The following is a 117,466-nucleotide window of genomic DNA, read 5'->3' on the forward strand; positions in this document are numbered from 1 at the left end:
TTCTCATCTGTAAAATGATCTAGAGAAAGAAATGGGAAATTGCTTCAGTATCTTTGTCAAGGAAATCTAAAATGGGGGTCATGAAGAGTTGGACACAACTAAAAATAATTGAACAACCACCATAAATAGGAAAACAAGCAGAACAAAGCCTCAAGTGAGTATAGGTCATATGAAGATTGGTTGAAGCAGTTTGGTGATATTTAGCATGGAGAAGAATGTAAGATTTAGCTATGATATGATATGATATAATATGATATATGATAGCTGTTTTTTAAGCATAGTCTCTCACTCTGGGTTAACTCTCCCAATTTACAGTTGTTTTCACTGGTTGGTTATCCCTCGGCTTGAGGGTACCCCTTTGGATGGCTATTCTTCACACAATAACTTACAAGCCTTCAGTAGGGAAGCTAGGTGGTGCACAGTGGATAGAACACCAGTTCTGGAGTCAGGTGGACCTGAGTTCAAATTTGACCTAAGACTCTTACTAGCTATCTGATCTTGGGCAAGTCATTTATTGATTGCCTTGGATGCAGGGCCAACTCCTGTATTTCTGATTCTTATCAAGCCACTGGACTCAGATAACTTCAGAGGAAAAGTTAGGCCAGTGACTTAGCACAGAACCCCCCAATTAAATCCAATTCACTTGATTGTTATGGCACATGCTTGTCCTTGATGTCATGGCCTTTTTCAAGGACAAACATCAGCATCAATCTTCAGTAGTGTACTTCTTTTTATCAGTTAGTTAATAGAGGGCATATCTCATATCAGAATTGTTTTTTATGCTTTTTATGAATAAATATTGAAAAAAGAATTTTATAATGAGTGTACCTACAAGGAAACTATTAAGATTTAAGACTTGAGAGAAACTAAAGAGATTTTCCTTTCATTGCTGGAGAAAAGCTAGAGAAGAGATAACTTCTTTCTTTATGAAACTATCACAAGTTTTATTTTGTGAAAAAGATCAAGAGAATTCCTGTGAAATTATTTTTACTTGTTATCTTGATTGAACTAAATGATGTGGGACTGTTTTCATGGAAGTGAAGAGCAATCATTGGCAATTAAAGTGACACAGTGTCATGAGAAATGATAAATATTAAGAATTCCGAGCAGCATGGGAAGATTATATGAACTATAGAAATGGAAGTGAGTGAATGAGGAAAACCATATAATGACTACAACAATTAAAACAAAAAGAACAACAAATCAAACTGAATTCTGTCAACAAGCTTCATTACATGTTTTCTAGTGCTAGGTACTGTGCTAATCACTGGAAATAAAAATACAAGTAGAAAGAAGGAAATGTATGTTGGAAGCTGCAAATACTGTCAAATTAGATGTATTGGTTAGCTTAGTGAAACTGCTCTTTTTTTCCTCTTGCTTTTGAAAATTCTGTTACTAAGGATGGTTCTCAGCAAAGTTAAGGAATATTATTGGAAATGAAGATAAGCTTAAAAAAGATGCAAATAAAAAATTTATGTGGGACTCCAGTCTAGGTAAAATAGATAGATGATAGATAGGTAGACAGACAGACAGACAGACAATGATAGATAGATGTAGATAAATATATAGATCAGAATAGAGATTCTAGTGATCTAGGTTCACTTAAAATATCATACTATACTAATTTCCTTTATTTATACAGTTTCACAGCAGAGACAGGTTAGTAGAGTGGGAAGAAGGTCCATCTTGGAGTCTGGTCATTCAAGTTCAAACTTTGTTTCTAACATACTAGTTCCAGGATGACTGGCAAAGTACTCAACTTCCAGTATCCCACAATTCTCTACAACAGATTTACATGGATGGAGGAAGGGGTGATTGAAGGATTAAGTTGTGGTTTCCATGGTGAGAAAACAGGTTTTGGTGAAAACAAGGCAGAGGCCAGGAGTTCCAGACTAATTATAAAGTAGTTTAATAATCAAAATGAGTTACTTATATTTGGATCAGTCTGGGGTGGCAGTGAGATAACATAGTTGATCCCATAGAGACCCTCAACTATACCCCTGGCAGTTAAAGAAAAGGGAGAAGGAGTTTTAGAGTATGTTAGTATGGATTGGCTGATATTTTGGAGTTTACTCTGCTCAGCACTGGCCTCAGGTCCCAGACACTTGAATGTTGTATCAATATTGTTGGGCTGGAGTCTGGGACTTGCAAAGTTATAAATTAGACATATACGGATATGCCCTATCCATGCTCTGGTCAGTATGCCTTATTTTGGTTTGCTTTAATCTTGATTTATATTATTCATGACTTGCACTGATAGAGACTATTTTTATTATTATTATTATTATTATTATTATTATTATTATTATTATTATTACTGCTGCTATGACTTTCATCAATGGGGAGCCCATAGTAACCATTAAAATGGAAAATAAACAAGTGTGACATGTGCCATAGGTAGATCTTAATCTACACAAGATTTTAAAGGTTAATATGTTCCAGAGTAAAATTAGGAATGCTGAAGCTTTAGAGAATGCAAAGTTCCTCCCCAACATATGCTTCTCTTGTTTCCCTCTGAGGGACAGAGCAAATCTTCTGGTATTCTAGAATGGTGGGAATATAGAATAATATCTCAGGAGCCCTATGGCAACCACTCTCTCTGTATCTCACCTCATCTTCCTCTTCTGATCTCTTTTCCATGAGATACAACCAACACTGGGAGTTATTTAAGTATCTTATCAAAATAGTGTCCCTCTTTCAGGGTATAACTTCCTCTCCAATACCTTTTGGGGCAAGAGTCAGATCAGTTTCCCTCTTAATATAATAACAACTCTGGTTTTTGCCTGGGGCAAAAATATTCCTAGTTATGGTTCTGAAAACATATATACAATTATATGAGAGGATATTCTGTTATATCTAGTCTATAGTCATTTTGTGTATGCCAACTTTTCAACTAGATTTTAAAGTCAATATAAAATGATGGGCTTAACCCAAACCTTCTTAATTTACCAGAATTGGGTCCTTTTCTTATAATTTCTAGGGAAGAAATTATAGAACACAGACACAGTGGAAAAGTATCCTAGTATATTAATCTCAGTGATCTTTGGAAAGATGGCACGTACCCTTGTTTTGTTTATTCCATTACATTGTGCATTCATTTAGGCAAAGTCTATCTTTTACCCCTTTTTGTATTCCCAATGCTTAGCACAGTTACCTGTGCTAATTAGCATATTGGCATTTAATGTTTATTGAATATTTTAAAAACTGTTTAATGTGGTCAATATTAAATATATGTGCTCATGAAGTATAGAATTTGGGACTGGAAGGATTCTCAACTTGTTGTCCTAGAAGTCACTGGAGGGAGGTATGAAAAAGAATCCATATTTGAATCACTATCATCTTAATTCAGTTTTAAAAAAAAGAATTGTGATTCAGTATAATAATTGTAGCGCCTTGTTAAAAGTCACCCAGGGTCAAGATGCAGTAATGCATGGATAATCCCTCAAACTTATGGAAATTTCCAAAAACATGTTTTCTTTTCCCAGCCATCCAGATGACACAACTGCTCAAAACAAAGACATGAATTAAATGAAAAAGCAGGAAACATGACAGATTCCCCCCATTCCCATAAGGGTATGATGCCTTACTGTTAATAGGGTGAGGATATAACAGGGTGAGGAGATAAATGCATTTGACCAGGGAATCTACTTGATTGGACATATATGTAAGGAATATGCATCCAGGACAACTCAGACTTCTACATACAGCCAGACCAATTTCTATCTTTGACCCTTTGATCCTTTGGTCTGAGAGTTATTTTCTCTGAATTCTCTGCTGCACTATATTGGGCACTCTGTTTCTGGATATATTCACTGTTGTAGCTTTCTAATGGATGTCTCCAGCACTTCTATTTCTCTCTTCTGCCATCTATTAATTATCAGTTCACCTTCCTTCCATGTAAAAGACAAGTTATTCCTGAGCTTGATCGCCCCAGTCCATATTGAGTTTTCCTTGGGATATTAAATCTCATCCAAATTCACCTTGTGAATCAAATAGAGACCTCCTCCCTTGGGCATCTTAAAGTTCTTTCTTTGCTAGATTTGGTTCCATTTTTTTTTTGAGATGATCAGAGTTAAGTGACTTGCTCAGGATCACACAGCTTGTAAGTGTCTGAGTCAGGATTTTAACTTCATGTCCTTCTGAACACAGGCAGCCATCTAAGCTGCTCCCAGTGTCCTTTCTGATGAGATCTAGTACCTTGAACTCAGTGTCCTTTCTGATAAGAATAGAAAATTCTTTTCAAGATCTATCATACCCTTCTCTGTATTAAACTATGTCCTTTCAAATATCCCAAGGATTCCATTTAGCAAAAATGCAAGAGTTATGAGTTGCTGGGATGACTTATTCTTTTTAGCTGTCATAGTGACCTTAGTTGTTTTGCAAATCAACCTGAGGCAAAACAGGAAGGACCAAGAGCTGTACCCTAGTTCTTTCCTTCTTTGTTCCTGACTTTTTTAAAATTTATTTTTGAATTTTACAATTTCCCCCTAATCTTGCTTCCCTCTCCCTCCACCCCCCCACAGAAGGCAGTCTGAAAGTCTTCATATTGTTTTCATGCTATTATACATTGATCCAAATTGAATGTGTTGTGAGAAAAATCATATCCTTAAGGAAAACATAAAGTACAAGAGATAACAAAATTACATAATAAGATAATGTGTATTTTTTTAAATTAGAGAATAGTCTTTGGTCTATGTTCAAACTGCACAATTCTTTCTCTGGATACAGATGGTGTTCTCCAATGCAGATACCCCCACATTGTCCCTGATTGTTGCACAATGGATTAAACAAAACAAGGGTACGTGCCATCTTTCCAAAGATTACCGAGATTAAGATACTAGGATACTTTTCCACTGTGTCTGTGTTCTATAATTTCTTCCCTAGAAATTATAAGAAAAGGACCCCAATTCTGGTAAATTAAGAAAGTTTGGGTTAAGTAACAGTAAGTAATGTTATTGTTATGATGTACAATGCTTTTCTGGTTCTGCTCATCATACTCAGCATCAATTCATGCAAATCCTTCCAGGCTTCCCTGAATTCCCATCCCTCTTGTTTTCTAATAGAACAATAGTATTCCATTATGTTCATATAAGACAATTTGTTCAGCCATTCCCCAATTAATGGACATTGACTCAATTTCTAACTCCTTGCCACCACAAACAGAGCTGCTATGAATATTTTTGTACAAGCAATGTTTTTACCCTTTTTCATGGTCTCTTCAGGGTATAGACCCAGTAGTGGTACTGCTGGATCAAAGGGTATGAACAGTTTTATTGCCCTTTAGGTGTAATTCCAAATTGCTCTCCAGAAAGGTTGAATGACTTCATAGCTCCACCAACAGGATATTAGTGTTCCAGATTTCCCACATTCCTTCCAACATTGACCATTGTTCTTTCTGGTCATATTGGTCAGTCTGAGAAGTGTGAGGTGGTACCTCAGAGATGCTTTAATTTGCATTTCTCTAATCAGTAAAGATTTAGAACAATATTTCATATGACTATGGATCACTTTGATTTCCTCATCTGCAAATTGCCTACACATAGCCTTTGACCATTTGTCAATTGGGGAATAGCTTGTTGTTTTTATAAATTTGACTCATTTCTCTATATATTTTAGAAATGAATCCTTTGTCAGAAATACTAGTTGTAAAAATTGTTTCCCAATTTACCTAATTTTTTTTATCTTGGTTACAGTGGGTTTTTTTGTGCAAAAGCTTTTTAATTGAATGTAATCAAAATTATCTAATTTGTTTTTGGTGACGTTCTCCATCTCTTCCTTGGTCATAAACTGCTTCTATTTCCATAGATCTGACAGGTGAACTGTTCCTTGATATTCTAGTTTGTTTAAAATATTGTATTTTTTTGTCTAAATACTATACCTATTTTAACCTTATCTTTAGGGTATGAGATGTTGCTCTAATCTAAGTTTCTGCCATACTAATTTCCAATTTTCCCAACAGTATTTTTCAAAGTGAGAGTTTTTATCCCAAAAGCTGGACTCTTTGGGTTTATCAAACAACAGAATACTATAATTTCCTGCTATCTCTTTTGCACCTAGTCTATTATTCCTGACTTTGTCAAACATTCCTAACATTCATAACATCACTGGTCTTTTGGGATATGCTAGAGCTAGAAATTATCAGTGTGTGCATTTTTACTCTGGAAACTGGCAAATGTTACAAATTAGGGTTTGATTTATTGTTTTGCTGATTGTCTAGACTCAGGAAAGTGATGGAGAAAATGTTAATAATGCAGATTAAACTTTAAAGTGTGTCCTGTGAACATTTGTTAAAACATTTATCAGGACTGGTCTTACTACATTAATCACCAATCAGATCTTTTGAAGACTGAATAAATAACATGGCACTCATAAATGTAGCATTATTTTTAAAATATACATAGATGCCAATGTGATTAATCAACTTGCTTATTCATGGTAGTTTTCTGTCATCACACATTAGCTTAAATAATAATAATAATAAAGATCCAGATTTTTTTAAACATTAAAAAAGTGTTCTGCCATACTAATCTAGTATAACTCTTCTCAGTGAAGAATACTGTGATCCAGAAAGAAGTAGCATTTTTGACTCAGTACTAGTCAGGATTCAAATCCAGGTTTCCAGATGCTCAAACTCCTACTCATTCTGCTACACCATACTTCCTTCTTAACCAATTATTTCTTTTTTAAAAAATCATTTATTTAGTGTTTTATTTTTCCCTGATTACATGTAAAAACAATTTTAATGATTTTTTTGTTGTTGTTTTTGCAAGGCAATGGGGTTAAGTGACTTGCCCAAGGTCGCCATCCAGGCAATTAGTACGTGTATCATATATGTGAATTCAGATCCTTCTAACTCCAGGACTGATGCTCTATTCACTGAACCACCTAGCTGCCCCTTTAACAATCATTTTTAAAACTTTAAGTTACAAATTCCCCCCACACACACACACACACACACTTAAAAAACAAGCAATTAGATGTAGGTTATAAAAGTGTGGTCATGCAAAAAATTTCTATAGTAGTCATTTAACCAATTATTTCAAACTCTTTCACTAGTCAAAACTTTATAAGGAGGGCTGGAGGGGTAAGACAGGGATGTGGTAGGAGGACTCCCAAGTGGAAAAATGCACTAACAATTTTTATCTTCCTTTTCTGTCCTTCCCTGGATAGAAGTGCCAAATAATTGATGAAATAACCTAAAATGTGATCAGATTGAGAAACCAGCCAAATAAACCATGACAAGATATTCAGATGTTTTGAGGCTAGAGTGGGATGGCAGCATGATATATAGTAGCAAAGATACTGAATTAGGCAATTTAAAGGACTGGGTTCAAATCTCACCTTTGCTGATTTCTAATTATATGACCTTAGACACTTAACCTCAACTTAGCTATAAAAATGAGGGTGTTAGATTAAAACCTCTCTAAGATTCCTTTCAGTTCTAAATCTATGAATCCATTAACTAATTCTAAGTAAAGTTAATATAATGATAACCACGATTAAGAAGTGAATTAATGCCCAAGGATATCATTTACTCAAAAGAGAAATAAACTTGAATTTTTCCATTCAGAGGAATAGAATATTGAGGAAATTTATTGAACAAAAAACAGATCAGACTGATTAAAAAAAAAGTCCTGTAAATGGACTCTCTTCCAAGTAGAAATGTGTTAATGCAGAAAAATATTAAGAGGCACATCAAGTCCAGCTAAAATATATGTTTAGTTTAAAGGATATCAATTAGAAGCATCATGAACTAATGGACAGAATATTGGACTTGAAGTCAAAAAAGACCTAAGTTCAAATCCTACTTAGAATACTTAAAAACTGTGTGACTCTAGGAAAGTCACAACCTCTCTGTCCTTCAGACTCAATGTCTTCAAAGGCCCCTCCTAACGCTAATCTAAGCATCTTATAATAGTTAACAATTTAAGTGTGAAATCACCTGCACTTGGGATGCAACAAATTTTTTAAGAAATATTTTATTTTTTCTTACATGTAAAGAAAATTTTTAACATTAACTGTTTCAAAAACTTGAGTTCTATATTCTCTCTCTCTTGACTGAGAAGGCAAACAATTTCATATAAGGTTATATATGTGCAATCCTGTAAAATATATTTTCATATTATTCATATTGTTAAGGAGACAGATTAAAAAACACAAAAAATAAACAAAGTGAAAAAGAGTATTCTTCAATCAGCATTCAGACTCTATCAATTCTTCCTCTTGCTGTGGATAGCATTTTTTTTCATCATGAATCCTTTGGAATTGTCTTGTATCACTGTATTGCTGAGAATAGCTGTCATTCAGAGTTGTTTATCTTACAATATTGCTGTTACTGTGTACAAAGTCATCCTGGTCATTTCATTCTGTATTAGTTCATGTAAGACATTTTTGTAATCTACCTGTTCATCATCATTAAATACATTCTATTACATTAGTATCTAACAATTTGTTCAGCCATTCCCCAATTGATGGTATCCCCTCAATTTCCAATTCTTTGCCACCACAAGAAGAGTTGAACTCTCTCTCTCTCTCAGCCCTTTGGGTACAGTACAACATCATTTAAATAAACACATGAAACAAAATGAAGAAACAGAGAGAAAAGCAGAAGACAGCTGAGGCTGAGGTTTTGTGATAACTTGGCCTTGGAAGTTCCAAGAGGAAGGGAGAAGCATCATTTTCCATCCTTGGAATGGTTTGATTATGTTGTCTAAGCCACATATGAATGTTTATTGATAAGTAACTTTTCAGTTATATTCAACTCTCTGTGACCCTCTTTGAGCCTTTCTCAGTAATGAAACAGGAGTGGTTTCCTTCTCTGGCTCATTTTACAGATGAGGAAACTGAGGCAAATAGGGTAAAGTGACTTGCCCAGGGCCACACAGCTAGTCAAATGTCTGAAGACAGCTTTGAACTCAGAAAGATGAGTCTTCTTGATGCCAGACTAGGTATTCTTTGCACCATGGTGTGATTCAGTTTTTCTGAATGACTTTACAAGGCCTTAAATAAATCTCTCTCTTTTAATCTTGCTCGTTTTAAATTCAGGCAAAAATTGAGGTAATTTCAATAAAAGCAAAAACAAAACAAAATCCCCAAAACACAAAACATAAATCATATTGGAAGACATAGGAACTTGAAAAATCCAAATTGTCCATATAAATGGTCTAAATTCAACTCTTCTCTTGGTTTTGCTTCTGTAGATATCATCGGTTCCTTCCAAACAGTGGTTTATAAGGCATTATTATGCTACTTGCCTCATTTTTTTTAATCTGATGGTGAAATATTTTTAAGAGTTATCTTTCTCCACCATCTCATCTTTATTCCTACATAATTCTGAGGAGGAGCTGGGTTGCACCAGTCTGCTGGAAATGGGACTGCTAGACTCTGAGGAAAGGTCCATACTCATAAAACAAACTCCCAAGTCCTGGGGTGGAGGTGCATAGTTTGAGAAGTTGTCTTTCCAGGAAGTTGCAGACTCTTTGGAAACATGGGTCTTTCCTTTACCCAGGGTCTTCCTGCCACAGCCCAGAAAGGTGACTTCAGACTGGCTACACTCTAATGGAGTTTTCTGAGCCAATTCCTCTTTGTCCAATTTTTCATTAGGAGGTGAACCAACATCCTGACTTTCATCATTTTCAATGGGAACACTGCGTATGTGATCAAGGAAAAGAGGAGAAGGAGACCTGAAGGACTTTAGTGATTTGGGAGGATCTTCAGCGAAATGTAAGATAGGGTAAGTACTTTCAAGAGTAATCAGGACCTAATTAAAACACACATACACACACACATAAAAAAACGAGGAGTTTAAGAACTGATATTCCTTTTATTAACTAAAAATAATTTTATTAAATTTCACAAAATATGCTTACTGAAAGAATTTTAGAGCTAGATCTCATTCAAATCCCTAATTACAGATAAGGAAACTGAGGCAGGGCACTGACTTGCCTGAGTTCAAACAATGGAAAATTCCAACTCTTCTGATCCCTAGTCCTTCTATATCATATAGTCTCTTCTATCTTCTGCCACTTTTTTTTCTTTTTGGTTCCAGATTCTGGATATCTCTGTGAATTTCAGTGCTGGTAATCACTCTGCTTACCTCCACCTCTTGGAATTCCAGACTTCTAAGATCAGGTTAAATGCCACATTTTATATAAAATTTTTTTCCCCTTCTTCCAATTACCTTGTAAAAATGTTTCATTTGCTATTATGTGCATATTGTCTCCCTCAATAGAATAAAAGTTTCTTATGAGCAGGGATTGTATAATTTTTGCTTCTGTAACCCCAGTGATTAATTCAGTGTCTGACTCAAAAGTGTTTTTTGTTGTTCAGTTATCTCAGTCATGTCCAATTTCTCATGACCCCATTGGGGGTTTTCTTGGCAAAGATACTAGAGTGGTTTGCCATTTCCTTTTCCAGATGAGGAAACTGAGGCAAACAAGGTTAAGTGACTTGCCCAGGGTCACACAGGCTGAGACCAGATTTGATCTCAGGAAGATGAGTCTTCCTGACTCCAGGTCTAGCAACTTATTTACTGCACCACTCAGCTTCCCTGGCTCACATGAGATACTTAAAAATGCTTATTAACTAATTGATTCATTCAATGCAATGAATAATTTTAGCCTTGAGGCCTTAGGTAAAAATATTTATCCAAATTTGGCTTCATTTTCATCTATGAAATGACAGAAATGGAATTAGATTATCTCCAAGATTCTTTCCAGTTCTTCCAATGCCCAGATACCATATTAACTTACTTTATTAATTTGGGTATCCTGTTGCTATTTGATAGATAGCTGCTACAATGATAAAATTAATAATTTTTTGTTCTGAAAGAGATTAATTTACCATTCTTAGGTGAACATTTTCTGTCTAGAGAATATTTAACTGACTTCCTCTCACTAATAAAAACTTCAGTTTGGATACATATTTTCTCCATTTGAGTTGTTGGGTTTTTTTCAGGGAGAGGCAGTATATCTTGGATAAAAAGTAACATCTTGGAGTCCCTCTAAGATTACCTCCTATTCTCTCTGCATCTATCTTATGTGTACATTATTGTTTATATATTGTCTTTCTTATTAGCATGTTAACTCCTTGAGGACAAGAATAAAGTTTTAGCCTTTCTCTGCATCCCCGAGGTTACACTTAATAAATTCTTGTCAACTGATTTTTCTCGTCGATAAAAATGCTCTAATATATGCCCTATCAAATTCAATAAGATAGCAGTGAGGACAACACTATGAGTCTTATGGTGGTCTAAACATATGTTTATTGTTATTTTCAACAATTCTATGCTCAAGAATACTCACTTCATCCATCGTTGGCCTTAACTTTGCCCGGGAAATTGTACATTGATTTGCCAAAGTAAATAATTTCCAGGAGAAATTCTGAGGACATGGATTTATTTTTTTATCTAATAAGGAAAGACATGACTCAAAGCCTCTCTTTTCCATTAGTTCCACAAGGAGGTCCCTCTGGAAGGAGAAAAAAATGAGCATAAAGATCTTTTGCAGTACTCCATTAGGAATATGACCAATATATATATTTGTACAAATTTAATTCTTACCAGTCGAACGTATTTTGGACCTTCTAGCACCACTTTATAACCTGTCAGGACTTCCATTATGACCTGGAGGGGGACAAATTTAAATCAAATCTAGGTTTTAACAACTCATGAATAATAATCTGTCATTAATTATGACAATGAACACATTCTTAGTAAAGTGGTTCATGCTTTATAACTGAGGTGTATAATTTTACCAAACACCATATTTAGCAAAAGCAATTAGCCTAAAGTGAAAATCCTTTTTGTTTTACCAATGAGGTTAGAAAATTGTTGGTGATATCTCTTCCCCTTTCTTGGAAACTAGGAAAATGAAATAAGAATATCAAAATCTATTTTTAAATAGATTCACAGACAACAGTTAAGAATCCCTGTGAGGGAAGATACTCACAATTCCAAAGCTGTAGACATCAGTTTTAGTGGACAGTATTCTCTGTCTTATATATTCTTCTGGCATGTACCATAGGTATTTATTTCTACTGTTTTGCATATTTATAGTAAAACTCCGTTTTTCCAGGTGAGGTCGGAGATGGGCTGTGACAAAATTTTTTAGCTTTGGTTGAAACTGGTTGTCCAAAAGTATGTTTGAACTGAAATTGTAATTAAGGCAGAAATTAATCTAAAAATTCAGATAAGTATATTTAGTGACTCATAAAACAAAAAATAGTCTACCATGTAAGTAAAGTTATGTTAATTATAAAAGGGTCTTTCCCTCTAAAGAATATGAAGAAATAATTTTCAAAAAATTGGCAAACTATAAATGGTCATGGGAATATATGTTCCACATATGAATAGTAAGAAAAATACAAATTAAAATAACTCTGAAGTTTCATCATACTTCATGCAAACTGGAAAAGGAGATGTTAGAGATGTGGCAAAACAGGCACAAGAATCACTTGGAGGAACTGTGAAGTAGTCCAACCATTTTGGATATCAGTTTGGAATTATGCAAAAAAAGTGGTTTGACAATAATAATAATAATAATAATAATGGCTTTTCTATTGTTACTTCATTTGATCATTATAACCCCCAGTGAGGAAGGTAGCAAACACAATGAAAATTGAGAGAAGTTAAGCCCAGATTTAACAGATAATCTGAAACAGGATTTGAACTCTGTTCTTCTGATTCTAAATCTAATACACTATTGCCTGTACCACCTACCTATCAATAACCTTTGAATCAGTTATCTCACTATTGAGAGTATATCTTAAGGAAATCAAAGATAAAAAGAAAAGGCATTCTTTGTGATAACAAAAACATGAAAACAAACATGGGCACCCCTCCATGAAGGAATAGTTAAAGAAGTTATGGTATAGGAATGTAATGAAATGTTATATAGTAAGAATGATTAATAAGGTGAATTTCTTCATCTGAGGACTCTTTATGGCAATGAAATTATAGATTCAGACCTATCCCTAGAAATATATTATGGTCCTTACCCAAAAGGATGTAAAACCTTTTATCTGAGACTAGGCATGTCCCAAATGCTCCTTTGTGGTTAGGAACTCCTAATAAATATTTTGTGTTTTTAATTGGTTGGTTCATGATTACAACAAAGTCTTCTGGTAAAGGGAGCAGATAATTTGTCATCAGAAAGAAAGGGAAAAGTTAAAATTTAGTCCAAGCCATTTTCCATGTTTCCTCTCCCTGACTGACCATTCCTTCTTTTCTGTGTAATTCATTTCTTGAATTAATTTGTAGAGCTCCCACTCATGCTCAGAACTTAATTATTAAACTTGACCTAAGCAATGACTGCAAGTAAGACTCAATGTATTTGGTCTGCAAGTCCTATCCCATACCTATCATTCCACCCTTATAGCTATATTCGTTTGGATCAGTCTTAAATCATTCACTTATATTTTAATTATCAGTTGCTACCTTAAATTAAAGCAAGAGGGCAATACTGGGAAATGGCATCTAGGAAAGGAAAAAAAGAGTCACAAGAAAGTTGAGAAGGCACTAACTTAACCAGTATTTTATTAAGCAATGAAGATGGGCAGACAAAATGAGAACCAAACTTTAATTCACCATTTTGCCCAGGGCTAATCCTATTGGCAGAATCTGTTCTGCTCCATTTTAGCAATCTTAAAATGAGAAAAAGAATTTGAATTCTTTTTTTGTTGTTGTTAGGTTTTCTTGGGAGGCATCCTTTAAATTAACACCATTTTATTGTTTAGGCACTTTCTTTTATCAAAAAACAATTTCTTGGCTTGCATTCATAAAATGTAGAGAGAAGTGTTTATAATACTATCCAGTAATTTAAAATGATGAATTGACTCCATGACATGTTCTAAAAATTCTGTATACCTTAGGCAGTAAGTTGTGTCTCTGAAGGTCATAACCTTTTTCCCCCACAAAAAATCCTTCATCTAAATTTGTAATCTATTAATGACTAAAATTAAAATTGTTCTATAGAGAAATCAAATTAAAATAACTATGAAGTTTCTCTTCATTCCTAGAATATTGGTTAAAATGATTTTTTCAAAAGGGGAGTAGGGGAATAATTTTTTAAAGAGTTAACAGTTGTAAAATTGTACCAACCATTTTTTTTTAGGTTTTTGCAAGACTAACAGGGTTAAGTGGCTTACCCAAGGCCACACAGCTAGGCATTTATTAAATGTCTGAGACCGGATTTGAACCCAGGTACTCCTGACTCCAGGGCTGGTGCTTTATCCACTGTGCCACCTAGCCACCCCACTGTACCAAACATTTTCAAAAATAATTTCAGATTATAAAAAGAAAAAAAAAGAGGCATCCAGGTGGCTCAGTGAATAAAATGCTAGGCCTGGAGTAGGAAGACCTGAGGTCAAATCTGGCCTCAGCCACTCAATAGTTGTGTGACCTTGGACAGGTAAATCACTTACCCTCTCTAGAGAAGGAAATGGCAAACCACTCCAGTATCTTAACAAGAAACCTCATGGATGATCAACCATGATGCATTTGTTCATTTCAGCAGTACAAAAATCAAAGACAATTTTAAAAGACTTGTGATGGAAAATATCATCCATATCCAGTGAAGGAACTGTGGCATTTAAATGAAGACCAAAGCTTAGTATCTTTAATATTTAAAAAGTTGTCTTATGTATTATGGAGTTTTCTTCTTGCTACTATTTTTTCCTTCCATTGGATATGATTCTTCTCTCACAACATGATCAATATGGATCTATGTTTAATATGATTATAAATATAGAGCCTATATTAGATTGCTTTCTGTCAGGGGGGAGGGGAAAGCAAAGAGAGGAAGCAAAAAAAAATTAATGGTAAAAACTACTGTTGCAGTTGGAAAAAGAAAAAAGAAAGAAAATGCACAGACAGAAGGGTCTACAAGGTCTCAAAGAGTCAAACACAACCTAATAAAAGAACAACAATACAAGAAAATTGACAAAACTTGGATCCAGCAATTCCAATATATGGCATGTACTCTAAATAACGTCAAAGACAGAAATAAAGCTATCATGTACACCAGAACATTATTGAACTCATTTTTCAGATAGTAAACAACTAGAAACAAAGTAGGAATCCATGGATAGGAAAATTATGGTACTAATTGTAGTATATAAATGCAATGACCTAATGACTTAATAATGACTTATTATTGTACATTAAGAAATTAAATTCATTTATATAAGGTATTCAGAGAAATATCAGAAGACTTGTGTGAACTGATACAGAACAACATAAGTAGAATAAGGAGAGCTATATTCATTGAATACAATGGACACAAATGAAAAGAACAATAAAAAGAAAAACAAGCCCATGATAATTATAATGATACTAAAGAATAATGAAACATGTCTCTCTCTTGTCAGCAATGATGTGGGGGAATGAAGCAGACAGAATGTTGCATAGTCTACCAGCATGATAGTTCCCTTGGTTGTTGTAAGTGACTTTGTTTTTTTATTATAAGGAAGGTTTTGATGCTGGGGGGAGGGAGATGGGTCTGCTTTATGTAGAAATTATTAGAAATGTAAAACAAAAGTCTTAAAACTATTTAAAAATAAGTTTATAAAAGGATTCTCAGAAATTTGAGCATTCCTATAAATACTTATTGAATATTCCATTGGTGACTACTTCCTGAATAGAACAGACATAAACAAAATTTTATGAAGTAATATTCAGAGTAAACAGATTTTGTGAAATACTACTCTTAGAAGTCTAGAATGAGACTCCAAAATTGTTCCAGGGCATTATATTTCTACCCAGAGATGGTGAAAAAGATGTTAGCTGTAAGCGGACTACAGTGAACAACATAAATTCTTGGTTTTGTGATTTATACAGTAATAAATAAGAGTCTTGGCATCTTAAAGAAGAAAGATGTTTCATTTCAGCAATATGGGAATTGCAAAATCCTTTTTTTGACCATCAGTTCCACACCAATTTGTTACTTTGCTTATAGCATAAACAGTGTTCAAAGGTTGGGTGGGTGACCACAGTTTTCCTTGGGTAGAGGTAAGCTGGCCATGTAGTTAACTAAAAAAAGTTTATCCTATGGGGAAAATGCCTTGGAAAAATATAGACATCTTAAAATAATTAAATAACATTACAGTATAAAAAGACAACTTTTTATACTGTAGGAGACAGTTACTGTATGTTTGGTTCTTTACTACTCCTTGATTCAACTATCATACCTCATATCATGACTATGATAGGTTGGATGCCCCAGTGGTCAGTGATGAGTCTTCTGGAAACTCATCAGTACCTTCTGCTTCTAGAGTTCTGCCCTCTGATTAGAGAGGGTGAACAGGGAGAGCTCCTCCCAGAAGTCTCATTTAAGGAGGTCACCCATGTCATCCATCAAGGCCCTATCCCTAATACCCCTCCTTTCTGAATATCTTGGATCCCAACACGGATGACCTACGTAAATGCTTATTACTCTTGCTCCAACTTGCTCATAAGTTGCTCTGATCCATCTGACTAGCTCAAATTTTTGGACACTCACTACCTGAATTGTTATTTTTTGGGACTTCTCTCCCAGACCAAGCAGGACTATTGCCATTGCCTGTTTCATCATGGAAGTGTCTCAGCTTTAGTCATGGAATTGTCATGTTTTAGGAATACAAAAAAAGAGTAGTGTAGATTTAAGGATAATAAAACTGAAAAAAGCAACAAAAATGGTTCCCCTTCTCAGATCTCTGATAAAAGTAATTGGATATTGTTTCTAATAACAAACCCAATGTAAACTATATAACAACTGAAAGTACATCAATGTACTTCTCACCCAAAGTGAATACAATAGAACATGCCCAAGTGAAATCCACAGTAAATGGTTTCAAATCTGAGTAGCTATCCATGGACCCATGGTCAGTTCAAATATTATGACCAGATGTGATACCAATCTCATCCCTCAGGGCTAATTAGGATTTATAGTCTTTTTTATACTAAAATCATTTGTGGATTTATCTTATCTCCCCTATCTATAAGGTAAGCTTCTTTTTTCTTTTTTTTTCTTTTTTGGGGGTTTTTGTGGAGCAGTGGGATTAAGTGACTTGTCCAAGGTCACATAGCTAGTAAGCTAGCAAGTATCAAGTATCTAAATTCCAGGGCAGATACTCTATCTACTGTACTACCTAGCTAGCCCAAGGTAAGCTTCTTGATAGCAGAGGCAGGTGGGTGGTACCATGCATGGAGTATTAGACTTATGCCAAGAACTTATGAGCTATAAGTGACCCTAGGCAAGTCACTTATCTTTTCTTTGCCTCAGTTTCTTCATCTCTAAGATGAGGATAATAATAACCCCTATTTTCCTACAAGGCAGTTGTTTGGATTAGTTGGGTCTTGTCCTTCATTCTCTAAGTGGAACAAAACATTCTGCCAGGGTCTCCCATACTGCACAATCAAGTCCAAAGTTCTTAAGAGAGACCTTGAGAGTGTTCTTGTAGTTCTTTTTCTTACCCTCCTATGAGCACTTGTCCTGTGTGAGTTCTCCATAATATTGTCTTTTTGGCAAGCATACATTTGATTGAGGATAAAATGAAATAACATCTAACACTCTTTGCAAAGCTTAATTTACTATATAACTGTTAACTATTTATTAATTTTTGTATTCATTCTTTCATTGAACAAATGTTTAACAAGCAGCTACAATAGACAAGGTACCTTATACATAGTAATCACTCATATTTGTTGAATAAAATGTCATATTTGTTGAATAAAATATTACTGCTTTCCCACAAGCTATTCCATCTCTAATACTGACTGGTTCAAGATTTAACAATGCACTCCAAATCAGAGAGGCCTGGGGGTAAGGGGTACAAGTATGCCGTACCCAAGGAGCCTACCACCAGCTCTCAGTGATTACTGCAGAGGGTCTCAGCTTTGTTTAATGGTCCAGCATCATCTCATGGGAACTGATAATACATCAAAACCATAGCAAGTCATTAAGGACCATCTGGCAGACACTGGTTTGTTAGTTTCTTATCAACCATTACCAATATCTCAATCTTTCAAAAAGCTTTAAAAAAAACCCAAAACAAATTACACCCATTTTGTTCAGTTTGCCTCTCTCACCATTTATCAGTTTCATTGTTATTCATTTCAAAACAACTTCTTTTCTCCCTTCCCTCATAGTATATTCCTTTCCATAACATTTTCTCATGTTCAGTAAATGATTAACAGTTACATTCACCTGTATATAGAAAAAAAGGTGATATTAATTGAGCTATTACTGCTTTGGTAGGAATTGTAGAATGATTAGCTATTTACCTATTATCCTATTACCTACTAACCCAGTCTCCCTACTCTAGGAACACTATCTGATGTACTCTTTTACAGATGCATCCCTCCATGAGATGTGCCAATAGAACTTTTCAGGAATGCCATAAAGAAGAACTAAACTTCCCTCACTTAAATTAATCTCCCTATTTTAAGAGCATTTCAGTAATGACAAAAATGGTGGAAACTAATGAATTAAAAGCCATTACTTTTAGCCTTGGCTAAAATTCAATAAATAAGATCTCAGGTCAATAGGAAATTTATTTTATAAATGAGGAAACAAGCTTTTCTTTTTTTTTTTTAGGTTTTTGCAAGGCAAATGGGGTTAAGTGGCTTGCCCAAGGCCACACAGCTAGGTAATTATTTAGTGTCTGAGACGGGATTTTAACCCAGGTACTTCTGACTCCAGGGTCAGTGCTTTATCCACTGTGCCACCTAGCCACCCCAAAACAAGCTTTTACAAAACAGAAACAAATAATGTAGCATTTTATTATTTTAGATGCATTTATGTGATCCTGAATTTTACAAATATCTTAATTTTCCAATTCATATTTTAAGAGTTCTTTGCCAAAAAATACAGAATGGGTTCTTTCATGATTCTTTTCACAAAATCCCCTTTTCCCTCAAATTGTACCATCTGGAATGAAGTTTATTTTTAAAGAGAATCTTTTTTAGATTTTCAAGTGTTATGTTTTTGGTTTGTTTTGCCAAAGAAACCATGATGAAATATCACTGACATTTCTGAAATGTTGATTTCTCTTTTTGTCTTCGTGTGTACTAAAAGTATCTCTGCTCACCTACTCTAAAAGTTTAATCTTTGATCCTTTGCTCTCTTTTCTCTTACTTTCTCTCCAAGATATCATCTAGTCTCATGATTATATTTTCCAGCTTTAAGCTGATGATAGCAAGTTATATTTCTTGAATTTTGTCCTCTCCAGTTCTATTGTTCCAACTGCATACTGGGCAATTACATTTGGTTATTCTCTAAGTCAGCACATTCAAAGCATAACCCATTACATTCTCCTATTCTCAATTTTCCATCTCTGTCAATGGTAACAGTTTTTTCCCCATGGAAATTTTTCCCACCCCAATGGGAACCCACAGTCTGGAAGGTCTAGGAAACAACAATTCTGGGATTAGTTTTTCTTGTCTTTCATCTGCAGTCAGGAGCCAACCCTACTGAGTCCTCCTTCAAAATGTCTCATGCCTATTTCTTTTTTAAAACTTCCTGTCACCACCCTAGGTCCCTCACATAAGAATTACTACCAAAGCATCCTAACCAAACACTGATTCAAATCTCTTCCCAACTCCTTCCTGCATAGGTTGACCAGAATCTTCTGACAGAGTTACTTTTATCATTATCATTATCTCAATGACTCCTAGATTTTATATCAAGTCAATATCTAAATGATAGAATTGAATCTTGGTTTTCAAGATCCCATATATCCTAATCCCACCCTGCTATTCAACCTTCTGCCTATTATTCTCTAATATATATTCCAATGCACTCAACTTTAGTTAATCTGCACCATCTTTCTCTTCACAATTCCCAGAATACTCATGTTATTTCCTTCAACTGAAATGCCTCTCTTTTCCAGGCATCCAAAATCCCCTAATAATCAAGGCTTGGTTCAACATATACCTCTTCTGCTATTCCCAACTGAAATGTAAACCCTTGAAAATGGAGATCATGTCTTTTTTTTTTTTGCAAGGCAAATGGGGTTAAGTGGCTTGCCCAAGGCCACACAGCTAGGTAATTATTAAGTGTCTGAGACCGGATGTGAACCCAGGTACTCCTGACTCCAGGGCCAGTTCTCTATCCACTGCGCCACCTAGCTGCCCCAACATATACCTCTTCTATAACATCTTTCTTTCCCTTAACTAAAATCCTATAGTGCAAATCTGTGCCCTACAATTTAGCACCTAATCACATACTGTTTTATAATTAACTATTATCATTGGATGTATATCAACTTTTATCTTCTCAATTAAACTGTTAAGTTCCTTATGAGTAAAATCCATATCTAATAAAATTTTTTAAAGACTACCATAGTCTCATGCTGAGCTCATAAGAAGTTTATAAAGATTTTTTTTTCATTTTAAGAACTCTAGTCAATGCAATGATGAGCAACAATTCCAGAACACTGATGAAGCCTGCTACTACAACTCCCCTCTTAAAGAGGGGATAGACTCAGAGTGCAGAACAAGACACATATTTTTGGAAATGGTCACTGTAAGAATTTATTTTGCTTGACTGTGTATAATTGTTGCAAAAGCTTTGGGGGTTTTTCCCTCCCCCCCCCAAATGCAGGGAGGACTTTGGGATGAAGAGAAAATAAATGTATATTCAGAGAAAAAAATTGGAAAAAAACAACAATTTCTCCATTGATTCATAGGATGCCACCAGTTTAGAGTAAAAGAGAATTTTAGAGGCCATCCCTGAGGGCTAAATTACCTTTCTCTGACTACATTTTAATATAATGTTCTTTGTACTACACTTGCTTGAATAATGGAATTTTTTCTTCTTTATAACCACACTAGAACATCAATGAACTATTATAAAGTTGAAACTAGTCTAATTTTCCTCCCATTTTCTTTTTTTAATCAGTCAGAATGCTTTAGGTGGATGGTTCTTCCACTAGAATACCAGGCTGAGGGTAGGTATTTGTGTTGTGAGCAAAGGGCAAAAAAAAAAAAAAAGGAAAAGAAATTAGGGAAACCAGGAGGTATAGGCAGAACTGGTCTTATCTACAAACAGGATAGTAAACACCCTATGTGATTGGATTCTCGGACTGCTGAGAAGGCTCCTGCCACCAAAACACTATCCTTACATACACCAGAAATTCTACCATTTGTGATCAACATCTTATCAGACTCATTTAAAAAAGAAAAGTTTAAAAGAAATTAGCTGGGAGAGGAAAATCCGGTAAGTTTCTAACATCTTAATGTGAATCAAAAAGCCAAAAAGAAAGGTTTTCTCCCTGTTTTAAGGTAAAGAAATATAAGTTCAGGATCTGAAGTCAGCCAGTCAATGAAAATGTATTACACTACACTGTACTAATTTTTGTGGATATAAAAAAAAGGAAACAACAGTCTTTGCCAGCAAAAGAACTGAGGATCTAATGGGAGAGATAATATACAAACTATTTGCAAACAAGCTATATACAGACAAATTGGAAATTTATTGAAAAGATCAAGTCAACAAGATATATAACAGTAACAAACAATAGTAATATTTAATAACCTTTTACTAAATGGAAAAACTTGGTCAGAGGCAGCTCTCTAAGAAAGCAAAGAGATGTTACTCTTCATGTCCATTATACATAGAGATACCAATAACATCAACAATCTTATAGACATAAAAATGACAATCTGATTTGACCAGTGACAACTTAGTAATTCTAAGTCATAAATTGATTAGAGATTGGGATTTCCCAATAATCAGATCTTATTGTATTTAGACTATTCTCTTTTTAGGTCTCCATGACTAAGGGCTACATAGGCAGTTTTTAAATCATAGTCAGGGAGGCTGGTCAGGTCCTTAGAGTCAAGACCTGGAAAGAATAAATTATGCTTAAAACAATTTAAGCAACTTCTATTCATTTGATTCTAGTTCTGACTTTGGGAATTTATGTTATTCCAAGACATTTATTGCATTGTATCTATCAATCATTGATAACTCAGACTTATTCACTTGACCATGAGTAGTGATATGTTGAGAATGCTTGCTCTTTCTGTTGACTTCCCTCATTACTCCTGTACCAAGTAATCAATATATCAATGCCAAGATAGGAGTTGTATTAAAGAATCTAAATCTCTCTCAGTCTCTCTCTCTCTCTCTCTCTCTCTCTCTCTCTCTCTCTCTCTCTCTCTCTCTTTGCTTAGTATGAATTCTATTGATAAAGACTGAAGTTTGGCTAAACACCTTAATGCTAGATCTTATCTATTCTCTGGGGTTCTTCTATTTCAATTGCTTTCTTCTAAATGCATTTCCAATCAGTATTCCCAGGCTAACAAATGTATGTGATTAAGACTATTTATAAACAAAGATAATATTCACAAGAAAGACAAGTATATAGATTTCTCCCCATATTGAGAGAGAAGGGTTTCAGGACTCCAAAAGGGAGACCACAGAGAGGAAAATAAGGGAAGATTTCCCCTTGGGGTATGTAGTGATGGGTAGGAATCCAAAGTTTTAGTTCTGACCTTCCTTTTGCCCAATCAGCCAAAAATAGTCTCAGTCGAGTCTTGACCCCTTTCATTATGGCAGCTGTAATTCTGCCTTCCCATTTCCATGGGGGCTTCTCATGGTTCCCCTGTTCCAGCCCTCTTTTTTTTTCCCACTCTTCTCATCAGGAGTAGGTTCCCCTTTTTTATCTGACACTATGGCTTAGGGTGAATGCTGCATGTGGGCTGAATTATCTTTCTTTGACTACATTTTAATGTGTGGTGTAACAAATGACCATGCAGTTGTTGAATATAATTTTAGAGCTGATGGGGACCTTAGAGTTCACCTCCTTCTTCCTTTCCCTTAATTTTAAAGATGAAAAACCTGAGAGTTAGACAGCTTAAATGACTTTCCCAGAGCCACCTAATTAGTTAGTAATAGATTCAGGACTAGAAACAATTGAATAATGTCAAGTATAAAAGTAAGGTTTTAATTTTTCTGTTTGCATTTAAGTTTCTTAGATATAGTAATATGACAATTGACTAAATTAAAATTGTAAAGTCCCTGGTCTAAAAGCTTCCAAATTTGATTTTCTAATAAGAGACATAAGGTTTTGGGTAATTTTCATTATTTGACCTGGTTATTGGTAATGTATATTTAAAGTAGTGTTAAGACCAATTTTGTAGGAAATTTTTAGCAGAGAAGAGAATTTCTACAAGTGATCTGAGCCAGAGAAGAACTGCTCAGAGACCCAAATCATAGGCAGCGTCAGATGGTATCCTGATAACTGTTAGATCCAGATTTGGATTTCACTCTTGCCCAGGTGAGCCCAGTTGAGTTGTCATTTCCTGTGAAAATGAATCCTAACCTCCATAGCAACTCCAAACAACTCTCAATCTCTAGGTAGACCCCAAACAATTCACATCCTTCATGGAGATCCCTATGGAATCACTATGGAAATCATACTACCCTGCCTCCATATAGTATACCCCAAACCCTATATAAGGCATGCTCTCCCCACTACCCACTGCTGGAGTCTGTTCTTTTTTTTTAAGGTTTTTTTTTTCACAAGGCAATGTGGCTAAGTGACTTGCCCAAGGCCACACAGGCAATTATTAAGTGTCTGAGGTCAAATTTGAACTCAGGTCCTCTTGACTCCAGGGCCAGGCTTTTATCCACTGTGCCACCAAGGGTTCTGACCCACCCTTCCTTCCTTCCTTCCTTCCTTCCTTCCTTCCTTCCTTCCTTCCTTCCTTCCTTCCTTCCATAAACAGCTTTATATTTCATTTGCCTCCATTGCTATCCTTAAACTTTGGGCTTTCTGATCTTACCTTTTGACTTTTCAAGAATCAGACAGTTATATGAGATGAGCTTTCTGAGATTTAAACAAACAATTTTATTTTGCTGTTTACTTTTTCCTTTTGAAAATGGATTGCCCCTTTTGATTTTGTCAAGGCACTGTCCAATTTTCCCCTTCTCCCCTCACATTGTCTCCCATAGTTAGAAACTCTTAATGAAGTGTTTGTCATATCAGTTGGTGATTCACTGAAACCACATCTTTCTATAGAATCAAATGGGGGATGAAAAAAGTGATTAATAACCAATAATTTGGGAAGATTCAGAACTCCTTCTTTCAAAGACCTGATTTGAAAAGTTCAATCTCTTGAAGGACATTGCTGATTATGAGATTGAATTGGCTTTCCTGTGCAAGACCCCACCCTGGTAGAAGTTATGTGTTCTGCTAAACTTGGGTGGGGCATTCATTCTTTGAATAGAGAGCCCAAACCTGTGGGTGTTCTGCTAGAGAGCTATTTTCTCAAACTGGGCCTATTAAAAACACTAGCTTAAAAAAACCCGGGTCATCTCCAGTTGTCCTGATCCCTATCTGGCCATTGGACCCAGATGACTCTGGGGGAGACAGTGAGGCCTCCCTCATTAAAACCAATTCACTTGCAAGTCATGGTATCATCTCCCTGATGTCATGACCCTCTGCAAGAACAGAAGACAAACAAAATCAACAACAGCAGCTTCTCTATCCAAAGATGACATGTCACCCTTAGCATCTCTTCCATTGTGCTGTCCAATTACAGTTGACTGCCACTCCTCAAGAACACCTCCTCTTTGGAGGGTAGGTCAATTGTGAGCCCTGTCCATGGCTTTCTTTGGTCCAAGACAAGAGGGTCAAATGACCATTCTTTTACTAATGACTAATAAGTGACCTTATTAATAAAATAATTAAATTGTCCAGAAACTATGTGTCTTGAACCTTTTAAAATCATCACACAATATTTCCTGAATTCCAAACCAGTTCTTTCTGATTGTTCCCTGATGACTCATCTGTATAAATCCAGCCAAGGTATCTTCATTCCAATTTTGGAATTTTCATGGGGAACATAACCTTAACTTTATTAAATAAACTTTTTTTTTGCAAAAGTATTTAAATTATCCAATTAAAAAGTCATCATTTATAAGAATACATGTACTACAAATGAAAAAAACCGAGCATTTCATTCACCAACTTGGGAATACCCACCGCCTTTCCTGAAAGCTATAGAAATTAATATAAGATAGCTTAATCTGAATTAATTGAATAATTCATTTAAAATGTAAATAATATTATCAGTAATGCTGGAAGTTATCTCAGAAGTCATCTAGACCAATCCCTTCATTTATGAGAAGCCAAGGCATAGACTGGTTAAATGACTTGTCCAAGGGTAGCAAATGACAGAAGCAAAGTCAGTTATTCCCAATGCCTTCTTCATATTGCTTACTCAACCAACAAAAATAATGCTGCTCAATGCAAGCCTTGATCCACTAAGGAAGAAGACCTAGGTTCGCCTCACAGCATATGATTAGAGCTGTTGTTTCTCTTTTATAAAGGATTCCTGTGACTGTATCTATCCTGAATGGGCACCTAGGTGCTATAATGTGTAGAATGCCAGACCTGGAGTCAGGAAGACTTACTAGCTAAGGGACCCTGGGCAAGTCATTGCCTCAGTTTCCCCAAATGAATGAATCAGAGAAAGAAACGGAAAGGCAGGCCAGTATCTCTGCCAAGCAAACCCAAACAAGACTGGAACAATTGGACAACCACAACAATCTGTTCTCAAACCTGTTCTCTCCTACACAATCACCATACCTGAAAGGAAAGGTAACACAGGCAACTTAACTATTTTCCAAGGGTTTAGGCTGAAATGGAGAGGCCTAAGAGAGAGGGAAGCCCAATCTTAGAGCAAAAGAATAGAATCATTTAAAACAGAATCAGAAGGTTACCCTAGTCCAGTTCAGCCGAGACTGCTGATGATTTAAAGTCATTACCATCTTTTAACAGGATGTTTAGTGACCTGAACAAAATAAGATGGTCTCACTCCAGTAGCCTGTAAACAGGTGTTCGAATATCCAAACCCACTGTCACAGCTGACACTAATTAGCATCTTCCCTGGCAAGCTCAGCAGAAAGGCCAAGAGTTGAATGAGCTTTGGAAGGGGAATTGTCTCTTACTCTTTAGAGAGGAGTTACCCTCTGGAACAGGGGTGTTTCATACTGATAGAGAAGCAGACAGGGAAATGTCAGCCTATACTTTAGGGGCTCCTGTTCCAAATGAACTTAGATTCATGCCTTAGGATCCTTCTGACTATAAGAAACAAACTTTTTTATTCTTGAGTCTTCACTCCTGGGAAAATGAAAGTGAGGCAAACAGGTGTGGTGAGACATCTGTCTTCTTTGCTACTTGGAAGGCTGAAACTAGTGGATGTCTTGAGCTAGAAAATTCTAAAGGTTGTTTGGGTTCTACCCTAAGTCCCAGTGAGATCTCAAGAGTAGGTGTGGAGGAGAGGAGCAAACTGATTCAGGTCAGAAATGGAGCAGTTCAAGTCTCTGGGCCAATGAGTGGTGGGGTAGGGTCAGGGAGTGGCTCTTGGGCTTCCCAGGGACCTGTGGTGAGGGGTGGCAGGTGAGGCAGAGCTGAGTCTCACCTCTGATTGTGAGATGGAGAGATAGGAGAAGGGGAAGAGGAAAAAAGGAAGGTGGATGGAGGTGAAGGAGAAAAGGAAGAATGGAAGGAGGAGGGAGAAGGAAGGAAGGAGGAAAGGAAGAGAGGAAAGGAGGGGAAAGGATGATAGATGCAGGAAGGAGAAGGGGAAGAGAGTAAAGTGAAGGAGAAGAGGAGGAAGGGAAGGAGAGAGGAGAAGGAGAAAGAAGAATGGGATGAGGGGGAAGGGGAAGAAGAAAGGAAGAAGCAGGAAGGGGAAGAGGAAGAGAGGAGAGTGAAGGAGAAAAGGAGGAAGGGAAAGAAAGAGGAGGAAGGGGAAGAAGGAAAGGGGAAAAGGGAAGAGAGGGGAGAAGGGGAGTAAAGAAGAGTGAAGAAGAAAAGAAAGAGAAGAAGGAAGGGGAGAGGAGGAGTGTGAAGGAGAAAGGGAGGAAGAGAAGGAGAGAGGAGGAGGGGAAGGAGGAAAGGGGAGAGTAGAAGAAAGGGAAGGAGAGGAGGAGGGAGATGGAAGAGGAGAAGGAAAGAGAAGGGGAAAGGGAAGAACTGGAGAACAATTAATAGCAATTCCTTCCTTCCACAAAAATTCAAATCTGTATATTAACCCATCACAACTCTTTGATGAAGCATTTCTATAAAGCATGCCCTTTGGCAGGAGGGCAAAGCTAGAGGCTCTAGGACCTCCATTTAAGGAGGGAGCCTAGCAAAATCTTCTCCCCACTTCCCTCAGTTACATTACTTTTGGGCTTCTTAGGACTTGACCATCAAGCCAGATACTTTCCTCTGCCCTCAGTTTTTCAGTTTCCTTTTATGTGCTGTCTTACCGTATTATATTATAAATTATTTGAAGACAAAGACTTCCTAGTGCCTGGCACCTATTAGGTGATTAATTAATGTTTATTGACTATTAATTGACCACCTCTCCTTCAGGTCACCCTCTTTTAGAAACAAACTTACAGCATAAGTTAGCTTGTTGGGCTCATAATTCAGCTAAATTGTACTAGACAGAATTTGCCCTGTCAGCTTTCCTCATTCTTCATTCAATATTGATATATACTGAGGAGTGAAGAGGATACTAGAATAGTAATAGAATAGTAAGCCCTAGCCCTGATCTTATTACACACACACAATGAACATATAAGAGAAAGTTATGTAAAAGCAGCAACAACATGGTACCCAAGGCTCACCAGATCTGCTCTCACATTAAAATGAATACTTAAAATCATGCGATTTTAGAGCTAGAAATATTATAGGATCATAGTTTAAAATAGAGATTCTCCAACGAGGGTCTGCAAACTTTTAAAAAATGTATTTTCAATCACTGAGCTTCAACATAATTGGTATCCCTTGTAATTCGTGGATTTTATTTTATGCATTTAAAATTACTATTCTGAGAAAGTTTATATCCATAGGCTTCACCAAACATGTCAAACTTCATCCTAAGACTGAGAGGTTCAAAAACTTTTGATTTAAGGAGAAATCACATTTAGAGCACATGAATGTTTCCATGGTTTTCTGTGGTAACTGCATCTCCCAGAAGATGCATGTGAACTCATTTTGCCAGACTGGATATTTTCTATATGCTTGATTAAAAAAAATGCCAATGGAGGTCTCACAAGGTAAGAAACAAAGGTGGATGGAAAGTGTGAGAGAGAAAGAAGAAAATAGGCTATATTTGCAGATCATGCTAAGGGCTCTTCAGTAGAAGTAGCAAAAGGAGGCTTTTGCCCTTCAGTTCCTCAGAACAACCAAAATCTTTTTTTTCTTTTTTTGTTGTTTTTTTTTGGTAAAGCAATGAGATCAAGTGACTTGTCCAAGGTCACGCAACTAGATAATTATTAATTGTCTGAGGTCACATTTGAACTTAGGTCCTCCTGACTCCAGGACCTGTGCTCTATCCACTGCACCACCTAGCCTCCCCCAGTGCTCTGTTCTTGACCCAAAATGTCTCACTTCAAGACACTGAGACTCAGTCTACTTGTTAAGTCTTTCATATCCTTTCTTTTCTCTAAATTGGAGGCCCTCAGTTTCTTCATCTGTAAATGAGCTGGAGAAGGAAATGTCAATCCACTCCAGTCTCTTTACCAAGAAAACCCAAATGGAGGTCACAAAGAGTCAAACGCAACTGAAGCAACTCAACAACAAAAATTCTTCCTGAAGATTAGCAAACCAACTATGAGATTGTGTTGTTCCAAATTATCCAATAAAATTATAGAATCCCAGTGTTGGAAGGAATCTCAAAGGTCATTTAGTCCAACCTACCCATGACCAAGAAGCCTTTCTGCAACATCATCTACCAGTGATCATTCAGTCTTTACTTGAAGGTCACAATAGAGGGGAAATCCACTACCTTTCTGTACATAATGATATAATTTTGCTCCTCTCTGAGAATGAATGAGAATAACCAATGTGTGTGTGTGTGTGTGTGTGTGTGTGTGTGTGTGTGTATTTGTAATGTAAATATATATTTGTGTATATAATATATACATATGTATGTGTGTGCATGTAGAGTATATATACAATATGTATAAATACACATATAATATATAAACATGTTTATGTATGTATCTTCCTCAAATACTATTTTAATCATATCAGTGCCTTCCCATTCCTGCAATAAAAAAGTTTGAGTGATTTTCTATTGCCTATAATTTAGAATTTGAATTATCAGTTTAGCATTCCAATCTTTTCAACAAATCACTTATATATGCTATACTCCAATCTCATCTCTTCTTATGCTCAGGTTCCTCTCTTGAATCAATCAATTCTTCCTGCTTTCTTCAGACTTTTCTGTTCACTAGTACTTATTAAAACGACTTTGCCTCTCTTTCAAACAGTCTACTGTCTGACCTTTTCTATTAGTTTGCTCAAATCTTAACTCCTTCAGGAAGATTTCCCAGACTAAATCTACTGATGACTCTGATGGCTCTTTCAAAACAATAATAACTAACAATTTTATAGAACTTTTAAAGGTTTTTTAAAACTTATTTGATATTCACAAGAGCCCTACAAAGCAGTTTTATTCTCATTTTACAAGTAAACCAACTGAAGATGAGATAATTTCCCCAGGATTATATAACTAGTAAGTGTACGAGGCAGGATTCAAATTCAGTTTTTCCCAACTCTTAACTTTAGTTCTTTGTCTACCTACCTGCATTCTGTATTTCTTTCAGTAGGCTAGTCATATGATGCCGCACATCTATGGCGGCACATCTAAAGATATCTATATCTTTCCCCTTAGGCTATAGAAGTTTTTGAGTGTGCTAAAAATGGTGTTGTTCTTCCATATTGCTCCATATAGTTTTGTTGTTGAGTAGTGTCTGACTCTTGGTGAACTCATTTAGGGATTTAGTTGGCAAAGATACATTTCCTTCTCCAGATCATTTTACAGATGAGGAAACTGAGTCAAATAGGGTTAAAGGACTTGCCCAGAGTCACACAGCAAAGAAGTGTCCAACGCTGGATTTTTGAATTCAGGTCTTCCTGACTCCACTGCACTCCATTGTGCCAACTAAGCTGCCCACTGGTCCTGGTATAATTCTATTTACACAACAGGAATTCAATTATTCCTATTAATGATAAGAACAATTTTTTTCACAGTCAAACTTTGTGTTTCATACTGTCTCCTTCATGACTTTAGAACCAATTCAAGATTGCAAGAATAATTTATTTATTTACTTATTTAGGTATGAATAATTTAAAAATATGAATCAAACATGAATGAATAGGAGTTAAAGCAACCTCTTCTTTCAACTGTCATCTTTTTAGAGGTAAAAGACCCCATTTTTATGTAATACCATATAAAAACAGATTCCTCCTTTACAAAAGAAACATGTCCAATAAAAAAATCTGATAGTTACTTGTGAGATTTTTGTTCATATTTAATCCAATTTTGATATATCTTATCTATGTATTAGCAATCCCTTTTGTTAATTTAGTCATCAACACAGTTTGTGTCTCATCATCATATAAATACAAAGAATTTTTTTCCCAATAAAGTTTTTCATTTAGATTGTGATTTTTATTTTCTAAGAACATTCTTTTTTTTAAGTGTCTGAGACCGGATTTGAACCCAGGTATTCCTGACTCCAAGGCCAGTGCTTTATCCACTACGCCCGCGACCTAGCCGCCCCAGAACATTCTTTTAAAAGAGTGAATTTGGTCCTAATCTATTTACTAAAAAAAAGATTAAAAATTATACTTTAAAATAAGCCACAGCAATTTTGGAACAAACAATCTAGATATTTTCAAGCCTAATTCTATGGTAAACTAGCTCTCATTCAGTATATAAGATTGCTCAGGCACATAGTTCATGACCACAGCCACACACTCAATCTTGACTATTAACAATGGAGAGCTGAAAGGATATGCTAAAATAATACAAGAACCATAATGCAGGATTCCTTTCCAACCAACCCTCCCTCATAATCTTGGGCTGAAATGTGAGGAGCAGGAATATACTTCCTAGGCTCAAGCTAATGGTTGAAGAAGGCAGGAAAATTGCTGAGGTATTTCCATTCATCCTCTCAGCCCTGACTTCTCTCTGTTGTTGGATTTCTCTTGTTTGGGAGCTGCCTGGGTCTCAAGTCTCCCAGAATTTGCCCTTCCTTGATCTTCCCAGTAGAATGTAAACTGCTTCAGGGCATGTTGGTTGTGTTTTTGTCTTTACCTCCCCAAGTCTAGCAGTGTCCTGAAGCACATCTAGAAACTTAACAAAATTTTGTTGAATTTAATTGAAATAAACTATAACAAACTGGAGGCTAAGGTGTTCTGGGAGGCCCAGGATGCCCAAATTGGATGTCTATCAACAGAATCCACCTTGAGAGAACTGTTAGTTCAATTCTTTGCCCAGCCCTTCTCATCCCTCTACAAAATCCTCTTTTCGAAAACTGATCTGCTAGTTCTTTTGGGGTAGCAAAGAATTGGAGACAAGGAAGGAATATCTATCAGCTAGATAAACAAGATCCAGCATATCCATCAATCAATCAATTAAACACTTATTAAGACTTACTATGTTCAAGGTAATCCACTAAACACTAACAATACAAAGAGTCAAAGATAGTTCCTGTCCTCAAGGAGTTTACAATCTCATGAGAGAGACAACAATCAAACATATAAAAAACAAGTTTTATAAAGGATTAAGCCAAAATAATTAAAAGAGAGAAAACATTGAAATTAAGAGGGGTTAGCTGGAGAAGGGAATGACAAACTACTCCAATATCTTTGTGGTTTTTTTTTTTAGGTTTTGGCAAGGCAAATGGGGTTAAGTGGCTTGCCCAAGGTCACACAGCCAGGTAATTATTAAGTGTCTGAGATAGGATTTGAACCCAGGTACTCCTGACTCCAGGACCGGTGCTTTATCACTGTGCCACCTAGCCGCCCCACTCCAATAGTTTTGCCAAGAAAACTGCAATGGGATTATGAAGAGTTGGGACATGAAAGAAAGGTTTTCCTGTTGAAAGTAGGACTTGAGTTAAAGATAGTCAGGGAGGTCAGTAGTCAGAGTAGAGGAGGGAGAGCATTATAAGCATGAAGGATAGTCAGAGAAAATGTCTAGATGTAAGAGATAGGGATCTTATTCATGGCAACCAGGAGGCCAGTGCCATTAGATCAAAGGGTACATGAGGGGTGTGAGGTGTAAGAAAACTGGAAAGAAAGAAAGGGGCTAGGTAATGAAGAGTTTGAATGTCAAAAAGATTGTTTTGTATTTACTCCTAGAAACAGATGAAGAGCAACTTTTTTGTAAAGGAAAATAGAGGGAGGTAAGCCGATTTTGTAAGATAAAGTGGATTTCTGAATTCTTGAACATGGAGGGGGCACATTTGTGGAAGATGGCTAGGACCACTCTTGTGTGTGGCTGAGGTGGGGTGGATAAGTCCTGCATAGGAGATAAGTACTGGTTGAGGAACTGATTGATTAAGGGATTTGATGAAATATGGCAGCCACCTCTTGATAGAGAGAAGACAGACTCGGAGTGCAGAATAAGACGTAGTTTGTTTTTAACGTGGTCAATGAGGGCATTTGCTTTGCTTATGCATATTATAAGGAATTTCTTTTTTGTTTTCTTTTGTCCAGTGGGGGGGGGGAGAGAAAAATAGGTTTCTGTTCATTAAAAAAGTGAAATTAACTTAAGTTAATAAAGTAAAGAAACAATATGGACATTTTAATGTTGTAATTTCTGGAACCAGCACCTAGTAGGTACTTAATAAATATTTGTTTTCTCCCCTCCTTCTTTTGAAAGTTACATATTGAATTTATTATATATTTATATAATAAATAAAAATAAATTTATTATCATTTTAAAAGAAAAGTTGTAGATAATAGAAATTTACAGTTTAGTGTAAAGTTTTTTTGTGTGTTTTACTATACACAAAAATGTCCATTTTATTTGGTGTTTGTTAAGTTCAGAATTAAAAAAAAATAATTAAAGGCCTATGACTGCCACCATATGCATTCCTTCTAGGATGAAGTAGGATTCTGGTTTCTTCTTATTTTTCTTTTTTTTTTTTTTAATCACTAGCAAGAGCAAACAAAAACTCCAGTCCTTCTGTCAAAAATACAGCCAAAGATTTTCACACATCCTTGGGGAGATTACTTGAAACAACAGCAGCTACTTTCCTGCAATCTACTCCCACTATTCATCAAAGGTATGGTTACCAACTGTGGGACTGATCAAAGATCTGCTATCAGGATAGGATTCATTCATTGGTACAGACTTTCTATGGCAAATCACCCAGCTACCTGAATGTATATTGCAAAAGAAGAAAGGAGGAGGAGGGGGCCTTTCCATCTCCCCTTTTGGTATCTCACTAAATGAACTGCCACAGATGCTGGGAAGTTGGTATGGCTTAATATGAAAAATTCTCAGAGCAACATGCTTAGTGGAATCAGCAAGAGGCTGCAGACACTGGAGCTATGAATTTTAATTCCAGTTTTGCTTCTGTCTTGCTGTGATGCCCTGGGGTTAATCGTTTAACCTTTCCTTAATCTTCAGCAAAAAAAAAAAAAGAAAAAAGAAAGAAAGAAATGAATACTAATTTATTTCATAGGACTGCTATCAAGTCCAACTAACAAAGCACTTTTTAAAATGATGTCTTTTTTGTTAAAATTGTGTAGTCATGACTTTGGAAAGGGAATTAATATTTGGGCACCCCTCCCAGCTATAGTAGGTCTGAATTCTTATGGAAGAATGCTAATTTTTGGATTTTCTATAAATATGAGCCAATGCCAATGGATTTTCTAGGGGCAGAAAATGTTTAACTGGAAGAAGAGTTTTCAGGAGGAAAGAGATTATCTCTCCTCTCCCCATTAAAGAATTCAGACATTATTGATGAGCTTTTACTATGATAATAAAGTGTTAAACTACTATAAAATTTCAACTGCATCTGGGTTATCTCTTTGTGAAGCATGAACCCTTTTCTCTGATAGAATTAAAGGAAGCAATCCCCTTAAACAACTAAAAATTGGACATGGTTTAGCATGTCCATTCCATTGGCTACATGGATTTGAAATAAGGCTACTCAACCAGTAGGGGAAACTCCATTCAGAAGTTTGAAAATTCATGACTTGTAGGGAGGACTAAGTACAGTGAAGCTGTACCTGGCAAGGGAGAAGAGACACACATTCCTGAAATATGCCAATGTAAAATAAAAGTTATTTCAAGGAGGTAGCAGCATTAGGAAGGGGAAAAAAAGAGCCAACTATGGGCTCAAAGGAGAGTTCCCTGGCCACCTGGAGTCAAACTCTGGAAAGAAGGCAACTTTGGGAATTCAGCTGATCTATACACACAACAAAGATGCTAAAGTCCAAAGACAGCTGCATGAGGACACTATGGAGAAAGGACTTCCAGGTAGGACAGTACCAAAGAATGCAAATTATCCCAGCCAGACAAATTTCCTAAATGCAAATCACCATACTCTAGAACTAAGCCCACTCTTCCTATAGATATTGTATGTATTTGTGGGAGGGTGATTTATGGGAAGAAAGATTGATAGCTATTATTACTATTATTTTTTTTACTATTGTGCCTTCATAGTAAACATCTTGGCTAAGAGCAGATTGTACCTCCTGACTGATTGTTAATGAGGAGAACATTAGTAGGGGCTCACCATGTATAGTAACTACAGTCCTCTTTGGGACCAAACCTTATAGGTGAAGATAATACACATGGAGAAGGATAAATAGAAAAAAGTTCTTATAGTAATACTAAAGGAGAGCAAAATTCCCTATAAAATAAGGGCAACTAGGGTACACCATGGGCAGAGTGCCCAGGACAGAAATAAGGAAGATTCATCTTTCTGAGTTCAAATGTGACCTCAGACACTAGCTATATGACACTGACAAGTCACTTAACCCTGTTTGACTCAATTTCCTCATCTGTCAAATTAGTTGGAGAAAGAAATGGCAGACCATTCCAATATCTCTGCCAAGAAAACCCCAAATGGGCTCATGAAGAGTCAGAGATAACTGAAATGATTTAATAACATTTAAGAAGAGCATTTTAATTTGGAAAAGGTACAGAATCAGATTAGAGTAGATTTTGATTAGCTCATAGGTTGAGAGCTAGAAAGGATCTTTGACTGAACCAGGAACACCATGTCTGGGTCTGTATCCAAAGGAGATTATTAAAAAGGGGGGGGAAGGCTCACAAGTACAAAAATATTCAAATGCTCTTTTTGTGGTGGTAAAGAATTGGAAACTGTGTGTGTGGGGGGGAAGCTCATAATTTGGGTAATGGCTGAACAAGTTGTGGTATTCTTTAGGAATATCCTTTATTATTCTTTAGGAAATCATGAGCAGGAGGATTTCAGAAAAATCTGGAAAGACTTAGATGAACTGATGCTGAGTGAAGTGAAGAAAATATTGTACACAGTAACATTATGTGATGATCAACAATGATAAATTTAGCTCTTCTCTACAGTACAAAGACCAAAGACAATTTCTTTTTTGTTTGTTTGTTTATTTTTTTAGGCTTTTTGCAAGGCAATGGGGTTTAAGTGGCTTGCCCAAGGCCACACAGCTAGGTAATTATTAAGTGTCTGAGGTTGGATTTGAGCTCAGGTACTTCTGACTCCAGGGCTGGTGCTCTATTCACTGTGCCACCTAGCTGCCCCTTGACCAAAGACAATTGCAAAAGGCTTGTGATGGAAAATACGATCCCTTTCCCGAGAATGAACTATGAAATCTGAATGCAGACAAAAGCATCTTATTTTTACTTTTTTAAAAATTTGTTTTAGCTTTTTCTTCCTCATAGTTTTTTCCCTTTTGTTCTGATTCTTCTTTTACAACATGACTAATGAGGAAACACTTTTATTATGATTGTACATGGTATAGAACTCAAAATCTTATAAATGAATGTTGAAAACTAAGGGAAAAAAAGAAAGTTCCTTTAAGGCCATATTAGTCCAAGACTGTCATTTTATAGATGAGGAAACTGAAGCTCAAAGTTGAAGCCCCTAGCTTCTGGCTCCAAAGGGAGTAGAATATAGAACTGAACTACAGGTCTTCTGACTCTTAATCGTATATGCTTTCACTATACCAAACAGTCTCAAGTCAATCTAGACTGGTTTTGTTTTTGTCATCTATGTAAAGATTTCTTTGATATTTTGATAGATGGGGGATCTCACTGGTATAGGTACTTCCCCCAGAAATACTGATTGCAGTCCATCAATGTTCCTCTCATATAGCTCCTAGTCTCTACTTACCTTTCATGATGAAAGTAAGGGGCATCTCCATATATCATAAGGGGTTGACCAAGGATGTTTGTGAAATTTACCTTGTGATGTTGCCACAGATGACAGAGCATGGTTCAGCATTGTGCAAATATTGAACAGCTCTGGCTACTCCTATCAATATACTGAGCCGAAGTTGCCAAGAAAGTGGAAAAGTATTATCCTAGAAAGAGAATTGTAGTTAGTTTGATTGAAGTTCAGTGTTAAAGAGCAACATCTAGTATATTTGTTGTTGTTGATTTATTTCAGTAGTGTCCAACTCTTCATTACCCCAATTGGAGTCTTCTTGGTAAAGCCACTGGCCTGATTTGCCATTTCCTTCTCCAGTTCATCTTACAGATGAGGAAAATGAGGCAAACAGGGTGAAGTGATATACACAAGGTCACTCAGTTAGTCTCTGAGACTGGATTTGAACTTATGATAATGAGTCTTCCTGATTCCAGACACAGTGCCTTATCCAATGTACCACCTTGTTTCCTCTCTAGGATATTTATTAGATGCTAAAAATGAGACTCTCATAATGGGAGCAAATTGGGGGGGGGAAAAAATCCTATACAGCCAAATCTCAATCATCAGTATTTCCTACACATAAGATGAACTCAGGAAGGTGAAATTTTCTCACTCCAGGTATGGTGCCACCAACTGTCCACTTTTGAATATTTTTTCATATATATATATATACATATATATATATATATATTTTGATATACCGATATACCAATATACCCAATAGGTCCAGATCAAAAAAAGTCAAAGCCCTCTTCTATGTGACAATCTTTCAAGTACATGAAGATAGCTATCATGTGCTCCCTGAGGCATTTCTTCTCCAGTATCCTTAGTTCTTTAAATCTACTCTCCTATCATAAAGTCCATATTAAGGGTCAAGTTTCTTTGGGCAGCTCAGTGGTGCAAAGAATAGACATGCCCCATCCAGACTTACAAAGACCTGAATTCAAATCTGACCTCAAACCCACAGTAGCTGTGTGACCCTGGTTAAGCTACTTAACTATATTTGCCTCAGTTTCCTCACTTGTAAAATAAGCTGGAGAAGAAAATGGCAAACCACATTAGTAATTTTGCCAAGAAAACCTCAAATAGAGTCGTGAAGAGATGGACAATTCAAACTCTTCATCCTCGGTTGGTTTTCCTTCTCTGAGGTCCTAAATAAAGAATCCATAGATTCAATTCAATAAGAATTTATTAAGTATCTATGATATCTCAGGGACTATCTTCATTACTAAGAATATTAAACCAAAAGTGAAATAGCTCCTGTCCTGAAGGAGCTTTCATTCTAGCTTAAGCTGAAATAAATTTCTCCCTCAGTTGAGCTCATTGCACTTTGTTTTCCTCTGAAGCACTTATTTTCTGATGAGTTATGCCTATTGCTATATATAAGAAATCTCTCTACTAAACATATTTTTATTCTATATATATCTATGCAATATTATATGCAATATATTATTGATATATAATATTTTTAAATTAGAGGTAATAATAGTTAGCATTTATATAGTGTGAACTACATACAAGTACCTATGCTAAGTACTTTCCAATGATGAACTCATCTGATTCTCACAATAACTTTGGGAGGTATTATAATATCTATTTTACAATTGAGAAAACTGAGGCAAGCAAAAGTTAAGTGACTTACTGGATTAACATGGCTAGTAAGTATCTAAGGCTGCATTTGAACTCACATCTTCCTGACTCTAGTCCTAATACTATTCGCTATATCATCAATGTATAATATATAATTATTATACATTATACATTTACCTAATAGCATAATGCAAAATTATATATTATAATTTATTCCATTTAATATATAATCTACAAATATAGATTATATATAATTTATATTGTATTATATTTTTTATCTTATAACTATATGATTGTAAACTCACATCATAATTATGCAATTATATCATATATTTAAGTGATGTGTAATACTATACTTAATATATTTATCATTATCTCTGTTGAAATGTCCTGCCCCTCTTTTCTATAAATTCTAGCGGCTCCTTGATCCAATATAAAAATCTTTCATAACCTGACCCCTTCCTATTTTTCTAGTCTTCTTATGCCTTATTCCCCTCGACAAACATCGGGATGCAGAAACACTCATCTCCATATTCTGACTCCAAGCCACGTTCTTCCTCCGCACATTTCCCTGACTTCTTTGAAGTCTCGGCTAAAGTCCCATCTTCTTCAAGGAGCCTTTCTTTCCCAGTCTTCCTGAATCTTTGTATATTCCCATTGAAATGACCCACATTTTATCGGGCATATCTTGTCTGCATCTTTCATCAGAAACTCTGTGAGAATGGGGCCTGCTTTTTGCTTTTCTTTGTATCCTCTGGTTATTAATAGTAGTAAGTGAATAATAAACGCTTTCTGAATGACCAATTATTAGGCCTTTCCAGCACTAGAGCCCAGAGATGACCGTAGCTTTGTGTGCTACCAAACTGGCAAGAGTAGGTACATGGGCCTGGTAACAGTCTGTGGATTTATTGTTTCTGGACCAGCCTAGGTGAGTGCAGAGAGGCTGATCAGGGAGAGAGCCCCAAAAGCTTTGAAAAACTGCATGCTCGGGGGTGGCTAGGTGGCACAGTAGATAGAGCATGAGCCCTGTAGTCAGGAGTAACCGAGTTCAAATCCGGACTCAGACCTTTAATAATTACCTAGCTGTGTGGCCCTGGGCAAGCCACTTAAACCCCATTGCCTTGAAAAATTAAAAAAAAAAACCCAACTACTTGCTCTGGCACAGTCTGTGATAGAGATGTGTTAGTCAACAAAATCCATGAAGTATTGAAGAAAGTTTTGTCAAATCACCCCTTCCAGATGGTAATTTCCTTGAAGTCAGAGATTGTGTTTTATTTCTCTCTGTAACTGTTACATTGTCTAGTATAGAACTATGTGGTTTTTTTTCATCAGACTTGTCATTTTATGAGTGTAGGAAAGATCTGGTTAAAAAAAAAAAAACCCTTCCTCTTCCAGTAAATCATCATCTGTTCTACTATTGTTATATTAGAAACCAGGAGGGATGGGAATTCAGGGAAGCCTGGAGGGATTTGCATGAACTGATGCTGAACGAGATGAGCAGAACCAGAAGAACACTGTACACCCTAACAGCAACATGGGGGCAATGATCAACCTTGATGGACTTGTTCATTCCATCAGTGCAACAATCAGGGACAATTTTGGGGTATCTGCAATGGATGATGCCATCTGTATCCAGAGAAAGAATTGTGGAGTTTGAACAAAGACCAGAAACTGTTTACCTTCAATTAGGGAGAAAAAAATGGGTTATCTTATTATGTAATTCTGCTATCTCTTATACTTTATTTTTCTTCCTTAAGGATATGATTTCTTTCTCATCACATTGAACCTAAATCAATGTATACCATGGAAACAATGTGAGGTATCTATGATTGCCTTCTGGGGGAGGAAAGGAAGATTAGGGGAAAAATTGTAAAACTCAAAATAAATAAAATCTTTTTAAAAAATCATCATCTGTTCTATAATTGCTCCTCTATGATAGCTGATGTGCTTGGTCAATGTTTTTGAATTGAATAAAAATTATTTCCCCTCTTGGAGCACAGCCTTGTTGTGGCAGAGGGACTTGTGTGAACCTATGAGCTATGCTGTAGTGTTGCTCAGGATGGACAGGTCATAGTGGAGCATTCTGACAAAAGGTGATCCACTGAAGAAGGAAATGGCGAACCTCTTCAGTATCTTTGCCAAGAAAACTCCATGGGGCCTGCTGGGCTATGGTCCACTGGGTCACAAAGTCAACAACAATGGCAACACCACAAACAAAATTATCAGTGTCAAAAGGGAAGCATGGCATAGTAGTGGAGGGGAGAACTTGTTTCAAAGCTAAAACACTTTGCATTCAAATCCTGTCTGTCACTGCTGATTGTGTGACCATGACAAATAATTCACCCTTTCAGAGCTCTAGGCAGCTCACTCAGAAGAAATGTTGCAGAGAAACTGCCAATTTACACTGGTGGAGAGAGTTCCCACACCTAGGAGTCTCCCATACTCATGAAGTCACAAATCTCATCCTTAGCTCTATAATTGTTGTCATTAATATGGGACTGGAAAAATTACATAACAGGAACTAAATCGAATTGTTTGTTGTTTTGTTTTATTTTTGAACAATTCTGTCTTAGAATTTTCTCCATCTTCATCTATGCTTCTTGATTTTCTTAGATTCTTTTAAATCCTAGCTAAAATGCTACCTATTACAAGAAAGAAATCTCTCTCAAGTATTTTAACACTAGTGTTCTTCCTCTGTTGATTATCTCTAATTTATCCCAATCACACAAAGACACACACACACACACACACACACACACACACACACACACAAATAAATGCTTGTCAATTAACTGACCGACAATACTTAGGTCTGGTACACATTTCTCTTTTGAATGTACTTACTTGCCCCATGTTCTTATCTGAATAGTTATCTCCCCCCAGGAGAATGTGAACTTCTTGAGGTCAGGAACCATGTTTTTGCCTTTCTTGTATCCTCTGAGCTTAGCAGAGTTACTGGTTTAATAAATGTTCATTCGACTATCCAATGACACACAAATGTCTGAAGAAATGCTCTGCTTCCATGCAGAGAGAAACAAATTCTCCAGCATCCTCTCACATAAACCCAGAGAGGGCTTCCTACTTGTCTTAGAAGGACATAGCTTCTTGAAATCCTGTAAGTCAGAATAATGAAAAGTACTTACTATGCATTGCAACCTATCAAAGAGCGATCCATTGCTCATATATGGATAAACAAGGCAGAACTTCTCAGCCTCCATAAAATATGCCACCAGTTCCAGGATGTTTGGATGTTGAACCCTTGAATGAAAAGAGATATAAAGCCTCAGAATATTCAATCCATATGAAACATGATTTTTGAAGAAATAAATACCACTTTAATCTTATGAGAAAAAGCTATTCTAATGCAAGAAATAAAAGGAAAGGTAGCTTTAGAGATAGTACTCTTCAGTTTCCAGTCATGCTGACCAGGGCAATTAACTGAGGTAGTAGAGAAGACTGCCAGGTCTAGAGTCAGGAAGCCACCTCTTATTGGGTTCAAATTCACCCTCAGAGACTTACCAGCTGTGCGACTATGGGTAAGTCATTTAATCTCTGATTGCCTCAGTTTCCTCATTTCTAAAATGAATTGGAGAAGGAAATGGTAAACCACTCCAGTATCTTTGCCGAGAAAGCTTTGTGTTGCAGATAATGTCCATGGAGTCATATGGAATTAGAGATGATTGCACAACTGAATAATAACAATGTGGGAGGCTACAATTCATCACATTTCCCAGAGTCTAAAAAGGAATTAACAACTCGCAGAGGGAGTAATGGAAGAGGCACTGGTCTAGGAGTTAGAAGATGCTACCATTTACTTGCTGTATGATCTTGGAAAAGTAATTTTAACATTATGGCATTCATTTTCTTCCTTTGTATAATATAAATAATTATATATAGACAAATTATGATACTGGGTTGTCAGGAGAAAGATCTTTGTATAAAAGAGAATAGAGAATAGGAAGAATAGGAAGTACTGAACATTGATGGCTTTCTCAATGAGGTTTGCTGAGAAAGGAAGAAGAGATTGAAGATGATCATAAAGGATGGCAGAAGAAAAAGAAAGTTTTTTAAGGATATGGCAGATTAGATGTGTTTGTAAAGAGCAGAGAAGTACCAGTCAGTAGATAAGAAAAAAATTGAAGAGAACAGGAAAAATTAGAGGGGTAATTTGATGGAGGAGGTGGGAGAGATATGTTAAAGCCATGGAATAGTATTGAATTAATACAACCCTCTTATTTTACAGATGAAGAAATGGAGGCACCAAAGACTACCCAGGAAGCAAATAGTAGAAGCAATTTTAAAACCTATGTTCCCAAAATCTAAATTCTGTGGTCTTTATTTTTAAATAAATTTTATGAATGTTTTTCATATTTCCCTCCTAAAGGAGTTTTCCTTATAATAATTTTTTTAAAAAGGGGGAAAACTCAGTTCAGCCAAACTAACCAACATATTTTAAAAAGTCTGATGTTATGTTCAGTGTTCTGAACTGAATATAAGTATAACATAAATATATATGTATATATTATATATATAAAGAGAGAAATACAAATATATTATATATATATATATATATATATATATATATATATATTTACACACACCATACATACTCATAGGAATAAAAGGTATACCTATAGTCTCCCATCTTTGGAAGAGATGGAATAGAGAGATATCATTTTATATCTTTTTTGAAGTTAAGGTTAGTCATGATTTCATGTTTTTGTTCTGTTTATATCTGTAAATATTATTTTAGTCATTGGGTATATTGCTTTCTTGATTCTGCTTACTTCACTTTGTATAAGTTTATGTCTTTCCATTGTTCTGTGTACTCATCACAAACATCATTTCTTACAGCACTGTAATATTTCATGTATTCATAGCCCACAATTCATTTAGCCATGGGTAAATATCAGTCACTTTTCTTTGCATAAATTCAAATTGCTTCCTAGAATAGTTGAACCAGTTCACAGTTCCATTAACAGCATCTTAGTGTTCCCATCTTTCACACCTCTCTAAGATGGACTATTTCCACCTTTTATTCATCTTGGTCAACTTTTAGAATGATTTGGTTTGTTTTTCTCTTATTAGCATTCTTTCATGAAATTGTTAGAGTTTTCAATTTTTTCTAGAACTATTTGACCACATGTTTTGATCACTTATCTTTTGGAAAATGACATAACATTCTTTCTTAATACAGTATTTATTTCATCACTAAAGAATGTGGTATTCTATTTAGATATATTGTGTGAAAACAGTACACATCTACTGAACAAATGACTTTTAAAAAATATAGACTGGAGCAATCTTCCATCAAATGTTATAGATTCAGTTGGGAGATTTCTGGTGATTATGATAGACATTTTTCAAGTAAATAAGATATTCTAAATGTAAAAGAGAATTTAAGAAATTATGATTTCTTCAGGCTTATGATTCTCTCTAGAGAAATTTTTATGAATCAATGAGCAGATTACACATCTCTCTCAGTAGCTTGTAATACATTGTAACTATATTATGAATTCTCTTTATACAAGACATAATTCAAAGATAATGCAGTTTAAATCAGCATATTTCCCTCTTAATTTCATTTGAATGGTCCAGAACTCCATATATGAGAAGATTTATCAAATTGGAGAGATATTGAAAATATAAGAGAATATGCACACAACAAGTAAAGTTTGATGCTTTTAAAAAAAGGTTTCTATCAATATAAATCACAGAGTTAATGTTGCTATCTGGTGTCAATTATATTTTGCAGCAACTTGTCTTTGTGTCTACTCAGGAATGTAATAATCCTGGTTCTTATGACTTTCAGAAAAAGATATGAAAAATGAGGACATGGAATAAATATTAAGTACCTATCTCTGGAGAGGCAGTAGGGTATAGTGCAAAGAGCCCCATATTTAGATGTACATTGAAGTTCAAGCTCTATAGTCTACTACTAAGGATACAGACCTCAGGCAAGCTAAACCCTTTCTGGGTCTTATCTATTAAATTGGGGAATTGGACTATTGATAATGACTCCAGCTCTGTATCCCATAATCCTATGTATAAGGGTAAAACTAATACTAGCTTGATATTTGTCAAGGAAGTAAAGACACAGTAGGGTAGCAATTCTATCTTTTAAAAAAATTTGGACATCTGTTATTGTTTGGTCAGATCTGAGTCTGTGAGATCATTTTGAAGTTTTCTTTGCAAAGATGTTGGAGTGGTTTGCCATTTTCTTTTCTAGCTCCTATTACAGATGAGGAACTGAAGTAAATAGTATTAGTGATACAACTAATAAGTGCTGTCAGGACAGATTGAACTCATGAAGATGATTCTTTTTGATTCCAAGACCAGCACACTACCCTAGCTACTTTTGTTGTTATATTGCCTGTATTTTCTAATATAACCTCCATTATAAGGTAACCATCTCTTATAATAAAGAATAAAAAAGAGGAAGACTAACAAATACATCAAAAATATAAAAGATAATGGACATCCATACCCAGAGTCTCTCACCTCTGCAAAAAAAGGCAAAGGGGTATCTCTCTTTATAGCTTTCTCATTTCGAGATATGAAATGCAGCTTAGCATTTAAAGGTCTCTACCATCAACCTTTCCCACTAAGATTGCTTCCCTTCTTGCATTCATGGTTCTGCCAAATCAGTCTTCTTGTTGGCTATCAAAATATCTATGTGTCTTTGCTCTGGCTGTCTATGATGCCTTATTGCCACCTCTTAGAATATCATGTATCCTAAAAGACTAAGCTCAAAGTTCTCCTAATTTTCTCCAGTCCCAAACTACCTCCTATTAATTTAATATTACTCTATTTTTGTAAATATTTTGTCTCCTAATATATTGTTGTCTCCTTAAGGAAAAGATGCTTTCAATTGATCTGATATTCCCAGTGCCTAGAAAAACATTAAGTATTTTATTAATACATTTTTCACTAATCAAATGACCTACATGATCCATTTGGAATGAATGATGATGTATTAATATGATCATAGATTTAGAAGTATATGGGATGCTACTCTTTTTAAATATAAAATGTTTCAATTCCTTCATTTTGCAGATAATGGAACAGGCCTAGAAAGATAATTTATTCAAGGTCATATCCAATTACTTAACATCTCAGTAAAGGGAGGAAGAGAGGGAAGGATGGAATTTAGGAACTCAAAACTTTAAAAAAAAGTTAAAATTATTTTGTAATTGGGGGAAAATAAAATATAAATTAAGGAAAATTTGACCTAACGTCTATGGGTAAATTGATTGGATCATTACCCCCTTGGTGATAAAATCCTTCTACAATAGAGGAAGATATAGCCCCAAGTGTTGCCCAGAACCAGATTAAAATGTAATTGGGAAATATTTAACAAAATAAATAAAAATAAAATATAGACCAAAACCAATCTATTCAAGGTTGCACAAATACTAAGTGGCACAACCAGGATTTGAACCTAAGATGGGCTCTACATTCAGTTTTTTTCCACTGTGCTATGTTGCTTCTCATATATATGCATATCCATATGCATATATATGTATATCTCTGTATATCCGTATATTATATGTACACATATGTGTATAAGATAGATACACATATACATATAAGCATAGACTGACATATGTAGAGATAGCTATAACTATATAGACATATATGAATATATCTATAAATATACATATTCTAGACATTATAATTCAGAAGTTAATAATACAAAGTGGAGAAGGAAAAAAAGCATCCTGTTAATACTTATACTATGAAGAATAATTATTTCTAAGTTTAGGTAAGTTAGCTAAGTTTTTTTTTTTGATGAGACAATCAAGAATAAGTGACTTGCCCAAGGTCACACAACTAAGTATCAAGCATCTGACGCTAGATTTAAATTTAGGTCCTCTTGACTCTAAGGCCAGTGCAGTATCCTTCACACCACCTAGCTGCCCTAAATTAGCTAAGTTTAGCTCCCAAATGTCATTACCAGAAAGTCCAGATGGAACTTTGTTCACTACTATGAGATCCAAGATTCATGAAACTCTTAGATCCCTGTCCTCCTTGTAAAACTCAAGTATTTTCATCCATTCATCCATGGCTACCAATAGCTTTATTGAAGGCATAACATCATATTTAGAAACAAATTATTATAGGAATAGTTGAGCTATAAAGAAGTTCAACATAATTAGTACTAACTAATTTCCCTTAAGTGGAAAAATCTGATTTTGCAATTTAATTTTTCAAAAAAGGATTACAATTTTGAGATAGGGGCATTTTAACTGTCATTCTACATTAACTGTCATGATGGAAGAGAGACTGGCTGAAGTACAAAGATAAGGAGGGTAAAGAGAACTTCTTTTCTAAGAAAAATATCTTGTTATCTTATCTAGTAAAGAAAGGCGATAAAGAGAATTCTTAAAAAAAAAAAACCTTTTGACTTCCATACTGAGAGAACTGAATGGCAGAACTGTGCTTCCAGAATTAAAGAAAAGTAAGCAGAAGCTTAAATGAAAATTAATCCTAAAACCCTGCTAGTAATGGCAAGCAGCTAGTTGTTGTGAAAGACCAATGACAGATAGGAGGACCTGAGTTCAAATCCAGCCTCAGACACGTAATAACCGTGTGACCTTGGACAAGTCACCTAACCCTGATTGCCTCACATCCAGGGCCATCTCCAGTCATCCTGATTCATATCTGGGCCACTGGACCCAGATGGCACTGGAGGAAAAAGTGAGGCCAGTGACTTAGCCCAGCATCCCCTCACTCAAATCCAATTCATATGCTTGTCATGACATCACTTCTCTTATGTCATGGTCTTCTTTGAGAATGAAGGACAAAAATATCATCACATTGCTACAAATAAAGGAATAAATGAGGAACTAGGATTTCAGCTAGGTTTGGAAGGTAAGATTTATATTGCCAAGAGGGAAAGGGAGTAGGAGGAAGGAATTGAAACATGATGGGATAGCATGTTTTAAAAAACATTTTTTTTTTTTACAGAAGCCCTAATCATTAATATTGATGCTTTGGTCTTAAGAAAACAGATAATGAAAAATTCCTTCCACTTTAATGCAGAAAAGCAGAATACAACTAGAACACATGATTACATATATTGTCTACTTTGATCATTGTATTGTATGATTTGGGGGGGGGTTGTTTATTATTAAGGACAAGATCAATGTGGTCAGGGATAGAATTTTTTTTCCTCTGAAATAATTGTGATGTAATGACAAGAAGCAATAACGAGGCTTACTTTTTTGAAAAAATGATTCTTGGGGGTAGCCAGGTGGCGCAGTGGATAGAGCACCAGCCCTAGAATCAGGAGGACCTGAGTTCAAATCCAAACTCAGATCCTTATAATTACCTAGCTGTGTGACCTTGGGCAAGTCACTTAACCCCATTGTCTCACAAAAACAATAATTAAAAAAGAACATTTGAAAAAAGGATTCTTAATTTTTTTCCCTCCCTTATACCATACACATGAATCTTTAAGGTATCTAAATTGTTGGTCATAGGATTAAGATCAAAGTTAAGCCTAAGGTTCATGTTCCCTCTACATGTTAATTCTGAAAACATCTGAGAAAAATATCATCTCTATATAAATGTCTACATATATTATATTATATATTATATTATATTGTTCATAAATACAAATATTATCTTTATATAAAAGATCCCTTTTCAAACCAGGCTACACAAATGCTTTTATGTGAAAATGAAGTCTTCAAGGACATCCAGACATGGGAATGAATTCTCAGAAAACAATATTTACTTCAATAGCACTTGATCCCTTTGTCTAAAGTTCAATTTTTAAAGTAAAGCTAAGGTTGAAAAAAACACATAATAGTCCATGTGGCATGTGTCTGAAGAAGGAGAAAAAGAAACCCCAATGTGCTACAAAATATGTCACAATATAGTGTTTTATAAAGTATTTGAGATCCAATAATAATAATAATAATAATAACAATAAACATTTATTTAGCAGTTATTATGTGACTGACATTATGCTAAGTACTTTCTAATTATTATCTTACATCACAACAACCAAGGGAAGTAGATGCTGTTATTACCTCCATTTTACAGAAGGGGAAACTGAGGCACACAGCAGTTAAGGGATTTGCCAGGGCTCATAGCTAATAAGTGTTTGGGGCTGGATTTGAATCTTTCTGATTCCAGGTCCGGCATCTGGGCATCATGGTGCTACTTAGCTTCCTGCCCTTTGGCCGAGATATAATGCCCTAGTTAAAATATATTTGTACTAGTAATATAAATGGTCTCTTTTAAAACTTACCTTATGGAGCACACTACCAAATATTAACCAATATTTTAGATATGGCAGTAAGGAAATAGAAACTGGAGAAATTGAAGATAGAAAATATACTCACAAATTCAAAACTCTAAGCTCTGAGAAAAACATCTTCCAATTTTTGTTATCCTGTGTAGTTTTCTCCTACATATTGTGACAACAACAAAAAACAAACTTGGATATAATTATAAAGAAAAAGTACAAATCTGAAATGCTTCAGTGTCATTAACTCATGAGTAAATTTAATATTCAAACTACTTCATTATGCAGATCAGCACAATGCTTCAAATATCAAATAATTCCACTTTGATCAGAACAAATCGCTTATTGATTTGAGTTACAGTAACAACCCAGATTTTGGGTCACTCCTTGGTGGAATGCAAGAAAGAAATGCTTAGCTTGCAGCCGCCATCCCCAAACTGGGGCTTGCCTGGATTGTAAGATTTCGCCGATTCTGTCTCTCAGTATGAGTAAAATCAGTATGTTAACCAGGTTGAGTCAAATGAGGTTCAGCTCCTGAGCTCTCCAGCAGGATGGGACAACTTGTTCTTGGCTTGGCAAATATCTAGGAGTCTAATTTATTCGTAGAGTGATATGTAGAAAGGCAGCAAATTGTGGTGGTTAGAAGTCAGTGTTCGAGTCAGGAAGAAGTGGATTCAAATCCTACCTCACAATCAATAGTCAATAAGCGTTTATTAAGTGCCTGCTATATATCTAACACTCTGATAGATGTGGGGAATGCAAATAAAAGAATTCCTAGTTGTAAAGCATGCATTCTAATGGGAAAAGCATATAAATATATATGAAATAAATAATAATAATCACTAATAAATAAATAATAATGGTAGCTAGGTGGTACAGTGGATAGAGTATTAGGAGTCAAAAAGATTCATCTTCCTGAGTTCTAATCTAGCCTCAGATACTTAATGTGACACTGCAAGTCACTTAATACCTTTTTGCCTCAGTTCCTCAACAATATAGATGAACTGGAGAAGGAATTACTCTAGAATCTTTGTCAAGAAAAGCCCAAATGGGATCATGAAGCATTGGATGTATTGAAAATGACTCAAAAACTACAATGTATAATGGTAGCTATGTCCCCCTGAGTACTTTTTTTTAACGCACAGAAAATAAACAAAAAAGCAAAGAAACAGAGCAATTATGTTATTACATTGTTAAATTTTATATATAGTTAACATTTGTTATATATTTGACATTAACATATGTAACAATAAATTCATACACATATAAATATCTATACATAGCTCCATATGTATGTGGTAAGATATATGTAAATGTGAAACATATTTGTCACAGAGAAGGGGAAGGTAACTACAGCACAAGATTACATTGTCAATTATGGTCACTACCTCTTGTGATTTAAATTGTTGTTGTTGCTTTTGTGTAACAAGGGAGGAGGAGTCAAATGTGGACAGGGAGAGGGTATTGTTTTTTTCTCCAGAATAACTGAGATATAATGGCAAAAGTAATCAATAAAGCTTACTTCAAAAAAAAAGATTCTTAGATTCCCCCCCCCCTTGTATGATACATGTGCATCTTTAAAGATGAGCTCTGTATATTTTGGGTGTTGGAGGGACAGAGAAAGAGATAAATGCACACATGTGTGAATAGAGATAGAGTTATACACATATACATATATGTGTGTAATATATGCATACATAAGACACACATATGCATATTTATATGTGCATATGTATAGATGCATTTTTATATACACACAGATCTGTCTGTCTATCTATCGATACACACACACACACACACACACACATATATATATATATATATATAGACAGGACCCAGATATATCCTTTCATTTGGAAAAAAATTTCCTCTCTTTGTAAAGGAAGAAAGAAAACAAATATTTATTAAGTGCTTAATTTGATCCTCCAAAAAAAACCTGATTGGTAGTATTATTATCCCCATTGTATAGATGAGGAGGGTGAGGCAGACAGGTTTTAAGGACTTGTTGAGTATCACACAGTCTGTCTTCACAGTCTGAATCCAGATTTGAACTCAGGTCTTCCTGATGTCATGTGCTCTCTCTCCCCTGTACCATCTAGCATCCTCTATTGCTACCTTAAACTGTTCATCTCAGGAAGCTTGGGATAACAACCTCCTAAAACCACTTTTTTTGTGCAAACCTGACTAAAAAAAATTTATTTGGAGAAATGTGTGTATACACAACAAGCAACAAGTAGTCTTGGTTCCTCTAACTTAATATCTCTCACTAATTTCTAGACTATGATTCATTTCTGTGTCACGACTACAATTTATGGGGCTTTCTCCCTGCTAAGGTGTTTCCTTGCTGTACTGTGCTTTGTGTTTTGATTGTCTGTTCTTTTTTTTATTTATGAAAAGAGGACAGCCTTTATCTCACCCTACTAGAAATAGAAGATATAAAAGAATTACAAGAGTTTATGAATAGAAACATAAAGTGTTCATACTGGTGTCCCTCAAAAGGAACTGAAATTAGGGTTGACATCTTGATAACATACAAATATTTTGATGAATCTCAAACTTCTCCCCTTTCACAAGATCCTATAAAGTCCCTTCAACATTCCTAGTATCCCCAATAGTTTGGATTTCCCCCACTGGAAGGCAAACATATTTTAAAGTTACTAGTCAGACAACTCCCTTCCTTGCAGATCTACATTGTCTGAATAAGTCTGTTTAAGAGCCAGGGATGACATGATCCAAATCTCTTGTCCTACTCTCCCCATCCATGCATGACTCTAGTCTCTAGTTTCAGGGGACATATAAGGTGATCCTCTTCCCCCCCCCCCCATGCACATTGTTCCTGAAATCTTCCTCTCTGTAGGTTCAATACTCAAACTCTTAAATTAGCAATGACCCTCTAAGTAATCCCCAAAGTCTGATATAGACTAAGAAATCCCCTTCCTCTAAACAAAGAAATTAGTTTTTAAGAGGATTGCCCATGAACTCTCCTCTCAGATTGAGTGGATATGCAAAGCTGCTTCTACCAAAGGCTTCTACAGGCAATCTATCATTACCCTGCTTTATGACATCTTTTGGCATATTAGAATTCATTTTCAGGTCTCTAGTCTATGACCTGAACTCATAATGCTTTGAAGCAATTTTTGATGCCACCAACTTTGCAGGGGGAAGAAACTACAAAAAAAGGTCCTCCTCTTTATTCCCTTCCAAAAAAACACACTGCTGCTCTCTAATCTGGTCCTATAAATAGGGAAAAGGCAAAAAAAGAAATACCTTTTTTTGCAAGGCAATGTAAGTGACTTGCCCAAGGTCACACAGGTAATTCTTAAATGTCTGAGGTCAAATTTGAACTCAGGACCTCCTGACTCCAGGATCTGTGCTCTTTCCACTGTGTCATCTAGCTGCCCCAGGGGGTAGCTTCTTGAACTTTCTTCTTTCTCCTCCCTTGGATCCCAATGCTTCTACTGAATACATACTACCATTATAACTGAAATTGATGCTAATAAGAAATTCTTTTTAATTTACCCTAGTAAATATGTCTAGATAAGATCACAATGCCTGTTGAGACAGTTTCTTGAAAACTGATAGGTATTGAATCTAAAAACTTAAGTGAAATTGTCCAAAAAAAAACCCAACAAACCACAAAGTACTTGTTGATGTTTGAAGAAAATCTTCATCAGGGTAGGCAGAAAACTCAAGTGAAATAATGTATGTTACTAGTTTTATAAATTTTGAAGTACTAAAAGAATTTTAGCTACCATTGTCATAAACATCCTTATTGCCACAGATTTAAGCAAAAGTAAGCTATTGAGGCCATCTTATATTTCCTGCCAGTTAGACAACCACTTCCTAATTCTTTCTCCACATTCACCCAGGATCTCAGAAAATCCTACTCAATTTAAGCCCCCTAAATAATGGGGAAGAAATAGGGGATTACAATATCTATGAATACTTTTGACATATTCATATTTAAGGGAAGGGTTCAGCCTAGACAATAACTCCCATTAGAGTAAATGATAAGATGTACTGACACTTTAACTATGTAAGAACAAAGCTAGTTTACTAATTATGATCAAGATGTGGCACTTCAACTTAATCAATCAATGATAAGTCTTAGACAAGTGTGAGATATCCTTTATCAGTATAGATGTCATCTGAAAGCTATTGAAAGAACTGAAGTGAAGTTGAATAAGAAGTCTGTCAGTGAGCTAGTTGGATTCAAAAAATGGAGTGAGTGGTGTGCCAAGACAATAGATCTTGTAAAAAAAAATCACTTGGGAAAGATTAAAGCTCCTCAGCCTTGATCTCTTCCTGTTCTCCCTTTGGTCCAAGTCCTCTTGTCCCTCCTCATGAACTCTGGGAGGCCAGGCAATTTGGACTTTTGCATCAGTATCCTAATAGTATCCCCTGAACAATGATCAAGAGGCAATGATACTCTGCATATGATGAGGAAAGGCAGATTCAATTCCTAGAGGGAGCTAGCAGAAAAACTATACCATGCCTATGAAAATCTGAAGGACTCTCCAAAACAACTTCTACAAACTGTGTGAGCAGCTTCCTTTGTCATATTTGCTTTTATACTGACACCCACGTTTTCCTAAAATCTATACATACCTTCCAGTCCAGTCAAGATGGCAGAGAGAAGCAAGGCTCTGTGCTAAGGTTTCCTGGTGTTCCCTCAGAACTAATATGAATCAAGTCTCTTAACAAAATTTAGATCTACAAAGACCAGGAAAAAGAAGCTAGGAGAACATCTACCAACAAAGTCGGTCACAGGCAAGTGTGGATGAACCAAGCACAGAGCAGAGAGCCAGCCTGGGGTGGTGGGCTGAGACTGGGGTCAAAGGGCCCTGGAATATGATATTCTGAAGAGCAAGGGAGCTTGGAATGCAGCCGCATTGGCTATGTGAGTGGCAGGCAGGAGAGCTCCAGTGCAGCAGTTAGTCATCAATCTAGTTAGCCCAGCTGGTCTGGAAGATCAGGGCTGGAGCCCCAAATTTTCAATGGAGTCCCCCACCATGTTTCCAGTTGAGTCTCTGCCCCATTCCTGTGGGAGAAAGGAACTCTTCCCAGAGTAAATACAGTAAAAGTAGACACCCCCCACCCCCAGGCTCAGGTGTGGACAGCAGAACTCTCTCAGTACTGAGTGAATAATGAGATTAACTATATAGCCTGAGGGCCAATTCCACATTGTTCCAGGATAATCCAGACCCTGCTGCTCCTCCCTCCCATAGGGAATGGGCCACAATCAAGGTCACAAACATGCCAGAGAAAGCCTCTAGCGCCCCCTATTGGCTGGCCTACTGGGAGTTATTAAACCCAGTGAACTTCAAGGGATTTCAACCCTAAGGGTCTGTGAACCAACCCCATCCCCAAAACAAGATCCAAGGAAAATGAAGAAAAGCCAGCAGCAGGGGGTACCATCAAGAGCTACCTTGAAAACAAAGATCCTAACTCAGAGAGATCTAGAACTTCTGAGGAGAATATGAATTGGTCTCCAGCCTAGAAAGACTTCTTAGAAAAGATTAGGAAGAAGTTCAAACATCAATTGGGAAAATTGGAAAAAGAAACTCAAGAAAAAATTAACACTTTGCAACAGGAAAACAAATTCTTGGAAAATACAATTGGGAAAATGGAAAACTCCTCCAAAATTAAAATTGACCAAAAAAGGAGTTGCAAAAGGTAAATGAAGAAAATTCTTCTCGACAAAAGAAAGATTGGAATCTGTGGAAACTAATGACTTCATGAGATAACAAGAATGTGTTAAACAAAACCAAAAAAATCAAAAACCTAGAAGAAAATGCAAAAAGAAACTCATCAGCAAAATGGCAGACCTAGAGAATAGATCCAGAAGAGACAACTTAAGAATCATTGGCTTCTTTAAAAGACTGAGGATAAAAAAAAAGGCTGGGTCAATATTTCAGGATCTATTGAAGGAAAATTGTCCTGATATCATGGGACCAGAGGGCAAAATAGTTATTAAAAGAATACATTGATCCCTTCATGACAGGGATCCCAAAATGAAAACACCAAGGAATGTTGTGGCCAAATTCCAGAACTATCAGATAAAAGAGAAAATCCTGCAAGTGGCCAGAAAGAAGCAATTTAGATACCAAGGAGCTACAGTCGGGATTACACAGGACCTGGCTACATCAACATTAAGGGATCGAAGGGCTTAGAATATGATATTCTGAAGAGCAGGGGAGCTTGGAATACAGCCAAGGATTTACTATCAGGCAAAGATGAGCCTTCTCTTCAGGGGAAAAGATGCACATTTAACAAAGTAGGAGACTTCCAACTTTTCCTGATGAAAAGACCACAGTTAAATAGAAAATTTAGACTTTAAACAGGAGACTCAAGAGACACATGAAAAAGTAAAAAAGGGAAAAGAAAAAAACTTCTATCCAATAACATGAGAATAGCTATATCCCCAACTAGGAGAAAGATTATCATAATTCTTGAGAATTGTAAATCTATTAGAGAGAATATACTTAGCCAGAAGTAATAGACATTCATGACTTGTCTGTGACTCTGATAAAATGATTTAAAAACAATATCTCCTTAAAAAGAGTAACAGTAAAGAGACAGGAGGATGGAGGAGATTGAATGGCATGAATCACATTACATAAAGAGGTACAAAGGACCTTTGCAATAGAGGGGAAGAAGGGAGGAGGTGAAATCCCCCTGAATCTTACTCTCATCAGATTTGGCTCAAAGAAGGATTCAAATACACACACTCAGTTAAGTTAAGAAACATACCTTACCTCTCACGTATTAAAAGAGAAAAGGGGGAGGAAGGGAAGAAGGGACAAAGGGAAAGGACAAAAAATGGGTGGGGTTGGATATAAGGGGGCAAATACTCTGAAGAAGGGGGTATTCAGAAGCAAAATACTATGGAATATGGATAAGGTAAAAAAGGGGGAAATACAAAGAGAGGGAAGATAGCACAAAGGGGAATAAAGAGTTAATAATTGTAATTTTGAATGTGAATAGGATGAATGCTCCCATAAAACATAAGCAAATGCCAGAGTGGATTATAAACCAGAATTCTATAATATACCGCTTACAAGAAACTAATTTAAAGCAGAGAGATACATATAGAGTAAAGGTAAAAGTTTGGAGCAGAATATATATTATGCTTCAGCTGAAGTGATAAAGGTAGGGGTAGCAATCCTTATTTCAGACAAAGCAGATGCAAAAATAGATTTCATTTAAAGAGATAAGGAAGGAAACTATATCCTCCTAGGTACCATAGACAATGATGCAATTTCAATACAAAATATGTATATACCAAGTGGTACAGCATCCAAATTCTTAGAGAAGTTAAATGAGTTACAGACAGCAAAACACTACTGGTGGGAAACCTCAATCTCCCTCTCTCTGATCTAGATAAATCTAACAATAAAATAAACAAAAAGGAAATTAAGGAGGTAAGTAGAAATTTAGAAAACCTAGACATGATAGACCTTTGGAAAAAATTGAATGGGGGGGCAGAGCCAAGATGGGGACAAGAACGGATTGTGTCTTAGGCTCTCTCTCTCATAAATCTTCAAAACTAAGGACTTTAACTAAATTTTCCAGAGACAGAACCCACAGAGGGACCCAGTGAAGCAGTTCTACTCAAGGTAACCTGGAAAAGAGCAGAAAGGCTCTGCTCCCTGGGGTTGGAGGGGCGACCCGACAGAGGGGTGGCCCGTCAGAGTGAAAGAACTTCAGCCTCCTGGAGGCAGCCCCAGGGCACTGGGAGTCGCAGCTCACAGCAGCAGGGGAGTTTCCTGAGCTATGCCCCAGGGAGCACCGAGCACAAATTGGGGGAACAGCGGAGGACCTCGGCCAGAGCAAGCATGTGAAATCCAGCCCTCAGAGCATACAATGAGCAGCATGGCCACTGCATTCAAGATCCAGGAAACATAAGCAGGTGGAGCTGTAAGCAGGAGCCCCCAGGGCATGAGCCCATTGAACTGAGGGAGGGGAGTGAAGAGAGACTGCCGAGCTCTGTCCTCTGCCCCTAGAACAGGACGCTGGGGCTCTGAACACATTCAGATCCTGATTGCAGTCTAGGCCCCCCCCATAGAACAACAGGGCCCCCCCCCCACCTCAGCCCCGTGGCACAGGGGGGCGTATATGGTCATTCACAGACAAGGAGAGAGGACAGAGCCTCACACACTGAGACACTTGTGGGAGTGACCCAAAAGCTCAGGAAGCACCCCCAAAACAGGCTTAGGCTGGGAAAATGAGCAAGCAGAGAAAAAACAGGAACACCATTGAGAAATACATTATCTATGATCCCAAGAAGGATCAATATACTCAGTCTGAAGATGAGGAAACACAAGCTCTTGCATCTAAAGACTCGAAGAAAAACAGAAACTGGGATCAGGCTATGACAGAGCTCAAAAAAAGACTTTGAAAAATCAAATGAGGGAGTTAGAAGAAAAACTGGGAAAAGAAATGAGAGAGATGCAGGAAAAACATGAAAATGAAGTCAGCAGCCTAGTCAAGGAAATCCAAAAAAATGCTGAAGAAAATAGCATGCTAAAAATCAGCTTAGGTCAAATGGATAAAACAGTTCAAAAAGGTTTTGAGGAGAAGAAAGCTTTAAAATGCAAAATTGGCCAGATGGAAAAAGAGATAAGAAAACTCTCTCAGGAAAACAAATCCTTCAGACAAGGAAGAGAACTCAGGGAGACTGATGAATTTATGAGAAATCGGGACTCATTACTTCAAAACCATGAAAATGAAAAATTAGAAGAAAATGTGAAACATCTCACTGAAAAAAAAACAACTGATATGGAAAACAGATTTAGGAAAGATAATTCAAAAATTATTGGAATACCTGAAAGTCATAATCAGGAAAAGAGCCTTGACATCATTTTCAAAGAATTACTACAGGAAAATTGCCCTGATATCTTAGAAGCAGAGGGCAAAATAGAAATGGAGAGAATCCACCGATTTCCCCTGAGAAAGAGATCCCAAAAAAGCAACCCCTAGGAATATTATAGCCAAGTTCCAAAATTCCCAAGTCAAAGAGAAAATATTACAAGCAGCCAGAAGGACACAATTCAAATATCATGGAAGTGCAGTCAGGATCACACAGGACTTAGCAGCAACTACATTAAAAGTTTGTAGGGCTTGGAATATAATATACTGGAAGGCAAAAGAGCTTAGAATGCAGCCAAGAATCAACTACCCAGCAAGGCTGAATGTCCTTTTCCAGGGGAAAAGATGGACTTTCAATGAACCAAGGGAATTTCAAATGTTCCTGTTGGAATGGCCAGAACTGAACAGAAGTTTTGATCTTCAAATACACGACTCAGGTGAAGCATAGAGATTGGAAGAGAAGGGGAAATATGAGGGACTTAATGATGATGAATTGCATGTATTCCTGCATAGAAAAATGACATTGATAATACTCATATGAACCTTCTCAGTTAATAAAGCAGATAGAAGGAGCTTTTATAGTTGAAGCACAGGAGAAAGCTGAATTTGAAGATAAAATATGGTGAAAAAATGGAGTCAATAGAAAAAAGGGAAATGTAATGGAAGAAAGAAAAAGGAGAGGGGGAATAGGCCAAGATATTTCATATAAGATTTTTCTTTATTACAATGAGCTATTGCAATGATATGGAAGGGGGGAAGACAAGGGGGAATGAGGGAATCTTCGCTCTCATCAGAGGTGGCTAGGAGAGGAAACAGCTTATATACTCAATGGGGTATAGGCATCTGGAGTAAGAAGGAGAGGGGGGAACAGGGGGAAGAGGGTATGTGAGTGATGGAGGAGAGGATGGACCATGGTGGGAGAGTGGTCAAATATAACACATTTTCTTTTTTACTTCTTGCAAGGGGCTGGGATTGCATGGCCTGTCTGACACCTTAGGGCCAAGTGGATGCTGGGTGGTGGGGGGCTCGTGGCCTCTTGGCCCCAGGACCAGGGATCTGTCTGCTGCGCCACTCAGCTACCCTACAGCAGAGTCAGAGTGAAAGGAGAGAGAAAATATAGTACATGGTAGTGGAGAAATACGAAAGGAGGGAGTTGCGATCAGCAATGGCAACAGTGGAAAAATATGGAAGTAACTTTTGTGATGGACTTATCATAAAGAATGTGATCCACCCATGACAGAGTTGTTGGTGTTGGAACACAGACTGAAGCACATTTTTTATTATTATTATTTTTGGGGGGTGCGGGGCAAATGGGGCTGGGTGGCCTGCCTGGGGCCGCATAACAGGGTGATTGTTGGGTGTCTGAGGCCGGATTTGGACCCAGGTGCTCCTGGCTCAAGCAATGCTCTATGTGCCACCCAGCCACCCCTACTATTATTACTATTTTATTTTATTTTGGATCTTTTTTTCTTTTTTTTCTTTTTGGTTTTTGCAGGGTAGTGGGGTTGGGGTGGCTTGCATGCCACATGGCTGGCTGATTGTTGGGTGTATGGGTCCAGATATGGGTTCAGGTGCTCCTGGCTCCAGTGCTGGTGCTCTGTCCATTTTGCCACCTGGCCATACCTACAATTATTACTATTTTTTTTAATTTTAATTTTCTTTCTCTCCCCTTTACTTTATTGCTCAAGCAACTCTATATTTTTTGTGGGGAGGGGGTATTTTGTTTACTCTTAAACAAGAATATTTTATTAGTGTCTAAAAATTATTTGTACAAAATGAGAATAAATAAATATTAAATGTTAAAAAAAATTGAATGGGGATAGAAAGAAATATACTCTTTTTTCTGCAGTACATGGCACTTACACAAAAACTGACCATGTATTAGGGCATAAAAACTTCATAATCAAATGCAGAAAGGCAGAAATAGTGAATCACATCATAATGCAATAAAAATCCTGTGCAATAATGGGCCATGAGAGATAGACCTAACCTAATTGGAAACTAAATAGCCTCATTTTGTTTTTTAGGTTTTTGCAAGGTAATGGGGTTATGTGGCTTGCCCAAGGGCACACAGCTAGGTGTGTAGCAATTATTAAGTGTCTGAGGCTGGATTTGAACTCAGGTCCTCCTGACTCCAGGGCCAGTGCTCTATCCACTGCGCCACTTAGCCACCCCAGCCTCATTTTTAAGAATGAATGGATCAAGGGGCAGCTAGGTGGCACAATGGATAGAGCACCGACCCTGGAGTCAGTAGTACCTGGGTTCAAATCCAACCTCAGACACTTAATAATTACCTAGCTGTGTGGCCTTGGGCAAGACACTTAACCCCATTTGCCTTGCAAAAATATAAAAAAAAAAAAGAATGAATGGATCAAACAACAAATTATAGATAGAATTAATGATTTCATCCTAGATAATAACAATTATGAGACAACATACCAAAACCTACGGGATGCAGCCAAAACAGTTATTCAGGGATATATATTGTATCTTTAAGTGCTTACATGAATAAAATAGAGAAAGAGGAAATCAATGAACTAAGGATGCAACTAAAAAAATTTGAGAAAGAACAAATTAAAAACCTCCAATTAAATACTGAATTAGTAATTCTAAAAATTAAAGGAGAAATTAATAAAATCAAAAGCAAGAAAACTATTGAATTAATAAATAAAAGCAAGAGCTGAGTTTATGAAAAAAATCAATAAAATTGATAAAACTTTGGTTAATTTGTTTTTAAAAAAGAAAGGAGAATACCAAATTACAAGTATAATGAAAAAGGTGATCTCACCACCAATGAGGAGGAAATTAAAGTAATAATTCAGAACTATTTTGCCCAACTGTATGCCAATAAATTTGATAATCTAAGTGAAATGGATAAATATTTGCAAAAATATAAATTTCCCAGGTTAAATGAAGAGTAAATTAAATGCCTAAATGACCCTATCTTAGAAAAAGAAATTTAACAACCATCATTGAATTCCCTAAGAAAAAATCTCCAGGGTAAGATGAATTCGCAAGTGGATTCTATCAAACATTTAAGGAACAGTTAGTACTAATTCTATATAAAACTCTTTGGAAAAATAGGTGAAGAAGGAACTCTGATTAACTCATTCTATGACACCAATATGGAAGAGTCAAAACAGAAAGAAAATTATAGAACAATTTCTCTAATGAATATGGATACAAAAATCTTAAATAAAATCTTAGCAAAGTTATAACAGCAAAGTTATCACTAGGATAATATACTAAGACCAAGTATGTTTTATCCCAGGAATGCAGGGATGGTTCAATATTAGGAAAACTGTTAGTATAATTGACTATATCAATAACACATCTACCAGAAATCATATGATTATCTCAAGATGCTGAAAAAGCCTCAGACAAAACACAGCACCCATTCCTACTAAAAACAATAGATAGCATAGGAATAAATGCATTGTTCCTTAGAATGATAAGCAGTATCTATCTGAAACCATCAACAAGCATTATATGGAATGGGGAAAGCTAGAGGCATTTCCAATATCAGGGGTGAAACAAGGATGCTTGTTATCAGCACTACTATTCAATATTGTATTAGAAATGTTAGCTTCAGTAATGAGAGAAGAAAAAGAAATTTAAAGAATTAGAATTGGGAAAGAAGAAACAAAGAGATTTGCAGATGACATGATGGTATACCTAGAGAATCCTAAAAAATCATCTAAAAACTACTGGAATCAATAAGCAACTTTAGCAAAGTCACAGGATATAAAATAAACCTACATAGATCCTCATCATTCTATATATTACTTGCAAGATACAGCAGCTAGAAAAAGAAATCTCATTTAAAATAACTTCAGACAACATAAAATACTTGGGAGTCTAGCTGCCAAGGCAGACTCAGAAACTCTATGAAAACAACTATAAAACACTTTTCACACAAATAAAATCAGATTTAAGTAATTGGACAAATATCAACTGCTCATGGATAGGCCAAGCTAATATAATAAAAATGACAATTCTACCTAAATTAAACTACATATTTAGCACCATGTCAATCAAACTTCTAAAAAATTACTCTAATGAACTAGAAGAAATTTTGACTAAACGAATATGGAGAAACAATATATCAAGAACATTAAGGTATTTAATGGGAAAAAAAGGACAAAAGAAGGTGGCTTAGCCTTACCAGATATAAAATTATATTATAAAACATCAGTCATCAAAACTGTCTGGTATTGGCTAAGAAATGGAATGGTAGATAAGTGAAATAGACTAGGCGCAAAAGAGATAGCAAGAAATGATTATAGTAATTTGCTGTTTGATAAACCCAAAAAACCCAGCTTTCTCTTTTTGATAGAAACTGTTGGGAAAATTGGAAGTAGTTGGCAGCAAGTTGCATTAGACCAACATCTCAAACCCTATACTAAGATAAGATCAAAACGGGTCCAGGATTTAAACATAAAAGACAAAATTATAAGCAAACTATGAGATCAAGGAGTAGTTTACCTGTCAGATCTATGGAAAGGGAAACAGTTTATGATCAAGGAAGAGATGGAGAACATCATTAAAAACAAACTAGAAAATTTTGATTACATTAAATTAAAAAGCTTTTGCACAACTAAAACCACTGTAACCAAGATCAAAAGAAATGTAGTAAACTGAGAAACAATTTTTACAACTACTATTTCTGACAAATGACTCATTTCTGAAATATATAGAGAACTGAGTCAAATTTATATGAAAACAAGCCATTCCCAATTGATAAATGGTCAAAGGATATGCAAAGGCAATTTGTAGATGAGGAAAACAAAGCTATTCATAATCATATGAAAAATTGCTCTAAATCATTACTGATTAGAGAAAAATGCAAATTAAAGTACCTCTAATGTGCCACCACATACATCTCAGATTGGCCAATATGACCAGAAAGAACAATGATCAATGTTGGAAGGAATATGGGAAATCTGGGACACTAAAACATTGTTGGTGGAGCTAGGAACTCATCTAACATTTCTGGAGAGGAATTTGGAATTATGCTCATAGGGCAACAAAAATGTGCATACCCTTTGAGCCAGCTTTGCAACTGCTGGGTCTATACCCTGAAGAGATCATGAAAAGGGGTAAAAACATCATGTATAAAAATATTCATAGCAGTTCTGTTTGTGGTGGCAAAGAATTGGAAATTGAGGGAATGTCCATTAACTGGGGAATGATTGAACAAATTGTGGTATATGTATGTTATGGAAAACTATTGTTCTATTAGAAACCAGATGGAATTTCAGAGAAGCCTAGAAAGACTTATATGAACTGATGCTGAGTGAGATGAGCAGAACCAGAAGAACATTGTACACCATAACAGCAACATGGGGATGATGATCAATCTTAATGGACTTGCTCATTCCATCAGTGCAATAATCAGGGACAATTATAGAGTGTCTGCAATGGAGAATGCCATCTGTATCCAGAGAATGAACTGTGGAGTTTAGACAAAGACCAAAGACTACTAACTTCAATTTTGTTTTTAAAAAAGTTGTTTTATATACTACATAATTTTGCTATCTCCAATATTTTGTTTTTTCTCTCAACACATTCAATTTCAGTCAAGGTATAGCATGGAAACAATGTGAAGATTATTAGACTGCCTTCTGTGTGTGTTTGTGTGTGTGTGTGCATGTGTGTGTGTGTGCATGTGTTTGTGTGTGTGTGTGTGTGTATGGGGAGGGGGAACTGTAAAATTCTAACCTTATAAAAATGATAGATAGAAACTACTATTGTATATAATTGGAAAACAAAATATTTTTTAAAAAATCTCTATATTCTTTTTATGAGTATGTCACAGAATTCTGTGTAAATTTTAGTAAATTTTGTTGTCATTGTTGAGTTGTTTCAGTCATACCTGACTCTTTGTGTCCTCTTTTGGGTTTTTGTTGTTTTTTACAAATGCTTAATTATAGGGTGTTCTTGACAGAGATACTAGAGAGATTTGCCATTTCATTCTCCAATTCGTTTAATAGATGAGAAACCTGAGGCCAAGAGGGTTAAGTGACCTGCCCAGGGTGACCAGATTTAAACTCAGGAAGATGCTTTTCCTGACTCCAAATCTGGTGCTCTTTATTCTACATCACCTTGCTGCCAATCTTAGAATCTTTTCTAAAAGCCAATCTTTTCTAGAAGTCAATTCAGTGATTGACTAACTGATGTCAACTAATAAAGATGAAGGGAAGCACAATATAGGAGGCTTATGAGCTACAGCATTAGAAAAGATCCTTCAACTCCTCCAGGCTAACTCTAGAGTCCTGAATGCACAAATGACTTACAAGAGGAGTTGAAGCTGGAAGTCCAAACATTTATAGAATGTGCTAAAATATAACTTTGCTTTTGAAATTAAGAAAAATGGAGTAAAGGAAGAAAAGTGGCATTGTAGAATGAAACATGCATGTAAATTGAACCAGTTTCATATTGTAACAATTATAAATGCTATATGATTGTTATAATTATATTCCATACCTGTTTAAATAACTTAACAGCATATGTTCCATTTTGAAATTCTATCTTGAATACTTTGAAGAATTCCCCCTCTCCAATTAGCAAATCTTTATTGAAGTTTTTGGTTCCTTCTATGATATTTTTAAAGTTGAGGGAAGGTTTTAGGTTTATTCCTTAGGATGGAGGGAGAAAAAAAGTTGTCAGTTTTTCTCTATGAGAGATAGATACCATTATTACAATCTACATTAAAATATTAGACCTGAACTCAGATCAGGAAAGCATTACCTGGAAGACAAAATCCATACACATATTCTCTATATACATAATGGATTTTTGGTTCCCAATATGCCAAAAGCAAAAAAAAAAAGTAATCTGCTCATTATGTATATAGCCTCACCTTTCAGAAAAATAAAAATAAATCAACCAACTACAGGAGAAGGAACTCTCTAATTGGCAAAAATAATTGCTATAAAAGGATTTTTTTTTAAAAATAGATACCTGGGCAGCTAGGTGGTACAGTGAAAAGCACCAGCCCTGGAGTCAAAAGAACCTGAGTTCAAATCCGACCTCAGACACTTAATAATTACCTACCTGTGTGACCTTGGGCAAGTCATTTAACCCCATTGCCTTGCAAAAACCAAAAAAGAAAAAATAAAAATATCATAGAAACAGAGACAATCTTGATTATAGAAAGTTAGACTTTCATACAAACAAAATTAACACAAAATAAGAAAACAAGATAATAAGTGAAAAATGTTTCCATTAAAGAACACTGATAAAAGTCTGACATACAAAAATCTATAAGAATTCATGCAAATCACTAAAATCAAGAGTCATTTCCCAATAGACTAATGATCAAAGGACATAAGCAGCTTTCAAAATAAGAAATATAAACTATCAATAACCCCTTAATATTAAAAAATAACAATAATCTGAAAGTGCAAATTAAGGTAACCATGATGGAGTACTTCACACTTACCAGACTAGCAAAGATGGCAAACTATAAGAAAAATTATTTGTGAAAAAACTGTGGAAACAGAAAAATGCTAAGTCATTGCTGATATTATTAGACTTGGTTAGATTGCTCTTAAAAATAATTTGGAACTATGAAAGAAATTTACCAAATCGTTCATATCCTTTGGTCCAGTGATTCCATTATTGTAACTATATCTAAAGGAAATGATTGACAGTAAGAAAAGACTTCTATATGCAAACATGTTTATGAGTACTATTTGTGATAAGAAAAAGCTGGAAAGAAAATATGCTTCCAATACTTGGAGAATAGGTGAACAAATTACAGCATATGAATATAAAGGGATTTTACTGTACCATAGGGATGACATATATGAAGAATTTAGGGAAACATGAGTATGAAGTGATGCAGAGAGAAGAAGGTAGAACCAAAAGAACAACATTCACAATAGTCATTACTGCTCAAAAAAAGTCAACATGGCAAAACAATAAAACTCTTATCAGATACAACAGTCATTGTATGGAGATAAGTACATATTGCTAAAGTTAGGGGACACAGTAGATAGAGAACTGACCCTGGATTCAGGAAATCCTGAGTTCATATCCTGCCTCAGACATTTGACATTTACTAGCTTTATGATCCTGGCTAAGTCACTTAACCCTGGTTGCCTCACCAAAAAATAAACAAAACAGAAATAGCAACAAAAAAGCTAATGAAACTTATATCTTTTTAACAATGGAGAAATTGGTGTTTGAGGAATGTCCTTTTAGGGCATTTAGTTTGGATGTTTGCTCAGAAGTGATTTTGTTTCTAAAAATATAATGACTGACCAATATGACCAGAAGAGACAATGATCATTGTTGGAAGGGACCTGGGAAATCTGGAACACTAATACATTGGTGTTGGAGCTGTGAACTCATCCAACCTTTCTGGAGAGCAATTTGGAATTATGCCCAAAGGGCAACAAAAATGTGCATACCCTTTGAGCCAGCAATACCACTACTGGGTCTATACCTTGAAGAGATTATGAAAAAGGGTAAAAATATCACTTGCACAAAAACATTCATAGCAGTTCTGTTTGTGGTGGCAAAGAATTAGAAATTAAGTAAATGTCTTTCATTTGGGTAATGGCTTAGCAAACTGTGGTATATGTATGTCATGGAACACTATTGTTCTATTAGAAACCAGGAGAGATGGGAATTCGGGGAAGCCTGGAGGGATTTTCATGAACTGATGCTGAAGGAGATGAGCAGAAACAGAAAAACCTTGTATACCCTAACAGCAACATGGGAGTGATGATCAACCTTGATGGACTTGCTCATCTCATCAATACAACAATTAGGGACAATTTTGGGCCTTCTGTGATGGAGAATACCATCTGTATCCAGAGAAAGAAATGTGGAGTTTGAACAAAAACCAGAGACTATTACTTTTAATTTTAAAAAAAGATATCTTATTATGTAATTTTGCTACCTCTTATACTTTATTTTTTTCCATTAAGGATCTGATTTCTCTCTTATCACATTCAACTTATATCAATTTATACCATGGAAACAATGTAAAAGACTAACAGAATGACTTCTGTGGGGGGTGGGGGGAGGGAAGCAAGATCAGGGGAAAAATGCAAAACTCAAAATAAATAAAATATTTCTAAAAATATAACAATGATATAACAGAAGTAAATAATTACAAAGATTCTATTTTTAAATTATTTAATTTGTTTTCCTGACATTGATTCAACTGATTTATTTGCTGATTCACAAAAGTGTGTCAACTGAAATCTTAGAAAACCCAAATTAAACTCTCTGAGTTATCTAGTTAGAAAAAAATCTTCCATGTAATTGGTTAAATTCTTCAAAGTAAAATTCTTGCTATAATTCAAACAAAAAAGGAGAGTTCTTTGATTTCATATGTTTAATGTATCCATAGAGCACATTATTGAAAATGCAGGAATTTTTCTTTAATAATTTTTCTAATTGAGCTTTAGAGGAAAAATTAAATTAAAAACAAAGAGTAACACCACAGGATAATTGAGGACAGGTAGTATATGAGACTGTAATCAGCTTTTAAGGTCATTCATCAGTGACATTTTAACAATCCTTTAAGTTTTGCAGTGTTCTAGAAGCATTTTCTCATTTGGTTCTTATAAGGAGCCTGTGAAATAATTATTATAAGTAACTCCATTTTGAAAATAAAGAAACTGAGACATAGAGATAATGGGTTCTTCATCTACCATCACTCAGTAACTATACAAGATAAAATCTGAACACAGGTGTTTCACAGCTCCAAATCATAATGCTCTACCTACTGTACCATGCATTGGGTTCTGGCTGTACTAAATTATTCTCCCTGCTAATGAATTTTTTTTACATTTAGTTTATTTATTTATTTTTCCATTACAACAATAGTCTTGTAAAAGTAAACATTACTCCCCTTCCTCTGTCTCTCGGATGATTGCATTCCTTATCATAAGTCCATCAGAGTAGTTGCTTCAATATTTTTTCCCATAGTTCCTACATTAATTCTATTCTCTCTCTCTCCTTTCACCCTGCCCCTGCTCATAAGTGTCTTGTATCTGACTACCCTCTCCCATGATTTTCCCTCTCTTCTATTGCCTACACTCCCTACCCCCCCATCTCCTTTCTCCCATCCTTTTCTTCTTTTTTTTTTCCCTCTAGGATAATATAGATTTCTACACCCTTTTGAGTGCATATGCTCTTTTCTCTCTGACCTATTTCTAATGAGAATGAAGGCTCACTCATTCCCCCTCACCTTTCTCCCAGTACTTTCCTTTCTTGCCCATTGACTCCATCTTTATATTATACCTTCATATTCAGCTCCGTCCTGTGCCTTGTGTGTATATATATATATATATATATATATATATATATATATATATATATATATATATATACTCCTCCTAATTGCCCTAACAAATGAGAATGTTCATATGAGTTATCAGTATCATCTTCCCATGCAGGAACATATCACTGTTAATGAAATTAAAAAGTGAAGACTGATAAGGAGAAGAATAAATGGATGTATACATTGATCCCAAACAGATCTACCATTATCCAAGGGATCCATAAAGACCTAAAATGTAAAATAATTCCCAAGCATTATTTCAAAAGTGTTTCTCCACTAGACAAAAATAATTAGCAAATTTCAAAACCAAAAATAACAGAAAACCTTCCTAGATAAAAAATCCTATGTTTGTACTTTACAAAAACCATTCAGATGCTAATATTAGCTGAATTTCTTATCATCATCTTAAATGTCAGTCAAAAATTTCAGGCACCTTACCTTATCTTTTCTATTTACAAAGTATTCTATTACAAAGAATCAATATATTAATGAACTTACATAAATATACTGTCCTAATTGATCTTTTAAAAAGGAGAATATTATCTCCTTTTAGTCCCTTTAAAAGAGGTAGATACACTTTTTCAAAATGTTCTTTTTCACCTTTCTCATATTCAGGCATATGTCCTACGTTAACATTTGTGTTGTCTGTTGTTACCTGAAAGAAAAGATATTACAGTAATTCAGTCTTCTAACACTGGAGAGGAAAGCTCATTATAAACATCAGAAGTCCCACCAAGAGAGAAACCTCTTCAATCAAGAACATCTTCAGAAGGTGGCTGCTGTCTCGGGCCAATTTATTCCCTTTTGTTCTGGTAACAGTCATAAAATCAATTTTACCTCTGCCTTTGATAAGGCATGTCCATCAATCTCCTCTTGTTGTACTCCTCATCCCTGTGATTCTCCAGACTTAAATATTCATCCCTAACCACCAAACCTCTATATGGAATTTTATTCTATTAAAATATAAGCTCCCTGAGGCTAGAAACAGCTGCTTTTGTATTTCTATTCCCAAAGCTTAGCACAGTGTTTAATAAATGATCTTCATTCATTCATTTAAAGACTAAGGATCCATAACTGGAATCCCATTTCTTTACTCTAAAGAGCTTGGTCCCTGAGGCTGAAACACCTGTTGAGAGGATAAGAGACCTTGGGGATAAAGACTTTGATGGAAGAAGACAGGTAAGGATTTTGCAAATCCTGGAGCAAGAATTTTCTGCTTTTTTTCCTGAAAGATCTGGGAAAAAATCCTATAGGTTTTAAGTTTAAAAAAGCATGGAAGCTCCCATTCTCCTCTGAGGAAGAATTAGCCAAGGATTTTAGCTGGATCAAAAGACAGAAGTGGCAGAGATCACAGCCAAGGGTATCTGGCAGAGACTATAAATTGGAGGAAAACCTAAGAGATACAGTGTTGACTTCTCACCTCCACTGTATTAACTGGACAGTACCAACATCCTGAATGGGGAAGATTCACATCGCTTTGTGAAGGTCTTTAGCATAACTTATAAGCATTTCTTTTAATGGGAGATCTAATATTGAGCTCATAACTCTCATGCTGAGTTGAAAGCCACTCCCATGATAGACAAAGACAGAAATAACTTTTCAGATTCTGTCTTCTGATAGTGAAATTGTATAAGAATTCTCTTCCAAAAATTTGATTTGGGGGTCTAGTTTTCCAGCCAGCCCCCACCCCATGCATGCCTGTTTAATCAGCAAACTAGAGAATTATAAATTATATATTAATAAATGTAATATATTAATATTAAATATATATTAACCTAATTTTGTTCTTTCTTGAGGCAAAAATCTAGAGGCTAATGTTTGGTGCTCATAAAGATAAACTCTTGAAGCTAACACCAAGTTTAAATTAATTAATTTTTTATGGAAGTCATCAATAGTCAAAAGGAATAAAGATATGGTAAAACTACAAAAAAAAAGAAAATTTTATGATGCCTTTAATAACAGGAAGCTCACAATCAGGCACAATTTTGAGGTATTGGTGATGGAGAATACCATCTGTATCCAGAGAAAGAATTGTGGAATTTGAACAAAGACCAAAGGATATTACCTTTAATTTTTTAAAAAATCCATTATTATATTATGTAATTTTGCTATCTCTTATACTTTATCTTTCTTCCTTAAGGATATGATTTCTCTCTCATCACATTCAACTTAGATCAATGTAAACCATGGAAACAATGTAAAGACTAACAGACTGTCTTCTGTAGGGGGGGGAGAGAAGCAAGATTAGGGGAAAAATTGTAAAATTCAAAATAAATAAAATCTTCCTTTTATAAAAAAATAACAGAAAGCTCCAACTCTGAAAGATTGTATGTAATACATGCTTCAAGCCTTTTTACTTCTGTGTCACCTGGGATATTAGTTTTTATACTCCATTTCTCCCATATTCCCAGTTTCTACTTGTTTAAATCCTACCAAGCTTTTGGGACACATATCAAATGATTTTCCTCTAGGTAGCCTTGTCTGATACTCTAATCAGAAATTATTTTTTTCCCCAATACCTCATATAATATTTTATACTTTCTCCAATGAATTTTATCATGTTGTATTTTCTATTTCTGCATGTCATATCAATATATATATGTATGTATATATATATATATATATATATATATATATATATATATATATATTTCCCAGGCATCCATTATAATAAGGCAACTGAATTCCCCACAATGCTCTGAACAGTTACTTTGTATCAGAGACAGGATTTGAATCCAGGTCTTCCTGACTCCAAGGTCAATTCTCCATCCATCATGTCATACCACCTTTATCTCCAAACTCTTGAATGGTAGTGATTAACCCCTAAAATCAATGAAGTTAAAGACCATAAACATTTAATAAATTTTGGGTAAACTAAAGTAAATTATCAAGAGGAGGAGGTCTTCAGACCTCTATCCCCCATATTTAAAAATTCTCCAAATTCTTAAGTTCTCATCTGTAAGTGAAAGAAGTTACAATATAAGATTTTTCTCCACAAACAAAAAGAGTTATCTTCTAACCAGTTTCTTTCTCTATGCTCACTTTTAAACTATAACCTGAACTTCTCTAACTAAAACCCTCTGTACTATACCTTGGAAGAAATATTTGGAAATCCAGTTGTCTGCTGACTCTGCTTAGGTGAGATACTTAAGGTCCTTCCTGGAACAGAAGTAAAAGAGATCATGAGAAACTAAGACTGGAACAAGTAAGTGAATTTTTAAGATGTGATCATTACTGGGGTTTTTGGTTCAGACCTATAGTTTCATCAGAGAAAGGAACTCTTGAGTAAATAGCTATTCTGCAACTTCTACCAAGACTCTTCTTCAATTGTTTTACAAACCACAGTCTTAGGGAGTGGAATGAGACATTGTAAACTGTGCTCTGGGTCACAGTCAGAATGGGTCAGGGGTGAGATTTAAACCCAGGTCTTCCTGACTCCACAGTCATTTCTTGACCCATACTGCCTTTTTTTAACTAAAAATTTTGTAGCGATAGTAGTTAATCATAAGATCAATGACATTAGTACCATGGAACTGCTGCTGATTTACAAGATAAATATGTGTCTGAAAATAATTACCCAACACTCATCATTTACTAGGCCAAGGAAGAAAATAATAAACCAAAGAAGACATGAATCAACTTTTCCATCAAGAATTTATACTTATATTTTGATACTCAGCAAATTTTAAACTAACTCTTCCCCATGTAGTGCTTTAATTTCACAGGTGTTCCCCTGACATGCCTTGCCTGCACACTGCCTCATTAACACAGAAGCTGGGTTACTGCCCCCCTTCCCCTAAAATGAGACATCTCATTTTTTACTTAAGCTGATAGTCTGAGTAGTTTCCTTTTTATTTACACATGAAAATTCAAATCTATTATATAAAACATTATTCCTTCCTATAATAAAGTTAACATATAAATTTCTTTGTTTCTTCCTTTCCTCCACCCTAGAGATGGTTACCATTAGTCACAAATAGGTATGTATGTGTGTGTGTGTGTGTGTGTGTGTGTGTGTGTGTGTGTGTGTGTATAACATACTTCTGTTTATCAGTTCTTTCTCTGAGTATAGATATTGTAGCCTCTGGCTACTTGAGTTCGGTTCTGCCTATGAGGAATCATTATTCAGACTCGGGAAAGCAAGGGTGGAAATAAAACAAAATTTTATGAAATGAGTTACAACACATAAGAGAATGGTAGGTAAAGAAAGACAGAGACAAAGAGCAGTCAAGTAGAACTGACAGGCCTAGCAAGTCAGAGAAGACTGGCAGCCCTGAGTGGAGTCCAGCTCAGGTTTTTATGTCTTACCTCTCAACCAGAGGGCAAAAGCTGAACTCCCTTCCCCTTACTGGACCTGGTAGAGGTTGAAGCCTCAGAATACAAATTTTACATTAAACAATGAATCGATGGTAGTTGATTTACATCAAGAAAAGGAAGCTCCAACCAATTTGACAAGATTTAGCAGTCATTAAGATTGCAAATTTTGTTTCTGTTACATTCATAATTCTCTATATCTTTTCCATGGTAGTCAATTTACATCTCAAGAGTAGATGGTAGTCGATTTATATCTCCACCCAATTTCTACATTCACAGTTTTCTTCATCTTTCTATTTAAAATAAAAGTCAAAATGACTTATTTGTTCAAAATCATTCTTAAAACAATGATGCTCTTACTATATACAATGTTTTCTTGCTTCTGCTCATTTCACTCTTCATTATTTCATGCAAATTTTACCCATGTAAGCTCATTGGGTTCATTATTTCTTATAGTATTCCATCACAACCCAACCATACAACACCACACCTTGTTCAGTCATTTCCCAATTGATGGACAGTTCTGCAATTTTCAGTTCTTTCACACAACAAAAAGAGCTGCTATGAACAATTTAGAACACTTAGTTTCTTTTCCTTTTTCCTAATCACCTGAGTTGTTTTTTTGTTGGTTTTTTTTTTTTGCAAGGCAAACGGGGTTAAGTGGCTTGCCCAAGGCCACACAGCTAGGTAATTATTAAGTGTCTGAGACTGGATTTGAACCCAGGTACTCCTGACTCCAGGGCCGGTGCTTTATCCACTGTGCCACCTAGCCGCTACCTAGCTGCCACCTAGCTGCCCCCTGAGTTGTTTTCTTTAAGGAGGATATAAAAAACATCCTGCATTAACTCACTTTTTTCATTATAATTCACTAAGAGTTAAGAAACCATTAACCTTTTTAACTTTTAATTTACCTTCCTTTCTCTCACTCCCAGAAGACAATCAACCAATTATCAAATAGGTTAATAATGAACTGTGCTTTCAGGGAAGGGGGGGGAGAGTAGCCCCAAATGAGTGATTTTTACACATGCTTAAATCTAAAATTTATAATTTCAGCCAATTTCAGGCAATATGAATCTTGGAACATACTATGGGGCAAGTGTGACAGTTATAGTAGGGAGGGAGCAGAGAAGACCAAAAGTGGAAATAACTGATAAATAAAGGAGAATGAATAAAAAGAAATAGAAATAAATAGAAAGTCTTGGTGGACTTTGAGATCATATTTGAGAATACAATAAGAGAAAAAGAAATATGAGGAAGATACTGAAGCTTCTATAGACTTTAAGATTGTTTGATTTTATATTACCATAGGATAAAGAGAAATGTAGGAAAAGGCAGGACACTGGCTAAGGAGGTAGACTAAAGGTAAAGACCAAAGAAGATCCATAGTTATTGGTGGGAGAGAGGGGGGGTGGGAAGTCCTACACTTAAAAGAAGACACATAATTATTTCTTTAACAGATGAAAAATAGCAGCATTTTGCAAAAATCATCTTGACAAATTTTCCCCCATCAACACCAAGTGTATATAGGGGAGTTCAGTATTGGAAGCAATACAATTATGAGAATATTGAGGGATCAGCATCAAACGTCAACCACTAATCTACTGACATCAATAGTCAGGTTAGCCTAAGAGAACCAGGAAAAGCAATGGTTGACAACCTGTAAATCACTGTCCAATGGAGTATACCTATGAAGAAGAGGCCTGATATCTTCCTTCCCTACCTGCCACTCCTAAACCAGAATCAGAGCCCAAAAGCCTTGGGAATAGCAATGATTCCCCTGTACCACCAATTCTGTTTCCAATCCAGTCCAGGTGACATTATGCTTAGTCATTTATATTCAGAGAAGGAACCTAAAACAGAAGAGGCAGTCAGTGTCCAAAACTGGAGTTTACCTAGTTAATCCCTTTAATCTAGCTGCCATGTTGAAGTTGACTCTCATTTTGAACTAATGTAACACCCTAAACAATACCATAACCATCAGGGAAAAAACAACAGACCACTTAAGATTTGCAGCACCTTATCAAAGTGCTCAGTTGTTTTAACCCATAACCACATGTAGTTGGATTGAAACAGGCAGGGCATAAATTTAATTCTATAGAATAAAATTCATTTCCTAGGCTATTTTGCAAGATGTCTTCCTTTTATATATCAATATAATTTAACATTTCTTGGAAAATAACAAAAATAAGCCTTTTCAATGATTCACTGACAGTATACCATCAGATAAAGTACAAAACAAAGAGTTTTGTGTTTGCCAAAAGTATTTATAATTGTGATGGAGGATATCCAGTGAAGAAGTCAAGTAGAAAAGGGATTCCTTGTGAACAATGGGGTTTTTCAGATGCTCTTCTTTGTACTAATTTGCATCAAGCCCTAGAACATTATATGGAGCCTTGTGGAAAAGGCTTTGTTACCACTCAAAGGAATTTGGCTTAACCATCTACACAAGAATGACCAAATGGATGAAGAATGTCGATTGCACAGAGTTTGGCATAACTTTGGATGGGCACCCTATAGAACTTGTTCATAAGTATATTTGAGACAGACAGTATAGATAGACAATAAGTAGGCACCAGAATGGAATGGGATATGATCTCAAAGTTCACCCAGGTTTTTAGGCTCTGATTCTGGCTTAGGGGTGGCAGGAAATAGCAACAGGTCCTTTACTGACTCCAGGCTTCCCATAAAAGTAAAGACCCATCTTTTTTATACCAACATTCTGCTCGTGTTGCTATATAATAGCAAGATGTGGCATTCCATTGTCTCCAAAAAATTAAAAATGAGTATTACACAGAAGGTATGGAAGGATGCAGGTTGTCTATGCTTTGATAAATAATCAATAAGGAATCCTGAAGAATGTAAGTAAAAGTTATCTTCTAGTAATTTTATAATGGAAGCAGGGAACTTGATTGTTCTCAAACTACCTATACATAAAGGATAAGATGAAAGCTTGTCTGGCACAGAAATAGGATCATCGGTATTGTAGTCAGTGTCCAAACACTCAGAGAACAGTCAATAATGTTAAGAAAGAAAAATGAAACCTTTATGCAATGCAGAAATCTGTGCTCTCATAGATGAGGACCCTCTTGTTCTGCTTTACTCACAATGACTCTGTGAGGTCAGTAATGAAACATTATTCTCCCCATTTTACATATGAGAAAACTAAGCCATTGGGAGTTTAAAGAACTAGCTTAGGGTCATACAGTAAGTAAGTTCCAGAAGCAGGAATCAAATCTCCTAATTGAAAGTCTGGTACTATCTTCAGGACACTATGAATATGGCCCTTATACTTTAAAATATTCATATATTTTAAAATATGCAAAATTCTTTCCTCACAACAACTCTAGTTGCAAAGATTAAGTATAATTATCCTCATTTTATAATTGGGTAAATTGAGACTCAGAGAGAAGTATTACCTTTATTTCTGTTACAATATTTTTTTGTCTTAACACCCTTAGTTTCTAGTATAGAGTTTAGCCCATACATAGCAGGCACTTTCAAAATGCTCATTATTTGATTGGCTGGCTTGCCCAGGGTCATACAGCTACTAAGCAGGATTCAAATTAAGGTCTCGATTCTAAATTCATACTGTATTCACTACACTATGTTGCCTTTCTGTTTTTAAAACCTGACCGTGATTTTAACCAAGTGCGACAGTTTGTTCATATACTTATTTAGCCAGTCCTAACACCTAATGATATATAACCAGTCATGTAGAATACTCATCCAGCAGACTGTATTTTTCTCCCCAATGAATCAAGTCTCAGTTTCTAGAGAACTCTATGTTCAAATAGATTTAATTTTGCATTATAAAAGAAATTCCAATAGTCACAGTCAAATAATTCTATTTTCCTTAATGAAGAATGCAGCTTCAAAATTTCTATTCCTTTCTATCTCAGTCTTTGTCACCTTGCATTAGGCACATAAATGAATAAAAGGGTTTATATGAATTCACTAACAAGAGAAACTGTTTTCTTTTTAAAAAATCCTCATTACATGGACTGGAAAATAATGGAACCAAGTGAGAGGAGAGAATTTAAGCCTTTTCCTAGGCCTTTCAGCATTGACAATATAACCCAGAGGGTGAAAAGTCATGCCAAAATCTGTTTGAGAAAAGCGAAGTATACAACATACTCTTGCATCCAGGCAAATCTCTGTGTGTTTATATCATGAACAAGTCATGGGGGAGGTTTTTAGATCAGAGGCTCAAAAAGGTTCAAATAATGAAAAGGTATTGTTTACAATTCCAGGGGACCCATTGAATTTAACTTGATCAGTCAACTTCACAGAGCAACATTCTTCTGGCTAAGCAAAGAGGCAAGGGTAGGGAAAGCATAGAGCAGAGGAATGCAGATCCTGTATCATGGCACCCCATGGGAATTAAGTCTTCTATCCCATTAAAGAGAACAACCTACAACACCCAAGTCATTCAGAAGCTATTATTTTCAAGTTTGTCCCTCAAGGTCTAAATCTTGATGTGTTCAAAACTTCTTTAGCTAACAAGATGGAATTGTTTGCTCATTCTGTTTTTAATCACAGAAGCATAGTAGTACTAAGCAGAGATTAAAAAAGCATATAGATGAAAAGAACCAAAGAGAGAAAAGATGTTGAATTTGAAGAGCTATTAACCTAAGAGCTCTAAAATTACAATGTAGCATGTAAGATGATAAGGGATCAGTGTTTCCATTCATCAAGAATGAGAAAATAGAATAGGTTTAATATTGCCATGTAATGTCAAATTCCCTAGTCCCTCATCTCTTGGATGTGAAGTCATTTCTGGAAAAATATATATTATGGCTTAGGACTAAAGTACTAAGTTTTGGAATTAATCAGGATTACCTTCACAGTCCTCACAGACTTGTACTTTGGGGCTATGAAACCATATCCTTATTTCCCTTGCTCCCTATGATGGGAATGTGGTGTGGCTGCATCAGAGGACTGTTCGCGGGGGTAGGAAGGATACCCACTCAAGAGACTTTATTTTCGTCTTTTTGAGGGGAGGCAATCAAGGTTAAGTAATTTGCCCAGGATCATATATTTAATATCAAGAGTCTGAAGTCACATTTGAACTATTGTGTGTGAGAGTACTGTAAAATTTCATCACCTGGTGTCCTCTAGCACCAGAGCATTATTTACTGGTTGATTGTAGAGTGCCACAGGAATAGGAATGGACCAGGGACTGGGGAGGATATTTAAACACCTATATTCTGGTAAATAAATGGTGAACTTTAAGAAGAACTTGTCATACTGTCTCCCTTGTCTCCCAACCCTTCAAGGTTCACCTGAGTAAGAATAAGCTAGCTGGCTTGAACCAAACACTTCCTGAGCTGCAAGTCTAACAGGAACTTAACAAATGGCACCTGAACAGGGGCACAAAGGCAGAGCTATCTTAGTGGAGTCTGGGATAAGGACCAGCAGATACAAGCAAGAGAAATTCAAGCAGAGGACTTCAGAGAAGTAACAGGTTGGTTGTTACCAGGGTCAGATTTTAAGTAAGAAGAAACTAATCAGTATTAAACTTTGAGGAGTCAGTGAGAAGTGGAATCTCCCAGGCAGTGTGCAGGGGATGGAGCTTCTTCCTCAGCAGCAGTCCAGCTTGGAGCACCAGCGCCATGACGTGGGAGACCTGCTGGTGGTTCCTTTTGACCACTGCTGCCTGTCTGCACTATGCATGCTAAGCACAACTCAAACCCCTCAATCTATGGCCAACTTCAGAGACTTCTTGTTGGGGTCACCTCTGACTCTGACCCTGATGCCTATGAAGAATTCCACTCCAGAAGTCACAACGAATTTCACTCTCCAGTCTAAAACCAAGCACTCCATGACTATTGCTCTGGCACCAGAAAGCTGTGAAGTACACACTAACTGTACTTCCTGTATTAAGAGCAAAAATGTCACATGCTATTGGACAGTTTGTAATGGTGTTGACTACTGTTCAGAAAATGCAACAACTCCAAATTGTACTGTTGTTAACAACTCAAGTAACTTCAAATGCTCTCTCTCTCATTCTCTGCTGCCCCCACCCTGGGTGGTGGGGGGTCTGTTTTGGAACTTTGAAACTCAAGCTTATGTCTCAGATGGAATGCATGGTTCACTACAGAAAGGGCAAGACCCCCCCCCCAAAAAAATCAAGGGAAATCAAGGGATCTTCATGCCTTCTTCCTGGTTTGGGGAGGAGGAAGGCGGTTGGGCAATAGGCTATTGATTGGGAAGCTTTGTGGTCAATTAGCTAAGAAAAAGGGGAAGAAGATTTTTTTCTGGGACTGGGAAATTCAGATTTCATCTTTTGAATGAAGCCTGTGCTCATGACTTTGGTGTGTTATGTGTGTATATATGTATTTAATCATTAATAGGATGTTTTCACATCTCTCTACTGGTCTGGAGAGGTGGGAAAATGTTTCTATATTCTGAGATCTGATGCTGGCCAGGGTATCAATCTCAAAGGGATTGTTTCTGTGTTTGTGTTTGTGTCTAAACTCCTGTGTGTGTGTGTGTGTGTGTGTGTGTGTGTGTGTGTGTGTGTGTGTGTGTAATTTAGATCTGAAATAGGTAAAATTAAATGTTACTCCTTTTAGTTGGAATTTTGAATTTAATTGCTTAAAAAGGTCTAATTTAAGTAACTGATGTAGTTGGGATCTGAGCCTATCTGCTTATACTATTTGAAAGTTTGTGAGTTGTAAGGTTTGTGAATGATCTCAGCTGTGAGCTAAGCTTTTGTTAACCTAATGTTGATTGACAGCTGTATTCAATTTATGTTAATTGAGACTTTAAGATTTAGTAAATGTAAACTTCCCAACCCCTCAGTTCCCACCAGAGACTGCCTGCAGGGTGGGAGTGAGGTGCTATGGGGGACTGCTCTCCCCCAGCCTCCTCTGGGCATATTTCCGCCAATTGATTGGAGTCAGGTTGCTTGGGAATGCAGCCCAAAGTGGGGCAGACTTCCTGCCCTCAGGAGGCTTTGAAAAGAGAAAGGGGAAAAAGCCTCTATTTTGTGTTTAAAGAAAAAAAAACTATCTGAGAGTAATTTTTTTTAACAAGTTGAGAATTTTTTTGTGTGTTAAGGAAATGTAACTGGGATAAACTGTATTTCAAGGAATTTGGGAATAGTGAATCATATAATTTAATGATTTTTTTCAGGAAAGAGATATTTGTAATATCTGATTTGTTTTGATGTTAAATTGATATAATTGTCAAACAGTTATGTTATATATTCGTTGTCTCATCTATCATCACACGTTTATGGTAAGGGAAATATCACAAATCATGGCCCCCTTCTTCGATAAATCTATGGATTCATGCGTTCATTATGTAATTGAATTAAGGAATTTTGCTTCCAAAAAAGGGGGGGGGGGTATGTAAGGGACTGTTGTGTGTGGGAGTACTGTAAAATTTCATCACCTGGTGTCCTCTAGCACCAGAGCATTACTTACTGGTTGATTGTAGAGTGCCTGGGGAGTAGGAATGGACCAGGGACTGGGGAGGATATTTAAACACTTATATTCTGGTAAATAAACAGAGAACTTTAGGGAGAACTTAAAGGAGAACTTGTCATCTTTGTCTCCCTTATGTCCCACCTCTTCAAGGTTTGCCTGGGTAAGGATAAGCTAGCCTGCAGGAACCAAACACTTCCTGAGCAGCTAGTCTAACAGGAACCTAACATTTCCCTTATCCAAATGACCAAATAATAACCAAGATGGACATATTCCATGTCTGGTGATAACTAAATGAATTTAAGATGTCAGGAAACTCCTGGGTCCAGGTGCTAATTATCCAGTAAGCCCTACTAACAACTTCTCAGAGGAGATGACCAGTGCCAGGAAGAAAAATTCACACCTTGCCCTGGCTTGATCAAAGAGATGAACCTTGAGCCCATTGCTTGATATTGCAGAGTTATAGTTAAGGTAAATCTCTGTTCAGCAGTCCTACATAATGGTTCATATCCTGATACTTTAAATTTCAACTTCCTTGGAGAAAATAATAGTGATGAGCTTCACATTTTCAGTAATTTGTCAATGCACAGTTATGGGTTTCATGTTTTAATGTTTAATGTTTGAAACAGTTCTTTTTTTGTTTTCAATGGCTATCTGATCTGCTTTATACAGAATGCTTTTTAAAAAAGTCTTATTAAAAACTTAATAACAAATTGAACTTTTTAGATACAGAATGGAGGAAGATTATAGGAGAAATCATGACTCTCTACTACCTATTGATTTTTTTAGTGCATTTTAAGTGTTTTTATTTTTATTTTTTAACATGTTTTTCTTTTTAAAGTTTGAGTTCCAAATTCTCTCTCTTCCTCCTACCTGTCCTCTACCAAGCAAGAAAGCAAGCAGTATATCAATTATACAAGTGAAATAATGCAAAACATATTTCCATGTTAGTCATATTTTTTAAAAGACAAGAAAAATAAAGAACTTGAGAAAATTATACTTCAGTTTTCACTCAGAATTCATCAGTTATTTCTCTGCAGTTGTTTTTTCTTTTTTCATCATGAATTCTTTGGAATTGTCTTGGATCATTGTGGCCAAGTCTTTCACAATTGATTACCATTACAACTCCCAGCTTTTCTCTCTTCATTTTGTATCAATTCATATAGTTCTTGCCCTGTCTTTCTGAAACCAGACCCCTTGTCATTTCCCACAACATTGTAGTATTTCATCACAATCACATGCCACAACTTGTTCAACCATGACCCAATTGATGTCTTTGCCACCACAAAAATAACTACTAAAAATATTTCTGTATACACACATAGGTATGTGCTTTTCTTTCTTTGATCTCCTTGGGATACAGATCTAGTAAGAAGAATTACTGGATCAAAGATTATTCACAGTATTATAGCCCTTTGGGCATAGTTACAAATTGTTCTCCAGAGTCATTAGACCAGTTCACTACTCCACCAAAAATTTATTAGTGCATCTATTTTTCCTTCACCCCTTCCAGCATTAGCCATTTCTGATAGATGAGGGGTTGTACCTCAGAGTACTTTAATTTGCCTTTCTCTAATTAATAATGATTAGAGATTTTTTCATATCACTGTAGAAAGTTTTGATTTCTTATTCTGAAATATACCATTTATATCTTTTTAACCTTTTACCAAATGGAGAATGACTTGTTTTTATAAATTTGGCTCCATCATATTCTGTTTTGGAGACATGAGAATTTTATCAGAGAAACTTGTAAATTTTTTTGATATAACTTTTTAGTCTATGACATCTTTTAGCAAAATGTATGCTTCCCAATTATTGCTTTTAATTAGGTCTGATTTTGCTTTTGTATTTTTCTAAGAGATTGCTACTCCTGCCTTTTTTCAGTTTAGCTAAAGCATATTAGATTCTGCTCCAGTCCTTTATTTTTAATTTTGTGTATGTCTGTTGCAAGTGTATCTCCTTGAAAATATACTGTTAATGGGATGGCTAGGTGGCACAATGGATAAAGCCTTGGGCAAGCCACTTAACCCCATTGCCTTACAAAAAAAAAAAGAGAAAATATACTGTTAAATTCTGTGTTTAATTCATTCTGCTATTCACTTATCCCATTCATATAAATATATAGTTATTGTTTCTGTGTTTCCACCTCCAATCCATTTTCTTCTATTTCTTTTCCTCTTTCTCTTTTTATCCTGTCTCTCTCAAAAGTGTTTGCTTCTAACCACTGCTTCCCTTATTCTACCTTCCCTTTTATCATTCTCTACCCCTTCTTTATCTCCTTTTTTTATCCCCTTCATATCCTATTATTCTGTTGGACAATTTGCATTTCTAAGCACAACTGAGTGTAGTATGAATGTATGTATGTCTGTAGGTATGTATGTGTATGTATATTCTTCTCTCTTTGAACCAATTGCAAAAAGAATGAATTCAAGCATTGCCTATCACCCCACCATTTTTCCTTCTACTATAAAAGCTTGTACCTTCTTTATGCGAGAAAATTTTCCTCATTCTACCTCTCCCTTCTCCCTTCTCTCAGTACAACCCTCTTTCTCACTCTTTCTTTCGTTCTGGGGCGGGGGAGGGGAGAGCATTCCAACACAACACTCATTCTATACTTCCTCCTACATAAATTCTTTTAACTGCCCTAATAATGATTAAAGTTCTTAGGAGCTATATTTATCATCTTTTCATGTAGGAATGTAAACACTTTTATTTTACTGAGTCCCTTATGATTTCTCTTTCCATTTAACTCTTATGCTTTTCTCTTCAATCTTTTCATCAGGAATGCTTGAAAGTCCTCTGTTGCATTAAATATCCATTTCCCCCCTGAAGGAAAAACTATTCAGTTTTGCTGTGTAAGTGATTCTTGGTTGTAATCTTATCCCCTTTGTCTTTTGGAATATCATAGTTCCAAGTCCTGTGCTCTTTTACAGAGGGATGTTTACTTTAAATATATATTAAAAACAAATAAATTAACATTATCTCCCTTCAACATCTCAAAGGGCATAAACCTCTACATCAAGTCAGATTCTGGGAGAGTAGGCTTACACCTTTCTTCAGTTTCTTTATAGTATTGGTTTTTACAAGTTCACATCTTAAGTTGGCATTTCTGTCAAATGAGTCATCATCTCAACAAGGATGGGTCTCACTCCTTAGGGTATCAGTGCTGGAAAGGCTGCAAAACCTAACCTAGAATTTGAGATGTTGTAGCCTCTTGAATTCCCAAAGTCATGGAGGTTTATTTCCTTCACCTAGAATGGAAAAGCCAAGGACCAAGGCCTCTTTCTTGGGGCTGTACGGTTTGAGAGAGGAGAAATACTCTACACTTCTCCCTTCCCCTCTTCTGGGATCATTTCATACTAGACACCTAGAATGACAGTGTCTCTGACATTCTTAAGGGACTGAAGCAAAAGAGACATTGCTGATGCCAATAGGTTTTTGTGAATGAATTCAAAGCCCCTAAGAGAGTTTCCCCTTCACTATTTGGCTAGTTGATCAGAAACAGTTACCAAATTTCTATGCTTTACAATGTCTCCACAATACTTCCCTTATGTATCATAATGTTTCTTCCAGAAATAAGCTAGAATCATCCACATATAGAGGCTATACCATCAAAATAAGTTGATAGGGTTTGTGCATTTTCCAGGTTCCCATTAAAAACAATGCCCAACCATGCCTTAAATTGTCTCCCAAAAAGAAAAACTTTGACAGCAAATAAAAATAGAAACACAAAACAAATCACACACTGCCCATGTCTGAAAATGTCTAATAAAGGTACTAACATTTATGTAAACCTCATAATATTCCAAGCACTGTCTTAAGTACTTTATTTATCTTTATCATATTTGATACCATAACAACACTGAAATGTGCTATTTATTATTATCCCCATTTTTTTAGATGAGGAAACTGAGGCAGAGGTTAAATAATAATAGCTCACAATCATATAGTGCCTACTATATATTGTACCATGTGCTTTATAAATATTTTATTTGATCCTCACAACAACCCTGGGAGGTAGATGCTACTTGTTATTAACATTTCCATATCATTTCCCCAATAAACAGATAAGGAAACCAAGGCAATCAGAGATTAAGTGATTTGCCCAAGATCACACATCTAACAAGTATCTGAGACCACATTTGAACTCAGGTCTTCCTGATTCCAGGACCGGTCTGCTATCCACTGCAACATCCCATATTCTTTACTTCTTCCCTCATTTCTATACCAAGAGGTGAGAATGGTGACTGGTTGTTGCTCATTGTCCACTTGGTGCTAGTCCCCTGTCCCCTGCTGCTGCTCCAACCCATCCCTGTTAAAAGCTCTCATGCCATACATTGATGTAAATTAAATGTGTTATAAGACTTGACATCATTTTCTAAGAATTACTACAGGAAAATTGCCCTGATATCCTAGAAGCAGAGGGCAAAATAGAAATGGAAAGAATCCACTGATCTCCCGGAGAAAGAGATCCCAAAAAACCAACCCCCCAGGAATATTATAGCCAAGTTCCAGAACTCCCAAGTCAAAGAGAAAATATTACAAGCAGCCAGAAGGACACAATTCAAATACTGTGGAGCTGCAATCAGGATCTCACAGGACTTAGCAGAAACTACATTAAAAGCTCGTAGGGCTTGGAATATAATATACCGGAAGGCAAAAGAGCTTAGAATGCAGCCAAGAATCAACTACCCAGCAAAACTGAATGTCCTCTTCCAGGAAAAAAGATGGAATTTCAATGAACCAGAGGAATTTCAAATGTTCCTGTTGGAATGGTCAGAGCTGAACAGAAGTTTTGATCTTCAAATACAGGACTCAGGTGAAGTATAGAGATTGGAGGAGAAGGGGAAAATATGAGGAACTTAAGGATGATGATCCACATGTATTCCTGTATAGAAAAAAATGACACTGATAATACTCATATGAACCTTCTCAATTAACAGAGCAGGTAGAAGGAGATTTTATAGATGAAGCACAGGAGAAAGCTGAATTTGAAGATGAAAAATGATGTAAGAATGGAATCAATAGAAAAAAAGGGAAATGTAATGGAAGAAAGAAAAAGCAGAGGGGGAATAGGCCAAGATATTTCATATAATAACATTTTTCTTTATTACAGTGAGCTACTGCAATGATATGGAAGGGGGGGAAGGCAAGGGGGAATGAAGGAATCTTCACTCTCATCAGAGGTGGCTAGGAGAGGAAACAGCATATATACTGAATGGGGTATAGACATCTGGAGTAAGAAGGAGAGTGGGGGGACAGGGGGAAGGGGGGATGGGAATGATGGAGGAGAGGATGGACCATGGGGGAAGAGTGGTCAGATATAATACATTTTCTTTTTTACTTCTTACAAGGGCCTGGGATTGGATAGCCTGTCTAGGACCATAGGGCCAGGTAGATGCTGGGCCTAGGGGGTGGTATGGGGGATCAGGGCCTCTTGGCCCCAGGGCTAGGGATCTGTCTGCTGCACCACTCAGCTACCCTACAGCAGAGTCAGAGTGAAAGGAGAGAGAAAATATAGTACATGGTAGTGGAGAATATGAAAGGAGGGAGTTGTGATCAGCAATGGCAACAGTAGAAAAATATGGAAGTAACTTTTGTGATGAACTTATCATAAAGAATGTGATCCACCCATGGCAGACTGAAGCACATTTATTATCATTATTATTATTAATATTATTATTATTAATATTATTATTATTATGGGGGAGGGTGCAGGGCAAATGGGGCTGTGAGGCCTGCCTGGGGCCACATAACAGGATGATTGTTGGGTGTCTGAGGCCAGATTTGGCCCCGGGTGCTTCTGGCTCAAGGGCTGGTGCTCTGTCCACCACCCAGCCACCCCTACTATTATTACTATTTTATTTTATTTTATTTTATTTGGGGTCTTTTGTTTCTTTTTTTTTTTTGTTTTTGCAGAGCAGTGGGGTTGGGGTGGCTTGCATGTCACACAGCTGGGTGATTGTTGGGTGTACGGGGCCGGATATGGGCTCGGGTGCTCCTGGCTCCAGGTCTGGTGCTCCGTCCACTGTGCCACCTGGCCATACCTACAATTATTACTATTATTTTTTAATTTTAATTTTAATTTTTCTCTCCCCTTTATCGCTCAAGCAAGTCTATATTTTGGGGGAGGGGGTATTTTGTTTACTCTTAAACAAGAATATTTTATTAATGGATAAAAAATTTTTTTACAAAATGAGAATAAATATTAAATAAGGAAAAAAAAGAATGTGTTATAAGAGTAAACATACCCCCCCAAAGAAGATGAGAAACCTCAAGAATAGTGAGAGAAAAAAATGTACTTCAGTCTGTGTTCAGATTCCAATGGCTCTGTCTCTGGGATGAGTTGCTTTCTTTATCATAAGTCCACCAGAGAAGTTGCTTCAGTATTTTTCCCACAGTTGCTATTACTAGCTGTATTTCCCTTCACTCTATTCCTCCCTACTCTCATTTATTCTGTTCTCTCTCTCATTTCATCCTAGCCCTGTCCAAAATTGTGTTGAATCTGAGTACACTCTCTCTCAATCTTCCCTCTCTTCTATCATCTATTCTCCCCTTCCCTCCCCCTATTCCCCCTTATCCCATCCCTTTCTTCTCATTTTTCTCTAGGGTAAGATAGATTTTTATACCCTATTAAGTGTGTATGTTATTTCCTCTCTGAGCCATTTCTGATGAGAATGAAGGCTTAGCCATCCCCCCTTGCCTTCCCCTGTTCCACTCCATTGAAAAAGGTTTTTCTTGACTCTTATGTGAAATTTCTTAGCTTCTTTTTCATCTCCTTTCCCTTCCTCCCAGTACTTTTCTTTATCACCCATTGACTCCATCTTTTTTTACTCTATTATAGCATTATATTCCACTCCTTCCTGTGTCCTGTCTATATATGCTCCTTCTAACAGCTCTTATAAATGAGAAAGTTCATATGAGTTATCAATATCTTCTTTCCATGCAGGAATACAAACAGTTCAATATCATTAAATTCCTCATAGTTAGCCCTTCTCATCCACCCTTTCTATGGTTCACCAGAGTCCTGTACTTGGAGATCAAACTTTCTGTTCAGCTCTGGTTATTTCAATAGGAAAGTTTGAAAGTCCCCTGTTTCATTGAAAGTCCATCTTTTCCCCTGAAAGAGGATGTTCAGTTTTGCTGGGTAGTTGATTCTCAGTTGTAAACCAAGATCTTTTGCCTTCCAGAATATCATATTCTAAGCCCTATGAGCTCTTAATGTAGATGCTGCCAGATCCTGTGTAATCCTGACTATGGAGCCTCAGTAGTTGAATTGTTTGTTTCTGGCAGCTTTTAGAATTTTCTCTTTGATTTGGGAGTTTTGGAATTTGGCTATAATATTCCTGGAAGTTTTTCTTTTGTGATCTCTTTCAGGAAGTGACTGGTGAATTTCCTCAATTTCTATTTTAGCCTCTGCTTCTAGGATCTCAGAGTAATTTGGCTGTATTATTTCATGAAAAATGAAGTCTAGGCTTTTTTTTCCTGGTCCTGACTTTCAAGTAGCCCAATAATTTTTACATTATTTCTTCTGGATCTGTTTTCGAGATTGGTTGTTTTTCCCAATGAGATATTTCACATTTTCTTCTAATTTATGGCTTTTTTGGAAGAGTTTTATTTCTTCCTGATTTCTTGCAAAGTCATCAGCTTCCTTTAGTCCTATTCTGCATTTGAAGGAGTTATTTTCTTCAGAGAGCTTTTTTTATCTCCTTTTCCAGCTTGTCAATTCTGCTTTTTAAGGCATTCTTCTCCTCATTTGCCTTCTGTTTTGCTTTTTCCACTTGGCCTAAACTGGTTTTTTAACATATTATTTTCTTCAGTATTTTTTTGTATTTCTTTCACCAAGCTGTTCATTTGGTTTTCATGATTTTTCTGCATTGCTCTCATTGCTCCTCCCAATTTTTCCTCCACTTCCCTTAATTGCTTTTTTTTGCAAGGCAAATGGGGTTAAGTGACTTGGCCAAGGCCACACAGCTAGGTTATTAAGTGTCTAAGGCCAGATTTGAACTCAGGTATTCCTGACTCCAGGGCCAGTGTGCCACCTAACCACCCCCCCCCTCATTGCTTTTCGAAGTCTTTTTTTTTTTTGAGCTTATCTATAGTCTGAGCCCATTTTCTATTTCTCTTGGAGGTTTTGGATATGGAAGCTTTAATTTTGTCATCATCTGAGTATGTGTTTTGATCTTCCATGAGAGTAAAGTAATTCTCTGTGGTCAGATTCTTCTTTTTCTGTTTTTTACTCATTTCCTCAGTCCAAGTCTAATTTACACCACTTCCAAGGCTTTGAGGTTTTTTTGGCGGGGGACACCCCACTGGGACCTTTATTCTTTCTTTTTTAGGGTTTTGTAAGGTAAATGGGGTTAAATGGCTTGCCCAAGGCCACACAGCTAGGTGACTATCAAGTGTGTGAGATAGGATTTGAACCCAGGTACTCCTGACTCCAGGACTAGTGCTTTATCCACTACACCACCTAGCTGCCCCTTGGGACCTTTATTCTTCCAAGATCTCATACTCTCTTGCCCCTCTGCCCTGTAAGGAGGGGCCCTGTTCAGTTTCTTAGTATAGAAGCCCAACTACAACTTGAATCTGAGTGTGGGCAAACAGCAGAGTCCTGCCCCCAGGGAGAGCAGAGAAATTTCTGCAGTCTCCCCCTGACCCCCTTACCATTTGTGGGCTGTGCTCTGGAGGTGCAGGCTGGTTTCTCCCAGTTCTCACTGCAGGTTCTGCAGTTGGTACTCCTCACTCCACACTCATTTTGGTGTAGTAGAATTCTCTCCCTGACCCTTTAAGCTGTTCCTGGACTATGCTGTGACCAGGGCTTTTTTCTGTCCCTCTAAATTTTGGCTAAAGACATAATTTGATGACTTTTGAAGTTTTTTGAGGGAAGGATTTCCTGGGAAATGCTACCTTCACACCTCCATCTTGGCTCCATCCCCATAACCTATAGTTTTAAGAGAGTTGCCTTGGGACACTGGGAGGTTAGGTGATCTGTCTAGCATCATACAGAATTCAAACCTGGGTCTTCCCAACAGCAAGACCACCCTCAGGCCACATTGCTTGTCCCAACTGGTTTCACATATAGTAATATTTAACATCAATGACATTATAACATTAAGAATAAGGACTTACCATAATTCACAATTAGATTAATTGCTCGCTCATGGCCCATTTCCTGAAGTACTTGCAAAAGATCACCAATAGTCTTGTTTTTCTGTGCCCAAGACCAGAGTAATTCCCTGGTTCCACTTTTTCCTTGCTCAACATACTTTTCAATGTGTCGAACTTCTAGCCAATTGCTGGAAAGGCGTTCAGCTGTATTATTGGATGGAGGAGGAAAGGACAAAAAAGAAGATAACAGATCATTTTCATATCAGACCAAAAGTGACTATCCATAAAAATAATTGAGGAAGTGAAAAATAATATTGTAGGGAAAAGAGGGACATGACCAACTGAGATCAATATAAGTAAGTAAATGGAAAACAATTCATATATATGCATGTATGTAGATAGATAATTTGATTTTAGAGCTAGAAAAAAATTCTCTCCATGCTACTAAATAATCATCCTAGAACTCTGCTCTGCCCACATTGTTGCTGTTTCAGTCATTCCAACTCTTTGTGATCCCATGTGAAGTTTTCTTGGCAAAGATACTGGAGTAGTTTGCCATTTTATTCTCCAGATCATTTTATCAATGAGGAAACTGAGACAAATGGGATTAAGTGACTTGCCCAGGATCATAAAACTAGCATGTGTCAGAGACCAGATTTAACCTCATAAAGATGAATCTTCCTGACCGTAAGCCTGGTGCTCTATCTACTGCACCACCTCACTGCCCCTGATTACTTCTACTTAAACACTCATTATATATTGGAGAAAACACTCAGTGAATCCTTATTATATATTGAAGAAAATTTAAACTAAAGTCATGTTTGATTCCATGGTAGGTAGAATGGCATCAAGTTATGGAGGACCTTAATCAGTAAGGAGGCAATGGAAAATCACTGAAAATTTTTGGCATATGAAATTACTTTAAAATAGCCTCTTCAATTGGCCTCTAACCTATCAGTCCAAATTTATTTCATAATTCTGCTTTTTTTTAGCCTGTGAATTTTCTGTTCTTGTCTTGATATTTTCTATCTCCATAGCTTTGCTAATAATCCCCCATGGCTGAATACTCAAACTCCATCATTTGTATAAAACCTTCTTGTGCTTTAAGGCCCATCTCATGTGGGGCTTCCTCTGTGAAGCCTTATCTAGTCCTTTCCTTCCTAAATATAAAGATACTTACCCTAGACCTTTCCTCATATTTAGTTTCAAAAGATTATGGGATTTATAAAGGTAGATGAAAATGACTTTGGATTTCATTTAGTATCATCTTCCTTGAATCATAGTTATTTCCACCCATTTAATTTTAATCTCCTTGAGAGCAGGATTTAAATAAATATTCATGATACTTTCTAATTGTAGATGCTTAATAAATGTTTTTTTAAGTGAACTAAAATTCATGTTTAAAATTCTAATACTGAATTGTAAGTTGATGAGTTCATGCATTGTCATGAATTAAAAAATAATGTATTACATATATAAGACTGTATCTTTTCATATATTATATATATGACCTTAAAGTTTACATATATTATCTCATTTGATTCTTACAACTCTGCTATGACATTTTTTTGTTTTCATTCTCAAAGATGACCTCCCTGATGTTACAAAAAGCAAGTGAACTAGATTTCAGTGAGCATATTTCTATGCTAAGTTACCAGTCTCAATTTCTCCTCTAAAGCCATCTGGGTCTAGTGACCAGATAGATATCAGGATGACTGGAAATCATCCTGGATGTGAAGTAAATAAGTCAAAGTGACTTGCCCAGGGTCACAGGAAGTAAGTATCTTATATCACATTTGAACTCAGGTCCTCCTGTCTCCAGGGATGGTGCTCTATCTACTGCTTCACTTAGCTGCCCCAATAATTATTTAGTTAATTGAATTCATAACTAAATTTAATTACATCTTAAAAAGCCATTTCCCCCCTTTTTTCTTTCAGTTTGGGAAGGGTTTGAGTGGAAGCAAAGAAAAGGGAAAATGCCAAAAAAATTAGAAAAATAAGAGGTCATTGAAGCACCTTTTTTTTAAAATGCACAGAAAAGATCAGAAAGGAAATCAATAGGAAAGAAAGACATAGGTCAGCTTTTAAAATAGTATTCTGATTTTTATTATTTATATAGTTTAAAAGAAAAACATGGTATAAGTAATAGATTCAAAGATTAGTCTATTTTTGTTCTACTCTGTATATGGAAATGCTCATCTTATTTGGTGTTTGTTGAGTATGGGGGGGGGGGGGGATCCACCAATAGAGAAATAAAAAGCAACAAAAAACAATACCCAAATCCTTTGAGGTACATTGTTATTATTTTCACCATGAAAGGCAGTTAGGCGGCAGAGTGGATAGAATGCTAGCTCTAGAATCAGGAGGACCTAAGTTCAAATCCAATCTCAGTCACTTAATAGCTGTGTGACCTTGGGCAAATCACTTCACCTTGTTTGCCTGTTTCCTCAGCATGAGGATGGAACTGGAGAAGGAAATGGTAAACCAGTCCAGTATCTTTGCCAAGGAAATACCAAATGGGATCACTGAAAGTCAGACATGACAGAAGCAACTCAACTACTACACTAACAAGAGATGAAGAGACTTCTCCAGGGTCTGAGTGAGTGAGTTTCCGAAGCAGAATTCACACTTAAGTCTTCTTGGCTGTCAAGAAATTAGGAGACATCCTGTTTTCCAGACCCAAAGGCCAGCAAGCAGGCTGTATCCTGAGCTTGGCATAACAACAATCCTTTGTGCTCACCATCTGGGTGATTTTGCCTCTGGCAAAAATCATATAATTTTGGGGTGGCTAGGTGGTGTAGTGGATAAAGCACTGGCCCTGGAGTCAGGAGTACCTGGGTTCAAATCTGGTCTCAGACACTTAATAATTACCTAGCTGTGTGACCTTCAGCAAGCCACTTAACCCCATTTACCTTACAAAAACCTAAAAAAAAAATCATATAAATTTTTTTAAGGCTTTGATCCCTATTTCCCATGGGATGTTAGGGAAGCTGATACTGCAGCTGACATGCTACAGCATAAAGTGCTCAATCAAATCTCCAGCCATGCTAAATGAACTAAACTACGTGCTTCACTCCTGTTCCTGCCATGCTAACTCTGGATTTGTACCCTGCTGAATGATCATAAGGCTCAACCACCCTAGTGACTTGGGGCAATCACAAAGCTTAATGAGACGGTTGCCACAAGACCTAAGAATGCCTGAATTATCCCCCAAAATGCCATCCATGGAAACTTTAATCAAGACTTAAGAATGATTATGTTGTGGTCCCACTTAATGTGGTCTTCATGCATAAAAACCCTACCCCTGACATAAATCATAAACCCTCCTTTCTCAGGAGGCCTCCCCCTTGAAAGTATTGTCTTCACTTTAAAATTAAAGTCCAGGGGCGGCTAGGTGGAGCAGTGGATAAAGCACTGGCCCTGGAGTCAGGAGTACCTGGGTTCAAATCTGATCTCAGACACTTAATAATTACCTAGCTGTGTGGCCTTGGGCAAGCCACTTAACCCCATTTGCCTTGCAAAAACCTAAAATTAAAGTTTTATTTGATTTTTGACTCTCCTGTCTCTAGCCAACTTTGATTGGCTCCAGCTACCTACAAGTTAGAAACCAGTTCTGATCCAGTTGACAACTCCAAGTCCAGCATGCTATCCATTCCACTACATAGCAATAATGAAATTTTATAGCATTTCAGCAAGAATTTCAAATCTTTAATGTATTTTAATCATTTTAATGTATTTTAATCATTTTAATCATTTTAATGTAATTTAATCCACCAATTATATGTTCAATAATTTTTTTAACATTTTAAAAAAGGTCAAGTTCCAAATTCTATCACTTCATCCCATTTCATCCCTGTTCCTTGAGATGATAAGCAATCAGATATAGTTTAGACATGCATTTACTAATTTCTAACTGTAATTTATCATTTCCTTCAATTATTTAAAACATAGTTCTGACTGCGATCCATAGGCTTCACCATTTTGCTGAAGGGGATCATGTGTGACACAAGAAGGTTAAAAACCTCTGTTTTCTCCTTGATCTATCTTGGTTTGACTACTCATAAAAGTTCCATCCCACTCAGACCAGCATAGGAGCCTTGACTGCTTCCATTTTCTGACTTGGGCTGATTCACTCCTCCTCCTTAGGCAACCTGGCAGTCCCTATTCCCTTACTATCTATTTTTTAAATAAATATTTTATTTTTTCCAATTATATACAATGGTAGTTTCTACCAATCATTTTTTGTAAGGTTTTGAATTTTACAATTCCCCCCCACCTTCCCTTCCCTCCCCTTCCCCTCACAGACCATCTTTACATTGTTTTCATGCTTTACATTGATCAAAATTGAATGTATTGAGAGAAAAAATACCCTTGAGGAAGAAATAAATAAAATATCAGCAGGGGAAAATTATATAATATATAAGATATATATATATATAGTACAAAAGTACATACTTTTTCAAAAACTGAAGATAATAATCTTACATCTTCATTTACATTCCACAGTTCTTTCTCTTGTATACAGATGGTATTCTCTGCTGCAGATACTCTAAAATTGACCCTGATTATTGCACTGATGGAATGAGCAAATGCATTAAGACTGATCATCAGCCCATGTTGCTATTAGGGTATAAATTGTTATCTCTTTCAGCATCAGTTCATGCAAGTTTTCCAGGCTTCTCTGAAATACCATCCCTCTGGATTTCCAATAGAATGATAGTGTTTCAAACTATTCCTTGATCTCCTAGTTTGCTTGTAATATTGTCTTTTATGTGTAAATCCTGTATCCATTTTGATGTTTTCTTGGTATAGGGTGTAAGGTGTTGGTTTAATTCAAGTTTCTGCCATACTATCTTTGGGTTTATCAAACAGCAGATTACTATAATTATTTCCTGCTGTCTCTTTTGTACCTAGTCTATTCCACTGATCCACCACTCTATTTCTTAGCCAATACCAGACAGTTTTGATGACTAATGCTTTATAATACAATTTTATACCTGGTAAAGCTAAGCCACCTTCTTTTGTCCTTTTTTCATTAAATCCCTTGATATTCTTGATATTTTATTTTATTTCTCCATACTCATTTTGTTACAATTTCTTCTAGTTCACTAAAGTAATTTTTTTGTAAGTTTGATTGGCAGACACTAAATAAGTAGTTTAACTTAAGTAGAATTGTCATTTTTATTATATTAGCTCAGCCTATCCATGAGCAGTTGATATTTACCCAATTATTTAAATCTGATTTTATTTGTGTGAAAAGTATTTTTTAGTTATTTTTTTAGAGTTTCTGAGTATGCCTTGGCAAGTATTTTGAGTTGTCTGAAGTTATTTTAAATGAGATTTCTTTTTCTAGTTGCTATATCTTGCAAGTAATATATAGAAATGCTGAGGATTTATGTGGGTTTATTTTATATCCTGCAAGTTTACTAAAGTTGCAAATTATTTTGGGTAGTTTTTTAGATGATTTTTAGATTCTCTAGGATGTTTTAGGATTCTTTAGGATTCTCATCATGTCATCTGCAAAGAGAGAGTTTTGTTTCTTCCCTCCCAATTCTAATTCTTTCAATTTATTTTTCTTCTCTTATTGCTGAAGCTAACATTTCTAATACAATATTGAATAGTAGTGGTGATAATGGACATCCTTGTTTCACCTCCGTTCTTACTGGAAATGCCTCTAGCTTATCCCAATTGCATATAATGCTTGTTGGTGGTTTCAGATAGATACTGCTTATCATTCTAAGGAACAATCCATTTTTTTTCCTACTCTTTAGTGTATTTTAAACATGACTGGGGGTGACAAAGAAGGCAACAAATAAGTCCTTGAGTATGCTCATAGAATTTGGCATGATTTCAGTAAAGAATTTATGTTAAAGATGTCATTCTTCCTCTTCTGCCTATGTATGTACTATAGTCAGTCTTCTGTTTTGTATCAAAATTACAGGACTATTGATAAAGTCATAGAAGTGAGCTCCATGATTAGGTACTGAAACCAACCCCAATTTGAAGAAAAGTTTTGTTCTTTATCGACTATGTAATTACTGTATTCTCAAATTCATATCTAGGAGGGCCTTAAGAACCACTACTGTCAGAAATCATAGTAAGAGGTAGGAAATCCCCAGATTCCACAGTCCTTGGTGGTAGGACCAGTACTAAAAGCTTGGAAATCCTTGATTGTGACAAAAATGAGACAAGTTCTTTGGGAAATCAAAAGCAATCAGTCAATAAATACTTATCAAGTCCTTGCTTTGAAAATTCTAGTCAGTGTATTAAATTTTGGGAATTCAAATAACAAGTCAAACAAAGAAAGTCCCTATCCATAAAGAGTTTACATCCTAAGGGAGAAAGGTAACCCATAAAAGGGAGTTGAAAAAGAAGGAGGGAAAGTATAAATGGGAGTACTACTGGGAGAGGGATGAAATATAGCAGACCTGTATGCCTTCCTTAAATAGTGGTTTTGGAAGGAGTCATCCAAACAAAGATCATATCCTCAACATTAGATTTCTCATGTAAGCATGGTAAATAAAACCTAGAATGCAGCCTAGAAAGGAATGAATAGAGGACATAGTAGATAGAGCACTGGCCCTGGAGTCAGGAGGACCTGAGTTCAGATCCCTCAGACACTTAAAAATTACCTAGCTGTGTGAACCTTGGGTAAGTCACTTAACCCCATTGCCTTAAATAAATGTTTTTACAAAAGGAATGAACATCATGTTCTCCTTGTACCTCCCATGGGTTCCTCAGACTTGTCTTCATCTATCTCATCTCTATGCCTTCCACAGTCATGAGTAGGTCATCAGAGGTCTGAGTCTTCAGTAAAAATATGTCTACACTGAGCTCAGCAGAGTGTCTGATAACAATGAATGTTTATTGATTGATGGATTTATTAAGTATACTGTTTGAAATGAAATGCCCCTCCAAAAAAATAAAATAAAATAAAAAGAAATGAAATGCCCTAGGAAAAGCACAATGTCTTGCACATAGTAGGCCCTCAATAAATGTTTGTAGAATTAAATTAAATTGAATTGATATTGCATCTCTATTATTATTAATTCTACTTAGAAATTTTATTTGCTTAAACTCCAAGCAAGATATACATAGATTGCAACAGGCAAGTTCTCTTGCTTTAAAGTAATTTTCAATTAAAAACAGTCCTGGATTGCTTTTCCTTGTAAACTGAAAAACCACATTATGCTTTACATGTTTTCATTGTGATTGCTGCCAAATTTCCTGCCAACAAAATTGAAAGGTGGAAATGAAAAATGTAGTTGTGCAGAAAAGGGGTGCTGGGCAGAAAAAAATTGGGAACCAATGACTAATCTAACTTTGAGTGTCAGTTCTTTTTATTAAAAATGAAACATATACATGCATTAAGTGAGGCTGATGGATTTGATTCAAATGCATGGTTAGGTTGCAAAAGAACAACTACAACTAAGTATTTCACGTTAGTGAATTGGAATGTCTCTATCCTTCCTTGGCTTTTCTAAGCTCTGATAAAGAGTTGACCCATCTTCTTGTTAAGATCAATCCTTCTATTCAGAACCTGGTCCCATTCTCTCTAGCCAACTCTTTATTCATTCTTCAATTTTTTTTAATCTATTAGCATCTTACCTGATGTCTACAAGAACCCTTAAATCTCCTCAATCCTTAAAAAAAAGTTCACTAGATTCTACCTGCTAGCAAAGATCTATATTTATTCTCCATTTTTCAACTAGCCAATTACATTTAGCATTTTCACTTACTCTCCATTTGTTCCCCTCTAAACCCTCCATAAATTGGTTTCTAATTTTATCCTTCAATTGTAATTACTTTCTCCAAAGTTAGAAATAATCTTGTCTAATTTTTTTTTCTCAATCCTTATCTACCTTGCCCTCCCTGTAGGATTCAGCCAAGTAGTGGCCAACATGTCCTCCTTAAAACTCTCTCCTCTTGGGATTTTTGTGACAGTGCTCTCTAAGTTTTCCTTCTATATTCCTTCTCAGTCTCCTTTGCTCTATTTTTACGCATGTCATCCTCAAGACTCCATTCTTTTTACACACTCCCCAATAATCCCACCAGTTCCTGTGGTTGCAGTCATCATTTCTGTGTAGACCATCTATACAGTCCTAGTCTCTTTAGCTCACATCACTGACTGTCTGGAGATCCCACAAGTATTTCATTTCAATGAATACTTAATCTCATCCCTTTTCTGATCTTTATTACTGATAGGGCAATAATGACCTGTGCATTATCCTCCACTCCACTCCCTCTACATATTGAATTATTTACCATTCTAATTTTCATCTCTACATCATCTCTTGTATTGTCCCTTTCTGTCCACCTTGGAGATCTCCCTCTATCATTATCATCATTCTAATTTAGGCTCTCATCACCTGTTACCTGGGATATTGCAATAACCTTCTGCTTGGTCACCTTGCCTCAAGTCACTTCCCACTCCAAAACATTTTCCAAATGGTTGTCAAAGTAATTTTTGTAAAGTGAAGATTTAACTAGACTACTCTCTTCACACACACACACATACACACACACACACACACACACACACACACACACACACACACACAAACACTCTATAAATTTCCTGTCGAGCTCCCTATTTATTCTATCTGGGATCAAATATAAATACCCATTTGACTCCTTCCATTTTTCTTGTATTCTCCCCCCCCAACCTCTCCTTTCTTGTATTCTTACACCTTACTCTCCTTCACAAACTCAACAGTTCAAGATTACTGGTTTACTTGCCATTCCTTATAGACAATACTCCATCTTGTATCTTGGCCCATTTGTAGTGGTTGACCCTCATGCCAGGAATAACCTCCCTTCTCATATCTTCCTCTTAAAATCTCTGGTTTCACTTGGGAGTGTAGGAATAAATGGACTGTTCCTTAGAATAATTAGCAGTATCTATCTAAAACCATCAACAAGCATTATATTCAGTGGGGAGAGGCTAGAGGCATTCCCAATAAGATCAGGAGTGAAACAAGGGTGCCCATTATCACCACTACTATTCAATATTGTATTAGAAATGTTAGCCTCAGCAATTAGAGAAGAAAAAGAAATTGAAAGAATTAGAATTGGGAAGGAAGAGACAAAACTCTCACTCTTTGCAGATAACATGATGGTCTACCTAGAGAATCCCAAGAAATCATCCAAAAAACTACTGGAAACAATTAGCAATTTTAGCAAAGTTGCAGGTTATAAAATAAAATAAACCCTCATAAATTCTCAACTTTTCTATATATGTCTAGCAAGATACAGCAGGAAGAGCTAGAAAGAGAAATTCCATTCAAAGTAACCTCAGACAATATAAAATACTTGGGAGTCTATTTGCCAAGACAGACTCAGAAATTTTTTGAAAACAATTACAAAATACTTCTCACACAAATAAAATCAGATTTAAATAACTGGGCAAATATCAACTGCTCATGGATAGGTAGAGCTAATATAATAAAAATGACAATTCTACCAAAACTAAACTACCTGTTTAGTGCCCTACCAATCAAAATTCCAAAAAATCACTTTAATGAGTTAGAAAAAATTGTAAGTAAATTCATATGGAGAAATAAAAAGTCAAGAATTTCCAGGAGCTTAATGGAAAAAAAGTGCAAAAGAAGGGGGCTTAGTCCTACCTGATCTAAAATTATATTATAAAGCATCAGGCATCAAAAATGTTTGGTATTGGCTAAGAAATAGAGTGGTGGGCCAGTGGAATAGACTAGGTGTAAAAGCAGGAGATGATTATAGTAATCTACTGTTTGATAAACCCAAAGAGTCCAGCCATTGGGATAAAAACTCCCTGTTTGATAAAAACTACTGGGAAAATTGGAAGTTAGTATGGAAGAAACTTAGATTAGACCAACACCTAACACCCTTTACCAAGATAAGATCCAAATGGTTACAGGACTTAGATATAAAAAAAAACAATACTATAAGCAAATTAGAAGATCAAGGACTAGTTTACCTGTCAGATCTATGGAAAGGGGAGCAGTTTATGACTAAGGAAGAGTTGGAGAACATCACCAAAAACCAACTAGATGATTTTGATTACATTAAATTGAAAAGCTTTTGCACAGATAAAACCACTGTAACCAAGATCAAAAGAAGTGTAGTAAATTGGGAACAATCTTTACAACTAATGATTCTGACAAAGGACTCATTTCTAAAATAAACAGAGAACTAAGTCATATTTTTAAAACAAAAAGCCATTCCCCAATTGACAGTGGTCAAAGGATATGCAAAGGCAATTTACAGATGAGGAGATCAAAGCAATCCATAGCCATATGAAAAATTGTTCTAAATCATTAATTATTAGAGAAATGCAAATTAAAGCTTCTCTGAGGTACCACCTCACACCTCTTAGATTGGCCAATATGACCAGAAAGGATAATGATCATTGTTGGAAGGGCTGTGGGAAATCTGGGACACTATTACACTGTTGGAGGAGCTGTGAACTCATCCAACCTTTCTGGAGAGCAATTTGGAACTACGCCCAAAGGGCAACAAAAATCAGCATGCCCTTTGACCCAGCAACATCACTACTGGGTCTATATTCTGAAGAGATGATGAAAAAGGGTAAAAACATCACTTGTACAAAATTATTTATAGCAGCCCTGTTTGTGGTGGCAAAGAATTGGAAATCAAGTAAATGTCCTTCAATTGGGGAATGGATTAGCAAACTGTGGTATATGTGTGTGTCATGGAACACTATTGTTCTATTAGAAATCAGGAGGGATGGGATTTCAGGGAAGCCTGGAGGGATTTGCATGAACTGATGCTGAGTGAGATCAGCAGAACCAGAAAAACACTGCATACCCTAAAAGCAACATAGGGGTGAATGTTCAACCTTGAAGGACTTGCTCATTCCATCAGTGCAACAATCGGGAACAATTTTGGGTTGTCTGCAAAGGAGAGTGCCATCTGTATCCAGATAAAGAGCCATGGTGTTTGAACAAAGTTCAAGGACTATTCCCTTTAATTTAGAAAAAAAAAAGATATTTTATTGTCTGATCTTGTTACCTCTTAGATTTCTTGTCTCTTCCTTAAGGATATGATTTCTCTCTCATCACACTCAATTTGGATCAATGTACAACATGGAAACAAAGTAAAGACTGATAGATTGCTTTCCATGGGGGGGGGAGTAAGATTGGGGGAAAATTGTAAAACTCAAATAATATCTTTAATAAAAAAAATTTATAAAAAAAAATCTCTGGTTTCCTTCCCAACTCAGCTCAAGAGTCTCCTTCAACAGAGAATCTTCCTTTCTAAAGTTACCTCTTATCTACTCCCATATGCATCTTTTATTTATATTCAAGTCTCCCAAACAAAATTAGAAGCTCCTTGACAATGGGGATGATTTTTTCCCTCCTCTCCTCCCTTCTTACTTAGCACTGTGCCAGGTTAGTAGTTGGCACTTAATAAATGCTTATTCAGACTTAGATGTTCTCAATACAATGATTCAGGCCAGTTCTGAAGGATTCATGATGAAAAATGCTATCCATCTCCAGAGAAAGAATGGTGTCTGAATGAAGAGCAAAGCACCTTTTCTTTACTTTATTTTTCTTGGTTTTTTGTCTGTTTTCCTTCACAACATGACTAATATGGAAATATGCTTTACATGACTGCACATGTATATCAGATTGTCTTCTCAATAAAGGGGAGGAGGGGATGAAGGGACAAAGACTTTAAAACTCAAAAAATTTTAAAAATAAATGTCAAAAATATTTTTGCATATAAATGGGGAAAAATACAATATTAAATTATAAAAAGGAAAAAACAAATGTTCATTCATTGATTATAAGGACTGACCAATAAGAATGTATGTTTTCTTCGATCTCCCTGAATATCTTTGTTTTCATTTCCTATTTCAATCTTGGAGGCCATAAGGTATATTAAGCATCTAGAGATTTTTAGAATACCTACCAATATAGTTCTGCTTTAAAGTTCTGCTTCTTAACTGCCTCTTAACTGACTTGAAGGCCATCTGGAATTTTTGAAATTAATCCATTGATTGGAGCCTTACTTCTATCAAACCCTACAAATGAAGAAAAGCTTTGAGCACTACTGTGCCCTCACAGCCACATGTTTTTTGATGAAAACAATGCCAGGAGACTTTCTAAGTTCTAGAGGAATTAAGGGCAGCTTGGTGGACAGAGCACTGGCCTTGGAATCAGGGGACAGGAATTTGAATCCAACTTCAGACACTTGATACTTACTGTGAGTGACTTTGGGCAAAACTTTTAACCCTGACTGCCTTGTATCCAGAGCTATCTCCATTTGACTTGATCCATATCTGGTCATTAAATCCAGATGGCTCTGGAGAGGAAAGTGAGGTTGGTGACATAGCACAGCCCCCTCACTCAAATCCAGTTTATGTGCTGGTCATAGAACCTATGAAATCACACATCATTAATGAATACTTATACATTTCTATGTGTCTTGTACAAATAGTATTTAAAACAAGTAAGGATGGAGATATGGCTAGGAGATCTAAAGTGATTCAAAAAAAAGTTTCCATTTGAGAAAAAGAAATAGGCAGTATACAATTAGCCCTTAGACCATATCATCTTTTTGAGGAAACTGTCAGAAATTAAAGAAGCACCAGGGATACTCACACATGCAGTATAGTATAGTGTAGTATAGTATAGTATGTGTGTTCAGAATGGTATATATATATATATATATATATATATATATATATTGTATAATATATGTGATATAAATATTTGTTCTGACTTCTGTGACCTCATTTGTTTTTTTCTTGGCAAAGATTGGAGTGGTTTGCCATTTCCTTCTCCAATTCATTTTACAAATAAGGAAACAGCTCTGTCCCAGATGTTGGGGAAAAGTGTGGACAAGCCACTTATCCTTAACAGTCTCAGTTTCTTCATCTATTAAAGGCTATGTTAAAGAAGATATGGTTAGGGGCCGGCTAGGTGGATAAAGCACCGGCCCTGGAGTCAGGAGTACCTAAGTTCAAACCTGGTCTCAGACACCTAATAATTACCTAGCTGTGTGGCCTTGGGCAAGCCACTTCAACCCTGTTTACCTTGCAAAAATCTAAAAAAAAAAGATATGGTTAAAGACTTGAAAGCATATATCTTCTGAAACAAAATGCTAAATTTTTGTCCATCATCTCCAATCAATGGATAGATGAGGACATCACTATATGAAATATAGATATAATTTCATAATATCTAGATTCTTCAGGCTATGTATTAAAAATCTCAATGAAAGCAATGCAGACTCCACAATACTATTTAGAGTAAATTTGAATGACAAAGTCTATTCATTCAATGAATAGTTACAAAATATTCACTCTTTGAAGAATATCATGCTAGGCACTGGAAAAGATATAGAATTTAGATAAGACATAGTCCTTGAGCTCATGACACATTTTAGGAGGAAGAAAATATGCAAACTCAAATAAATAAAATACATACTATTATACAATCATACATTATTATACATGTAAGGTCCAAAGAAGAAGCTGTTTTTAACCAAGAGGATAAGAATGGGAAGTAAAACAAAATCCCTAAAAGGATGAAGCAAATGAAGTACTTACCTTTGACTCACACAAAGCCAAGGGGAGCAGAAGATACATACTTCTGATTGCCCAGGCATAGCATAATTTTAGAAGAGTGAGTTGTAACTGTCCATTCTAGCTTCATGTACAGTCCTAGCTTATTACAGTCCCATGCCATGGAAGCAGTGATAGATAGGAATTCAAGGTAGGAAGAAACAATTGTAGACCCAGGGAACAATGTGAACAAAGGTAGGGAAGCAGAAGAGTCCAATTCACTTTTAGGACAGAGGGAGTTGGTTGTCCAAGCAAAGATTGCAGCACAAGGTTGCAGAAGGCCTTGAATACCAAATATAGGAGTTTGAATTTTACTCATTTAAGAAGGTATACTGGAACCACTAAAGACTCTTATGCAGAGGAGAGATACAACCCAATTGAAATGTACAGAATTTTATTCTGGTAATAGTATGAACAATGTAAAGCTTATGGTCTGAGATTTTACTCTTATTCCCTCCTAACTCTGAAAGGCTTGTTTCTCAAGGAACAGCTGGCTACTACCCCTGCAGGGATCCTGAGGAATTTGAAGTAGTTTTCTAATGCTATAGCTTATAATTTCTCAATGGTCTGACTCCCCAGTCGATTATGACTTAATTTTCATTGATTATGACAATATCAATTAGGCACCCACATAGATCTGAGGAATGTGTATTTACTAAAGGTGGTATAGCAACAACAGAACAAAATCTCCTCCATACCTCTCCTCCCCCCCCAAAAAAAAATCTGTAACATAACCTAGGCCAAGGACATGCAGACTCTGTGAGAACATTGGCTCAAGCTTAAGGAAATCCTTTTTATTTTGAGGATACTCATCAAGTTATTTATTGGCATGGCATAGTTTCCTCTCCTTCTAGAGTTTTGAAGTTGCTTTTCCTTGCTGTCTCTTTGGCTGCCAATGCAAACACTGTCACTGGCTTTAAAAATAGACTTAAACTCCTCAAACAACAATAATAAATCCAATTCTTTTGGTTTTCCAAAGTTCCCAGTGTGTTCCTCTGGTCAAGTAAAATTGGGGTGGGAAGGGCTTCTCTTTCCCTTTCTCCCAAAGTGATTTCTTCTCAAAGTCTTGGCTGGAGGTTTCTATCATTAAGCTTCCAGAAACTTTAAGTCAAATTCTAAGCTAGCTTCTGCTTTTATAAAAGCCCTACAAATTGTTATCAAGTCCTTTTACAATAAGAACAGATTTCTTGTTGCACTTTGCTGAATTTGTCTTTGACTGATTCAATGAAAGGTTTTATAATCTGGATGAGGTGTTTGACTCAATTAATCCTTGTCCTTACAAATGAATAAGAAAGCAAAAGAGAGTCAAGGCAGAATAGTTTGAGAAAGGTTGATCTTAAAGAAAAGATAAAATTTGGTCTTTTCAAAGAGAAGGGAAGGAAGAGAAGGAGGGAAAGAATCTGGTACTCAAAAAAAATCTTTTTAACATTTATTTATTTTTCCAAATATGTACAAAGATAGTTTTCAACAATCATTTTCTGGTAGTTTTGAGTTTCACATTTTTTTCCCTCCCTATCTTCCCTTCTCTCTTCCCCTGACAGAAAATAATCCAATATATGCTATACATGTCTAACTATCAAACATATATAAATTACGTTGGTACCCCCAAATTTAAAAAAAATAAATGCTATAATTTTTTTTACTTGTAATTGGGGAAAAATAAAAATTTTTAATTTTAAAAATACGAAATCTCTGGTTCAGAAAAATTTTGGTGATGTATAAAACCTTTACAATTTATGTTGGGCAAATGAATGTCAAACTCATTGATACTGGTTTACTCCTCAACAATGCTGCCAAAGTGTCACTAGGGAACTTCACCTCCCCATCCCAGCCTACCACAAGGTGACCAGAAGATAGACCAGCACCACTAGCTGCCACTGAAGGAAGTCATGCACTTCCCCCAATCCAACCACATATCCCATTGCCCAGTTGCCACCAGAGAGAGAGAGGATATCTACTAGTATTGGTTGCTGACCCCCATATACTACCTTTGCTGGAAGTATTCCAAATCCTATTCCATTCTGATCATTCAAACTACTATCTTTTTGTTTAGAGACCACCGCTCTTTCATTGATCCCCAAGCTTCTCCTTATCTCTACTTCATTAAGTCTCTCTCTTCTTTCATAATTCAAGTACCCTCTTCTACATGAAGCCTTTCCAGACCTCCTCAACTGCTAGTGCCCTCCTTCTCAAACTACCATGTATTTAAAACTACTTTACATTTATTCTGTGTATTTGTTCTATATATACATCTATATTTCCTGTTCTCCTCTAGTAGAATGTTGGTTTCTTATGAATAGGGGTGCTTTTATTAATAATATAAGTGATTTCAAAATCTAGCATGTGATAGGGGATTTATAGATTTAGAGGGCCCTCAAAAGCTATCAAATCAAACTCCTCATTTTTAGGTGAGGAAACTGAAGCCAACAACCTATCTACTACACTACTTAGTTGCTCCTATTATATCTTTCACAGAAATAATTCATTCCCAAATAGTAAAAGATTCTTAACCAAGATAATCCTGAGAGTATGTCCTTTAGCATTTATAACTTTCTCTTCCAATGTTTCAGCCTGGGCATGCACATGACTACTTGGGTACGTTCTTGATACAAAACAGATGAAATTATAAATTATAAAGTTCAGAATTAATATGTGGAGTCAATATTAGAAGAACAAGATGTATAAAAGTCAAATTAAGGACATGATGCCTCCAGGGAAAATTGAGTATAACTCTTGGGGGTAGGAGTCAAAGCATTTCCTGGAAAGAAAATGTTTTTGTTGGAAATACAAGCTTATTTATTCCCTCTCAACAAATCATGAACCTGAGTTGGAGCTAACTTAGAAATATTTCATCTAACGATTCTGAGTGCTTCAAAATCATTCACTATTAAGGAATAAATGAAAGCTATAATATTTAAAATGTTCACTTTCCTGGATAGTGTTAACCACTGAGGACTTAAGTTCAATAAACCACATGCCCATGTATGCAAATAAGTATCAGAAGGGGTTTTTTAGAATAACGCAATACAACCTTATTTGGTTTGTGTGATTTGCATATAGCCCCAGGGAAAATTCCCTACAAAGTTAAGATAATATTTTTTACCATTTGTCTTATGATAGTCTAAAGATTTCTTTTTTCCCCCCTCTCCAAAGAATACAAGGGTATAAAAACAACTCCCCTCCCCCAACAATCCAACCTTCTAATTTAAAGGTTTTAATTGCAGAAAAATTTAAATCACAGCTTAGTCACATTGCTTGTATCAAGTAAGAACAAAACCAAATAACAGTATTTTTATTCTATTAAAATAGTATTAGTATACAAAGTGTCACCTCTTCAGAAACTTTCCCAACTTTCACTTCTATTTGAAAGGTAGGACCCTAAAAGGATAGATGCTAAATTGTATTCTAGAGGTAATCCTATGACAAAGTGCTTCTAATATCCTAACTTTCAAGCCCCCATTAAAGTATTTTCCATTTACAATCAGGGAGTGGGCTTAATTACTCTTAACAAAGGCAAAATGTCACAAAGGGTCATGTCCACTAAATCTACTTCTTCCCTTGGGGGACTGTCTTTCTACAAGTCTATTCTTGAGCCCCTCTCTCTACTCTTGGCTATATGCATTGTCTCTTATTGTCCAGGAGCTTAGATGACATAACAATTTGAAAAGGTTGGGAAGGAGATAAAGTCCCAAAGGTCTCCTCCACAAAGCACTCTCAACCCAGTCTCCCTAAATGTTGAATATATATATATATATATAATTTTATATTGTACTTTATATTTTTATATTATTTTATTTATAAAATCATTACATGTGTGTGTGTGTGTGCACGTGTGTAATAGCCAAGGGATATAACTGATTCTCTAAGTATTTGTTAATTCTCTAGAATATTTTCTGCATGGTATTAGTGTTTTTTAATACAATGACCAAGATTCTATAATCTGCTAGAAATTCTTAAAGGCCTGGGGCAGGGCTGGGGGGGGGGGGGGGGGGAGGATACGCACTAATTAAGTGTCTTCAACACTACCCTGTATGATTTACAAATATTCTCTCATTTGATCCTTATGATAATCCTACAAGATAGGTGCTATTATTATCACTCCCAATTTACAGAATAGAAAACAGAGGTTAAAATGACTTGTCCAGGGCTAATAAGTGTCTGAGACCAGATTTTTATGGTGGTAATAAAAACACTTACAATCACTCTATTTGTATTAAGGAAGAAAATTACAAACAAATTGTTATATAATACATGGACAGAAGTATATCAGTAGAGGTAAATATATCATTAACTACGTGGACAGTTTTAGCTAAAACATACTAAAACATAAATCAATCTCTTGTAAAATCATTGAAGAGAACTTGTAACTGACTTTCCTAGATCACATCATTACATCTGTTATGGTGATAAAAGTTAAAGAACATTTACTTACTTGTGACTTTCAATTTCACCCCAATACCTGCCAAAAGGACACCTTTTGTCATTTGTCCTGGATAAAGGACTCTATTTCACAAAACTTTTATACTTTTGAGGCCCTAAGGACCATAGATTTTCATAACAGAATTTTTATTGAGTTTGTCTCTAAACTAGGTATAACAGAAGAGTCCAGAGATAAGAGTTTTAGGCATTGGTTTTAGGTACTGTATTAGGTAGTGGTTTAATATTATTTTCATTGCAAGGAACAGATTTGTGAATCATGGAATTTCTCCTGATAAGGAGCTCTCCCTTGCTGTAATTCAGGTAGAAACTATACATTCATGATCATAAGTGGGAAGGGAAGAGAAAAGTGGATCATAGAACAATCAATTTGGGGGCCCGAATGCATTCCGAGGACAAACCCACCATGCAGGACAATACAACAATGACATAATCATCTGTGACCATCCAAGTAGGACAATACAGTTCTCCTTGAGTCCTGTAGGAATGGCTAAGTCGATCTTATAGTTTTGGAGCTACATTATTATTTTTGCTTGGATATAGCTCAAGTTATACCAATTGACTTCACTTAGCCAGGCAAAAGAATGCTGGACTTGTCAGAAATAAAACAAATTACTCTAGCTACTTGCTTTTACTGTTTCCCAAGGCCAGAATCTGTCTGTGAAAAGGATCTCTAGAAACTATATTATTATCATTAAATTCATTACACATATTCTATTAATCAATATGAAAATCATAACTTGAAGTTCAGAGGTCCTTTAGACAAGTGGAAATGGGAGTGACTAAACTGTACATGACGTAGTCAAGTGATTCAGTGGATAGAGCACTGGGCCTAGAGTCAGGAGGACTTGAGTTCAAATGTGACCTCAGACAGTTATAAACTTTAAGACCCTGAACAAGTTACTTAACCTCTATCTGCCTTAATCCAATGGAAAAGGAAGTGGCAAACAATTCAAGTATTTTTGCCAAAGAAAAAAATTATCATATTGGTATAATATGATCCAGAGGGTCATATAGAGTCAGATACAACTGAACAACAACAAACTATGCATAAAGATCTGTAGGTCATACTGCAAGCTGTACCTACTACCATTATATTTCTTTTATTGTACTTCTTATTTTGTTAAATATTTTCCAAATATATTTTAATTTGGCTTGGAACACACTAAGAAGTACTGTGACTTTCATATAGCTGGTGTGTTTTGACACTTCTGATGGAGTCTAACCTCATTTTTCAGATGAGAAACCTGAGTCCTAGGGAAGTTGAGCTGTTTGCCCAGGATCACCTAGGTAAATACCATAAGTGGGATTTGAACCCAGATTTTCTGACTACAAAATGGTGCTCTTTCCTCTATACTGTTATGTTCCTATGCCAACAGAATAGTAGACTATGATAAAGACTTGAGAGATAGTGTGGCACAATGGATGGAGGGTCTGCCTTAAAGCCAGAAACATTTGGGCTCAAATCTGGCCACTAACATTTACTATGTGTAACATTTACAATGTGCCAATCATTTGATCTCTCAGTTCCCCAAGTCAGCTTCTAAACACTATATGTTACAGATAAACTGACAAATCTTCATGGGTAGAAGGATTTTCCAAACTGAGTTCCCTCTATTGATTAAATCATGTCTAGCACACCTCCATCTCAATACCCAGAAAATGGCAAAGACTTTTAAAACCAAATGTTGTTAAGAATAAAGAGGATTTGGCAAAAACAAAATCATCTAAATGAAATTGAGGGGATACCCATCAGTTGAGGAATGACTGACAAGGTGTGGTAAATGAATGTAATGGAATACTAATATGCTATAAGAAATGATGAGCAAGCAGATTTCAGAAAGACCTGGAAAGACTTACATGAACTGATGAAGTGAACAGAACCAGTAGAATATTGTATCATATGTAATAGCAACATTGTGCAAGGATCAACTATGAATAACTCAGTTCTCAGCAATGCAATGATCCAAGACAATTCCAAAAGATTTATGATGGAAAATGTCATCCACATCCAGAGAAAGAACTGATAGGGTCTGAATGTAGATCAAGGAATATTATTTTCACTTTCTTTGTGTTTTTGTGGTTTTTTTCCTTTTGTTCTGTTTTTTCTTTCACAACATGACTCATGGAAATGTTTAATATGATTACATATATATAACTTCACTTTTTTGGAGAGGGGAGGATAGGAAGAAAATTTGGAACCAAAATTTTGTAAAAATGAATATTAAAAACTATATTTACATGTAATTGGAAAAAATATTATGTACATAAAAAATAAAAAAATTAAAAATCATACAAATAGCAAGCTCAAATATTTTGACAAAGACTTCTTCAGTATAATTTACTCTCATGAATATAACCTTGGTATCCAGAAGGCATTAAAAAGTATAGAATCAGCCTCAAAGTTTATTTCTATTTTGATTGTTTGCTTTTTCCTCTAATAATATCTCTACTCTCTTCTCAGGCCCTAAGCCAGGTACCTTTTCAACTTTCTCCCTACCAAACCAAATTTGAATCTCCTAAAAAGTAAGCCCCCTACTTCTCTCTCTTTATTACATGAGGGATATATGAGGCTATTTTATGAGGGATACTTGATCTTGGCTTCTATTGGCAGATACAGAGTAGCTATAAAAAGGGAATAGCTGTTGAATCAAGGTGGGTTCTCCTATTTTCTTATAGGACCATCAAACAAAGGAGCAAAAAAAAAAAGCCAAGGGCAATTGGTATTGGTTTTAGGAATTCAGGACTAGATGGGATCTCCAGGGTCATCTAGTATATTAACAGGAAGCTCCTCTACCACACTCCCTCAAAGTAATCATCAACCTCTATTGGAAGACTTTTAGTGATGAGCGTTGCAATTGATTATATCCATTTAGGTGCTGGGATCATGGGTTCTAAAGCGAAAGCCACCTTGGAGACCAATGCCTTCATCTTCTCTCCAAAGTAATCATCCAAAGACTTTAAGTGATGACATTCCAATCGATCATATCTATTTACAAGCCAGGATCAAAGGTTTCAACGTGAAAGCCACTTTAGAGCCGAACACCTTTATCTTCCCCTAAGGTAATCATCCAACTTCTATTTGAAGACTTTTAGAGATGGCATTCAAATTGGTTATATCCATTTAGGAGCTAGGATCATAGTTTCCAAGGGGAAGTTACCTTAGAACCCAATGCCTGCATCTTCCAGATGGAGAAGCTAAGGACCAGGGAGTTATAATGACTTAACCAAGATATCACAAGTAGTAAGTAGCAGAGTAGGACTTTGATCCTATGTACCCTTTGATCTTATGCCCCCTATGACTGTGCTCTTATCACTCTATCAAAGTGAATTAAGCAAGGAAAATAAATTTAAGAAATGTTGAAAGCCTACATCCTTATTTTGTATAGAATACACGGGAAAAGTTCAATGATGAAGCACATCATAAAATATAAAATTGTAAGTACATATGTAAATTACGTACACAAATGCACAATTTAAAACTTGCCAAAGGTAATTTAACATGTATGAGTTGAGTAGCATTAGAAACTTTACAGGGTAAAAGAATTTTGGAACAGTAACACAAGTTAACTGTATCTTACAAATATCTTAATTTTGTTACAAATTTTGTTACACATTTGTTACAAATAACAAACATCTTAAAAATGGGGAGAAATGAAAAATAATATTTTGAGGCAACTGCCCCTTCCGAATGAAAATGCCATTTACTTTTTTTTTTGCCAACTCCAGAAGAGTTTAAAAAAAATAAAAGTTGTCTTCTCTGCCTACTGAGCTCCCAAAGATGCTCCCAGGGCATTGTGCCCCAGGACCCAAGTGACGGGCAGCCGTCCTGGGGGGTATTTAAAGAGTCTTCCAAGCGGAAAGCCAGGGATGCGACTGTAGAATGGACATGGGCACCTTCTTCCGAGCCGGCTGGAGACGGCTCTCAGCCCTGGCGGAGCCGCAGCTTCACTTCCCCAAAAGGCTTCCTCCCCCGCCGCCCCCAAGGTTCCCGGCCACCGCCCGCACTCACCGAGGCCCCGCCAGCCCAGCGCCCCGTCGCACGAGTCCAGGATGGAGCAGAAGGTGCCCAGGAGGGGAGGGGGCAGGTCGAACAGAGGCAGGCTCGCGGGGAAGGCTGCGGGCTCCCAGCCGCCGGCCCTCGCGGCTCCGGGCGCCCAGGCCATGGCTCCCCGGCGCCGGCCAGCCCCCGCTCACAGCTGCTTGTGGTTCCCCTCGCCTGACTAGGGGAAACGGGTGGGGAGACCAGGTTTTCTTCCTCCACCCCCTTTCCCTAGGCGCACTCTTTCACAACGGCGGAAATCCTCCCTGTTGCCATCACTCCCGTCGGAAGAGCCATGTCCCTTTGCCAAGGTAGCTGCTCCATGTCGAAAACTGCACTTCATGCACCAACGGAGAAAAGATTTCCCAAGCCCTCCTTTGCACCGTTTGAGGATGAAACAAATCTTCCTTCCCATCCCTCCCCAATCGTCTTGGAGTCTGGAGGATGAGCCTTCCAATGTGGCCTCAGTCACTTGTTTCTTCCTAGTTGTGTGACCTTGGGCAAGTCACTTAATCCTGATTGCCTCGTATCCAGAGTCATCTCAAACTGTCCTGATTCATATCTGGCCAGTGGACCCAGATGACACTGGAGGAGAAAGTGAGGCTGGTGACTTAGCATAGCCCCCCACCCCGTTCAAATTCAATTCATGTCTTTGTCATGGCATCACAACATTATTAGGAGATGGAGGCTTTGTGGAGTTTTCATCTGACATATTTTGGTGGGGCCCAAGAGAGGAAAAAGCAGAAAGATCTCGGTTAAAACTAGTCCAAAAAATAACTGGAGAGTGATGCAATACTGGTTAGATTTAATCTGCCCACAGATGGTTGAGGGGCATACCCTTTGAGTTCATGAAAAATCGTAGATCTTAGCAGTTTCCGTGCTAGAAGGGATTACAAGAGATTGATCAGTTCAGTCTCCTGCTCTCAAGCAATTACAGAAGATAGGTTTAAATCCTGTATTGGAAGGATTCCTGGCAATAAATTAAGAAATTCAGAAATGAGTTGGGTCCCTTCTAGCCCTAAATCTTATAATCCTCTCATCTTCTTTGCATTATATAGTAACTTTCCATTATGCTTTCCTACTCATTTTGCTCCTTTCTCAAAAATTTGATATGAACAATTTTGCAGAAGAAATGTAGATGATTGGGTCAGTCATGTGCCTTGGAGTCAGGAGGATCTAAGTTCAATGCCAACCTCAGACACTTGATCTTTTCTAGGCAACTAGGTGTGGAAGTGGATCGAGTACTGGCCTTGGATTCAGGAGGACAGATTCTAATCCAACCTCAGATACTTGATACTTATTTTAGCTGTGTGACCTTGGGCAAGTCACATAACCCTGATTGCCTCACATCCAGGGTCATCTCCAGTCATCCTGATTCATATCTGGCCACTGGACTCAGATGGCTCTGGAGGAGAAAGTGAGGCTGGTGACTTAGTGCAGTATCCCCCTCACTCAAATTCAACTCATGTCCTTGCCATGGCATCACCTCCCTGATGTCATGTCTTTTTCGAAAATGAAAGACAAAAAAATAACTAGATGTGTGACACTAGGCGAAACAAAACCAAAAATGGAGATGACTAAGAACTATATAAAAATGTTCCAAACCACCAATAAGAGAACCACAAAACAACTGCACTTCCATCCTAGTAAAATGTCAAAGACAACAAAAGACAAATCAGCAATGTTAGCAGGGGAAATGAAGACAGAGGTATTAATACAATGTTTGTTGGTCCAATCAGTCTATAAATTTAGGGGAGAGGGGAAGGAAGTTATTGAAATATTTATACCCTTTGATCCAGTGATACTACTATGGAGTATTTATCCCAAATCCTTGATATATTCAAAGCAGCCTTTTCTGTGGTAGTAAAAACAAAACCCAAAATAGAAATCCTTTGGAGAATAGTTGTACATGTTGTGATATGCAAAGGTAGTTGGATTTAAATGCAGTAAGAAATTACAAACATGAGGAATTAAGAGAATTATAGGAAGACTTGTATGAACTGGTGTAACATGAAGAAAGTAGACCCAGAACACCATACACAATGACTACCATAATGTAAATGATAACACCAAAAGGCAGCTGACCTAAGATTAAAATGTCATAGGTTTTGAGCTAGAAGGGAGCTTAGGGATAATTGTAATCCACTCATTTTACTGCTGGGGGAAACTGAGTCAAGAAAACTACAGTAAATTGTCCAAGGTCACAAAGGTGATAAACAGCCAAGTCAAGGTGTAAATACAGGTCCTAGAGATACTATTTTGCCAAAGAACCATGCTGCTCTGTTGGTCCAAAGCATAGATGAAATACACAGAATTCAGCAGTTATGCTGAATATTCTCTGAACTGATGGACTGGCCTGTTCTGTCAATTGGATTTTCTTTGCTGCAAGACTGAGCAAATAAAAAGTATTTAATAAATGTTTGTCACCTTGACTGACAAGGGAGAGAAGGAAAGTGGCATGGGTTGAACAATCATAGGTATTTTTATGTGAATATGGACACACATTTAGATATAGATATATACTTATATGCACACATTTTTAAAATTCGAACCTTGTTTGAAAACAATTTGGCTTCAATACCAAAAAAAGACCCCTATAAAATTATTTCAGTATTGACTTTAAACACACACACACACACACACACACACACACACACACACATGAACTTTAATTTTTAAAGTAAATAGTTACTTTCCCTATGAAGTATAGCTTTGTGGTAGTGTTTGTTAAGAAATTTGAATCTGAGGTGGAGAAATGTCTTACCAGAAAATGTGGCTCATTTTATTTGCTAACAGTTCCTGGGTCAAGGACCTGTTATGCTTCAGGAAATGTTGGTTACTGTCCTTGGTTTCTATTGTTGACTTTTTTCTGGCAGGAGCTCTGGTTTCAATAATGTTTGAAAAATGCTTACTTTTCTTCTTCTGTAGGAGCTCTTTGCCCTATGGTAGGTTATAAACATAAATCTTTAGGAAAAAACCAACCACTCAGCTTTCTTCTTAGCATAGATTTGGAAAGTATTTTCCCTGTAAACTGGATAAATCCCCCAAAGAAACCATTACTTCAAGATGTGAAAAAGGTCAGTCAGGCCTTGGAATGTAGATAGGCCTGTCACATTACATAACAGAAGTATATGTGTATACAAAATAGTTAGCAATTATTTAGTAAATAGTTGTACATATATGGCAATTTCCTGGTATGTTGGATTTTTTCTTTGTGGGAAGGGATTAGAATCTGGATATCTTTCATTGTTGGTCTGTGTTCTTAAAATAATCCTGACCTCCATGAACACAGTCTCTCTCTCTCTCTCTCTCTCTCTCTCTCTCTCTCTCTCTCCCCCCCCTCCCCTTCTCCTTCTCTCTCTCCCCCTCTCCTCTCTCTCTCTCCCTCCCTCTCCTCCCTCTCCCTTCATCCTCCTCCCTTTCTCCCTCTCTCCTACTCTCTTCTTCCTTTCCTTTCCTTCTCTCTCTCTCCCTCTCTTCCTTTCACGATTTACTTAGACAGAAGAAATGTTCATGATATAAATCGAAAAGTCCTGAATACATTCCCCTCTCTCTCTACCTTCCCCTCCCCTCCCTTCTCCCAAAGCCAGTTGTTAAATATTTACCAGCACTTGGCTATTTGCTGTATCTCATAGGCTCAGAGAGAGGAGTTAAAGCATGGGTCTTGGAGGGCTGGCTGCCTTTTCTACCCCATCCCCAAACACAGGTGACTCAATGATGATCCTGAGGTCTTGATGGTCTCATGATTCTGAGAGGTCAGAATTCTTGAGTCCCTCAGAGTTGACTGGAAGCAGAAGAGTTTATATATCAGAGAGGATAACAACCAGCCTAGAAGATGAGTTCAACCCCAGATGTGGCCTATCAGAAGCCATAGTTGCCCTAGAAAGAACTGTTTGGATAGGACAGAACTGAGGTAAACATGAAATACTTATTTGGCAGTCCTACAAAATTCTTGATATTCTAATGTTTCAGTATGAACCTCAGGAGAGCAGTTATAAGTTGCTGCTGTTGGTTTAAGATGTTCTGTTAATGCACATTTATGAGTCTTCTGTGTTTAGCATTTCTTTTGCGTGTGATATCCATATTCTAATCCCTTCCCACAAAGAAAAAACCCCACATATACAGCCAGAGTCATTGAAGTCCAATGGCAAGGTGTAAGTCAAGAAGATCGGCAATGACCTAGATAAAATGGATGATCTTGGCATTTTTGATGTCTGACCAAGCACTCCTGCCTTAGCTGCCTTGTGACCTTTGCAACAAATTGTTCTTCCTGCCTATCCTGCTGAGGGTAGACATGCCCCACCTCACCAATGGATTTGAGGCCTATCAGCTTCCTTCAAGTTAGTTTAGCTCCTCTACAAAGATGGTTTTACCAGGGTATGGCTGCTGCTCATGTTTAGCTTCTTGGAGTCATAGGTGAGGGTTAGATGACAGGTGAACACCAAAGGAGGATGAGAGGCCCTGGAAAAGGGCTCAGCAAGCTCTCACCAAGAGGTGTTGCCCTCCTTGAACACCCTATCCATCATTATATGTGTATGTATGTATATATGTATGAATTGTAAATATGTATATCCCAGACAGGCCCCAACTTGTTATCAGTAGATGCTGTCAAACATGTTTGTCTGTATAGGTGAATGACTCCTCTTAATGGCCCCCACCTTTGGAATGTAGGCATGTTCATTCTTTCCCCAGCCATTTCCCTTAGATAGTTTAGGGACATGCCTCTTTCTGAATCAATAACTCCATTTCTCCCCTCACTTTGGCCAGACTAACTTCAAAAGGAAAAGGACAAAGTGGGAAAATGAACTTGGCTGAGAAAATCATTCACCTACTTTCCTTACACTATCTAAGTCTGCTTCTTCAACACTGCAGACTTAGTCTAGGGAAATGATCCCAACAAAGAGTAAGGGCCTGCTATATCCTGTATTAAATACTGTTGAATAGATATACCACAGGCCCTGTTCTCAAGGAGTTTGCATTCCCATGGGAGGTGAGGGTGGGGTTTAAAGATGATAAAGCACAATTATGATAACTTTCAAAAGAAAGATAAATGTAAAAGAAAATTTAGGCAAAGAACTATGAGACATCTGAATGAGGAGCTATCTTATGAAGGACATCTATCTGTTCTCAAATTTTAATTTTTAGAGCCCAATTTCAATGTGCAGCTTCAATGGCTCCCTCAGCCACTTTGGGTTAAAATACAAACCCTTCTGTTTGGTATTTAAAGTATTTCCTAAGCAGACCCCAACCTACCTTATCTGTTTTATTTGACTTTCCTTCATGTACTTTATGTTCCCAGAAGCTAGTTTACTTTCTTTTCCCTAAACATGAACTTTCATCTCCTATTTCTGTGTTTCCTACAAACTCCCCCATTCCACCCCTCCCAATTATTTGCCTCTTCACCTCTAAGTGCTACCATATGATACTCATTCTTATAATGCTTTCTCCTCCAGAAACTCCTTTTTATTTACTTTTGTCAAAGAAAAAATATTAATACTGCACAATGGAATTTAGGCTAGAGTTTTCCAGAAACAAATTTACTTAACGTTTAAGCTCCATCCAAGCCATTAGTAGTTTGGAGAGAGAGAGAGAGAGATACAATACATTTCCTGTGCTCTCTGACTTTCCTGTCCAAAGATGAGTTCAAGTAGCATGTATAAGAATCTTTAAAAAAAAAAACTGTATAATAAGTAGAATAAATAAGTTTTGGATTGACATTACAGAATAATCACCATTCAGTTCCTTTCTAGAGCTTTCCCCTTTTGGATTAAAAGGAGTTCCTTTCCATTATTATGTTGAATGCAAAAAAAAGGACACCACTGCCTGCCTTCAGGTTGGTAGAAATACAAATCACTTAGCTATGAACTTATCTAGACCAGAGTTAAGTTGGGTTTTGTCCATTAATCCATTTCTCTAAGAAAGGACTTAGCTCTTTTTTCTATGTTCTTTTCTAAAGGGAAACATCTATAAAGAGTTTGAAGCTGGAAGAAATAAATGCTCCCACATTTTGTACATATTTTATTTTTACTTCTCTGTATCCATGTTGTTTCTACCCAACACAATGGAAACACCTTGGCAATAAGGATTTTCTCTTTGTCTTTGTATCCTGGCACCATCCTTTTACAAAAGTGATTGATAAATGCTGTTATTAAATAAAGATGAACAAACTGATCTCTGCTACCATCTGCTGGTCTTTAACTACAATGCAGCTGCAAGAATCTTCCCAATAACTCACTGCATTAGGTTATTTTATTAATTTTAAAAATTATGGGTGCCTTTTATTTATCACACACACACCCCTTTCCTGTTATTATAAATATGATAGCAGCCTCCTTCCAGGGAACAACTTGTGAGTGCTATTGCAAGTCTGGGGAGTAGCAGTTCAGAGGTGAACTGCCATGTTGCATTAGGAGAGTGACCCGATAAAGCAATACATGAACTTCCGCAGGTGTGCTTCCCATCTGCAGTTAGTCAGTCAGTAAGTAAGTAGCACTTAGTAAAAACAAATGACCTTCAATTACGTGTCTGCTCAGGAAGGCAACACATCTCTGCCATCTCCTCCTCTGATTGGTTGACATCTCCAGAACCTCTATCTGAGGAGGCACCTGGGCTAATCACACTTCTTCCAAACCTAGCTCAGTCCATTAAAGGCCTGAATATTTCTCAACTTTAGCTGATTGAGGGTAAGCTTCCTCAGCTCCCATTTGTCAGTTCCATTTTATGAATCATCTTCCCCATCAGAATTAAAAAATCTGTGGGAGCAGGCATTGTTTTGCTTTTTATTTGTTTTTGTGTTTTGGGAGTTTAGCAAAATAACTGGCAACCAGTAAGCATGAATCTAACATGGTATATAGTAGGAAGGAGTATTGCAAAACATTTCATTATGTGGGATTCACTCTCCCACAAATATATACATCAAACATGGGAATAGTGAGTTCAAATTTAGACTTGTATCTGTGATTATAGTGAGACATATTTGTAAAATAATTTTGAAGAGGGAAGAAAAAACACACACAAAACAAAACACAAAAACTTGCCAGGAAAAATGAAAGAAAAAGCATTTATTATTAAGCTCTTACTATTCTCTCCCTCCCTCCCTCTTTCTCTCTCTCTCTCCATTTCTCTTCCCCATTAGAAAAATCTAAGCTCATTAAAAGTAAAAATTGTTTCATTCTTTGTAACTGTATTTTTGAGGGTACCCAGCCCAACCTCTTGAAGTAGGGAAAACAATGGACGAAGAAATATGCTGTGTAGTTATTAATCAGCACCCTCTGTACTTACCACATAGTTTGCCTTACTCCGACCCCATAGTTCCAGTTATAGAGATGAGGTCGGTGAATTTTAAGTACCAGCCTCTCCCTGAAACCCAATCAACAAGA

The 117,466-nt window shown here is 36.4% G+C and overlaps 1 protein-coding gene across 2 annotated transcripts; it reads right to left on the bottom strand.

Annotated features, from left to right (window-relative positions):
- Positions 1–7,510: 7,510 nt before the first annotated feature.
- Positions 7,511–111,020, bottom strand: IRAK3 (interleukin 1 receptor associated kinase 3). Of its 2 annotated transcripts, none has more exons than XM_074226206.1 (12): positions 110,058–111,020; positions 88,057–88,239; positions 70,275–70,342; positions 67,784–67,838; positions 63,367–63,518; positions 48,107–48,171; positions 40,895–41,009; positions 36,197–36,315; positions 11,949–12,147; positions 11,561–11,623; positions 11,304–11,468; positions 7,511–9,760 (listed from the first exon to the last, which is right to left on the bottom strand). In XM_074226206.1, exons 1-12 carry the CDS (start codon positions 110,209–110,211, stop codon positions 9,287–9,289), a joined length of 1,812 nt encoding a protein of 603 aa, XP_074082307.1. In that variant the 5' UTR covers positions 110,212–111,020; the 3' UTR covers positions 7,511–9,286. The 2 variants fall into 2 exon arrangements, with proteins under 2 accessions (XP_074082307.1, XP_074082308.1); XM_074226207.1 differs by lacking the exon at positions 110,058–111,020 and adding an exon at positions 99,952–100,632.
- Positions 111,021–117,466: the final 6,446 nt, after the last annotated feature.

The sequence above is a fragment of the Macrotis lagotis genome, chromosome 2 (genome assembly GCF_037893015.1).
Source record: "Macrotis lagotis isolate mMagLag1 chromosome 2, bilby.v1.9.chrom.fasta, whole genome shotgun sequence".
NCBI lineage: Eukaryota > Metazoa > Chordata > Mammalia > Peramelemorphia > Peramelidae > Macrotis > Macrotis lagotis.

Excerpts from the sequence above, each read along its gene's own strand:
- IRAK3 (XM_074226206.1), bottom strand. The coding sequence starts at position 110,211 with ATGGCCTGGGCGCCCGGAGCCGCGAGGGCCGGCGGCTGGGAGCCCGCA. Across the intron at positions 48,172-63,366 it reads CTGTTAAGTTATTTAAACAG|GAGAAAACTACACAGGATAA; the intron begins GTATGGAATATA and ends CACAATATGTAG. Across the intron at positions 11,469-11,560 it reads GTCCAAAATACGTTCGACTG|AGGGACCTCCTTGTGGAACT; the intron begins GTAAGAATTAAA and ends TTCTCCTTCCAG.